The sequence below is a fragment of the Chrysemys picta genome, chromosome 13 (assembly GCF_011386835.1).
Source record: "Chrysemys picta bellii isolate R12L10 chromosome 13, ASM1138683v2, whole genome shotgun sequence".
Lineage (NCBI taxonomy): Eukaryota > Metazoa > Chordata > Testudines > Emydidae > Chrysemys > Chrysemys picta.
Window position 1 is genome coordinate 55,402,210 of NC_088803.1, and position 116,843 is coordinate 55,519,052.

The 116,843-nt window shown below is 47.9% G+C and overlaps 5 protein-coding genes across 36 annotated transcripts; 3 read left to right on the forward strand and 2 right to left on the reverse strand.

The window, feature by feature from the left end:
- Positions 1-893: 893 nt before the first annotated feature.
- Positions 894-52,281, reverse strand: ELMO2 (engulfment and cell motility 2). Of its 28 annotated transcripts, XM_065566426.1 has the most exons (23): positions 51,642-51,745; positions 47,926-47,976; positions 38,362-38,496; positions 38,189-38,229; positions 37,626-37,698; positions 37,158-37,208; positions 36,003-36,184; positions 33,978-34,077; positions 29,473-29,624; positions 20,681-20,759; positions 20,016-20,051; positions 16,323-16,373; positions 15,889-16,011; positions 15,475-15,609; positions 14,880-14,984; positions 14,671-14,779; positions 4,834-4,970; positions 4,339-4,502; positions 3,664-3,776; positions 3,281-3,388; positions 2,842-2,924; positions 2,378-2,455; positions 894-1,694 (listed from the first exon to the last, which is right to left on the reverse strand). In XM_065566426.1, the coding sequence occupies exons 3-23, from the start codon at positions 38,437-38,439 to the stop codon at positions 1,494-1,496; spliced, it is 2,199 nt and encodes a 732-aa protein (XP_065422498.1). In that variant the 5' UTR covers positions 38,440-38,496; positions 47,926-47,976; positions 51,642-51,745; the 3' UTR covers positions 894-1,493. The 28 variants fall into 28 exon arrangements, with proteins under 28 accessions (XP_065422498.1, XP_005304876.1, XP_005304877.1 ...); XM_005304819.4 differs by lacking the exons at positions 47,926-47,976; positions 51,642-51,745 and adding an exon at positions 52,139-52,281; XM_005304820.4 differs by lacking the exons at positions 47,926-47,976; positions 51,642-51,745 and adding an exon at positions 52,139-52,243 and having other exon boundaries at positions 38,362-38,499.
- Positions 52,282-55,188: 2,907 nt separating this feature from the next.
- SNRPB (small nuclear ribonucleoprotein polypeptides B and B1) lies at positions 55,189-59,390 on the forward strand. The gene is made up of 7 exons (XM_005304818.5): positions 55,189-55,327; positions 55,804-55,955; positions 57,327-57,438; positions 57,693-57,845; positions 58,298-58,436; positions 58,763-58,888; positions 59,198-59,390. Exons 1-7 carry the CDS (start codon positions 55,325-55,327, stop codon positions 59,233-59,235), a joined length of 723 nt encoding a protein of 240 aa, XP_005304875.1. The 5' UTR covers positions 55,189-55,324; the 3' UTR covers positions 59,236-59,390.
- A 6,595-nt stretch (positions 59,391-65,985) lies between these two features.
- Positions 65,986-73,902, reverse strand: DDX27 (DEAD-box helicase 27). Of its 2 annotated transcripts, none has more exons than XR_010592421.1 (21): positions 73,742-73,902; positions 73,529-73,660; positions 72,614-72,676; positions 72,241-72,397; positions 71,755-71,804; positions 71,497-71,583; positions 71,118-71,223; positions 70,859-71,032; positions 70,328-70,478; positions 70,085-70,184; positions 69,817-69,958; positions 69,514-69,667; positions 69,328-69,409; positions 69,062-69,239; positions 68,820-68,926; positions 68,368-68,470; positions 68,131-68,225; positions 67,909-68,052; positions 67,314-67,398; positions 66,527-66,601; positions 65,986-66,215 (listed from the first exon to the last, which is right to left on the reverse strand). XR_010592421.1 is itself a non-coding variant. In XM_008172141.4 (21 exons), exons 1-21 carry the CDS (start codon positions 73,886-73,888, stop codon positions 66,200-66,202), a joined length of 2,331 nt encoding a protein of 776 aa, XP_008170363.3. In that variant the 5' UTR covers positions 73,889-73,902; the 3' UTR covers positions 65,986-66,199. The 2 variants fall into 2 exon arrangements, 1 of the variants encoding a protein (XP_008170363.3); XM_008172141.4 differs by having other exon boundaries at positions 67,909-68,035.
- A 28-nt stretch (positions 73,903-73,930) lies between these two features.
- ZNFX1 (zinc finger NFX1-type containing 1) lies at positions 73,931-101,039 on the forward strand. 4 transcript variants are annotated; one of them, XM_005304815.4, is made up of 14 exons: positions 73,931-74,066; positions 75,551-75,656; positions 76,939-78,771; positions 80,161-80,292; positions 80,551-80,699; positions 80,992-81,135; positions 82,730-82,847; positions 84,297-84,547; positions 84,681-84,820; positions 85,144-85,298; positions 89,098-89,243; positions 89,620-89,730; positions 92,269-92,364; positions 98,205-101,039. In XM_005304815.4, the coding sequence occupies exons 2-14, from the start codon at positions 75,596-75,598 to the stop codon at positions 100,635-100,637; spliced, it is 5,769 nt and encodes a 1,922-aa protein (XP_005304872.2). In that variant the 5' UTR covers positions 73,931-74,066; positions 75,551-75,595; the 3' UTR covers positions 100,638-101,039. The 4 variants fall into 4 exon arrangements, with proteins under 4 accessions (XP_005304872.2, XP_023964609.2, XP_042698433.2 ...); XM_024108841.3 differs by having other exon boundaries at positions 73,936-74,066; positions 75,554-75,656; XM_042842499.2 differs by lacking the exon at positions 73,931-74,066 and adding an exon at positions 74,792-74,900.
- A 1,267-nt stretch (positions 101,040-102,306) lies between these two features.
- Positions 102,307-114,184, forward strand: CCNDBP1 (cyclin D1 binding protein 1). Its single transcript, XM_005304814.4, has 11 exons — positions 102,307-102,553; positions 102,697-102,756; positions 104,687-104,766; positions 105,431-105,512; positions 105,979-106,075; positions 106,441-106,514; positions 106,802-106,878; positions 108,140-108,393; positions 108,775-108,835; positions 109,439-109,485; positions 111,943-114,184. The coding sequence occupies exons 1-11, from the start codon at positions 102,457-102,459 to the stop codon at positions 112,049-112,051; spliced, it is 1,038 nt and encodes a 345-aa protein (XP_005304871.1). The 5' UTR covers positions 102,307-102,456; the 3' UTR covers positions 112,052-114,184.
- The last annotated feature ends 2,659 nt before the right edge of the window (positions 114,185-116,843 follow it).

Sequence of the window (116,843 nt, forward strand, 5' to 3'; positions counted from 1 at the left end):
CCACGGTCACGGACTCACAGATCGTGCCCCTTGCGGTCTGTGGGGGTGCCCCTTTTAGTGAGACAGCCCTTCTCGGGGGTCCACTCTCTCTCAGGGTCCGGCCCCTCCACCTCCTGGATCCGCACCTCTCTGAACCTTCGCATGTCTGTCTCTGCCGTGGGCCCCCTCAGGGAGTCCACTCGCTCTGGATCCCCGAGGCCTCCACCCCCAAAGGGGTTGATGCAACCCTGTTCTCTAGACCGGAGTGACTCTCAGCCAGCAAGAAACAGGAGGGTTTATTGAGAGTTGAACACAGCACAGGAAACTCTCTGACCCTCAGGCCTGGCCTCCCTCAGCACAGCACATCCCAGTCTCTCAGCATCCAGGTGGGCTTCCCCTCTCCAGCCCAGAGCCCCCCTGCTCGCAGCTGGGCATCTGAGATCCCTGGCCCCAGGCCCCGTCTCTGTCCATTGTCTACTCTCCAGGTAAACAGGGTCGTAAACCGGGGCCTCCTCTCCTGTTTCTGTCCTCTGGCTGGAACCGGCTGGTTAGGGCACCGGGTCCTCACTCTGCAGCCCATTGTCCTCCCACTGGCCAGAACTGGCTGCGTCTCATCAGCTGGGCCTCTGGGTCACCAGGTCACCGGTCGCTGGGGTATCCATCCTCCCGGCCATCGGCTGGGTCCCCACGTCCTCTCTCCGGCCCTCTGCAAAACACACTCCCTCTCCCCTCACCTCATTAAACCAGTAACACCCAGGGAAACTGAGTCCCACCCCCTCTGCATGCAAACCATTGAAACTCCACAGAAAACAAGAAAACCCCCCCACTTCGTCACACCCACCTCATAAAAAAAAGGGTTGTAGGATTAACATTAATGCTTATGAAGCGCTTCAAAGAGTTAAATACTATAGATATGGTAAGGATTATTATTTATATTATAGTAATTCATATAAAATCAGACAATAATGAGTTACTGGGGGATGCTGACCCCCAACTGTTCATTGGCTTCTGCTCTCATCCCTCAGGCACCAGTGTCACTCCTGTAGTGACCAAGGGACTCCCTCGTTGCACCATTTTCTGCTGTAGCAGCTGTCAGTCACTCAATGGTTTTATTGTGTTTTCTGGTAGGAGGTGGGATTAAACGGAGACTCAACAGTTCTGGGATACAAGGGTGGATGCCAACCCTGTGGCCAGGGCAGAAGCTCCTCCTCTTGCTAGGCATATTCCTCACCCAGTGCCATGCAGTGTTGCTGTTGAGAGAATGGGGTGCCTCCCCCATATGGCATCCCAGCATCATGACTCTCACCCCATAACGAGGTGGTGAAACAAGAAGCTGCAGGCCTACTGGAATGGCTGGGGCATAGAGAGATTAGTGATCAATGGTTGCCATGTTCAGAACTGGTCCTGTACAAACAAAGGACATGATGTCAATCTCAGAACAAGCTCCAGGGTTCTGAGGCTCTTTTCAGCAGTAGCTGTCCCTTCCTCCCCGTCCCTGTCCAGTTCTGCCTGTGTCAACCGTAGTGATAGACAAAGTCATAGCTGCTGGGCTCCTTGGGGATGGGTGGTGGGGCCTCAGGGATCTGGATATTCTCCAGGTCCAGGAGTCTCAGCTTCATTTCCATGCTCAGCAGCGTGTCCAGGTCACTCTTTGTTAGCTCACTGGACATGTCCTTCCCGAGGAGGGCATTGAGTCCATCGATCCAGATACAGTACTGTGGAGAACAAGTAGACAACTTACACCCTTAGGCATAAACCATGGGGAATGCCCTGTGGAGCCCCCCATCCCAAAATACACCAGCACAAACCACGGGTAGGAACATCCCTCTGGAGGCCCCCTGAAATTGGTGACACCAGCAGGAAATAAAATGAGAAATTCAGAAAATGCAGTACATTAATCTGGGGGGAAAGTAATTCAACCACAGACTCCTAATGGGAGGGAGAAGCTAGGGAAGCAAGAGTGACTGAGACCCCCAACACGAGAGTGAGCAGACAATTGGACATGAGTTTGCAATGTGACATGGCAGCAGAAAAGACCATACAATTTTAGGACTCATGTCTCAGAGCATGTGAGGAACAGCCTGTTGATGGCCAACGCCAAGGACCATAGATGCCGACTCCGTGGGTTCTCCAGAGCAGGGGTTGAGCACCCCCCGGCAACTTAGAAAGACGGCGCCTCTACCAAGGACTACGGGAAGTCATTCAGGGTGGTACAAGGGGCTAGAACTTGCCCTAACAGGATGATATTACAAACAAGGGAGATTTAGGTTGAGCATTAGGCAACATTTTTTAACAGTGAGACTGGTGCATCTTGTCCAAAGCTTGGGGGGTGGGGTGGGGGGGCGGGAACTGGTTTTTCCCTGTCTCCTCTTTGCAATTTGACAGCCCCATTTCTTACCTCATACTTATTAGGTGCAATGAAGTTCAGTGTCTCATCAGGATCATACAATATCGAGAAGGCCAATTCCAACACTTCCTGAAGGAAGAGGTTTTTAATCATCAGCTAGATAAATCATCATAACAGTCCTTTCTGCTACACCAACAATGTTGGGGGTCCCAGCTGCAGCCCAGGACACCTCCACAATGCAATCCTGTTCCCTGGGCACCTCCTCACTGTGCAACTAGCACCAGGGCACCTTGCCAGTCACAGAACAAGTTGGGTGGGCAGTGGTTCTAGGAGTGAAACAGCAAAGAGACCAGGGACTGGAAAGGAGATGTAGGGGTCCCAGATTTAGGCTGGGACTGTGTGTAAATGGTTCCCATAGACAGCTGTCATTTAGAGCTTGTTTCTGCTGCTTCCACCCCTCCAAGAACTGCTCATCAGCCAAGGGACTGTACTAAAGAAAGGAAGAGAGCAGTTACCTTGTTCTGCTTCAGTGCACTTTTCTCCTTCATGTGTGGACAGTCCTTCCCTGTGACGACGGCCTTGATGTCTGCTACAGGGACTAGGAGTGAAACAGGAAAGTCACAACAGGAGGAACCCTGACTATGAAGAGATGGGGCTTTACCTTGACGTTACATGGCCCCATGTCCATCTGTCTGGTCACAGGCTTTTCTACAGACTCCATTACCAGACTGTTTGAGCCTCGTAAACACAAATGAACTTATCCCCATAGCCCCTGATGTGGGAAGTACCAAGTGACATCAAAGGTCACACAGGGGCTTGGGGAAGGGCCAGGGACTGAATTCAGATCTCCTGAGTACCAGTCAGTGCTGTAGCCACTGGTACGAATGGTCGGTAGGTGGCAGAGCACAGGGCATTGCACATAGTGCCAGCGTCAGAGCAATAACCTGGACCTACTTTTTTCCTGCAGCGACTCGAAGGTCACTTCGCCCTGGGCGTTGTCTTCCAGGTCTCCGTAGTGTAGAACCTTGTGGTTCAAGGCCAGACGACAGTACCAGAATCTCTCTGGAAAACACAACATACAGCATGGCGTAAGACGAGTCATTCAGACAAGGCCCCCATGATAGCCCTGTATAGCCCCCCTCTCTCATTCTCTACAGTGCCACCTGCTGGCTGTGACAAGGATTGCGGTCTCCTGTATGTATGCACCTCTGTGCCATCCCAGCCTGTTGGCCGGTGTAGCAACCCTGTTTATCCACCCCCTTCCTTGCCAACTGGGAAACCCACTTGGTCCTATTTGCTTCAGTGCTCCTACACTGGGAGGCTGTAGCAGGCCCCACCTTGTCGCCTGCGATTCCCAATTTTTCGGAAGCTGCTTCCCTCGCAAAGCCGGTTCAGACGCTGCTGTTTTATCAGCTCCAGGATCTCAGGCTGGATTTTCTCTCTCAGCTCCCTGGAGATTAAAGACAATTGAGTAAACAAGAGTCTGGGGTTAGCAGCCAGCAATTCAATGTAAGGGAGGCCAGTATGTGGGGAAGAGAGCTGCCCCTGTCAGCAGGGCCGGCTCCAGGCACCAGCCCTCCAAGCATCTGCTTGGGGCGGCGCCTGGAGGGGGGCGGCGTGGCGGGGCCGCGACTGGGCTCGCCGCCCTCCCCCCGGCACTCTGGATGGTCGAGGAGAGCGGGGCCCCGGCCGGGCTCGCCGCCCTCCCCCTGGCGCTCTGGCCGCAGGGGAGAGCAGAGAGCCCCGGCCGGGCTCTCCGCCCTCCTCCCGCCGCTCTGGCCGCAGTGGGCTCTCTGCCCTCCTCCCGGCGCTCTGGCCGGGGAGAGCAGCGGCCGCGGTGGGCTCGCTGCCCTCCACCCGGTGCTCCGGCCAGTCGGGTATTGTGGGCCCGCGGCTGGGCTTGGCCCCCCTCCCCTGCCGCGCTGGGCGGGGGGGTGGGGGCGGGCGGAGGGGGGCTTTTTTGCCTAGGGCGGCAAAAAAGTCAGAGCCGGCCCTGCCTGTCAGGCACTTACACAATGGGTGGTGACTGAAAGTCATCTTGGCTCATTCTCTCAGACTGGCGCAGTCGCAGGATCTCAGAGTAGCTTAGGCTGCGCAGCTTGCTCTTGAACTGGTCCAAGGAGTTGGGTTTGGAGGGCAGAGCCCGGGTGATCTGCTCACGTACAACCTGCATCACCTAGAGGGATGGGATGGGAGAGAACAGGCAGCTTACATTCCTGCTGCCCAAGGGGAGCTGGGATTCAGGGCTGAATTCAGCCAAGGGCTGCAAGGGACGGATACAGCGAGAGTGTGGTCAGGAGGCACATCCAATTGAGGGCTTTGAGGGCCCAGGGCAGGGAAAGCAGAGGTCACAGGGCTGCCTTCTTCACCAGTATCCTAAACATATTCCTACATGCACTTGTACACACCTCCCCACTGCTCCATACTTTGCTGAGTAAAGAGTCTGTCTGTGTGCTCTCCCTCTCCGATACAGAACCCTTCCCAGGGCAGGTTCCCATCCCCCTGACCTTGTTGAAATCCTCTGCCGTTGCTCTCATCTCCTTCCAGGTCTTGTTTAGCAGCTGGATGCAGATGGCAAAGAGCTCCTCAAATGCTCGGTCATGGGTGAAGAACATGGGGTGGTAGTCGTTCCGGCCCTCATTGGCTTCAGGGACAGAGAAGGAAATTATGTGAGTGTCTGAGCAGCCAGGGCAGGAGGTCCTGGAGCTCGTGGGAAGAACTAAGCTTGTTGCAATCAGAACAGACTGACAGTGCGTAATACACGCTTCCGACCGCAGCCAAGTAGTTCATTTTATCATCCATTAATCATTGTGATATTTGGGGTCATGGTCAATTCATATGCTATTTCATATATAATAAATGTTTGCTAAATAGATTTAAATTGTTGGATTATAGAAGTATAAGATTGACAAATATTTTGGAGTGATGAGTTTGTATTAGGTGTATCAGTAAAGCATGGCTGGAATGCAAGACCTGAGGCCTGTAAGATTTTAGCTTAGCCATACTAGGCCATAGACTTAAGAATGCTTGACATGAGTGGGTGATCTAGGAATAACCCTATGCCAGTAAAGTCACAAGATTACTGTAAAAGATGTGCCAATAGGTGATATTACAGAAAACTAGATTGCAATAAACTACCATGTATTGTCTAAGACCACAAGACACCTGATTGTAACATGGACTGTCCTGTCCTGACTGCAGGTTACATGTTGTACATAGATGCTAATGAGAATAAGAGGAACTAAGAAACAACCTATGAAAAATGGGACACCCCAGTATTCATGGGGTGTGGAAGTACAGATAAGGAAAAGAGGGTTGAAACCCTCATGCATATGTCATCAGAACAACAATATAGAAGAGGTTAATTGGTTGGGTAAAAGTGGGAAGACCCCAAGGGACAACCCCACGGGGAAACCGCAGCAGGAACCATCCCTCTTATCAATGATCATCTGCTGAGAGATCTATCAGACGCTAGAATATCTTTGAGGATATGAATATGACTACTGTCTTAGTCATTGCATGAGTTTTTGTAGGATTTATATATGCATGGGTAATTTTAACTTTACTTGGTGCTTTAATAAAACTTGTAGTACAGATAAGACTTTGTACTTGTGATTGTGTCTTTGGTCACTATCCTTGGTCTTCATGTGTTCCTGGAGTCTCCAAATTTGAGAAAAGCACCAGAGGTCATTTTCACTCTGCTGAGCTTGAAATTAGCAAAAGGAGCTGAACCCATGGTAGTTTAATGCAAAATTACTAAATTCAATTTAAATAAATAAAATAAAATAAAACTACATGAACCTGTCTATGGTTTACCTCCCCTGCCCCCATGCTACTATATGTTGGGGATGGGGAAATTACTTCAGAGTCCAGATCTGAGAATCAGTCCGTGTCTTTAACCGGTGAGCAAAAATCACTGTGCAATACTCTGCTACTTCTGCTGCTTTATTCAGGCACCTTATTCATCGATTCTAAGGTCAGAAGGATCACTGTGATCATCTAGTCCAGTGGTTCCCAAACTTGTTGAGGAGAGGTTGAGGGAACTGGGATTATTTATATCTGCAGAAGAGAAGAATGAGGGGGGATTTGATAGCTGCTTTCAACTACCTGAAAGGGGGTTCCAAAGAGGATGGATCTAGACTGTTCTCAGTGGCAGAAGATGATAGAACAAGGAGTAAATGTCTCAAGTTGCAGTGGGGGAGGTTTAGGTTGGATATTGGGAAAAACTTTTTCACTAAGAGGGTGGTGAAGCACTGGAATGGGTTACCTAGGGAGGTGGTGGAATCTCCATCCTTAGAGATTTTTAAGGTCAGGCTTGACAAAGCCCTGGCTGGAATGATTTAGTTGGGAACTGGTCCTGCTTTGAGCAGGAGGTTGGACTAGATGACCTGCTGAGGTCCCTTCCAACCCTGTGATTCTATCCTCTTCATTATTTATCACTCCCCCAATTTTTGTGTAATCGGAAAAGAGTGATTTTATGTTTTCTTCCAGATAATTGATAAAAATGTTAAATAGCATATAGCCAAAAACCAGTCCCTGTGGGAGCTCATTAGAAACACACCTGCTTGATGATGCTTCCCAGTTTACAGTTACATTTTGAGACCCACCCGTTAGTCATCTTTTAATCTATTTAATGTGTGCCACATTAATTTTAGATCTTTCTATATTTTGTTAATCAAACGGTCTCATGGCACCCAAGAATATTGTATCAACAGTATTAGCTTTATCAACCAAACCTGTGATCTCATAAAAAAAAAAAAATCAAGTTAGTTTGAAAGGATCTATTTTCTATAAACCCATGTTGATTGGCATTAAATTATATTACCCTCCTTTAATTCTTATTAATCAAGTCCTGATTCAGCAGTTTCATTATGTTGCTCAGGATCAATGTGAGACTGACAGGCCTATAACTTCCAAGGTCATCCCGTTTACCCTTTTTAAATATTGGCACAACATTTGCTTTCTTCTAGTCTTCTGGCACTTCCGCAGTGTTCCAAGACTTATTGATAATCAACATTAACTTTCCAGCAAGCTCCTCAGCCAGCTCTTTAAAAACTCATAGATGCAAAGTATCTGGCTCTGCTGATTAAAAATGTTTAACAGTCTCCTGAGATATTAGTGGGTTTGGAAAGAATGTTATCATATGATATGACTAGATCACCTGTTTTTTCCCCAAATGCAGAACAGAAATATTTATTGAACACTTCTCCCTTTTCTGCATTATTATTGATAACACTAACACTCCCATCTAGTAAAGGACCAATACCAGTTTTAGGATTCTTTTTATTCCTAATATACTTTAACTCCTCCTCATTGTCCTTAACTCTGCTGGCCACAGATTTCTTCTTCTGTCCCTTTGCTTCTCTTATCAATTTTCTACTATTCCTAATTTTTGATTTATAGTCATTACTATTGACTTCCCCTTTCTTCCATATGTTATTCCCCCTACTGTGATTTGCACTGTACCATAAAGAATGATTAAAAGATTAGTTTCTTACCCTATAGTAACCATGATTCGTCAGTGCGGATCCCACTGTAGGTTTGCATGCACCTCATGTAGCAAGCTTGGAATCTTTTCTGAGTAGCAGTGTCTGTCACAGCAATGCATGTGCCCCATGCCTCCTTGCATTCCTGTGCTAGAGCATAAAGCAGCCACGACCCTCTTTCAGTCCCCTTGAAATTCGTAGCCCATGACTGCTGAGGAGTGTGAAAAGCCTGGATGGAGGGTGAGTCATGGGATCCACACTGACTACAACATCTTGATGAACCACAGTTATTGTAGGTAAGTAACTGTTCTCTCTTCTTTGAGTACGTGTCAGTGTAGATGCCACTATAAGTGACTGGCAAGCATTGTCCCCTCAGGATGGTGGGAATGAGGAGTATCAGCTGCATCAGTCAAATAGAGATTGGAGGACTGCTCTCCCAAATGGACATCAGATCTGTCAGCTAAGTACAGTCCATAGTGTTTGACAAATATGAATGGATTGTTTAACATAGCTACCTTGCAGATTTTGGATAACTGGCATCTTTTGAAAGCAGGCGGATGTTGCTTGGGCTCTGGTGGAGAGAGTCTTAACAGTCAGTGGGAGAGGTATAGTGGCCAGCTAGTAACACAATGAGATACACTGAGTTACCCATTTTGATAATCTTTGTGATGAAATAGTCTGCCCCTTGGAGCAGCTGGCCACAGCCACAAATAGATGTGGGCACAGTCTAAAAAGTGTGGCCCTGTCACTATAATATTGGAGAACTCTGGATATATCCAGAGTGTGCAGCAGCTTCACTTCTTGGGTGGAATGTGGCTTTGGAAAGACCAGAGATAAAGTGATAGATTGGATTTGGAACTCAGAAACCATGTTGGGAATGAATTTTGCAGGAAGTCTTAGTACGATCCTGTCTTTATGGAACCAGGCATACAGGGGTTCTGCATGAGTGCCTGAAGCTTTCTCACCTTGACTTGGGTGATGGCCACCAAAAAAAAGACTGTTTTAAGACTGAGATGGGGGATAGCACACTCCAAGAGGGGCTCAAAGGGGAGCTCCATTAGCCTTAGAAGGATGATGCTGAGGTCCTATGTGGGAATAAGTTCCCTGACCGGTGGCTAAGTAGCCATTAGACCCTTGAAAAACTTGGATACTGGTGGATAAGAGAAGATCAAGAGCAACTGTATTGGTGGATTTTGCCACCAGGTGGACCTTGACTGAACTAAAGGACAATCCAGAACGTTTTAACTGCAGCAAATAGTTGAAAATCTTCTCGTCTAGACTGTATCAGGCAGCCCATACAGAGAACCTTTTCCATTTGGTGGTCAGTTTTCCTGCTCTGTACCAGGATTTCTTGAACTTGTAAGGAGCAATCCTTTACCATGGTGCTTAACCAGCCAGCATTCAAGTGCAGGGACTTTGGTTCCGGATGGAGAATCTGACCCTGTGAGAAAAGATCTAATTGGCCCAGCAGCCTGACTGGTGATTGCAAAGACACCTGCAACAGGTCTGTCAGCCAGAACTGCCTCAGTCAATAGGAGCTCTGAATATGGCCCTGTACTGTGTGACTTTGCCAGTAACCTTGGGGATTAGCGGAATTGGTGGGAAGGCAATACGAGGTCTTGATTCCATTGCAGAAGAAAAACATCCAGCAATGATCAAAGGCTCATGCCCTCTCTGGAACAGAAGTTTGGACACTTGGTGTTGTCTTTGGTGGGACACGTCAGAGGTGTCGCCCACTGATGGAAAGTCGACCTAGTGACAGAATCCTGCATCAACCCTTGTGACTGATGACTGCCTGCTCAGGACATTCATCAGATTGTTGACAACTCCCAGGAGGTGCAGAACTCCCAGGGTTATGCTATGCAGATGATACCATTTCCACGGTTTGTTCATTCCTTTGAAGAGAGGCAAAGAGCTGGCACCCCTTCTTTGTGCATGTAATGAAATGCCAATATATTGTCTCTCAGTGTCTGCACTATGGAATGTCGTAAGACTGGGAGAAATGCCATACACATCAGTTCAATTGCTCTGAGTTCTACGACATTTATATGCAGCCCCGTGTCCTCTGGGGACTAGACTCCTGGTATCTGTAGATGGCCTAGGTGAGCTTCCCCAGCCTGTACCCGATGTGTCGACTAATGCCATAGTTGGCAACAGGGTCACTTTGACCTCCATCCCTTTCTGGGCTTTGTTGGGATGCAGCCACCAGTCCAGCGCTAAGAGGACATGAGATAGGAGTAGGACTTTCCTGCTCATCAGGTACTTAGTCTAGGAGTAAACTTACCTGAGCCAGAATTGTAGAGGCCTCAGATGAATTCTGGCAAGCAGCATCAGGTATGTTCACAGGGACATATAGTCTAATAATGCAAGATAAATCTGTACCATCATAGCTGGTTGTGATTTCACTCTGTTCAGTGCTAACTAGAAAAAGAGGAATCTGTCTTCTGGCAGGTTAGCCCTTGCTGTCATGGAATCTATCCTGGCCCGTATAAACTATAATCTGTGATGGGATAAAAGACAATTTCTTGTAATTCACCAGGAGGCCCAGCTGCGCAAACAGGGAAAGGGCACAACTAAGGCTGGTCAGAGCTTCCTGATAGGATCTGCCTCTGATCTGGTGCAGGGATGTAGATCCCTAGGGACCTCATCACTGTCCTTGAAGCTTTGAGGGAATGGGAGTGCCTCAGCTATCTGGTTGCTGAACAGGTGCCTGTAACCAGGAATCCTGGTGCATTGTGATTGCCATAGTCATGGATCTAGCAACCATACCAGACTTGTCCATTGCTACTTGTAGCGCTGTTTTTTGCTATCATCTGGACCTCTGATGGTTTCTCTGAGCTCTTCTCTGCATTCCTGTGGGAGACAAAATAGGAAGGGGGTGGAACAATCACACTCTTTCCCCCATAAAAAACTCTTTTCATGAACAAGATCTTATAGTTCATGATACACACCTGGAGGGAGGCAGATGAATGTGCCATCTGACTAATTTCCTGGGGTCCTTATCTTTAGGAGTTCCTTGGTGAATCTGGTCTTTTCTCCTGAACAACAGATACTACTAGCAACCCTGGTGCTGGATGCATGTAAAAATGTTCAAAGCTCTTGAACAGTATTTGGCAGTGCTTTTCTTCTTAGTTCCAAGCAGGGGAAAGCGAGACTGGGGCATGCCACAGTCCCTTTGCTGGGTCCAGTATGCCCTCATTAAATCAGGAGGGCAATCCTTGATGGCACTGAGGAGCTCAAAAAGTCAAACAGCTTGTGCATGTTCTCTTGCATCACTTATCTCAATAGCTGATGTTTCAGCTATCCTGGAGAGCACGTCTTGGAAGGCTCTAAAGTCAACAATGGTTGGTGTCTGGGCTGAAGCAAGCACCTCATTAGGAGAAAATGAAGACCCCTTTAGTGGGGAGGACAATTGGAGCATCTCTCAAGCTGCCTTGCCTTGCTCATGAAGGGCTTCCCCTAGTTCTGGTGAGGGGAGGGCTTGGCCATTGACCCAGTGGTGATTGAGATGTCATCCTTTTCCCCTACACATGCAACGGGGGTCTGCTCCTGGACTGTGGATGGCTCCAGGAGGGCCAGTATGGTCAAGGTGCAGATTATAAGGGTACTGGCCAGATTGGCAGTGGACTGGTCAACTACAGTCATGCATCAGTGCCTGGTAAGGAATGTTACTGGAACTCCCTCTAAGATCCTTTTCTGAGAGTAAGAGACAGAGGCGTAAGTGGTTTGACCTAGCGGTTATGGCTGGGCTGGTGTCCACACAGTCAAGCGTGGCCACGAGGGAGTAGTCAGTGAGCAGGGATAGGAGCAATCGCTAGAGATGGGATCAACAGACAAAAGTAAAGGTCAGAGTCAGGCTGAGTTAGGAAACTGGAGAGCAGAAAGCTAGGGGAGGTCTGGAGTTGCAGCAGGCCAGAGGTCTGTGTGGTTGTCTAAACAACTTCCTGGGGCACCCTCTAGGGTTAAATAGTGAACATGGGCCAATCAAAAGGCTGCAGGGTATTGCTGCTCTGGACCCAGTGGGCAGTTCTAATCCCCACAATGCTCCTTGGATGGGGCTCTGGATGGCTCCCTGGTGATGATGTAGGAACTGCAGCCCTGAGCTCTACAGACCTGGGTTCTAGTCCCACAGATCCTTACACTGATCTGATGGAAGAAGGTTCCCTACTTGAAGTAGGAGAGAAGGAATGGGTTGGATATGGTGAAGAGCAGTACATCTCTGTGAACAGCAGTACCATTGTGGGTATGTCTGGTGCTGGGGCCTCCAGTGCTGGTGTCTGTCCCAAGTGCAGAGATGATGGCAGTACCTCTAAGGTGCATCTTGGTACCAGAAAGGGTTGTTGACTGGCACGGATGTTGGTACCGGTGTGAGTCTCAGTGTCAAAATTTGTAAAAGTACAACTGTCTCCTGTGCTGTCTTCATAGTCTGTACGTTGCTCCTAGCCCTCAATGTCATGGAGGGGTTAGATTTGTCTTTGGAGGAGTGTTTCAAATCCTCTTTTCGGGATAAAACTGCTGGATGCGCCAAGCTGCACTTGGAATCCGTGCCAGCCTGTTGGTACAGGGTCTCTTTGTCCTGGAGTTGGTGCTAAAGCGTTGAGCAGTAAGGCCATCTATGCCAGTGCTATGACTGGTCTTGGAGATCTTGGGGCTGATACCAATGGTCTTGGCACACTTTTTGATGACTTCTTCCCCACTGACTGAAACCAGGGGTATGTGGTTAGTGGAGCAGTTTCTGCGGATAGCCTCCACGACTCCAGCTTGGTGGAGCTCTCATCTCCAGGATTGGATGCATCATTCATGGATCACTCAAAGAGATGTTGTGACGTTATTGACATAAACTGGGACCGTATAGATCATTGTTGCAACCAAGGTCCTGTAGTGGCACCCAAATCTTGTATAAAGGGGGTCAAATGGGGTGTCTAGGACAAGGTTATGGTTTACTGGTTATGATTATGCTGTCTAGATGTGTGTATCAGTTTTGTAGTTGAAGTTATGAATATTGGCTCTATACTGTCTGTATGGCAAACTTATGCTATGCTTCTGGGTGACATCCCAGACAAGCTGAGATTAGCTCTGCCTAGCCTGCTTGATGGCCCATTAAGGACCATCAGCTATACAATGGACCCATTGAGAGAAGGCAGATATGCCTTGTACCTCAGCAAAGTACGCAGGGACTGGCCCATGTGACTCCAGACTCCATGTTGCTGTAATCTTCCACAGTAAGAACAAAGAGGTGTTCTTACACCTGGAAAAGACTATATAAGGCTGATGCCTGATCTCCATCTTGTCTTCAATCCTGCTTCTTACCTCTGGAGGAACTTTGCTACAAGCTGAAGCTTTGAACAAAGGACTGAGGACCCATCCCAGCGGGGGATGTATTCCAGAGACTTGATTTGAACCTGCAGTTTATTCCATCGCTGCTGCAAGCCTGAACCAAGAACTTTGCCATTACTGTATGTAATTGATTCCATTTAACCAATTCTAACTCTCATCTCTATCTTTTTCCTTTTATGAATAAACCTTTAGATTTTAGATTCTAAAGGATCGGCAACAGCGTGATTTGTGGGTAAGATCTGATTTGTATATTGACCTGGGTCTGGGGCTTGGTCCTTTGGGATCAGGAGAACCTTTTTCTTTTACTGGGGTATTGGTTTTCATAACCATTTGTCCCCATAACGAGTGGTACTGGTAGTAATACTGGGAAACTGGAGTATCTAAGGAGATTGCTTGTGAGACTTGCAGTTAGCCAGTGGGGTGAGACTGGAGTCCTCTTAGTCTGGCTGGTGGTTTGCCTTAGAGGTGGAAAAAACCCCAGCCTTGGGCTGTAACTGCCCTATTTGAGCAATTTGTCCTGAGTTGGCACTCTCAGTTGGGTTCCGCCAGAACCGCATTGTCACAGATGTTACTTGAGCCTCGTGTCTCTTCACGTTCGTATACTGGATGAGAAGGAACAGCAGAACGAGCACTTGTTGCAGATGTGCCCTTCCCCAAGGCAGAAATGGAATCTGTTGTGCTCATCAGTTAAGGACATGAGACTGTCGCACAATGGACAGGGTTTTAACCTATAGCATGTGTGAAGTGCCTCACTGTGCTGTGCAGGTTGTGTGCACGGGAGCTTTTAGGCAGATTTCCCCCATCCTTTCCCCTTTTTTTAATGTCCAAGTCCAAGTTAATAACGAGAAAGTGAAGAGGAATTCCTTCACAGAATAAAGTAATCTGAAGTGAGTTTGAAGCTCAAGAAAGAGTAATGAGTCAGACACTCATTTGGTTTAGTGTCTCTGCCATGGGTGGCAAGAGGGAACCAAGGGAGGGCTGTGGTCTCTTTTCCTTTTATGCCCTTGCACAGGGCAAACACGGAGCCCAGCAGACATTGCTATTCAGAAAAAGATTGAGCTTGCATGCATGAGTTACATGCACACCTATAGTGGGATCCATACTGACACATACCTAAAGAAGAGCTAAGCACTGTCATCCTTGTAGCCCCAGAAGAGAGCTTCCCTCCTGACTCTCACACATCACTCAGGAGGCCCCAATAGCATCCATGGCCTTGCCTACATAAGGACATTTCTTACCTGCTCTTCAGCACTGGTGGTACCAGCTGGGTGAGCTGTAGTGCAGGCAATTTTACCACTGTGTCTTCTGACCCTGTACAACCCTACTCCAGCCCAAGGAGCCTAACTCACCAAAAAGCGCACAGACCCTGGTCTCAGCACCCATGGATCACAAGAAAGCAGACTCCAGGCTCTCTGACCTTGGGCACAGAACGTATACCCTGTGGGTGATTTCAGGGGAGCACCTTCCCAGTACACAGCACATCTAGAGAAAGGTTCCAGGGGTTGGGATGGAGGCACTTACGGAGCTCCCCAACCTGCAGGATTTCACACAGCATCTTGGTGAGCTCAATGGCGCTGCGCCCAAACGGGCACTCATGCTTGTCCTCCCGACTGCTGTTTTCCAGGACAATCTAGAGAGAGAGAGAGAGAGAGAGAGAGAGAGAGATATCACGCATGACACAGCACAAACCAGGGTGATGTTGTTTGCAGGAGGTACTCTTCTCTCCATACCCTTATGTAGGTGTCCTGATGGAATTTGGCCAAGTAGAGCATGTTGTCCAAAGCCAGCATCCCTGGGGGAGTCTGGGTAAAGTCCATGGCTGGATTGATGTGATTCTGTGGGTAGAGTGTAGGAAAAACCCAAAACACATTAGTCCTAGGGAATCCTGAAAGAAGCCCCCCTGAATCTGCCCGTGCAGGGGGTCCCTAACCCTCCCAGAACTCTCCGCCTGAGATGAGCAATCCACCCAGGGAACACTTGAGTGCCACCTATCCAAATTGTCTCTGGAAATGTTATTTGTTGCTCCTGTGGAGATAAACATGACTTGCACACAACAATCTGTGCCCTCTGAGAAGATCCTTGCGCATCATGCCAAGAGACCTGAGCCTAATCACTGGCTTTAACTGAGCAGTGAATTCACAAGGATACGAACAGGGAGCCCTGTCTCTGCAGAGTTCCTCTCTTAGGAGATGTCTTAGGCTCCGATACAGAAATGGGGTGTGATCTGTGCACTTTGTGGCCTCCTTCTGTTCTCCCCTCCCCGATAGGGAACTCTTAAGCTGCCTCTAGCAAACTGTGGCATCAGCAATCCCTCCGGATGCATACAGTGAATCCCAGCATCTTGTAGTCCTTGGTGTACATGGCTTTGCGTTTCTCTGTCCCGCCCCCAGGTACGGTGTTGCCATCAGACTCTGCATCAAAAGCGATTCTTCTCAGCTCAAATATGATGTCTCTTTGTGCCTGAGGGACAGAAGGCAAGGAGATTGCAGCGCATCAGCAATCACACAGGCAATATTTCTACACAACACCATGCAGTCCTGTCTCTCTCCAGAGTTCATGTTACAATGACACTCATTGGGAACTCCAGCTTTTAACACTCCTTGCACCTGAGGTGGAGCTAAAGAAGCCAGTCATGAATCAATTCCCCTCTTTCAGCACCTCCTGTCCCTCATAATCATACCCAGCCTGCTGACCCTGGGGCTTCCTCTATAGTGCACTCACTGCAGCCCTAACAATGACCTGATCATTGGGATCCATCTTGGTCATCATCCGCTCTTCCAGGAGGTTAAAGGTCAGGACCTGCAGCACGTACAGCTGATGCGCCATTTCTGTTTTGATTGGGCGGTTTCCTCTGATCACATGCTGCAATATCAAGGGTGGGGGTAAGAGTGAACAGTAAGAAAAACTACTGAGTGCTGCTTGCTGTAGGCACAAGTCAGGCTGCTCATACCCCTGTGTTCGTGAAGATCCAATACCTGACAGGACCTGCTCTAATGCCAGGAGGAAACAGGCTGCAAACTCTCTTCTCTCTCTTGGACAAGTGGTTGCAATTCAACTCTGCACAGACTCATACTCCTGGAGGTGCCCTTAGGCAGCAAGATTTAAACTCAACATAAGCGAGGTTTCCAATTAGTAATGACTAAGAAGCTCCCTGTCATTTGTCACATACTCACATTCAGGATTATAGACCTCAGGTGCTTCTGGGCAAACGCATTAGCCATTTCCTGTTGGGGATTCAGAGATAAAAGAAATATGAGAGAAAAACAAAAACAGAATCCACCTCTTGCAGAAAGGAGAGAAAAGGTGAGCGACAGATCAGTGATATCTGTCCTACATGGTATGGGCTAACTCATTACAGACAATCACCATGGGACAATTCCTCCACCCTACCCATGTCTCTTTAGAGCGCTGGTCACCCTGAGATCTAAGGGCCCAATTCATTATCGCTCTATGGCCCCTTTGCACTGGCATACCACCAGTGCAAGAGGATGTGTGGAGGTCTGGGGGCAGGAGAAAGTTTGGCCCTAGATGTCACCTGCTGGCCATGCCTGTTGGAACTATGGCAGCATGGAGTGTTACTTGGGCTGCCCTAGCCTGTGCTGCTGGCCAAGACTGTCCCAGATGCCCGTGAACTGGGGACGTGTACTCTGACCAGTGCAGGAATGAATTTGTCTGCAGAAGTCTTACTGCAATCAGGTAAACAGCCCAGCCAGCATGTTCCGAGCTGACACAAGGTTTCCCCTGTTTCAACAGCTTATCACTTTTTCAGAACTCTTCCCCTGGAGCTCACATTTCCCTTGTCTCAGCCCCAAAGGTGATTTTTTAAGGGGCAGTTTGTGGACAAAACACTGAGCTGATTTTGAGTTACACAAATAGAAAGGAAATAAGTTTCATGCTTGAAGTTTTCAGTTGCTATTTTTGTTCAGTGGCTTCGTTTCCTAGTGTCTCCCTCGGCCTGTACCTCAGCCTGAGGAGCAAAGGCTCTCTAACTGCGCTCTTTCAAATTTAGCAAAGAAATAAAGAAGTGTTTAAACATCACACATGCTAAGGAGGTGCCTTATCCCGACAGACAGACATGTGAGTCTCCTGCAAACCTATGAGTCTGGGACCAACATGGCCAGCTGACCAGACATCATGCACATATCACCTAACCTGCCATCTCTCCACAGGTCTAGATGACATGCTGGTTAAAAGACCAGCAACCTGTTTACAGTAACAGGTGGAGCGGTGCCAGAGCTAATATAATGGTGGGAGCTTTTCAGAAATTTGCTATTGGGGCAAGGTCTTTGGATGGGCCCATGATAATAGGATGCGTACCTATCAGGCCACTTGCCATCTGGAATGGATTCAGTGGAACAGTCCATTTCAGAACCCCTGCACATTGTGAGCACTGGTGAACATAGGCTGGGCAAGCCCAGAATTGGATCTGAATATGAAATTATACTTAAATAATTACACCAGTGCAACTACCTCTCCTGATCTCCCTTGCATTGTCCCAACTCCCCAGGCCAATCCTGCTAGTTCCAGGCCACACAGGAAGTATGGCAAAATGTACATTTCAGCCTGCTCCTAGGTCCTTGTTTTCACTCTTTTGGTTCTATATTGCTGGAGACAGGAACCACTAGGAAGAGCAGAGTGACACTCTGGCTGATAGCCAAACCACCTAGAGCTGTGAGCTCAGCAGGGCTCACACGCTAACTATAGTCAAAATGAGTCAGTACTTGGCTGGGAGACTTCTTAACATCCAGCTGCTGCAGGAAGTGGTTCAAAAGAAGATACACTGTCCCTTGAATTAGCACTGTTTCTTATTTATAATTTCTATTATAATGTCCTTAGAGATTTGTGCCGTACAAACACAAAATAAAGGGAGTCCCTGCTCCAAAGAGCTTACAGGCTGTATATCTGATGAGACAACAGATGGATAAAGCAGGTAAATGGTTGGAAAGAAAGGAGACAGTGAAAATTCTGATTAGCATAGTAAGTAGAAGTGTGAGCACACACACACTGCCTAATCACTGTCAGGTGATTGATATTGTCCCTAATGCCCCAGCACGGTCCTGGGGACACTGTGCTGCAGGGAATGGGGAGGGTGACTCTGCAGAGGGGCTTTCCTCTCCAAGTCAGTATTGTCCTTAATGCCCCAGGATGGTACTAGGGGCTCTGTGGGGTTGGAGGTGCTCTTTTGGATTGTTATTACTGTAGTGCTGAGAGCCCTAGTTGTGGACCAGGACCCCAACGTGTTAGGCGCTGTACAAAGGATGCAAGGAAAATTTAAGTGGTCATTAAAGATCCCTTGGAAATGTTATGAGTTGGGTATTAGCCTTGGTATCTTGGCCGAACTCCTAGTCACATAATTACGTTCTTCCTCCCTGAATTATCTGTGAACTTTCCATTTGAGATGGTAAGCCCACCCATTGTCTGTCTTAAAAATATTACATCATGTTTGCTAAGTACTGTTAAAAGCGTCAACAGAGCCACCTCAGAGGTGGCTGCATTTTTAGCAAGAATAAAGTGCTCTCTGCTGCTACAAAAGTCTGCAAAACGCTTTGAGAACCTACCAAATGGAAGTTTCTAAATCATACTCTAAACTGCATGGGCAGTGGGACACAAGCAACAATCCCGAGGCAGACAGCTGGAGGCTGAAGTGTATTCTTAGGGCACAATTGCTCAAGGGGTGGCCCCAGATCAGGCATGACATACACTACAACCTGAGAGCATCAGCATTGAGTACTGTGAATGTTCCCCTTCACCTCTGCTATCATAAGGTCTTGTCTACATAGCAAGTTTTCTAGGGCTTGGCTACAATTGTGAGTTACAGTGCAATAAAGCAGCCCCGGGCACCCTAGCTCACTCCCCATCCTGGCAAGGCACGTAGAGCGCTCCGACTCCACGGCTACAGTGCTGCTGGTACTCCGCCTCAGCGAGAGGAATAACATTTGCTGCGCCTTGGCTACAACGCATGGGCGTCAGTGTGAACGAGGTGTTGCATTACTGCGTTCTGATCGGCCTCCGGAAACGTCACATAATCCCCTTAAGTCAAGTGGCCACTCTTGTCATTGTTTTGAACTCCTGTAGGAATGTGGAAATGCCCTTTCAAAGCTCCATTTCTGACAGCTGGCATGCAAGCTGTTACTGTGGAATGCTGTGTGAGAGGGAGAGAGGCGGGGGGGAATGGGAGGTCTGCGGCTGTCTGAACTTACAAGACAGCATGCTGACATGCTGTCAGCCCCCTAAAAACCCACTCTCTCCCCCAACATACACACAACACACTCCCTGTCACACTCCTCCCTCCCCCCCCCATTTGAAAAGCACGTTGCAGTCACTTGCATGCTGGGATAGCTGCCCATAATGTACCGCTCCCAATGCCGCTCCAAGTGCCCCAAATGTGGCCACGCCAGTGTGCAAGCAGCTGTCAGTATGGACAGACTGCAGCACTTTCCCTACTGCGCTCTCCGAAGGCGGGTTTAACTCACAGCACTCTACATCTGCAAGTGTAGCCATGCCCCTAGCCTATTTTAAAACCAATCAGAGCTGTAGCACAGACTCAGTTTTAGGCAGTTTAAGGTGGCTTGGCCTGTTTTTACTGAACTGGTTCTGGTTTTAAAATTGGTTTAGCTGAAATGGTTTTAAAAGTTTCCCCAGCGCAAACAACCCCTTTATGGACCATCATTATAAATATCCTCTATTCCAGCTAAAGTCAAGCAGACCCTCCCTATGGTTCCTCCAGCACCATCCTCTGGACCACCCCTCACCTCCAATCCCCATGCAGCATCTCTGGCACTAGGACAAATAGCTGGAGGCTAACTACCTAGGATGCCTACAGCTCAGCAGGCATCTGACCCTCCCCCAGGGCTGGAATTACTTACAGTGACAGGCAGGTCTAGCGGGTTAAGGAGCTTGTCCTGCTGGCAGAAAGCAAAAGGCACAAAGAGAAGCAGACAGAGGAGTTAGCTCAGAGCCCAGAGCAAAGGGCACAAACAGGGCACTGGAGGAGGAAGGGTTAACAGAGCAAAGCTTCACGACACAGATGCATGCACACCCCACACCTAGCTAAGATCTTGGGGCGCCTCAAGCAGAGCAGAGATCTTACTTCTCTTATGCATGTCATGGGGACACGCCCATGGGACTCAGAGATTGTGTATGTGCATGCTGGACAGTCCCATGGGGCTCCTAACTTCCCCAGCCCATGCTGCACTCCCATGTGGCATTTCCACAGGACTCAGTTTCTCCAAAGGGTGTCCATGCTCTACACACAATCACTCTATGCTTCTCCCCCAGCAACACCCCATTTTCCTGTTGGACATCCCCCACACCAGCAGCCTTCTGCTCCAGTCAATCTCTCTATTGGAATCGCCGCATTCCCCCAAGGCTGAACCACTGCAAAAGAGTCCCACAGCAATAGAAAGAGCTCGGCTGACTCTGGGCCCCATTCTGCCTAGACAGAGGGACTTCTCAGATGCTGCAGGTGCCAAACAAGCAGTCAGCCATTAATCAGGCCCGGGGCTTTGGCTATAGAAAGGAGGTCACAGACCTGTCTCTTGTCCTCAGGTGCCTTCAGGAAGAGGGCATTGATCAGGGCAATGGCATACGTCTGAATCTCCTGGTTTGAGCTGCGGGGACAGAGACACATGGAGAACTGGAGATGAAAGAAGCAGCTAGTGTTTGCAGAACAGGGAGGGGATTATTACAGGCTGTCACTTCACCCCATCTATTCCAGGATATCTGGAGGCAGGATCTGCACTGGTGCAGCTCCTCAGACAGGACCCAACTCTTTTTACCATCATGTCATCTAGCTTTGCTCAGAACTCCACTGAACTGACAGGTAGAAACTGCTCTCGTTGGGGGAAAATACACTATGACAAATGCTTCCAAACATGGTCTACACTATTTCTTCTGGCTCACATGACAGGGACACTGTATCAAGAGTTTACAAACCATTCCCAAGCCCAACAACCTTTGGCCTCAGTCTCTGAAGAAACTCAAACTGCAGCAACTGCCAGAAGCAGCATCCACATTCTGAACAATGCAGCTCTTGGGACTCGGGGGCCAGAGCCTCAACCTCTGGGCTATGGGAGGTGGGGGTTGTAACATTACAGGCCCTGACTCATGAGCCTAGACTTTTCATGAGGAGGACATGGAGGCTCCATGGGAAAGGCTGACCAAAGGGAGAGGTTGTGATGGGTCGTTCAGGTCGGGGGAGGAGAGGAGGAACTGGAGGGGGCATGGTAGCCAGCCCCATGTGTGGCACAGAGTTGAACACACAAAAATAAAGAGTGAAGACATGAAGCAAACAAGACAGGAGCAGCAGCTGGCTCCCTGGTGGGAAGTGAATAAAAATCATGATTAAAAAGTTTTAGATTTTTAAAAATGTAATTAAAAAATTTAAAATGAGATATTTTATTTACATGTTATTAGTTCTTTACTTTCTCCTCATTTTATAGTCTTACATTATTAATAATGAGGTTTTGTACTTGTTTATATAATTAGTATCTTAACAGTTTGTGGCATTTCAGGTTTACTTAGAGGTTTTTTCTCTTAATAAGATTCAGCCCTGAAATGAAGCATCTCTGATTTTTTGAGAGAACATCAAAGCTCAAACATGAACTCAATAAGCAAATAGTCAGTGTTATATCTGCAACTAGAGCTCAGCAAAATATTTCGAGCAAACAGTTTATTTCCTGAAAAATGCAGTGATGATGCCCTTCTTATAAAACTTTTAACAGCCAGTGATTGGGCACTTACCTGGGATGTAGGCAACTGTGATAGAATACACCCCTGTGTTCACACCCTACACACTATTGTAATAATGTTTGTACATGGTATGCTTTTTGAGGTATTTAAAAACTCACAATTTGCTTATCAATATCATGGCAAAAATGCACGTAGTAGTGCAATATGTGAAATTATAAACAAAAGCTGAGATCTTGACTAAAAGTATGTTTCCCATAGAAGTCTGGGAAATAGCCAACCAGTTCCTCAGAGACAAAGGGAAAACTGATGCCTCAGCCAGGTGTATACAAGACTGATGGACCATTACCTGCTAAGTGGCCATGCTTTGACAGGAAAGGAGGCAGGGCAAAAAAAAAAAAAAAAATCTACATCTTAGCAAAGAAACAGCATGAGTTTCCTTCCACACAGACTGCCTGTTGCCTTGCTCCCAGCTGGAAATGCTTCTCAAAGGGGGGCAGAACTATAAAAGAAGGGGAAGACACCCCAAGATATCCCCCACACCCATGCCCATCAATTCACTGTCTATGATGGGACAAAGGAAGCAGCCATTAGATTGTGGGAGGGGTCTTGACCTAAAAAGTTTGGTCAGAAAAACTGCTGAGAGCATGTGGTGAGAAAACTTGGCTTTAAATTGAACATTGTTTGTTAAGTTAGGATATGGCTTCATAGCACTTTTGTCGGTCAGGATGTGAAAAAAAACAAAAAACCCACACTCCGACCGACATAAGTTACAACAGAAGTGCTGGTGTGCACAGCGCTATATCGGCAGGAGAGCGTCTCCCACCACTATAGCACTTGTTGAAGGTGGTTTAATTGCACCGACAGGAGAGCTCTCTCCCTGCCACATAGAGAGGCTACATGGAAGACCTTACAGCAGCAGCGGTACAGCTGTGCCATAAGGTCTGTAGTGTAGACATAGTCTTAAGTACCAGTAAGTGTTTTATCCTTATTTTTCTTGTAACCGTTTCTCGCTTTTATGCCTCATTACTTGTACTCACTTAAAATCTCTCTCTTTGTAGTTAATAAATTTGTCTTAAAGGATTAACAAATTTAATATTTCTGGACTGTCTGCGAGGGCGCTGGACAGTGCACAACATACAGAACATTGCCAGCAGATCGAGGGACATGATCATTCCCCTCTATTCGGCACTGGTGAGACCTCATCTGGAGTACTGTGTCCAGTTTTGGGCCCCACTCTACAAGAAGGATGTGGAAAAATTGGAAAGAGTCTGGCAGAGAGCAACAAAAATGATTAGGGGGCGGGAGCACATGACTTATGAGGAGAGGCTGAGGGGAACTGGGATTATTTAGTCCGTAGAAAAGAAGAATGAGGGGGGATTTGATAGCTGCTTTCAACTACCTGAAAGGGTGTTCCAAAGAGGATGGATCTAGACTGTTCTCAGTGGGAGCAGATGACAGAACAAGTAGTGGTTTCAAGTTGCAGTGGGGGAGGTTTAGGTTGGATATTGGGAAAAACTCTCTCACTAGGAGGGTGGTGAAGCACTGGAATGGGTTACCTAGGGAGGTGGTGGAATCTCCTTCCTTAGAGGTTTTTAAGGACAGGCTTGACAAAGCCCTGGCTGGGATGATTTAGTTGGGGATTGGTCCTGCTTTGAGCAGGAGGTTGGACTAGATGACCTCCTGAGGTCCCTTCCAACCCTGATATTCTATGATTCCATGATTTCTGGGGCAAAGTACTGGACCGGGAGTATGTCAGAGTCACCCTACAGTATAACCAAGGCTGGTGAAAGCCAGGTTGTGATGGGCATGCTGCAGTTACAGAGACATCTGGGAATGGCCTGCATGCTGGTGGCTGGTTGTGAGTAGTCTAGGTTGGAGACTATAACAGCAAGACATTGTAAGGCATCCCAGGTTACAGGGAAGAGAGTCACATAGCCCCTCACTGGTCTGACTTATACCCAGGCATGTCAGTGACCGAGGTTCAATTCCCCATTGTGCGTGATGTAGAGAAGAGATTTGAACTTGGATCTCCCACATGACAGGAGAATACACTAGCCACTGGACTGGGGGATAGTCTGAGGTGTGTGGGAGGGTCTCCCTCTCTCCTATTGAAGCTATTCTACTGTGTATAAATAGTTATTGGAGTATGGACTTGAACTTGGTCTCCTGCATCCTAGATTAATGCCCTGACCACCCGGTTATGCAGTCATCTGCAGTTTCCCGATGGCCAGGGCACTCATGGTCAGGGCATATTTAAGTTTGTGATGTTCTCACAACAAAATATACCAACAAAGATCAGAGATGCTTCATTTCAGAGCTGAAGCTTCCTTAAGAGAAAAAAACTCTCGATAAACCTGAAATGCCACAAACTGTTAGGAAACTAATTATACAAACAAGTAAAAAACTTCATCATTAATAATGTAAGACTATAAAATTCATTCCCTGCTCCAAAAACTATTTTGTTATTGCTACACAATGGAATAGCTTCAACGGGAAAGGCTGAGAGAGACCCAGACTAGAATATCCCAGAACCCAGTGGCTAGGGTGCTCTCCTGCAATGTTCAAATCTCAAGTAGAGGAGGGAACTGAACCTGGGACTCCCACATCCAAGCTACGTGCCCCAACCACTGAGTCAAGAGTTAGAAAGGAATGCACCATCACCTCCACATCCCCTTAAAAATGCCCTCCAAAAAATGTTTTTGGTCAAAAGACCTTTTTAGTTCAACCTGAAATTGATTTTTCAATTTGCCAAATTTTTTTTCACAATTTTTAGATTTGACTAGACCCAAAATTAGTATTTTTACATTTTTCAGAACTGCAAAATAAGTTATTCATCCAGCTATATTGGCAACTGGCACCACCTTCCAATTTGTCAAATATCCACAAATCAAAGCTCAAGTTCTTCGACTAGGCAATGCTTCTCCCTCAGGGTTTGCAGTGGCTGGACATCTTCTGGATGAGGTGATTCAAGAAGAGATGAAATGTCTCTAGATGTAATGTGCACAATGCATCTATTGTGTATGCAATTGTCATTACTGAGGGAGACGCTGCTTACTTGTGTGACAAGCACAATAGCTCCAGTCATCCACACGTATCTGAATATTTGACTGATCACTAATAATCCAGTCAGAGGTGAAAGAAAATATGATGCCATGTGATTAGCTTTGTGACAATGAATGTAGTCAGTATGGTTAAGTTAAGCAGAGCTTTGCAAGAAAAATCACAGTAACACGCATTCTAGAATTATTCTCAAAAGTTTTGGAAAGAAAGATGCCAAAACATATTAGCAGCTGTGGTCCCAATATTGCACGCAATGCACATGGGAAGACCCCAGCACATGCATGGACCCTCACTGACTCCCATGGTGCTCAGCTCACGTGGATCCAACTGCAGGAGTGGGCTTGATGGGATTAAACAATTTTGCAACAACCACCTTGCAGCTGCCAATCACAAACAAGGAAGGTAGCCGTGCATTTGTCAGACCTTAAGTTGATTGCCCTCAAGCAATTCTGAAAGCACAGAGGGCATCCTCAGGGAATGCAAATACATCGCTACCTCGATATAACGCGACCCGATATAACACGAATTCAGATATAACGTGGTAAAGCAGTGCTTGGGGGCTGGGGGGGTGTCTGTGCACTCCAGTGGATCAAAGCAAGTTCGATATAACGCGGTTTCACCTATAACGCGGTAAAATTTTTTGGCTCCCGAGGACAGCGTTAACTCCACCAGAGAGGTCCTTTGGGGCCATCTGCCTGTCCCAAGTCAGGATAAAGGAGGAGGGTTGGGCGTGGGGCTAGCAATTCCACCCCGTAAAAAAATTAATTTGCTACAGAAACGCCAACAATAGAGATAACAGAGACTTTTAGCCTGGAAAAAGAAGGGCCTTCAACTCGAAGACACATGACGCTGGGTAGTGAAAGTCCTGAGGAAGCCACTAAGCCGATTACCCTTCTTGCAACCAGGAGGATTACCATCGGTACATGGAACGTGAGGACCATGTACGAGTCAAGAAAGACTGTGCAGGTCGCAGCAGAGATGAGGAGCAACAACCTGACCCTACTAGGCATTAGCGAGACAAGATGGACGCAAGCTGGACAGAGACGATTGTTGACAGGAGAGCTGTTGCTGTATTCCGGACATGAAGAGAGCGACGCACCCCACACACAGGGAGTAGGCTTCATGTTGTCCAAGCAGGCACAGAGAACACTGATTGGTTGGGAGGCACATGGTTCCAGGATCATCACAGCATTCCTTCAGAACTAAAATGAAGAGGCTTAAGATGAATGTTGTACAGTGCTATGCTCCAACCAATGACAGTGAAGAGGGGGACAAAGACTATTTTTACAACAGACTTCAGAAAATATTAGAGACTCCCAGACAAAGACATTACCATCCTTATGGGAGACTTTAATGCCAAAATTGGACCTGACAACACAGGATATGAACAAGTCATGGGGACCCACGCTCTGGGAGAGATGAGTGAGAATGGAGAGAGCTTTGTGGATTTGTGTGCACTTAACAACCTGGTCATAGGAGGTAGCATCTTTCCTCACAAGCAGATCCACAAGAGTACCTGGGTATCGCCAGCAGGCACGACAGAAAACCAGATCGATCATGTCTGTATTAGTAAGAAGTTCAGAAGATCTTTGCAGGACGTTAGAGTTAGAAGAGGAACAGACGTAGCGTCCGACCATCACTTAGTGGTGGCCAGATTGAAGCTGAAGCTGAAGAAGAACTGGATAGACACGTCAGATAGAAGAGCGAAGTACAACGTCAGCCTTTTGAAGGATCATAAGATCAAGGAAGATTTTGGACTGACGCTGAAGAATAAGTTTTCAGTACTACAGGATCGGTCTGAGGAAGAGGAAGACAGTGTATCCAACAGATGGCAGAAAGTGAGAGAGACACTTAGGTCAGCATGCCAGGAAGTGCTTGGAATCAAGAAATACCAGCAGAAAGAGTGGATCACAGCAGAGACTTTGACTAAGATAGAAGATAGAAAGAAGAAGAAGGCAGTAGTTAATAATAGCAGGACTAGAGCAGCAAAGGCTAAAGCGCAAGAAGAGTATGCTGAAGCCTATAAAGTAGTGAAGAGGAATATTAGGAAGGATAAGAGAGATTATGTGGATGGACTGGCAGCAGAAGCAGAACAGGCAGCATACAATGGTAATATGAAACAGCTGTATGACATCACCAAGCGACTGTCTGGAAAGTTCAGCAAGCCAGAACGTCCCGTCAAAGAGAAGCAGGGAAAGTCTATAACAGAAATAGAACAACAGATGAATAGATGGGCAGAGCACTTTGAGGAACTCCTAAATAGACCAGCACCACTAAATCCACCAGACATTGACCCAGCCAACGAAGACCTTCCAATCAATTGTGATAGACCTACCAGAGATGAGATCAGAAAAGCCATCACTATGATGAAGAACAGGAAGGCGGCTGGACCTGACGATATTCCAGCAGAGGCCCTGAAAGTAGATCTGGATGCTTCAGTGGAAATGCTGTTCCCCCTTTTTGAGAAGATATGTGGAAGAAGAAGTGATTCCGGCAGACTGGAAAGAGGGATACCTTATTAAAATCCCCAAGAAAGGAATCACACTTCTGTCGGTGCCAGGGAAGGTCTTCAACCGAGTTCTCTTAGAGAGAATGAAGGATGCCATCGATCCACAGCTACGAGATGAGCAGGCAGGTTTCCGGCAAAATAGATCATGCATGGACCAGATAACAATGCTCCGCATCATAGTCGAGCAGTCTATGGAATGGAACTCCTCATTGTACACTACGAGAAAGCATTCGATAGCGTGGATCGAGAGACTCTCTGGAAGCTCCTTCGGCACTATGGCATCCCAGCAAAGGTGGTTAACTTGATTAAGAACTTATATGACGGCATACACTGTAGAAAGCAACAGAGGGTCTTGCATCTGAAGAAGTGAGGTTCTTACCCACGAAAGCTTATGCTCCCAGTACTTCTGTTAGTCTCAAAGGTGCCACAGGACCCTCTGTTGCTTTTTACAGATTCAGACTAACACGGCTACCCCTCTGATACTATACACTGTAGAGTGATCCATGGAGGGCAGCTTACAAACAGTTTCCAGGTGCGAACCGGAGTCAGACAAGGATGTTTGTCGTCACCATTTCTCTTTCTCCTTGTCATTGATTGGATTATGAGCGCAGGAACGGAATCCAGTGGACGTTGTGGACCCAGCTTGATGACCTGGACTTTGCCGACAACCTTGCACTCCTTTCGCATAGCAAACAGCAGATGCAAGAGAAGACTAACGTAGTGGCAGCCACGTCATCACAGGTTGGCCTCAACATCCACAAGGACAAGACCAAGATCCTCAAGATTAACTCCATCAGTAATGACCCAGTCACAGTGAATGGAAGCCCTCTGGAAGAAGTGCAGTCCTTCACCTACCTAGGCAGCATCATCAACCAACGGGGTGGCACAGACGCAGACATCAAAGCAAGGATCGGTAAGGCAAGAGCAGCTTTCTTACAGCTCAAGAACATCTGGAGCTCCAGAGAGCTGTCTTTGATGACAAAGATTAGACTGTTCAATTCCAACGTGAAATCAGTTTTATTGTATGGAGCTGAAACCTGGAGGACAACTAAAACAACCACCAGGAAGATCCAGACCTTCATAAATAGTTGCCTTAGAAGGATTCTCCAGTTCTGCTGGCCAGACACCATCAGCAACATCTACCTCTTGGACAGGACCCATCAACTTCCAGCAGAGGAAGAAATTAGAAGGAGAAGGTGGGGCTGGATAGGACACACACTACGCAAGCAGCCAACCAACATCACTAGACAGGCATTGCGGTGGAACCCCCAAGGCAAGCGGAAAAGAGGCCGTCCAAGAAACACCTGGCGACGCGACCTTCAGGCTGATAGCATAAAAATGGGCTATACCTGGAACCAGCTAGAGCAAATGGCCCAGGATAGAGGACTCTGAAGATCTGTGGTTGGCGGCCCATACCCCGATTGGGGTGACGGGCATGAGTGAGTGAGTGAGTGAGTGAGTGAGGACAGCGTTATATCGAGGAAGAGGTGTATTAGGACTCCTTGGTAACTGGCCTGTGATTTTTGATCATGGATTGTAATTAAAGTTGAATGTGTTGCATTATGAAATATTCATGTTAATATCAATGTTTGTGAGTTTGTATACACAACGTTCACAAATTTTAACTTTGTTAATGTACTGAAATACTAAACAACTTTACATTGGTAACACTGAAGTAATTTTGCTTTACAGTGCAAAAGATTTTGTGCCATTTGGATTTATAAAAAAAAGTTTTGACTAACAATACAATTTTAGGCCCCAATCCTGCCAACTTCTCTGTACATGCATATTAATAACATGATTAATCCCACTGAAATCAGTGAGACTATTCACATGAGGGAAATTACTCATGTCCTCAAGTATTTCCAGGATTAGTGCCATAATTTTCCAATTTCTCGTTCTTTGCCTTTAGCAGATTTGTAAAGTTCAGATAAGACATCCTACCAGTCATGCCATTTAAAACAGCACTGTTATGAATTTTAATATAAAATGATAATCTAAAAACGTTTTACAAATCTCAGTTTAGCTTTAGATCTCTCCACTCTGGGTTGTTGGATACTCACACCTGGAGGTGAGAGATGAGCTGCCCCACAGTTATCTCCTCCGCTATCTTCTGGTACAGAGTCTGGCTGTTCAGCACCATGCTCTCTAGGATGGCTAGGGATCGCTGAAGAATAGAGACGTCCACCATGGGCTGACTCACGTATCCTGCAATCTAAATCCAGAGAAACCAGCACCTCAGCAGATGCCCACCACAGAGGCTACGTGACAAACCAGATACCAAAGTGCTTTGACGCAGGCCGGCAGAGGAGGCAGCCTCAGAACACCAGAAGAAAGTGTAGCAACTGCATCATACTGTTAAAATCAGCACCACCTCACCTTGCATCCAGCTGCCTGCAAGAGTCACACTGTTCCTGGAAGCTGCATCAGAGCAGGAGAAACCCACTCAGTGTGAAGCATGTGACGTGCACCACAATCCCAGAAGGTCCAGCTGCTGCAACTGTGAGAAGGACACTACCTCAACTCTAAGAGGCTGTGGCCTGGGCATCTCCTGCTTTTATGGAGTAAGATGGTCTATAACCTTCCTTAGTATAAGACTGTCTCACTCATGCCTCACGTTGCACCTGCCACACAGAGAAGAGATTCTGACATCCCTACAATCCTTATTTGCAGCATGCTGCAGGATTTTGTATCAAGACCCAATAACTACATTGGAGAAGCTGGAGATCTAGGCACCTAGAGACGCACAGGAGCAGTTTGGGAAGCTGGTTGTTTCTGCTAGGATAGGGAACAGTGACACAATTAACATTGACTTTTAAAATGGGCTGGACTACACCTATGGTTCACATTCTGGTAAGGCAAGTGGAAAAGTATAATTAGGCAGCCTTCAGATTCTATTTTGGCCCAACTACCAAATGCCCCAAAAACTAACTACAAATTTTTTTTAAGTACCTCAGAAGCAGGAAGCCTGCCAAAAAATCAGTGGGGCCACTGGATGATCCAGGTGCTAAAGGAGCACTCAAGAAAGACAAGGCCATTGTGGAGAAGCTAAATGAATTCTTTGAATTGATCTTCACTGCAGAGAATTTGAGGGAGATTCCCACACCTGAGACATGCTTTTTAGGTGACAAATCTGAGGAACTGTCCCAGATTGAGGTGTCAATACAGGAGATTTTGGAACAAATTGATAAATTAAACAATAATAAATCACCAGGATAAGATGGTATTCACCAAGAGCACCGATGGAACTTAAATATGGAATTATTTACTCCTGGGGGAATTCTGCACCACTGCGCAATGCAGAATTTAACAGAAATTGTTTTTTTGTGCATAATTTCCTTTCTCCCACAGAAATGGGCTGCAGTGCTGCTGGCCACCACTAGGGGCTGCTGGAGCCGGCAAAGCCCAGCTCACATGGGGGAGAAGAGAGATAGCTAGAGGGTTCCTGCCTGGCAGCTGCAGTTCTTCACATGAGGGAAGGAGACAGCAGGAAACTCCACACAAGCCTGGAACCCAGCAGCAGGCTGTTTCTCTCTCTGGATCCCCGGCTGGTAGGGGGGCTGTGTTTGGGGGGCCCATGGCTGGGCTCGGGGGGAGGGGCAGAAGTAGGGTCTGGGCTGGGTTCTGGCGGGGAGGGGTTTGGGTTTATTGGCTGGGGGGGGCATGGCTGGACTCAGGGGGATGAGTTGTGGGTGTCTGGCCACCCCAGCTGGCTTCGGGGGGCAGGAGGGGAAGAAGGCAGAGAAATAGGAACTAGGTTTCTTTAACTCTCTACTCCTGTGGGAATTTTTGTGTCTCTGTATTGTTACAGACATACTTGCTGACAGGTATTTTGAAATAAATTACCAAAAATAATTGAAACTGGCATGATTATCTAGTGTTATTTTGCCAAATAAAATTTGCAGAATTTTAAAATATTGTTTGCAGAATTTTTATTTTTTTGACACAGAATTTTTAATTTTTTTGGAGCAGTATTTTCCCAGGAGTAGAAATTGCAGAACTACTAACTGTGGTATGTAATCTTTCCTTTAAATCAGCTTTTGTACTAGATGATTGGAGGATAGCTAATGTGATCTCAATTTTTTTTAAAAGCTCCATATTCAATCCTGGCAATTAGAGGCCAGTAAACCTAACTTCAGTACTAGGCAAACTGGTTGAAACTATAGTAAAGAACAAGAATTATCAGACATACAGATGAACATGATTTGTTGGGGAGAAGTCAATATGGCTTTTGTAAGGGGAAATCATGCCTCACCAATCTATTAGAATTCTTTGAGGGAGTCAAACAAATGTTGACAAGGATGATCCAGTAGATATAGTGTAGTTAGACTTTCAGAAGCCTTTGACAAGGTCCCTCACCAAAGGCTCTTAAGCAAAGTAAGCAGTCATGGGATAAGAGGGAAGGTCCTCTCATAGATCAGTAACTGGTTAAAAGACAGGACGCAAAGGGTAGGAATAAATTGTCAGTTTTCAGAATGGACAGAGCTACATAGCAGGGTCCTCGACAAATCTGTACTGGGACCTGTGCTGTTCAACATGTTCCTAAATGAGCTGGAAAAATGGGGTAAAAAGTGAAGTGGCAAACTTTGCAGATGACAAAATTACTCAATACAGGTAAGTCTAAAGTAGACTGTGAAGAGTTACAAAGGGATCTCACAAAACTGGGTGACCAGGCAACAAAATGGAAGATGAAATTAAATGTTTATAAATGCAAAGTAATGTACATTGGAAATCCCAACTATACATACAAAACAATGGGGTCAAATTAGCTGTTACCACTCAAGAATGAGATCTTCACGGCATTGTGGATAGTTCTCTGAAAATATCTGCTCAATGTGCAGAGGCAGTCAAAAAAGCTAACAGGATGGAGGATAGATAAGAAGACAGAAAATATAATAATGCCACTATATAAATCCACGGTAGGCCCACACCTTGAATACTGAGTGCCGTTCTGGTTGCCCCATCTCAAAAAAGATATATTAGAATTGGAAAAGGTACAGAAAAGGGCAATAAAAATGATTAGGGGTATGGAACAGCTTCAATATGAGCAGAGATTAAAAAGACTGCAACTGTTCAGCTTGGAAAAGAGATGACTAAGGGGGTATATGATAGAGGTCTATAAAATCATGAATGGTGTGGAGAAAGTAATTAGGGAAGTGTTATTTACTCCTTCACATAGCACAAAAACCAGGGGTCAAAGAAATTAATAGATAGCAGGTTTAAAACCAACAAAAGGGGTACCTCTTCACACAATGGACAGTCAATCTGTGGAACTCGTTGTCAGGGGAAGTTGTGAAGACCAAAATATAACTCGATTCAAAAAGAAATTAGATACATTCAAAGAGGATAGGTCCACTAATGGCTATTAGCCAAGATTTTCAGGGATGCAACCCCATGCTCTGGATGTCCCTAAGCCTTGGACTGCCAGACGCTGGTACTGGACACAGGGGATGGATCACTCGATAAATTGCCCTGTTCTGTTCATTCCTGTTAAAGCATCTGCCATTGGCCACTGTTTGAAGACAGGATACTGGGCTAGATAGACCATTGGTCTGACCCAGTATAGCCGTTCTTCTGTTCTTGTGTCTTATGGAGTTATTGTTTCAAACTGTCCCCAGACTCAGAAAGACAGCACTGCAGTACCTACACTAGAGTCATGTTTTCTCTGCAATAACAAGGGCTAGAAACTCAGTTTTATTTTTAACTGAAAGCTGAGATTCTGGAGCACAATTCTGTGGATGATTCCATTACCACAGAAAACACAGGCTATAATCTGATCCCTGGCTCCTGTGCCTGCCCACCACTCTGATCCCAGCCCTGCCTCCAAAAGTGATCTAGTGTAGCAGGGCTTAGAGCTCAGACAGAAGCAGAATCCAAGCATCTATAACACTGGTGGTTGCTGCTGTGTCCTGTCTGCCCAGGTGAGCAGGAGCCAGGAGCTGCAATCACCAAACATGAATCTACAGGAACCACCATGAACAGAGACCCATTTCCGGAACGGAGTAGAATCCAACCAGAATTCAGGTCAGCAGGGTGTTTGTAACACTCCCTGCTAGCAACAATGACACTGCGGGGGGTGGGCTGTATTAGAGCTGCAGGTGGGGTCTGAATAGTCAGCAGGAAAGCTTTTCACCTCCTCTGCTAACTCCAGACACAAACTGCCACAGAGACAAGCCTCCAGCAGAAAACCCACTGGGGAAATGTTGGAGTTAAGCTGTTCCTTTCCCAATCGTTCCACGCCATACCTGCACCATGTGTGTGCATCACGTGCCCTACTTCACCACTCTATGTCAGGCCTTCCTCCACATCATGTCTCCTTCCCTGCCCCATGCCACACTACACCCAATTCCCCCACAGTATCATGTTCTGTTCTCCCCACAGGCCACGCCATATCTCCGCCCTGCTCATGGCACACCTGCCCCATTCTCCCCCTCCTTCTAGGTCATGTGTGTGCCACACCACGTTCCCTTTTTCACTCCTCCCACTACCATATGCAACTCTCCTCCCCCTGATGCCACACCTCTACTGCTTCACACAGCACCCCCTCCCCCTTCTCCTCGAGCCACACCTGTTTGATGAAGGTTATTGAGACCATGTCCCAGGAGACGATGCCATGGTCCATGAGCTCCAGGAAGGCAGTCAGGGTGAACGCCAGCATCTCGCTGTAACTGAGAGGACGAAGGGGAGTGTGATTACAGGTGACACGGAAACCAGCCTGGGCAGAAGACACAAGCCACTCAGCAAACACTGTGGCTTCACAAGATTCACCCTGCCCCCAGTCTTCCAGCCAAAGCATCTGCTCAACACAGCCCCTCAACTGGCCAGAGGGTTCATTACTAAGAGGCAAGATATTCCACTGCCCTGCCTCTGCAATGCTCCAAGCCCCAGCTCTCACAGCTAGGTCTCCTGTATGTCAAGGTTCAGAGTTATCCCTAGGACATTGGACTGGCTTCTGCAGTGCTCCCAGACCTGGCTCAAGTGATCGGGTCTCTCATGTGAAGTGCTATGCATGCTAAGCATTATTAGTATTAAGTGACATACACCATCCATGTCCCTGTAAATAACCCTCTGCATTGACTGGGTTCCACATTTCTACTTAAAGAGGCACCCTGGCAAAGCTGCTCCAGCAAGACCCAACAGGACAAATACCCGTGTAAGGCTTCCCAGCTCTCCAATACAACCTGACAAGCTGTTCTACCTTGAACAGGATCCCTAGACCCCAAGATCAGCTGCGCAGAGGCCTGTATCCTAAGTCATTTAAAGCAGGTGGAAGGCAACAAAAGTTTAGCACGATCTGTTATAAAAACTGTATATAAAAAAGCAGAAGTTGGAGATCAAACACATTCAGTTTGTATCAGTTTAACACAAAGAGCTGGGATTCAGGGTCTCCAAGACTCCTGGGGAGGCCACAGGCTGACAACGAGCTATGGGATTCTGGAAATGGTCATATGTGGAATCACTGGATGTGTATTTTGATAACTGTGGATGGGACGGGGTTGCTACCCCCCTGTGTGCACTGCTTTGCTGGGGGTTACTTGGCAACTAGCTACACTTGTGACCTGGACAGCTGGCAGAAAGGGAGTGAGCGGCACCATTATGAATGCTGCTGCGGCCACACACCCCTCTGCTCCACCTGTTGAGGCCCAGAAATCAACCATCACACCCCTGGGCTTTCATTGTCCTGATGGTGAAAGATGTCCTGACCAGATCAGAGCCAGGGTTTGGGAATGGGAACCAAAACACATCACCCTCTCTATTGGGTTGAGATGAATCCTGATCAACAGCTAGACTTGGACCCAAGGTTCCTGCTATCACCTCCTCCTAGTGTGTCATTTTACCTCTCCCACCATATTTCCCCTCTTTCCCATATATCTCTTCCTGCCTTTTGCCTAGCAAGAGTCTGGCATAGTCAGCCACAACAATTCCACCTTTTGCAATTCGGTTGTACCCTGAGAAGCAGCTATAAACTATGCGAATACACTCTGGAAAAAGTCTGCCAGGTTTTTGAGTGGCTAATGGGGGCCATGTGCCCGCTGTACCTGTAATTTCTGAGCAGCCAGACTGCAAGAAAAACACACAAACTTCAAGACAGAAAACTCTGTCTTATTTTTTGCTATTCCTGTCTTTTCCATTTTGCGCCAGATTGTCTCATTTGGTCTTAAAAGGAATGGGATCCAATTTCAACAACTCAAGACCATATACTGCTGACTTTTCCCCAGCAAGAACATTTAACACTATCTTTTAAAACCATCTAAAGACGCATGAGCAAGACTTCTAAAAGACTCGATAACTAAAGTGGAAGGGATGAGGGTGACTGTTAAAATTAAGTTTTCCCCTGAAATTTTAAGTTTCAACAGTTGTAACGATTTCTCCTCTTTTCTGTGTGTTTAATACATGTTTTTTATGGTGATTGTTATATTGGCAGTTGCCAGAGATAACCTGTCATAAAACCCTGAGTTTAACATTGTAACAGTCAACAAATGTTTTAGAAAATTCTAATCCCTGCTGGAACCAAGACAGTTGTTGCTGCACCCCCAGCCTCCTCACCCCCACCAGTCCCTGCTCCAAGAGTCCTGAGTACAGGAATACTTACTGGGACAGAAGCTTGGTGCCACTTTCCACCAGCCGCGTCAGCACCGTGATGCCCTCCATGTTGATGAACTCTGTGGCAAAGGTCACATCTGCAGACAGTTTAGCCAGTTCCTTCATGGCATCCAGTCGGGCCTCCATACTGTGTGACTGGGTCCTCTCCATCAGCTGTCGTGCTGCCCTGGACTGGGAGACAGGCGAGATCTTGCCAGTTACTCATGGGTCTGCTGACACTTTCTGAGCCTCTGCCAGGGATGCAGCAATGGGCAGAAGGAACACAGCAAGGCCAAAGGGTTACTGGAACTGGCAGAACAGAAACCAGTTGTCTAGGCAGATTGAGTTGGGATCAGGAATGCTGCTCTCAGCTGTAACTACAGCCAACTGGCAGGTGGGTCAAGTGTTCGTTTCTAATGCTGGATAAATCACCCCATCCCACTCCAGCAGGTACAGGCATTGAAAGTGGGAACCATAAGAAATATGAGGCCCCAAAAGACCTTTTAGTTCCAAAGAAAAATATCTCTAAAGCTTTTTAATGCATCCACCACTTTTTCCTTTTTCCATCTGTCCTCACACTGAAAGGAGATAGAACTCTTCTCCACTTCTCACACAAAACTGGTAAGCTACTTTGCTGTGTGGTTAAAAAACAACTGCCATCTCCCATCCCACAGGTGGCTGTATTTCAAAGGAGGACAAGCGATCCCTGTGTAAGCTGCTTTTTAAAATGTATTTATTGTTACTGTTATGTGACAGTGGTAGTCTCCAGCATCCATTCAGGATTGGGCCCTATTGTGCTGGGCGCTGTGCACTCAGGAAGTTACAGGCCTTGCTCCAAGGAACTTAAATTCTAATTTAAAACAAGATGCAACAAGAGAAGTGGGGATGCAGGAGGAGCTAATGGGGTGAAATTGTAAGGTTACATCACCTCACCAGAGATGCAACCCAATGGGTCAAGTCACTCAAACTATTTATTTTTCTCTTGTAAGTAAATCAGTAAAGCTGGCTCTTCCTGCTTGGCGCTAAACTGCTGCTCATAGCGAGCATCATCTTTCAGTTTAGTCCACCAAGCAGCAGGAGTAGGCCCAGCACTGGGAGGAGGAGCAGGGCGCTGAGTGGCTGGAACGAGCCTATGGCAGGGAGACAGCTGAAGGAAGGCATATACCGGGGAGACAGCCAGCTGCAGGATGGTCCCATTTTTAATGTCACAACGAGTCTGCAAAGAGAAAAGAGAAATATCTGAGCGGCATGAGGTGGTGATGGGGAAATGCAGTTGGCCATGGCCCTGTGCATCTATGTGTGCGCATACACATACACACGAACACACACACACACACACAGAGGGAAAGGAGTTATGTTGGACCATATGGTCCCTGTGTCCAAAAGCAAGTTGTGGGGAGGAAGGGGAAGTTGGGCCATGGGACAACTGTACTCAATCAGGTGTAGGGGAAAGGGGAAGAAGGGTTGGGACTGCACTGGTTAATATAAGTTTCCATGTTTAGTGGCCATAGAGGAGAATGGTGGGGCAAAACCCCACCCAGTAATGGGGACAGCTTCAGCTCAATGCTGGCCAATGTAGAGACTCCTTCAAACCCCTTCCCTGGGGACCATCACACCATCCCCCTGTACTGACCTGTTCTGTGATGTACAGCTGGGGCCCATCTGCATATCGCAGGGTATAGTATTCAGGGTTTGGCAGCGACCACCTGGCAGGGGGGAGGATGACACGTAAGGCCCTGTCTCTTCCTTCTACCAGGCCATCACCTATGTCCAGGGCTAGGATTCAGACTAGGGGTGGCTTGTTCCAAGTGGAAAGAAATGGAGATTTGGAGAGAAGCCCCAATGAGAAGATTGTGGTTCCTGAAGAGGAGGGAGAAGGTGGGATCTCAGCCTGAATAAGACCAGGAGCTGAGGGAAACTCTGTGAAGGCCTGGACTGCAGAAACCTTAGAGGAGGCCAGGCCAAGCCAAGCCTCAGGAGCCCTGAGTACCAGGGCACAAACATATACAGCAGGGGATCCCGTCACCCAGGAGTTCACGCTCCCAGCTAGAGCCTTGGCCTGCCCCATGTCCAGGTGGGAAGCCTGGAGGGAGGCAGTCCACACTGCCAACAGCACATCTGGTAGGGTATGCGAAAGGCCAGGCCCACTAGGGTGACTGGTCTGCTGCAGCAGGGCCTCCAGAAAGCCAGACTCACCCATCACAGACCTCCTTGATAACAGACGCCAGGGGCCTTTTCTAGAACAGAAAGAGAGAGTGCTCAGCAGTGACCCTTTCTCCCAGCCACAAGGGGAAGCTTTATGATTCCGTTTCCCCACGTTTAGCACCATGCTCCAAGTCCCTCTCCTGCACTCAGCACCCAACTCTCACCTGGTCTATTTCAAGCAGCTGGGCATTGGCTCCAGGCCATTCAACAGCCACTTTAACAATGTCCGCAGGCGGTGGCATGGCTCCAGACTACTCCAGTTCCTTCTGAGATGGGGGAGACAGCATCCACCCCCAAACCTGCTGAAAGGGGAGATGGTGAGCAGCTCTTTTCGATCCATTTGGGTTCCTATATTGCTCCCATCCTCACAGCACCTGAGCACCTGCAAGAGGACCATCTCGTGCGAAGCAGGGTTGGGCCTTTGGATAGGAAACATCCAGGCAGTCTGTGGAGCGCACCCCACCAGTGTTGCCCTACATGGCAGTTGTTCTACCCCATCTCCTACGAAACCTCAGACTGCCCCTCTGGCTGACAGTCAGAGTGAAAGGTCCCACATGGTCCATCCTACCAGGGGCTTTCATGAAATGAACACACAGCAGTTGCATAAGTTACACCAACCTAAGTGCCAGTGTAGACAGCACTATGTCAACGGGAGAGCTTCTCCCGCTGACATAGCTACTGTCTCACGTGGAGGCAGGAATTATTAAGCCAACAGGGGAGCTCTCTCCCGTCGACTTAGAGCATCTTCACCGGAAGCTCTACAGCAACACAGCTGTAAATGATGTACTGTAGACATAGCCTGAGTCTGTAAATGTGTTGAGCTAGGACGAGACTCCTCAAGTGTTCTCCCAGCTGGAGGTCAGGGGTACCTTTCTACAGAGTATGGTATTTTACGTTATCAGGTTTTATGCCTTAGCAGCAGGCATTGGCCCCTGGCGCATACAGGCCTGGTGCACCCATTTTATCTCCTTTTCAATGACTCTCAAGATGCTCATACAGGATTGACAAGATTTCTCTCTTGGTACATTTCTATCAGCTGAAGGAGCCAAAGGAACAGCCCCAGAAAGCGAGAGAGCAGGTATAACATAGGTCACAGCAGGGCAAGATTCCACACCCACAAGTACATCTCAGCCTTGACTAGAATGGCCCCAGAGGCAAGTTGAGTCTCCGTGACCCATTAAGTCCTTGGCTGTTGAGGAGGCCAAGAACTGCGAATTGTGGTGGTGGTTGTGTACTGGACACATCATCCAGCTCCTAGTGGACTGAGACCAAACCACTCAGTATAGCAAAGAAAATGTCAGCTGGAAATGACTCAGAGACACTTGCCCTGGGCCCTCCTACAGAGATGAATAGCTATATCAACCCACTCCTGTCTGTGCAGCACTGGAGGCTCCCCAGCCCACTCCCTGCTTGCCTCAGTGGCTGGGTAGTGCAACACAAACAGACCAGAGTCACAACTGTGCAGCTGGGGCTGGTGCCCAGGAGAGAAATGATTTTCAGAAAACAGGTGAGAAACTTGTTACCAGGCTACAGCTTCATGCCGAGAAAAGAGCAGGGCTGGGGAGTTGCAGGTCTCAGCAGCGAGCCCCCTGGCCTTGCTCTGCCAAAACAGCCTGGGTGACAGAGGTTAGGGACTTGCTGTCACTATGTCTGCAGAGCTATGAGCAGGAGGATGACACTCACAACAAAACCCTCTGCTAACTCCTACCGCAGGCTTCCAGTCTGTATTTGGGTCATGGTGCAAGAGAAATAAGGAGCTTACGGAGCCTAGTTGCCATCAGTGTGCAGAGAAAGTATGGGTGAAGGGGGAAAAGTGCAGACTGAGCATTAGGCCCTTTTCCACTCCGAGCAGCTGCAAACTGCAACCATTGTTCTGGGGACATGGGAACTTTGAAAGAGGTTACATGTTTCAGAGGTATTAATAACCACCAGCTTGTCAGGGAAAGAGACTTAACGGTCAATTTCTTGACCCACACCAGGCACACAAGCAGGTTCCTAGACAGAGCCACAGCAACATCTCCATCCCACACCCTTAGTGCGGCTTGCTCCATCACCATGCCAGGCACAGACACATCTGACCTGTGAGCTTCTGACAGAGCTATGGTTATACCCAGCAGCTGCCAGGGAGTCAGGCCCTGCCCAGGCCTGAATGTCACATGGTGTCTGGGGTTCAATCCCCTGTGGCATCTGGCATGCAAGTCTGTGCTGCATCAGTGGCAGGTTGCAATTCAGTGAGATGCTATTGCTTGGTTCCTCTCTTTTCAGTTTGTAATACTGTTGCTTTTGCAGGCTGGAGGCTGCCTGTCTCCCTCCCACAGGGCTGTGGTCACTAACCACATGTGATGTGGGTTCCAGCTCCACCATTCGCTCTCAGGCTGGGAGATTTCAAACAGCCTATGTGAGATCTGAACTGTCATAGAAAAAACAGCCTCTCCCCAAAGGGAAAGGCCAGGTGCTGCCTGAAAAATCAGTCCCCAGCACAGAGGTGTCTTTCCCACAGGCAAGACCTGGCAGGAGATGGGTAACAAGCATCTGGAGTACAAAGTGATTTCTCCATGGGGCCAGAACCTGAGGCAGCCCCCTGCCACTATTAGACTGAGAGGCAATGCCACAGCCACCTGCAGAGCTGGAACCCAGCCTTAAGATGAATGCATGAGGATGATTTCCTTGATCTCTTAAAGAAGTGGAAGCCAGGACATGTAGACTGGGAGTGTTGAAGAGATGCTAGCAGTCTTTGCAGCAGTGGTTTCCTGACCCAGGCTGACCGCGTGCTAGGAACACACTTCCCTAGAAGCCTGTGAGAACTTTCCACTGATGGGCAGACAGCAGGTCCATGGGGGTCAAGAGAGAAGCCTGCCTGGCCCAGGGCCTTAGTCTACATCCCACTGCACAGAAGAGGGTGTTTCTATATGAGCAGGTGAGCCTATCAAGAGACATACGTGTGCATGGCCTATCCTTTGAAGGGATGCTGTAGGACAGTACTGCCCATACGCTTCCCACCTAGAGTTGGGAATCACTGCATGGAAAGGCATGCTAATCCACAGCCTTCCTTCTATCGGGAGGTCTGTCTGCCCTGACAGCCAGCCCACAGCCTTGCTCCACCCAGAGCAAGCCAGCTGCCTCACCCCCTCAGCTTAAGCACACTCACTGCACTAATTGCAGCTCTCCTTCCGCTGGTGGAATATTCTGGCTCCAAAGCCAGGTTCCTGTGATTCCTCTGGTTCAGGGCCCTGTAATCACTGGGCAGAGGGTCAGTGCTCCTGGATGCGGAAATGGAGAACGTGGGGAGTCAGCTCAGCATTTCCCAAGGGGGCCTGGAAAAGCTCAATTTTAATGCTCCAACAAGTACCCCTGCAAATTCCCCCAAGCATCCATCAGATCACAGTGACACCCCTGCCCTTGAGCCGAAAGCAACCAGCCGTAGGCTACAATGAGAAGGCGCCACTGAAGTTGCCTGCTGAACATACTATTGTCCGCAACTGCAGTCTCTCTTCAGCGCGTGAAAGGCCTTGCGAAGCCTGAATTCCAAAACAAGCTGAGGCTTCAGCCAACAAAACCTCCAGGAGGGAGATCGCTGCTCTCCACACAGACACACACACAGGAGTCCCATCCTTCCCATTCATAGAACAGAACTGGCACTGGCCCAATCCACCATCCCACCTGCTCCCCAGCAGGTAGCTGGGATTTAGACCCAAAACCCAGCACAACCCATACAAGCCTGGGTATTCGCTCCCCTTTCTAGGATCCAAACCCAACACTCAGCATGACCCATTACCAGCCCTGGGATGTGGTATAGCATGGTCCTGGTACTCCACAATAATCAGCTCTTTCCTCGTTTGTAGCAACGAATAACCAGCCCTGCACCTCTCCCTCTATTTCCAGCATCCATTCCCAAAAGCCTAGGAGTCAGTGGGATCTGTGTGTGAATGACTAGTGACAGAGAGAGGAAGAAAACAACTGATGCAGAAAAGTGCCTATTATGATGACGCACATGTGACTCAGTCATGCCGTGTTCTGGTTACACCAGCTCCTTAAAAAACCCAACTCTCTTATTTCAGAGATGTACAATCTCAGATCCTACAGCAACACTAGTAGAACAGAAAAGGCAACATCTGTTCTGCAAGCTGTAACTGGGGCTAGGCAGGAAAAGGCCCAGCTATAGGTATTCCAACAATGAATGCTGATTGACATTTGCTTTCCCAGTTAGTGTCTCCAACAGAAGGGGAACAAGTGCTCATGGAAAAACAGAATATTCTGGGTGCAGAGTGCATTTCTAAACCCTGCCATTCACAAGTATAACCCACACATAACAGCTGCTCTGATGGGAGTGGAGCATGGACTGAATCAGTGAGATCTCCACAAATGGAGGAACCTCGCATGATTGCCACGGAAATCAAACAGCATTATTTGGAAAACACCTTCAGAATAAGAGAGCTCTGCTATTGCATTAAGAAAAAAATATCATGAGGGCTCAATGGAAAGCTGCAGAGGAACTAAGAGGTCTTCGAAGGGCAGATGCAGCACAAGCGCCAGCACGGCTTCCAGAGACACTGGTATACACATCACATATCCAGGAAGGATTTCACAGGGCACCTGGAATGTGAGCCCTTCAGCAAAGGATAGATCTGATATTAAACTGGCACAGCACTTGATTTTAGCTCAAAGATACACACAGAACATCTTCCACTTTCCACAGGAATGCTGGCCTGAGCACCTATGCTTTGAGAAGGAACTGATCATAAGTGCAGAGACAGCACGGTACCGCAGTGAATAGGAAACACAAAACCTCAACAGGAGTCACACGCCCAGCTAGATGGAACCAGGCCATTCAGACAACAGGACAAGAAAGCAGCTGGAAAGCCTATGCCAATTCCAAGCACTGTGGATAAAAGCTGCCAGGTCCATTCTCTCCAGCACAAGAAGAATGTCTGCTATTTCACTCCTTTAATGCTGAGGCAACACAATCGGGGCCACTGGAGGGAATGATATCCTTCTCCGGGATTCCCTTTGGATCAGGACTCCACCTACCTCATTGGGATAACAAACAGAACAGGATGTCCCTGCAGGACAGGACACCAGACAAGATATCCACACCTTGCCACAGTCCTCTCTTTTAGACTTTCCTGTGGAATCACCTGAAGGAATTAAAATTCTCACCTGAGAATTCAATTAGAGAAGCATTTAGAAAAGCCTAGTGCTGCAGACCACAGCCATGGACCAGTTCAGAGAGAGAGAGAGAGAGAGAGAGAACGCTGGATAAAAGCAGCCCCCTCTCACTCTCTGCTTAAGATGCTGCCTCAGCACACCACTGACCTGTTGCCATGGGCTGCCGCTGCCTGTGTATTAATGTTCTCCCATTTATGATAGGGTTTTGTCTTAACCCTTCCCGGTCTCTCACTGGAGAAGGCAAACATCCGGCTCTCTCCTACCTTCAGCTTGGGTCTAAGTTGTTCAAGACGTTATGTTAACATTGTGAAAATATGTCCCAGGGGGAGCTCTGACATGCTTCTGGTGTCACTTCCAAGCTCAGGGCAGTCTGCAGGCTGAGCCCTGCTCCTGCAGCAGGGTCCTTTTGTCTGAGCTAGATAGGTCAGAGAATTTAGGGACCATGAACCTTGCCAGAAGCAGGGATGCACATTGTTCCATGGCTGGGACATACCAGGGCATGTAGGAAATACTGACATATCATTTGCCTTTTGGGAGCAACAGAATAATGATGCTTCAGGCCCAGGCATATCTGAGAAAGGACAGCCCAGGCTGGCTAGGAAGGAAGCCACATAACCAGTTCTGAGGCTGTTGAGGGTAATATCCATAACTACTCTGCCTAGGCTGGAGACCATTTGGCTTTCTCCTGAGTAATTAGGCTGCTACTGGCATCTTTATGGTCCCATCCATCCTGCTCCTCTCAATGCAAAAGCCTCTCCTGAAGCAGAGGCCGAGAAAGAAACACTGTTATTGTTAGCCAGATAATCCAGCACAGATCCGGGCATTTCCATGAGGGCACCCTGAACAAGGGATGACCAGACAGCTAACAGCACACAGAATAATGAAGGTGGAGACCCTCAAGATCCCTGGGACAGTTGGACTGCCCCTTCTTCCCTAACAAAGCATGAAGTCTCAGTCCCTTGCACAAGCTGAAATCTCACGACCAATAGAGAGAGCTGGGAATACTGAAAGCAAACTCTGTGCATAGTTTACAGTGTGTTAATCACAATTATGGAGTTTTGGCAATACAGACACACTGAGAAAAGTGCTCTTCTCACAGGTCTAATTTCCTGACAGTGAAACAGATGCTAGAACTCAGAACCAAATTCCTAATGGCAGGAGGATGCTAAAGTGCCCATAGCCACAGACTCAAAACTACCAAAAATGAGTCTCTCTCTAAAGCGTAACACCTGAATGTCCAGATCCACACTGCACTCAGCCTTAAGCCCTCTGTAAGAAACCCCAATCCTGGTTATTTCAGAGGCAGAAGGAAATCTCCCGGACGAGTAACTACCTACGCATAAGGGGAGTGCCCTTCCTGACCACTGTGACAAGGGGCTGATGCCTTGAAGCCTGGATTCCCTTAAAGTCCAGTAAACTGCAATGATAGTAAGGGTGAGGACTGAAATATAGACCCAAGAAAACCTGCTGAGGCAGGGAAACTCTGCATCTCCAACTGGAGAAATCCATTACAGAGCTCTCCTCATCCCCCTTTTTTAACAAAGAGGGGGAAGAACCCATCAAGACAAACTGAGACTCAGCCTCACTTCTTGAGTCTTCTGAGTAACAGCGTCAAGAAGCCTCACCTATCAGAGAGTCACAATGCAGCAGCAGCCAGAGTCAGACACAGGAACTAAGTCTTTATCTAAATTTATTGTGATTAGGGTACAAGGAGCAGCACCACCCCTCAGGTCCTCAGAGACAATGCATGATTTCCATAACAACTCCAAGCCTGTGGGACCTAACATGCAGGTTCTCATCCACAAAGGCCAGCGACAGGCAGGGATGAAAACTTCCCACAACTGACATGGGATCCTTATTTCCTGCTCTCCAGTCAATACCTAACCAGGCCCCCAAAGTCTGGGAAATCCTAGTCATAGGAAGCGAGAGCTAAGAACACCTGAGGCCTGTTGGCATTCCCCCAGTCTAGTGTTAGGGTTACGAAGGGTAGGGCTCTCCTGGTTAGAGTCAGGGTTACTAAGGGCAGGTATTCCTTGGCTAGGGTTAGGCCTGGGGCCTGTTGCACACCCCAGCCTGGGCTCCCTGAACAAATAACTACTGCTCCCATAAACAAACCACCAGACCAACCTCACTTTGACTAACTGGGGCCAGAATTAAATGCACAGCAAGACCCAATCAAGAGAGGTAAAGCAGGTTCAAGGAAGGTTTCCTCAACTGTCTAAATCTGTAGCGTGCAAGTCCTGTAACTATTATAGCTGCAATTAATTTAACTGGAATGTATCCTGGCCATGAACCACATGCTCATATGAATACAAGAGAGAAGGACAAACAGAAGACAAGCTGAAAAGAGCTGGAATTTGTAGGGAACTGACTTTCCTAATATTTCTAGACACCTCCCCACTTCTCCTGGTTTCACTATAGCTAGAACAGAGATTTGTGTTTGAATAATATTCCTCCTTCCTCTTCTGCCACTTCTTGCAGGGAAATCACAATCCTGCATTTGGGACCTCATTACCAGTTGCCACAGAAAGACATCACCTCCAGGATTCACAGACTGAGAGGGAAGAAACTCATACTGGGATGTACAGGGAAATAGGATTAATTATGTGCAAGAGCTGTGGAGCAAAATGCTGGGTAAGGCTGTGAGGTGTCTTATAGGTCTCTGGCTCCTTTTCTCATCCTGTGAGAAACGTGGGTCATTCTGGAAGTGGAAGTGCAGATTAAGATGAAACGATTCAACACTAAGGGGAAATTCTCAGGGTTATAAATAGATCTCCTGCTCTACAACTAGGCAGCACTTCAGAGATCACTGCAGAACTCCCAGAGACAGCTGAGCCACATCTGCAGTTTGGACTGAGAATGCCTTCAGTAAATCTGCACTTTACAAATATGTCACCAGAAATTATATTAAACTATTTCCCCTTTTGTAAGAGATGTGTACAAAACTAAAATAAAGTTCAGGAACGCTACTCCTTATGTATAGTTGTGTATATTGTGGACTCAATTATGTATGTATTATATATAGTGGACTCAACCTATTCAAAGCCTTTGAACAGTCCTGCTGCAGACTATACAGGGACCACTCAAGGAAGACAGACAAGCATCAAAGGTGAAATGACCAGACATGGAGCATGAGAAGAATCCCAGCAGTTTATGAAATAGTCAGTGGAAGGTTTGTACAGGTATAACAATGTGCTATACAGAGAAATCACTCAAGAGACCGACAAAAATCAACGACTCAGCAGAAGAAGCTTTCTAATGCAGGAGAAGCAAGGCTCAATATATTATACTGGCAATACTTTGGGTCAGCACCTAAATACAGGGGATTGGGAGACTACCTTTATTAAACAAACAGGCTTCACTGTATGGCTTAACAAAAAATGACCCCGCAGGTGAGAGATGCTGTATTTTAAATTGGAATGAAGTTTTGCAGAGTTAAGGGAAGTTCAGCTATATCCAGTAAGATCTCAACTTTGAAACTCTCGGGAAGCAGCACAGGTTGATATGTTATGTGTGATTATTAGCATCAGACAGTTACTAGTCTCTTACAACACACTCCGCGACTGCACGATGATTTACAATTTCTTGTGGGGAGATAAGAGCTTCGTCAAAACTAATCAAAGATCCATTTACTATGCGCAGGTACCTCACTGGAGAAATGTCTTCAAATAAAGTAGTGACGGAAGGGGAGGCTAAAGCGCAAAGGCAATCAGCAGAGAAGCTCACAATACTGTGTTCAAAAGGCTCCTGCTCTGTGAAGCAGCAAATCTAGAAGACTGCTACACTCCAAACAGAATTAATTCTCCTATTCAAAAGCTCTGTTTCCTTTGCTTTATGGAGGGAAAGCAGAGTGTGTTGCACACAGAATAAAAATGAGGAAGAAGAAAAGAGCAACACAAGAAAAGAAACCACATGGCTGAAGCCCCCAAACAATGAATAGCTCCAGCTTCTGAAAATCCCTGGACGTGGTATAACGTACTAGGTGATTCTCAGAAAGTCCCCAGTTGGCACTACCAACAGACAACAAGCTCCCTACAACAAAGGGGTGAGGATATGACTAGTAGGAAAACTCATGACAGATTGTTCTCTTGTCCAAGCAGAGTAGGGGCAAGGAAAAACAAGGTAGATGGATAAAGCCTATGCTGCGCTACAGTCCCGTCTTGGGGCTTTCTTCCAGTATCCCACATCATCTCCCTCACCTCAACCCAGAAAGAAACGAAGGGAAACATACTTATTGTCTAGAGAACTCATCTCATACACGTTCTAGACTTAGCTTCCTCTGTGTCCCTCTACCTCCTAGCACCCTTATAAATTTCTCAGAGAGGCTGCGTATTATGACAACCTGAAGTTTGCACTGGGCATCTTTCATAGAATATCAGGGTTGGAAGAGACCTCAGGAGGTCATCTAGTCCAACCCCCTGCTCAAAGCAGGACCAATCCCCAACTAACATCATCCCAGCCAGGGCTTTGTCAAGCCTGACCTTAAAAACCTCTTAAAAATCTCTCTCATATGACACTTGATTCCAATAAATCTATACTCTGATGTGGTTGTTTTAACTTGCCTCTTGCACGATGATTGGGTAGAAAATACTTCATAGGAAAGATGCAGATACCTAGTCACAGATAAAAAGGGAGGAGAGTTAGAAAAAGAAAGAGAACAATACAAAGCAGACAGATGGGCAAGGAGAGAAATGCTGTAAGATGAGTCAGCAGAACCTGGAGTTCGGTACAAAATTCATCTTAAAAAGCTGCCTCCCAAAAACTTCTCTGAGCAAGTGCTGTGCATTGTACAGCTTCAGGGATGCAGAATAATGATGTATGGCACCAAATATGGCATTCTTTAAATCTACTTCATCAATTGCCATATTTAAAAGAACTGTGGATTGTTAGCCGGAAACATACTCCCCAGGCAAGGGATATAGCTCTCATCATCCATCTCAAAAGCAGTCTAAATATTCTGCTGATTGAGAAGGCAGGCTAATGCTCAGAACACAGAACAAATGAATACTGACCAATTAGACTGAAGCTGCTCCCCTAGGGAGCTGAGCTGTGAAAAGAAAAATGTTAAATGTATTTGAAAATTAAACCCTCGGGGGGAGGGATAGCTCAGTGGTTTGAGCACTGGCCTGCTAAATCCAGGGTTGAGAGTTCAATCCTTGAGGGGGCCACTTAGGGATCTGGGGCAAAATCAGTACTTGGTCCTGCTAGTGAAGGCAGCGGGCTAGACTCCATGACCTTTCGCGATCCCTTCCAGTTCTAGGAGATAATATTATATATATATATATATATATATATCCTAACAGGAAGTCAGACTCAGGACTATACAGTTGGAATAATGTGTGCGATCTGTGTCATGTATGCTGTGGAGACAGGGGAAAGGCTGCAGTCCCAGAAAACAAAAATATCAAATCTAATCAAGATAGACAAAGAGCATTTAACAACAGTAGCTCATTTGCCCTGAGCAACAGTCACAGCCTGCAGGTATTCCTCAAATGGCAAAATGCAATATTAACTGCAGATGTAGGCCCATTGATAAATCTGATGCTCCAGACTTTTAATACTTTAAAATGGAGTCATAATGGCATTATCAAATGAGATTACAAAAGTGACTCTCTGCAAAGACTTGGATACTATCAGGAAAACATTGGGTTTATTATGGATGGCTTTAATAAAATCATGCACCAATGATTGCTTAATGCTACACAAACTACAAGACAAAGACAGAAGTGTACCTTGATCATCTGAGTGTGAGGTGATGTATAACTGAATATTGTCTGTGTATTAATGGAAAGGTGGCTTGCATATTTCCATATAATGGGGACTAAACAGGAACATGTCAACACAACCCCAAGTGAGGATCTGAAACAGGTGTCTGAGAGACATCACAACAGAATAAAACAGATTCTGAGCTCCAATGACTTTGTGAAAGCAACAGGAAACATTTAGACAAGAAAGATTCAAGAGGGACCAAGAATTGACTTCTGTCTGAAGAAGAGAATGCCATGGATCACTGTGTCCAATGCTGCTGAGAGATCTTACTAACAGCAATTGTTATCAATGATGCAAAATAAACTTCTAGCAGTGCAGGCTCTGTATTATGTGGTTTTCAATAGCTCTGTTGGAGCTTTCCACATAAATCAAGCAGGCCCAGGCTGGCATGCAGGAGCTCTCTCAAGCACTTTCTCAATAGGATACACAGCTTAGAAATTGGCAAAGAATTGACAGAATGGCTGCTCTTAACCCAAAGGAAGAAACAACACCAAATAACTGAACCATACAGTGAGGCAATTTGCAAAAGAAACTAAGGATGGTGCAGAGTGTGTGCACACACGTGCAAGAAAACCTGGAAAAGCATAGGTCAGGTAGGACAAACTCAGGCTCACTGTGAGATAAGAATTCCAGCCACACCACTGCAGACTGTGATCACATTGGATCTTACAAGATAAATAGGATTTGGCTTGTTTAGTATTTTGATGAGAAATCTCCAGACGCTGTAGGAAGTGGTGGTGGCGGACATTCTTCCCTCTGGTCCACTCAAGAGGTGCAGTGGGTGCATTCTTAAAGAGAAAAGACCAAAGCTCTGGTGTCCTGTCTCAGTCCTAACTTAGGTAACTACTTTCTAGCCCTACCCCAATTCCTTCTAAAGTTTTGATCAGTGTTGCTGTGAAACTGGTGCCAGGCCCTCCCCCACATGTGGCTGCATTTCTGGTTTGTGATCCATGGGGATGGACAGTGCTACAGAAACATAAGGTTACTAACATCAAGGAAAGCACAGACTCAGCACGGGGCAAGGTGGGGCCCAAAGGGTTATTCTCTGGCACTGGCACTGCATAGAGGCAAACTCAGCCAGGCAATGCCCAGGCAGCACTGAGTGAACACTGCCACAAGCAATGCCCACACCCCTGCTGGGACTCCCTCAACCCACCTGGCACCCCGCCCTCAGCAAGGCCCCCAGACCTCAGTTCCGTCTTGCAACTACCTTGAAGTACCCAGTTCCCCTCATGGTAGCCGGTTAAACCCAGCAGGCTCCCTGTACTGAGGCACTTTGCTATAAACAATACTGACACTCCCCCTCTTCCCCATCCTGGGCATTGCCTTCCGCTCCCAGCCCCCCTGTCCCAATGCCCCCCCCCAGCTCGCCCAGGCACCGGCCCCCAAACCCAGGCACAGCTCCCCACTATCCCCCCACCCACAGCCCCACAACATCCCCCATGAACTGGGTAAAAGACAGGGAACAACGGGTAGGAATAAATGGTAAATTCTCAGAATGGAGAGGGGTAACTAGTGGTGTTCTCCAAGGGTCTGTCCTAGGACCAATCCTATTCAACTTATTCATAAATGATCTGGAGAAAGGGGTAAAAAGTGAGGTGGCAAAGTTTGCAGATGATACTAAACTGCTCAAGATAGTTAGGACCAAAGCAGACTGTGAAGAACTTCAACAAGATCTCACAAAACTAAGTGATTGGGCAACAAAATGGCAAATGAAATTTAATGTGGATAAATGTAAAGTAATGCACATTGGAAAAAATAACCCCAACTATACATACAATATGATGGGGGCTAATTTAGCTACAACAAATCAGGAAAAAGATCTTGGAGTCATCGTGGATAGTTCTCTGAAGACATCCACACAGTGTGCAGAGGCGATCAAAAAAGCAAACAGGATGTTAGGAATAATTAAAAAGGGGATAGGGAATAAGACTGAGAATGTATTATTGCCCTTATATAAATCGATGATACACCCACATCTTGAATACTGCATACAGATGTGGTCTCCTCATCTCAAAAAAGATATACTGGCACTAGAAAAGGTTCAGAGAAGGGCAACTAAAATGATTAGGGGTTTGGAATGGGTCCCATATGAGGAGAAATTAAAGAGGCTAGGACTTTTCAGCTTGGAAAAGAGGAGACTAAAGGGGGGATATGATAGAGGTGTATAAAATCATGAGTGATCTGGAGAAAGTAGATAAGGAAAATTATTTACTTATTCCCATAATACAAGAACTAGGGGCCACCAAATGAAATTAATGGGCAGCAGGTTTAAAACAAATAAAAAGAAGTTCTTCTTCACATGGCGCACAGTCAACCTGTGGAACTCCTTGCCTGAGGAGGTTGTGAAGGCTAGGACTATAACAGCGTTTAAAAGAGAACTAGATAAATTCATGGAGGTTAAGTCCATTAATGGCTATTAGCCAAGATGGGTAAGGAATGGTGTCTCTAGACTCTGTTTGTCAGAGGATGGACATGGATGGCAGGAGAGAGATCACTTGATAATTACCTGTCAGGTTCGCTCCCTCTGGGGCACCTGGCATTGGCCATTGTCGGTAGACAGGATACTGGGCTAGAGGACCATTGGTCTGACCCAGTACGGCCGTTCTTATGTTCCCATCCCGATCCCAGCTCCCCTGTCCTAACAGCCCCCCAGCTCACCCAGGCACCAGCCCCCCAACCCAGGCATAGCTCCCCAGTATCCACCCACCCACAGCCCCACAACATCCTCCATCCCGCTCCCAGCCCCCCATCCCAACGGTGCCCCAGCTCGCCCAGGCACCGGCCCCCCAACCCAGGCACAGCTTCCCACTATCCCCCCACCCCCGCCCCACAACATCCCCCATCCCGCTCCCAGCCCCCCGTCCCAACACCCCCCCAGCTCGCCCAGGCACAGCTCCCCACTATCTCCCCACCCACAGCCCCACAACATCCCCCATCCCAGGCACTCGGGTGCCCCCGTTCCCAACGGCCCTCCCGCCCCAGTACACCCGCTCCCCCCCTCACCCGAGTCGGCGGCTCCCCGTCCTCGTCCCCGCTGCGACCCGCCTCCAGTCACGCAGACCCGCCCCCAAGGTCGCTACCGGCCCCATTGCAGCCTCTGCTTGTCACGCAGCTCCTGTACCTCCCATTGGACAGGCGGCCTGTCTGTCACCCCGACGAACGGGGAGGCTTGTAACCAAGCCGCGCGTCGCTATGCAGACAAGCGAGTCCCGCCCCCTGCCTCTTGCTGGGACTGACCCTCCTGGGATGAGGGCGGTGGCGAGCAAAGAGGGGCATGGGGAACAGTGCAATGGTGGGGAGGGGGCGCAGTTGAGCGGGGATGGGGTGGATAGGTCAGGGAGGGAGGAATAAGTGAGCTGGTCGGATGGAAAACGGGGGGACAGACGAAGACAAGGCCGGAGCGAATGAGGGATGAGGCTGGATGAGAAAGAGAAGCAGGGTGGTGCATTGCAGCCATTAAGACTGCAAAGCAGGAATAACAATTTGGCATCTGATGGGAGGGACAGAGACTCATGCAGCAGTTGGTGGTACTGGGTGATTTTTGTCTCCGTAGTTAGTGGGGTAGTCAGAAACAGCCAGGTGTCCAGAAACCCTCTGAGGTTCTGATCTAACATAGTGATCTGGGGCTGGTACCTTCAGCGAAGTGTGATGTTACGTACTTCCCTTTAGCCACCAATATCATAGCAACATAAGAATGGCCATTCTGGGTCAGACCAAAGGTCCATCTAGCCCAGTATCCTGTCTGGCCAGTGGCCAATGCCAGGACAGATGCCCCCAGAGGGAATGAACACCAAGTGATCCAACCCATTGCCCATTCCCAGCTTCTGGCAAACAGAGGCTAGGGACACCCTCCCTGCCCATCCTGGCTAATAGCCATTGATGGACCTATCCTCCATGAATTTATCTAGTTCTTTTTTTAACCCTGTTATAGTCTTGTCCTTCACAACATCCTCTGGCAAAGAGTTCCACAGACTGACTGTGCATTGTGTGAAGATATACTTCCTTTTCTTTGTTTTAAACTTGATGCCTATTAATTTAATTTGGTGATCCCTAAGTTTTTGTGTTTGAGGAGTAAATAACACTTCCTTGTTTACTTTCTCCACACCAGCCATGATTTTATAGACCTCTATCATATTCCCTCTTAGTTATCTCTTTTCCAAGCTGAAAAGTCCCAGTCTTATTAATCTCTCCTCATATGGAAGATGTTCCATGTCCCTAATCATTTTTGTTGCCCATATCTGTACCTTTTCCAATTCTTTTGAGATGGGGCATCCAGAACTGCACGCAGTATTCAAGATGTGAGCATACCATGGATTTATATAGAAGCAATATGATATTTTCTGTCTTATTATTTATCCCTTTCTTAAAGATTTCCAACATTCTGTTCACTTTTTTGACTGCTGCTGCACATTGAGTGGATGTTTTCAGAGAACTATCTACAATGACTCCAGGATCTCTTTCTTGAGGTAACAGCTAATTTATACCCCCATCATTTTATATGTATAGTTGGGATTATGTTTTCCAATGTGCATTACTTTGCATTTTTCAACATTCAATTTCATTTCTCATTTTGTTGGTCAATCACCCAGCTTTATGAGATCTCTTTGTAACTCTTCACTGTCTGCTTTGGACTTTTCACCAGTCACCTACATCGTCTCTTGGTTTTGCTTCAGCCAGCTATTCTACACTGAGACTGAGCTTCTCCAGGCACCTGGATAGTTGGGAAACAATAATGTTTGCATTTAATATAAAGGAGCTCTAGAGCTGGGTGTTATCTTCATATTACTATCATTTGAGGGCCTATTGTCTCCTAGACTCAACTTGCTGTGCATCCGAAGAAGTGGGCTGTAGCCCACGAAAGCTTATGCTCTAATAAATTTGTTAGTCTCTAAGGTGCCACAAGTCCTCCTGTTCTTTTTGCGGATACAGACTAACACAGCTGCTACTCTGAAACTTGCTGTTCCTGGGATTCAGAGGAGCAGGTGATCTCTATGAACCACTACCAATGTAGACTGGCTAGTCCTAGCAGCAAGAAGTGCTGCTTTGTACAGTTTGGTACAGGCATTCAGATCAGAAAACCAATTAATATTCCAGAATAATTTAGGAGGGAGTGATTTTACAGCATCTCTTGATCACTTCCACAATGTAGATGTGTCAAAAATTCTCTGTGATTTATTTACAAAAAATATCATGCACATTTTAAATATAATTAAAAATGGAAGAGGAACTTTAACATTTTCTTACAGAAAGGCCAGTGCCAACTTCCTTCAAACAACTGCTTGTTATGTTAGGCTCTTGCTCAAGAAATTGTTTCTTAGCTCTGGCTTTCTTGATGGTTATTGTCTTAAACCTTCTCTTTGGTAAGGGTTCAGAGGTTTGTGGCACAGCACCGTTAGTGTCAACACATAGGTCTGTGTTCCCTGGTTCCTTTAGCTTCTGCTATGATGCCTACAACAAAATAGCTTAGTAGGGCATCTGTCTGTTTAGATCAGCACTCAGGAGCGAGCTGGCCATCCATCCAGAGAGCAGGGGTGAAACTCGCGAGGAAGCAGCAGAACACTAGATGTGGGGAGCAGGAGGGAAAGCCTGGCGACTGGATTGTGTCTATGGGGCGGGCATTCAGGCAAATACAGCCGCTCCTAAAACCCCCTGTCACCTGCTTGCAGGCCTTGGGCAGGTCCCGGTGAGGGAAGCGCCAGGGTAGCTCAGGTACCGCCAGCGTCCAGTAAGAAACGATGGCGACGGACCCTTTCACCCCGGCCCCTGCCCTCGCGGCCCCGGACCCCGCCAGGCAGGCCCCGCTCCGCGCGGCTGGCGATCTACTGTAGCTCAGGCAGGCACAGGTGGGGCCAGGGAGGAAACAGGCTACGGCGCAGAACGGACAATCGCTCGGTGCACAGGCAGCAGGGGCGCTGCCCCCGTTCTCTTTTGTGAAACCCCACCGGAAACGCTTCCGGTCCCCCCGGCCTGAGGGAAGAGGGAACACTTTGTGCGCGGGGCCGTACCGGCAACTCGGCAGGAGGGCGCTTCCGGTCTGTGTCCAAAAAGCAGGAAAGGACCGGAAGTGTAGGGGGCACAATTATCATACGGACACTTCCGGGTCAGACGACGTTTCCGCTGTGAGCAGGCGGTCAGCAAGGCTGCGGCGGGAGAGATTGGTGGAGTGCTGGTATCGGAGAAGCCGCAACTATGGTGAAGCCCCGGGTGTAACGCGGCGGCGGGAGGAGGGGAAAGGAGAGGCTGGGCCTCGGGTGTAATGCGGCGGTGGCGGGGGGAGAGGCCGGGTACCGGATGTAACGCGGCAGCGAGGGGAGGAGAGGCCGGGCCCCGGGTGTAACGCGGCGGCGGGGGGAGGGGAAAGGAGAGGCCGGGCCTCGGGTGTAACGCGGCGGCGGGGGGAGGGGAAAAGAGAGGCCGGGCCTCGGGTGTAACGCGGTGGTGGGAGGAGGGGAAAAGAGAGGCCGGGCCTCGGGTGTAACGCGGCGGCGGGGGGAGGGGAGGCCGGGCCTCGGGTGTAACGCGGTGGTGGGAGGAGGGGAAAAGAGAGGCCGGGCCTCGGGTGTAACGCGGCGGCGGGGGGAGGGGAGGCCGGGCCTCGGGTGTAACGCGGTGGTGGGGTGGAGGGGGGAGACCGGGCCCCGGTTGTAACGCGGCGCCTCCTCTTGCAGACTGTGGGGAAGAGCAGCAAGATGCTGCAACACATCGACTATCGCATGAGGTGCATCCTACAGGATGGACGTGTCTTCATCGGCACTTTCAAGGCCTTCGATAAGCACATGAATCTGATCCTGTGTGATTGCGATGAGTTCCGCAAGATCAAGTGAGCGGCGGTTGTCAGGGTGTGGGCGGAGGAGAGCGAATGCATCACATGTCCTGTGTATTCTCATTGAAGGACTTTGGAAGAGTAACAAAGCCGAGTGGGATTGAGTTCCAGGGAAAGACTGAAGGGGCTAAGCAACAGTGTCTGGCAGAGGTTGAGTGATAGTTTGTAAATATCTGAAGGGTGTAACCTCCAATATGGAAGGGGCCCTATTAGGTAGGTAATGGGGCTATAACTCAGTTTCTCTCCACTGCTCCAATGAAAATACTCAGCAGAATATATGGAAAAACATCCTGACTTTGAGCTATAGCTAGCTCAGGTGAGAGCCCCACACTTATACTTCAAAATAAATGGAATGCTTATGTAACTGATAAAGACAGCAAGGAGTCTGGTGGCACCTTAAAGACTAACAGATTTATTTGGGCATAAACTTTCATGGGTAAAAACCTCACTTCTTCAGATGCATGGCCCAAATAAATCTGTTCGTCTTTAAGGTGACACCAGACTCCTTGTTTTTGTAAATACAGACTAACATGGCTACCCCCTGATACTTGATATTATGTAACTGATGTTATTGTGGTGAGTCTGTTCCTTTCTAGGGATAGGAGGCTATTTTAGCTGTCATGGTGTATGACTTATAATGGCTTGGGCCATTGGCAAAGTTTGAATATAAAGCCAGCTAGCCTAAAAGTAGGAGCCTCTAGCAGTGTAGTAGATTCATAGCCTTATAGATCAGCCACTAGTGGAGCAACCACTCTGCTATTGTGGGTTACTATTAGAGGAGTGTACGCTAGGGAACAATTTTATCCTGGCCCTGGAAAGTTGGACTGACTAGATCTTGTAATAGAGCTCTTCATCTCTGCTTTCTGAATCACCTGCCTGCTGCTTCTATTGTGGACTCAGAGAGCTGGTTGACTTGGTGGTTGTGGTGTTTGAGATGAGGGTAGCACTGTACCTCTGGTTCTGATTATTTCCATGCTTCTCTATGCCCACTTTATTCCTGTAGCTCTAGCGGAGGAGTTAGAATGCAGGGATTGCAGCATTAAGTGTTAGTTTGAAAAACATGGGTGAATTGATTTGGTTGCTGTGTTGATAGGATTCTAATAACCTCTATGGATTTTGGGAGGTGTGCATACATGTTCTCTTCCCCACTTCTAATTCAAGCAGGTAAAACCAGCCAGGGAAACAAATTTATGGAGCCTGTTCCCTCCCTCCAGTGACAGCTTTGGTGTGTTCTTGGGATGGGGGGGAACATCACCAGTTTTGGAATAGTTGGATGAGGTATCTGTCACAGACTTGAACAGTGGTGTTCAGAGGAATGCTTTTCTCTAATAATTAACTTCTCTCTCTCCCTCTCCCTCTCTCTCTCAGACCCAAGAATTCAAAGCAGCCGGAACGGGAAGAGAAACGGGTCCTGGGTCTGGTATTGCTGCGCGGAGAGAACCTGGTGTCTATGACAGTTGAGGGGCCACCTCCAAAAGATGTAAGGAGAAGGATGGGTGCAGAACCAAAAGGGTCAGATAAATCCAGTCTCCATTGCCAACGGGGTTTAAATGGCTAGTGATTAGCTCCACTCTTTCCCAGCACTAGCCCCTGTGTCTAAATCCAGGGGATTTCACTGTGCAAAGTCTAACTTGATCTGCAGCAGTTTACACCCATTAGAGATGAAGTGCTTGGGGGTCTGAAGCATCTTGCTGTACTGAAATCACTGATTGCTTGTATTTCCCTATGTTTCAGACTGGCATTGCCCGGGTGCCTCTCGCTGGAGCTGCAGGAGGACCTGGAGTTGGGAGGGCAGCTGGAAGAGGAGTACCAGCTGGAGCCCCCATGCCACAGGCACCAGCAGGGTTAGCTGGTCCTGTCAGAGGAGTCGGAGGACCATCCCAACAGGTGAAATGCTGTGGTTCAGTAGAAGAAAGGACTTAACTCTTGATTACTGTATTTTGAATAGATTTCAATCTCTTGGCTCTGGTGTGGTTCAAGTGATTGTGCTAGGCAACAGCAATCCAAAAATAGACTGTTAACTGAGGTCCTGGGACTAGCATGTAGCATAGCAGACTCCTCCGCACATCTGTGGCTCATGCCCTGATAGGGAAGGGTTTGAAGGAAAAATGCAGCTTGCTGCATAAAACCCACTTAGTATAATTCTACACTGAATTCCCCCCACAGTGGTATGTTAAGGGTGTGCAGCCCTGTCTTGTAACGAGGACTCATACATGAAATGGAAATGGGGTCAAAGTCCTAAGGCATGAAAAATGAAGTTAAACTTTTCTTCTCATTGTCCCATTTGCTGTAAAAGCAACACTTTGTGCAGTATTTGTGAATTTTCTTTCTGTTCACAGGTGATGACCCCTCAGGGCCGTGGAACAGTTGCTGCTGCTGCTGCTGCAGCCACAGCTAGTATAGCAGGAGCTCCTACCCAATACACACCAGGCCGCGGTGGTCCTCCCCCTCCAATGGGCAGAGGAGCACCTCCTCCAGGTAAGGAACAGCTTTTTTTGTGGACTAGGGCAAGAGAAGGACCATAGGGTGTGGCTGGATTGATGATGAATCTTGACTTTATCTGAACCCAATGAAGAATTGGTATTAAGCAGGATTACTCTGAGGTCCAGCCAGTAGTTTTAGCAGTGAGTTGTGGCTATATTCAACATGGAACTGTAGCAAACTGTAAGCAAAGAACCTGCTGGAGACTTCTGCTTATTTCTCTCTGGGTTGGGAGTGCTTCTTAAATGCCAATCTGTGGTGGAATGCTCATCTCTATCTTCAGTGTACCAGTTCTGAGACTTGTCCTCTTCCTTTCATTGCAGGAATGATGGGACCACCTCCTGGCATGAGACCACCCATGGGTCCACCAATGGGAATGCCACCTGGCCGAGGTGCACCCATGGGAATGCCTCCCCCAGGGATGAGACCGCCGCCCCCAGGAATGAGAGGTAAGTGAGCCTTCTTGGCATGTGGGAAGGGTGGTATCCAGTTTCTTCACTGTAAGCAGAAGTGTGCGACTGTGACAATGTATACACTTCAGTAGAGTATGGTGGAGCAGAACTATGTTCCCCAGCTAAGACAACTGACAAACTAAACTGCCCTGTAAAACCATTCAGTATCCTAAGAAGGGCCTCTAGGCTTTTTGAAGCAATGAACTGTACTGTTGTTGAATAGCATTTTCTGTGTGGCCTTGCTTCAGATGCTTTCTTGTTCTTTGTAGACTTTTCAACTGATGGCCTTTGTTCTTTTCCTGCCAGGTCCCCCACCCCCCGGTATGCGCCCACCACGACCCTAAGATGTTCTGTGCTGTTACTGTGGATTGTGTGGGAGCTGGTGTTAAGTGAATGGGCTCTGTTTTGCCCCCTGAACGGCCTAGGATTCATTATGTATATTTTTTTTCTATTTACTGGCTGTAAAATTTGCCCTTTTTAATAAAGTTAGAAAACTCTCCTTTGGGAATTATTTTTATTCCACCTGCAGGTGGTTTGAGGCCCCAAGGCTCTATGTGGAAGGTGGAAAAGAACAGCATGTATTTCCTCTTTGTCTGAGTGAAGGTGTTGTACTGGCTGCTTCTACTCAGTGCATACTACGCCACTGCTCTAAGCACCAGCCAAAGAATTAATGTTTGAGGTGGCTTTTCTGGTCTATTCTTACCATGTTTGAGGTAGATGGCTGTACCTCTGCAGAACAACTTTTGGCTTGACAGGACTATTCTCATTTGAGGGGTGCCCATGGGGGAGGCATATAAAGTGTGAGGGCTGAAGAACAGGTTCTATCCTGCCGAGGCTGCAATGTGCACAACATAAGAATGTCCGTACCGGGTCAGACCAAAGGTCCATCTAGCCCAGTATCCTGTCTACCGACAGTAGCCAGTGCCAGGTGCCCCAGAGGGAGTGAACCTAACAGGCAATGATCAAGTGATTTCTCTCCTGCCATCCATCTCCATCCTCTGACAGACAGAAGCTAGGGACACCATTCCTTACCCATCCTGGCTAATAGCCATTAATGGACTTAACCACCATGAATTTATCCAGTTCTCTTTTAAACTCTGTTATAGTCCTAGCCTTCACAACCTTCTCAGGTAAGGAGTTCCACAAGTTGACTGTGTGCTGCGTGAAGAACTTCCTTTTATTTGTTTTAAACCTGCTGCCTATTAATTTCATTTGATGACCCCTAGTTCTTGTATTATGGGAATAAGTAAATAACTTTTCCTTATTCACTTTCTCCACATCACTCATGATTTTATATACCTCTATCATATCCCCCCTTAGTCTCCTCTTTTCCAAGCTGAAGAGTCCTAGCCTATTTACTCTCTCCTCATATGGGACCCGTTCCAAACCCTTAATCATTTTAGTTGCCCTTCTCTGAACCTTTTCTAGTTCCAGTATATCTTTTTTGAGATGAGGAGACCACATCTGTACGCAGTATTCGAGATGAGGGCGTACCATCGCTTTATATAAGGGCAATAATATATTCAGTCTTATTCTCTATCCCCTTTTTAATGATTCCTAACATCCTGTTTGCTTTTTTGACCGCCTCTGCACACTGCGTGGACATTTTCAGAGAACTATCCACGATGACTCCAAGATCTTTTTCCTGACTTGTTGTAGCTAAATTAGCCCCCATCATATTGTATGTATAGTTGGGGTTATTTTTTCCAATGTGCATTACTTTACATTTATCCACATTAAATTTCATTTGCCATTTTGTTGCCCAATCACTTAGTTTTGAGAGATCTTTTTGAAGTTCTTCACAGTCTGCTTTGGACTTAACTATCTTTAGCAGTTTAGTATCATCTGCAAACTTTGCCACCGCACTGTTTACCCCTTTCTCCAGATCATTTATGAATAAGTTGAATAGGATCGGTCCGAGGACTGACCCTGGGGGAACACCACTAGTTACCCCTCTCCATTCTGAGAATTTACCATTTATTCCTACCCTTTGTTCCCTGTCTTTTAACCAGTTCTCAATCCATGAAAGGACCTTCCCTTTTATCCCATGGCAGCTTAATTTACGTAAGAGCCTTTGGTGAGGGACCTTGTCAAAGGCTTTCTGGAAATCTAAGTACACTATGTCCACTGGATCCCCTTTGTCCACATGGTTGTTGACCCCTTCAAAGATTGTCTTGAGGCAATGTGGGACCCTAGAAGCAGTCTGATGGGGGGGGAAGGGATTTGCTGTGATCCCACTTAAAATGGTGGTGGCAGGAGCCACCTTCAGCCCTTGAAGGAGGAGCAGCTGTGACTACATGACCATTGAAGTGAGTTTGTGTGCTTGCTGCCTGATCGAAGTATATAGTGTGATTTGATTTGGGATCCATCTGCTAAGCCTAGCAGCCTGCTAGGCAAGGCTGAGAGCTTCTTAACAAAGCTTTGATCTCTATTCCCTTTAGCACCCATTAATCCTTAACCAGGAGACAGGGCTACTCAGGGAGAGCAGGGATTTAAAAAGCCAGCTCCTAAGGGCTTGTCTACACTACCGCGTGGTCGATCTAAGATACGCAACTTCAGCTACATGAATAGTGTAGCTGAAGTCAATGTACTTAGATCTACTTATTGCGGTGTCTTCACTGTGGTAAGTCAACAGCTGACTCTCTCCTGTCAACTTTGCTTGCACGCCTCGTTCTGGTGGAGTACCGGAGTCAACGGGAGAGCGCTCAGCGGTCGATTTATTGGATCCGCTGGATCGATCACTGCCCGCCGATCTGGCGGGTAGTGTAGACAAGCCCTAAGTGAGCAGAGGAGCTAGCTAACAGTTTTGCAAGAGCTAGATGCACCTAATTAACATTCTTTAAACTTAGACCAATATACTCCCTCCCACCCCCCAAAAAAGCTACAGGAGTAAAAAGAATGCACGCAGAAGTCCAGCAGCAGAGTGGGGACTATCCAGTTTACTGTAGCGAATACAGCATATGATTACCGGCCAGGTGGCGTGTGCGCATTTGGGGCAAGGAACTCATAGCCCTCACAGACAGCATAAAGGCTCAGGAGACCAGAGTGGCTGAACTGGAGGAGCGAAGGGAGACGGCGAGGCACATAGCTGAGACTTTCCTAGACACAGAGTGGTCCCACCCCATCTGACAGTCTCTGTGCTACTGAGGACGATGAAACTCCTGGCAAAGAACATCATAGTAGAGGGAAATGATCCTATAGCTGGGACCCTCCTTCCAGATGCCATGGTTCTCGCCTCACACTGAAATTCCTCTCTGGCGGAGGGAATCCCACTTATTAGAAATAGCTAGGTAATAGCAATGGGAGATTTGATCACTAGAAATGTAGACGGCTGGGTTTGTGCTGAGCCTGAGAACCACATGGTGAATTGCCCGCTGGTTGCAAATCTCTTGAGACATCTAGACAGGCTTATGTGATGTGCTGCGGAGAAGCTGGTAGTCATAGTACAAATAGGTACCAATGAAATAAGGAAAGAGGTCCTGAAAGCCAAATGTAAGGAGCTAGGTACAATAGTGAAGTCCAGGACCTCCATGGTAGCATTTTCTGATATGCTGCCAGTTACACAGGCAGAACTGCAAGGTGTCACTGCATGGATGAGACAATGGTGTAGGGAAGAGGGGTTTAGGTTCATTAGGAACTGGGGGATCTTTTGGAAAGGAGAAGCCTCTAGAGCAGCAGTAATCTATTTTTGGTCAAGGTCCAGACTCCAGAGAAAATTAAATAATCACATTAATGATAAGTAAATAAAAAGATTCCAGGGTTCATTCAAAAGCATGTGGCAGTCTGGATTTGGCCCACAGTCAGTTTATTGACTACCCCTGCTCTAGAGCAATGGTTCCTAACCTTTACACCTCCAGCTCCTAGGGCTCTTCCCCATGTCTCCTGCAGGAGGGAAGAGCTGACCTGTTGCTCATACTGGAGAAGAGGGGGGAAGAGAGGGAGTTGAAGCTCTGATTGGTTGTTCCACATGTGGTGGAGGTGGGACAGTCAGGCAAACAGCTAATCAGAAGGCAGCATTCCCCCTTTGTTCTAACATTACTTTAAAAAAATTCCATGGCACACCTGTTTGGGCCAAATGCACACAGGTTAGGAAACACTACTGTAGAAGGAGGATGGGCTCTACCAAACCAAAATGGAACCAAATTGCTGGCAATTAAAATAAGATTGTAGATACGTTTTAAACTAAGGGCTGGGGGAAAGCTGACATTTACAGAGAAGCACATGGTTCGGGCAGAAACATTGGTTAGGAGAGGATCTATTAATGGGGATTCTCTATATCCTAATAAAGAGGTGAGGACGAAAGTTGATAAGTCTTAGGTAGGAGCAGAAAAGAAACCTGCAAATGCAAGGGTACCATTCAACTAAATCACAAAGGCAGACAGCTAAAAAGGGACAAATTGTACATGTGCTTGTATATAAATGCTAAAAGTATAAATACTAAGATAGGTGAACTTGAGTGCCTGATATTCAGTGAAGATATTGATAAAATCTGCATCACAGAAACTTGGTGAACAATGATAATCAATGGGACAAAGTAATAGCAGGGTAGAAAATATTACAGGAATGACAGAAGGGTGTGCTGATGGGGGAGTGGCACTATAAGTGAAAAAGCATCAAGTTAACTATATTGAAAATCAAATGAATCGAACAGTACTATAGAATCTTTAGGGCAGTAATCTCCAACCTTTTTAAGCACAAGATCACTTTTTAAATTTAAGTGCAACCCAGGATCTACCTCAAAGAAAATGTAGAAATAACCATCACACAAACCCAACACCCTTGCCCTACTGCTTCCCCGAGGCCCTGCCCAGCTCACTCCATCCCCCCACCCTCCCTTACTTTCACCAGCCTGGGACAGGCGGTTGGGGTGCAGGAGAGAGTGTGGGCTCTGGGTTGGGGCCAAGGGGTTTGGAGTGTAGGAGAGGCTCCAGGCTGAGCCTGGGGCAGGGGTGTAGGAGGGGGCTCAGGGCTGGGGTTCAGGCTCCAGCTGGGCCCTGCTTAGCTCAGGTGGTGGTTCAGCAGGACTAAGGCTGGCTCCGTGCCTGCCCTGGCCCCACGCTGCTCTGGGAAGTGGCCAGCAGGTCCAGCAGCAACTCTGAGGGGGTGCGGTGGGGGAGGTGAGACCAATTTTTTAAAAAGGCTCCAGAGCGGATCCTGGCAATTACAGGCCAGTAAACCTAACTTCAGTACCATGCAAACTGATTGAAACTATAGTAAAGAACAGACTTATCAGATGCATAGATGAACATGATTTGTTGAGGAAGAATCAACACAACTTTTGTAAAGGGGAATTTATGCCTCAATCTATTAGAATGCTTTGAGGGGGTCAACTAACATGTGGACAAGGGTGATCCAGTGTATGTATGATATGATATAGGTCTATAAAATCATGAATGGAGTAGAGAAAGTGGATAAGAAAGAGTTATTTACCCCTTCATGTAACACAAGAACCAGGGATCGCCCAATAAAATGTATAGGTAGCAGGTTTAAAATGAACAAAAGGAAGCACTTCACACATCACACAGTAAATCTGTGGAACTCATTTCCAGGGAATGTTGTGAAGACCAAAAATATAACTGGGTTCAAAAAAGAATTAGATAAGTTCATGGAGGATAGGTCTCTGAGTAGGTATTAGCCAAGATGGCCAGGGATGCAATCCCATGCTCTAGTGACCTTAGCCTTTAAATGCCAGAAACTGGGAGTGGACAACAGGGGACGCATTATTCAATAATTGCCCTGTTCTTTTCATTCCCTCTGAAGCACTTGGCATTGGCCATTGTTAGAAGACAGGATACTGGGCTGGATGGACCACTAGTCTGAGTCAGGATGGCTCCTGTGATGTTAACCAATTGGTGGGAGTCCCCCAGAACTCATAGTGACAGTCCTCTTTCTCCTGCCAAAGGCCTCCTAGAACAGTGGGTTCTAGTATTTATCTTCTAGAGCTTTTCTTCAAGATGTCTGCAGCCTTAGGCAGCTATTACTGGTTTGGTTACACATGGCTCAATTTTTAAACTTAAGAGAAAGCTTTGTGTTTACTATAAGTAGGAGATTCCAGGAGCTGGAACTCAGCACTGAATTATGAAGTCAGCAAGTTACAGTGGTTTAGCATCTGTCCCATTATGCCACTACAAAGGGCCCTGTCTACATCTCAATAAAGACAACTAAAAATGGAACTTGGCCTTCACTCCCAAATGAGTTTGACATCCCTGGTATAAGTACATTTCACCTTTTCTGGACTGTCATGTTCATCCTAACGTAGCTTCTGGTCAGGTTTTTGATCGAGACCCACACCTGTACTCTCCACTAGAGAATTGCTACCTGTCCTTTTATTAAACTGGATAGTATTAAGCTTGCCAGACTAAGGTCAACTGTTTTCTCTATCACAGGGCCCCTTTCCTTGTCAAGATTAATGCACTGAGTAAGACCTCATACAGTAGCAGCAGGCAGAGTGGTGGCTTATATGTATTGGGACTAGTGCTAGAATATTTTTTCCAGCATCTTCAGCCTTCTGCACCATTGCATTAGGACAGCAGGGAAGAAAATAGCTGGAGTGAACATAGTCTGAATCCAGGCATATTTGTCCCTGCAGCATAGCACGACAGAGGGCTACCTCCTTCTCACAAGGGGAGAGGCAGGCTGTGCCATTAGTGCTCCTGTGCTACCTCTAGTAGACCTCAGCTCTAGAGCAACTGCTACTCCTTGTGATTGTTCAACTCTTCCCTGTTTTAGAGCAGGGTTCCAAGGGCTAGATATAGATACAGCCCTTTGTGCTGCATTTTCTCTCCCACTAACTTCCTGGCAGTATCAGCAAGTGGTGCCACCCTTCAAGGAAAGTTGATGACTAGAGTTAAGTAACTATTTGCCCATTCACCACATCTGTTACTATGCGAAAATTGCTGGAACATTACAGGAACTTCTTGTAAGATTCTTGCCTCCTTGCTAACTGATGTAAGTGTACAGCACAAGACAAAGAAGTGAGAACCATCCTAGCAGTTTTGTACCATCTCCCATGGTCTAGTTTTCTCAACTGCCACAGCTAAGTGAGCAGCAGGCTATGTTACAAAAGTATAAGGAAGTCAATCCTTCGCCGCAACTGCACAAGACATGGTTTTCCTTTATGTGCTAATTCAGCAGGTGCTGGTGCATTTGCACTGAGTCCAAGAATTTAACAGACATTGTAAGTTCAGGCCACTTCAGAGGCTACATTATTCTAGCAAATACAGAATGGAAAGCAGGGTTTTTCTGGAAAAGGCACAAAGTCTCCTACAGTTAGATTTTCCAGGGAATCCCTCTGGCAAAGAGCTGCTGTTACTTCCTCTTATACCTGTAAAAAGACAATATTGGAAGTCCTAATCAGTCCAAATGCCTGCACTAGTGATAAAAGGACAGGGTAGGGGTAAATGAGCCCCTAGGCAAAGGCAATGCCAGCCTGCTCAGAAGTAGCCCACAAGTGTGCCAGTAAAACACAAGTCTCCATGTGTGTTCCCAAGACTTGGGGCTGGCAGCACTGGCTGAACAGGGCTGACTTTGTATCAAGATTAGCACCATGGCTGCTTACCTGCTGTGGACCTTAGAGGAGGAAATGGGACAAACCAGGCCAACAGAAAAATCTTAAAAGATAATAAGGCTGTTTACCTGGACTTGGATTTGAAGTTTCCTCCTTTCCTGTGTCGGGTTAAACCCAAATGCTTCCGCTCTTCAAAGGAGAGGCTGCACGGGAAAGAGCTCAGTGAGACATAGCCATGCTCCCTGAAATAGGATGCTCTATACCCCTCTGCTCAGTTCATGTGTTGCCCATGGGTTTGTTTTTACCTGCCATGATTCAGTACTTTTCTGGTATTGACTGTGAAGATAGTCTTAGCTCAGAAAAGTATTCCTTTGCTCACCCACTGCATTGCCCCCTGCCCATGCAAGGAGTGTTTTTTTGTTGTTGTTGTTTAAAGCGGGAAGGGACCCTGAAAGGTCATCGAGTCCAGCCCCCTGCCTTCACTAGCAGGACCAAGTACTGATTTTGCCCCAGATCCCTAGGTGGCCCCCTCAAGGATTGAACTCACAACCCTGGGTTTAGCAGGCCAACGCTCAAACCACTAAGCTATCCCTCCCCCCACTCACGCCACCTGATCTCTTCCTGCCCCCAGATACCTGAAGTGGCCTTATGGAAGCAGCACCTCTGGTCTGTGACAGAGGTGCTCTCAGACAGGACACCCTCTGCTCTCCTTACAAGCTATTTAAGGTAGACAGAATGACTCCTGTATAAACTCTCCCTTTCCCCTGCTGCTATCCTTCAAAGCAGCAAGATGAAGCCTGAGCCCCTCTCTACTGCCTGCAGAAGCTATCACTGGTGAAGATTTCCATGGATGTGAAAGGAATAGAGTGCCTCCACCACAGCCTGTGCAAACCCAGTGATGTGGAGCCAAGTTACCCAGCACGATACTGTTTTAGGGCCTTCCTGCTTGTGTTGGTGAGCTCCTCATCGAAGACAGATGATTGCTTCTTCTGTTTGGGGCCTTGGAAAGCAAGCAACAACAGAGCCAGCGATTAGCAAGGCTTGATGTACAGAAGCAGGGTCCCTGCTAAGGTCACACAAACATTATTTGCATTACTATAGTGCCTAGGAACTCAAGACATGGACCATAATCCCATGGTGCTAGATGCTGTACAAATGCAGAACAAAAAGACTGGCCTCAGCCCTCCTAATGATGGGTGTGGGCACTGGGAACATACATTTTATGGACAGGAAATGGACTCTCCCGTCACTGCCTGCAGTCTCCAGTGTTCCAGTCTTCCAGGTCACTTTCTATTGATTTGGTTTGTTAACAGCACAGCCACCAGTGACATTTATGCAATCAGCATTAAGATAAATGCTAGCAGCAAAACCCTCCTGCACCCCAGCAGTAAGCATGCTCTCACCTCTCACAAGCAGCATCCAGCTCTAAGGAGCAGCTATATTGCAACTGGGAAATCAGCTAAAGCATTCTCTGAGCTGTTTTTGTGGAGAACAGATGCTCTTCTCTTACCTGCTGCTGCTGAGGGAGGCTCATCCTCAGGCACAACTCGAGCTCGCTTTGCTCGGCGGTTCCTCTTTGCTACACGCTCTGCATACATCTGTGACTTCAGGATTTCAAATTGTGATCTCTCCTCTGGCTGGGAGAGACAGAAATCTAAGTTTACCGCTAATATGCCCCTGCATGAGACCAAGCCACCCAGGCCCCTGCCTCCTCTCAGAGCCCCTCACTCACTGTCATTTGGCCTTTTTTCTGAGTATCCTGCATAAATTTCTTCCTCTTCTTCTTTCCTCTCAACGCCAAGTCAAATTCCTGAAGGGCTTTAGTCACTGGAGAGAGAGAGACAGACAAAGGGTGAGGGAATACAGAAGGTTCAAGAACAGAGGGCAATTTCAGACCCAATTCAGAGATCCGTGATTCGAATTAACCCATTGGTCCAGACCCAAAGACCTCTCTCTTCCCAGGACTCACGTTTCTCTTTCTTTCTCTCCTCTCGGCTCTGGAACCAGCTCCGCTCAGGCCCCTCTTCCACCTTCTGTTCTCCTGCCTCCAGTCGCTTCTTTGCCATGTTGATCTGTGGGACAGCCCAATCAGATAGGGAGCTCATGGACCTGCAGAGTGACCACTACCCAGTCTGGGGAAGCTAGGGCAGGAAATAGCTCTCCCCATCTCAACACCTCACTGGGTCACTGTCAGCATTTGTGCATAGAAGCCCCTGGTAGTAGGGATTATAGTGCATGGAGCCTCAACCTTCACTAGGTGACTCGGGGCACATTTCCCCACCAAGAATGCCCTACCCTGGGCTATGGGCTTTGCCCTGTTCATCCTCCAGAGTAGCCAGCCCACACACAGGGGAGTGAGTTCCCCATATCTCAGTGCCCTACCCAGCCCAGGCTGTAGGAGCAAGCTCTCACTACCCTCACCTGGGCCTCTGATTGCTGCATCTCACGCTCCTCACGCTCTAGACGCAGCACTGCATACACATCTTTCTCCAGCTTCTCAATCTTCTCCCGGAATTTCAGGATCACATCTGCAGACACACCCAGTGGGGGCCAGAGAGAAAGACAAACACGGTCCCTGTGAGAACTGCCTATGCTTTAGCACCTCCCTTCCCCGCCGCCCACGGGGCTACTTGTCTGCAACCCCGTCCCAGCAAGGCACATACCCTGGGGGAGGATTCTGGCCTTCACTGGCATCTTGGCTGTCTTCACAATCTCCTTCAGCATCTTGCGCTCCTCCTCACCCACCAGTGAGACTGAGCGGCCAGCCCGACCGGCCCGCGCTGTCCGCCCCACCCGGTGCACATAGTGCTTGGTGGTGTTGGGCATGGTGAAGTTGATCACCTGGTGGGGAGACATGGGGTTAGCAGGAAAGCAAGGCCAATATCAGACTCATGGTACCTCAAGTGGGCTCAGAGCCTCGCACACTTACCGTTTTGACACCCTCAATGTCAAGTCCTCGGGCCGCAACATCCGTAGCTACCAGGACATCGATCTGCTCATCTTTAAAGCGCCTGAGCGCAGAGAATACAATCAGTTATGCAAGCAATGGGCTCCCTCCCCAAATCTTGCAGAAGCCACTCTTCTCCCCCTCTGGGGCTACCCACTATTCCAGTACCTGAGGGCCTCCAACCGTTGTGTCTGAGAGAGGTTCCCATGTAGCTCCCCCACCTGCAGACCCATCAGCCCCAGCAGGATGTGCATGCGGTGAGCCTGCTTCTTGGTCTGTGTGAAAAGCATCACGTGGTCTGTGAAGGTCCGTGTCAGCAGAGCTGAAAGACAAAGTCCTGTCAGCAAGCAGCAGAGGCAGCTCTAGGTGTCCCCACAAAGCTGCTTTGCAGTAAAACACTGCTTCCAGCTTTCCCATGCCACTTGCCAGGGCTCACCCATCCAACTCCTCCTCCCACGCCGCACTACTCACCTGACACGATAGCTTCTCTGTCCCCTTCTCTGTTGGGACGGACCCGGATGAATTCCTGCCGCAGGAAAGGAGCTACATCTGTGTTGCTATTCACAAAAATCCGGACAGGATTTTTCAGGGAAACAGCAGCCAAATCTTTCACCTATCCAAATGAAGGAAGGGAAGCATCACTACACTGAAAAAGGGAAGTCTGCCCAAACCCTCCATTCCCACCCTCCCATCTGAACTGAACATGCCTCCCAACAGGCTGCTTAGGCACCATCCTTACCTCATCTGTCATGGTGGCAGAGAACAGCATGGTCTGACGGTGGTGGGAGCACAGCCGAATTATCTCCTTCATCTGTTCCTCAAAATACTCATCCAACATCCTAGAAAGGAGAGAAGCTGTAGAAGACTCTGCTCTACCCATCAACCCTGACCAGCTGCTGTTCTAGACCAGGCAAACTCTCCTCTCACAGCAATGGGAAAGCTAGAAGCCAATGCCTCATTCTCCACCACCCACCCAGCTTACCTGTCTGCCTCATCCAAGATCAGCACTTCGATGCTGTTCAGGTGGAAGGAGGGGCAGTTATGGAGATGATCTATCAGGCGCCCAGGGGTGGCAATCAGAATGTCTGGCCCAGAGCGCAAAGCTGCCTCCTGAGTCTTCACATCCAAGCCCCCTGTAATGGTGAAAACCCAGAAAGGACCATGAGATCCTGGAGCAGGATGAGATAGAGAGCCCCCAGGCCTGTATCCATTGCGGGGGTGAAGAGTCCTTTCAGTGAGTACCTCAGACACCAGATACAAAAGTGACCCCTTGATTGCAGATATGGACCGTCCCCAGATGCCATGGGAGAAGTACAGGACACCACTCCAGGTTAAAGCATCAGCGTGTGTACACGCTGTGAACAGGTGCGCCATTGCCTGACTAGCTCTAATCATGGGACTCCAGGTTCTCTATGCCCCCATCCCTTAAGAGTTAGGGGTCACCTGGAGCAGTTTGGAAGGGGATAGCATGGTCCATGCAAACTGAATTCTCAGCCTCATGGCTCATACTCACCCACAGCTAGGCAGGTTGTGATGCTGCTGAACTGGGCCAGCTGCTTGGTGACAGAGTGCACTTGAATGCCTAACTCTCGTGTTGGCACCAGAACCAGCACCCGAGTCACTGGAGCCTGGCGAGGTTTGTAGATCAAGCGCTCCAGTACAGGTAAGGTGAATGCAGCGGTTTTACCTGCAGAACAAAGGGCATCAAGAATTAGTTCACCTCAAAAACATGATGCTTCCCTGAGCATCTCAGTCCTCATCCAGGCTCTTACCTGTCCCAGTGGCAGCACAAGCACAAATATCCTTCCCCAGCAGACCCACGGGGATACAGGCCTTCTGGATTGGGGTTGGCTGCTTGAAGCCCAGGGCTGTGATTGCCTGCCAAGGAAACAGAATCGTTAGGCATCAGATAAAAGAAAGGGAAATCTCAATCTGGATGCAACCTGTGCAGTGGAAGTCTCACCTTATTCTACACTAGAAAACATTAATTCCCCCAGAGCTAGCGCTCATGCCCATTCCCTACACTATCTCCTGCTAGGAGAGACTGCGACTGGAGTAGCTGGGAGCTTCCCCAAAAGCACATGGGAGAGGCTGTGAATTCCTGCCCCCTTCCTTGCAATCCTTTCTGCAGTGACTGAAAGAGCTTAATACCTTTAGTAGAGGGCGTGAGAGGTTCATGTCCTGAAATGACAAATCATCATCGTACTGAGATGCATCTTCAAAAAATCTCTCTGTTTCCTGAAGGAAATAAAACCAAGAGGAAGAGCTGAAACAATTTCCAGCACACATTGCACTGCTGGGCTCCATCCTACACACTTATCGTTTGTCAAGTGGGTCTAGGTTCTTTGGAATGGAAGGTGCTTGAGAAATGCTCAGTGTTATTCTACCCTACCCTCCAGTGACACTCACCATCTCTCCTACTTTCTTCTGTCTCTTTCGTTCCTTCACCTTGAGGGTATCTGAAAAGAAAGAGATATGCTAAGCATTCAGTATCAGCTAAAAGCAACTTCACCTAAGCCCCAACCAAGGCATGTTTCCTGCACCCTGCCAGAGTTCTACCCGCATCTCCCCCCCAAGTCAGTCATTGATGGAGAGACCTGTGAAACTGATTCCCAAGCAAACCGGGGAATCAGTTGGCAAGCAAGTTCATTTCCCCATGGAAAGGACATACCTCTGATGGAAATACTCGAAGCTGAAACTCTAATTAGACAAGAGCAAAATCTGGAAGAACAATATTGCAGGGACCAGCGGGAGGAGATATGCCAAATAAAGGAGATTCCTGCCTGTTCCCCTTCCATGCTGCCAGCTCTCTCTCATGAGATTCTCTTCCCCACTCTGCCAATGGCCCCCTACTAATTTCTTTCTTCCAGCCCCTTCCCCATACCTTGTAATTACCTGCTTTGGTGAGGATACTCTCATCAGTTGAGGAATACTGGGACTCTACATCCTCTTCCTCCTCTCCACTGCCTTCCTCACTTTCCTTCTCTTTGGTTTCATCCTTCTCCATCTCTGTGTCTTCTCCTTTCATCTTAACATATTTCGCTTCCCTTTCCTAAGAGAAGACATGAGATCAATGGCCTGGGGAGCGCGTCAGAAAGATCCCAGCCAACCTCTAAACAGAAGTTTCCAAGGGTTTTCTTGTGGAAAAGGGGGTGGAAAGAAGGGCAGAGTTCCCTCCCCTCCCGCCCCCATGGGGAGGTCCTTCCAAGGGTTGGTGGTGGTAGGAGCTAAAAGCTTTTGTCCACCAATCAGCAAACATCCCACTAACCTGGGTTTTCCTTTTTTTTCTCACTTTTTCAATCTTCTCATCCAGTGTTGTTGCTGCTGCTCTCTGGGCAGGGCAAGACAGACAGTTAGGGAGAGGAAGGGGGAATCTGTAAGAGCCACCCAGCAGCGGCTCTGACACACAGCAATACTGGCAAACAACAAAGGGAATAGGAAAACATGATCATCATCATTTATATGCAGGCCCCAAAAGTCTGCAAGGTGCATGACAGAGCAGTGAGAGAAGACTTGGTCCCTCTCCCAGAGGCCCTTCAACCTAAAGTCTGGGGCAATACAAATAGAGTAAAACAACAGGGTATGGGACTTGGGTGTTTTGGGCATATATTGATCGTTTCCATTAGTTTTAATTCACTTTACCAGACACAGAAGTGTGGATGGTGGAATGGGCTCTAAGTCACCAGGGTTGGTTGTCAGGGTCACAGCACCCAACTGACATCTGGTAAGGTTCCAACAGGACCCTATGCACCCCAGGAGACTCTACCCATCGCAACCTCCATCCCCTTCGCTCTATGAAGGGAGAATGAAAAGTGCAAGTCTGTTTACCATAGAGAAAATGATCAACAGAGCCAACTGCTATTCACCCCATCTCACAACACAAGACCAAGAAAACGTTCAGTGTAATTGGGAAGCTAGAAATTCAGAACAGATCAAAGGCAATACTTGCTCACACGATGCACAGTTAGCACTCACCGCTGCAACGCAAGGTTGTGCAGCAGAGTTACAAATAGAGGAATTTACACCATTCACGTGGGGAATGAGACTATACACACATATTAAACAAGTTTTAAAGAATGCATAAAATTCGGGCTGCAGCCATAATCCAGCGAGAGGCCTCTCCCAGCACTGCCTCGGGCAGGGTTTCTGGGCCCCGCGCCCCAGCAACCCCCTGCCCACGTACCTTGCCCCTGAGCTGGCGCAGCGCCTCCGCCCAAGCCCCGCTCGACGCGCCCGGAGCCTCCTTCTCCGCGAAGACGAAGCCGGCACTGAAGTCCCCGCCGCGGCGTCTCTGCTGCCCCCGGCCCAGCGGCTCCTGCGGAAGAGAAGCGGGTGAGGCGGGACCCAGACGGCAGCCTGGCTCCGGGGCCCGGCCCGGCCCGCGGCGGCCCCTCACCTCCTCATCCTCCGAGTCCCCGGACTCGGGCTCCTCTGGCGCCGCATCCCCGTCCCCGAGCGTGGCCACGAGCCCGAGCCCCTGCAGCATGGCGCGCGCCGAGAGCCTCCCCAGACCCCGCCCCTGGTCAGCAGGCGCGAGGCGCATGTGCGGAGGGCCAGTGGGCGGGGCCACGGGCGCTCCCGATATGCCCCGCCCCCGGGCGGAGTCGGACTCCTTCCGCCCCGGAAAGGAAACTGAAAGCGCCGGCGGGGTGGAGCCGCTTCCCCCTCAGGGTGCGGGCGGCGCCGCGGATCGGAGCGAGCTGCGGGCCTGGCTGGTGATGGTGAGAAGCGTCCTCGGTCTCCCGGCCCGGGGCGGCTCTTGGCTCGGGCCAGGCTGGGTGTCTGTGTTCTTCCGCGTCCCGGGCCTGCTGCCAGGCTGGGCCCAGCGCGGGGGGTGGCGGGGTGCGGGGGGGGCACCTGTGTAAGGAGAAGCCCCTTATGGCAGTAGGGCGCCGCTCGTGCCCGGAGGTCAGGGCGGGGGGGGGGGAAGGCTGGAGAGGAGCGGAGCCCCGGAGAGGGGGAGGCCGGGGGCTGGAGGGAAGGATAGGAAGAGGGACTGGAGGGTAGGCTGGAGGTCTGGAGCGGGGGAAGGCTGGAGGGGAGGGCCGGGGAGACTGGAGCGGAGGGCCGGAAAGGGGGAGGCCGGGGACTGGAGGGTAGGCTGGAGCCCTGGAGCGGGGGAAGGCTGGAGGGGAGGGCCGGGGAGACTGGAGCGGAGGGCCGGAAAGGGGGAGGCCGGGGACTGCAGGGTAGGCTGGAGCCCTGGAGAGGGGGAAGGCTGGAGGGGAGGGCCGGGGAGACTGGAGCGGAGGGCCGGAAAGGGGCAGGCCGGGGACTGGAGGGTAGACTGGAGGTCCGGAGAGGGGGAAGGCTGGAGCGGAGGGCCGGGGAGACTGGAGCGGAGGGCCGGAAAGGGGGAGGCTGGGGGGCAGGCTATAAGAAGCTGGGAAATAATACTGAAGAACTTTACATTCGTGAATTTTGAGCAGAAATTGGTGCAGTGGGTTTGTGTTTGGTGCTGGGTGCCCTGGAAACGCCCTAGAGCTACAGGAGCTCCTGGGCTGGGCTAGTGGGGAACCAGAAAGTGAAACGGACTCTAGAGAAGTGACAAACTGGTAAGCTGTTTTTCGGTAATACAGAAACCAACCAGCAGCAGCACGGTGGCGGGTAAGGACTTGGTATTTGTCTTCTAGACCAAGCCTCGGAAAACAGGGTTTGTGATTCCTGGGACATTTGGATACCCTGGCAATGGGAATGAGAGGCAGTTACGGGAAAAGGGGGTAGTCCCATGGGGACACTTCTTTAAGGTTTGCACGTGCTGGGCTGGCCTGATTAGGACTTGTGTCCCACCTCTTAGGACAGGGACCACCATGGTGTAGGCAGGTTGTGCTGAGAGAGCATGGTGGGACAGGGAGGACTTGGCTCAGAGGAGCACAGGGAGCATAAGGCCATCAGACTGGGGTGTTCCAGTGCTCAGTGGAAGGAAACTGGATTTGGGACTGTGACAGATTCATGTTTAGGGGAAGAGATGCAGATGGTGAAGTGTCCCTAGTATGCAAAACTTTAATTTATGAGCTAAGATGGTATAACTACCCTTGAATTGGCAACAGCAGGTGTAATTGGTGTTCCCTGTGGTAACATACCTTGTGGAGTTAATACTGTCCCCCACAGAGGTGCCCAGAGCTCTCCTGGTTTTGTGGATGCTGAGCAGTGTTGGCCTGGTCCTCTTTTAAAGATTATTGTTTGGCTTTGTCTCTGCCTGCAGCAGCACAAAGAACCAGGCAAAAGAGGACTTGAGTGACTCTCAGGAATGGATGGCAGGAGACCTGGACAGGAACCCTACCCAAGGCAGCACAATGTTAACTGGAGAGGTGAGTGGCCTGCTTAATGAATGGGGCTAGAGGAAAAACTGAGATTGAAATTTAAATAAATTGAAACCCACTTCTCTCCCCGTCACCCATTCCCAGCACCAGACACACCACCATTCTGTTTTAATCTAAGATCCTCTACCACACTCATCACTGTTGTCTCAGAGTAGGGATTGATTGTTACATATTTTACAAAAGCACCTTGTTAGATTTTATTGTTAAGATTGTTAGATTAGATTGTATTGGTTTAATTTGACTAATGCCAAATAGAGGCAGATAGGGATGAGTCCTATGCCTTGGAACCTGTCTGTTATTTGGCTATCTGGTGCCTAATTTGTCTGCCCATTGACAAATTCTCTCCCCTGAAAAGGGGGCAGACTCTGTCCTGCTGCTCTGAGTTTTAACTCTACTGTAAAACTAAAGTTCTGAACCAACTGCTGCTTTCTCATGGGCTATTAAACCAGCCATTAACTGCTGGCAAAACCCAATCTGTAAAGAGGACCTAATCTTGGGCCCCATGCTGTTCAGCTTTTCAGCACATGGAAAGGGAGTCATTTTACTTTCTGGTTGATAGTTTGATAGTTTAACCACAATCCTAAACTCTAGGCTGGGCATTTTCCTCAGTGCCTGCTTATTGCTAAGGTTAAGATTCTGTCATGGGTATTTTTAGTAAAAGTCAGGGACAGGTCGTGGGCAATAAACAAAAATTCACGTAAGCTCATGATCTCTCCTTAACTTTTACTAAAAATACCGGAGAGGGGGGGACAGATGGGGACTTACAGTGGGAGGCCTGCAGGGATGAAGGGGACCATTGGGGTCATGTCTCCTGCCTCAGGGCTGGTGGCCACTGATGCTCCAGTGGCCATGAGGGCTGGCTGGCCAGCTGCTTGGGTGGCCAGCCCTGGGGCTGGCTGCAGTAGCTGCTCCAGTGGTAGGGGCTGGCCCAATCCCCACCCCACCCCCCACTGCTTCAGCCCTGGCACTGCTGCTCTGGCAACTCCGGGGCTGACAGCTGCTCCAGCCCTGCTACCGTGGAAGTCACGGAGGTCCGTGGAAGTCACGGAATCCATGACTGAATTGTACCCTTACTCATTACGCAGCAGAAAACATGCTGATGTAAATAAAATATTAGTTCTACAGTGTGATATGAAATGTCTGAAACGTGCTGCTGCTGGCAAGTGTGGTGTCATGGGGAGTGGGGATTATCCCAGGGAACATCGTGTCAGGAAGCAGCCTCTCTAAGGAGGCATTCTCTCTAAATATCTTTTCTCTTTGGGTCCTGTAGAGCGTCAAGATGCTGGCTTGCCACAAAGAGGCAGAAACCGAGCAATTAATGCACCAGGCTATCCTCGGAGAGGAGCAGCCCAACCTGGAGGAAACCCCAGGGTTAACGATAACCCTCTTCCCCCTGGGCAGAGGGAAGGAAGATACCGTGGTGCAGGACGGTATCCCAATCAGGGAAGGAGAAACCAGGGTGGACAAGCCAATGATGGACCCAGAGGACAGTGGAATGAGCAGGAAAATGAGGCCAGAAGAAGAGGAAATGAGAACCAAGATGGTGGCAGGTGCAGAAGACTCCACCCTTGTGAAAATCCTCGTTTCTATCAGAATCCTGTTCCAGGCGGTGCCCAGTGCCAGGAGCCCAATGAACAGCCTCAGCAAGTCAGGAGGATTGGCTACAAATTCCTGGAAAGTCTCCTTCAGAAAGACCCCTCTGAAGTAGTCATCACACTTGCCTCCAGTTCAGGGCTCAAGGAGCTTTTGTCTCAAACATCCATGAAACCCAGCTTCCTCCAGCTCATCTGCCAGGTTCTTAGGAGGGCATGCAGCTCCAGAATGGACCGCCAAAGTGTCCAGCAGCTCCTGGGCATGGTAAAGGAATCAAACTTCCTCAAGATCTGCCTGCCACAGTATGTTGCAGACATGATGACTGAGGCCATTCCTGCTGTACGACATCAGTTCCCTGAGCATATAAGCATCATCATCTCCCTCCTTCAGGATCTGGTGAGCATTTTCCCAGCCAGTTCTGTGCAGAAAATCTCCATGTTGATGTCTGTCCTGCCAGCATCTATAAATGCCTTGAGAGCATCTGGTGTGGACATTACAGAACAGATTGAGAAGAACATGGAAAAAGTCCTGACCCTTATTCAGCATCTGCAGGAGAAGAGGCGTGAGGGCACCCTGAGAGCTGACAACTACACCCTAGTGCAACCTCAGGCTGATGGTCAGGAAGAAACCTACCGCACAATGACCATCTACCCCACATACAACGAGGTGCATCGGGATAAAAAGCCCTTTCTTCGTCCCAATATTGTTTCTGGGAGGTATGATAGCACCAGTGTTTACCTGGACACACATTTCCGGCTCCTAAGAGAGGACTTTGTTAGGCCGTTAAGGGAAGGCATCTTGGAGCTTTTGCAGAGCTTTGAGGACAAAGGTTTGAGGAAAAGGAAGTTTGATGACATCAGAATCTACTTTGACACCCGGATCATCACCCCCCTCTGCTCCTCATCTGGCATCGTCTACAAGGTCCAGTTTGACACAAAGCCCCTAAAGTTTGTGCGATGGCAGAATTCCAAGCGTTTGCTGTATGGGTCTCTGGTTTGTATGTCTAAAGACAACTTTGAAACGTTCCTTTTTGCCACAGTGTCCAACCGTGACAATGCAGACCTGTCCCAGGGCATTGTGCAGCTGTGCTTTAATGAGCACAGCCAGGCGCTGCTGGCAGAGGTCCAGCCCTCTGACTCCTTTCTCATGGTGGAGACAACTGCTTACTTTGAAGCCTACCGACACGTGCTGGAAGGGCTGCAGGAGATCCAGGAAGAAGACGTTCCATTTCAGAAATACATCGTGGAGTGTGATGTGTTGGTGAAGGAGCCAGCATACCTGGCAATGGGCAGCATCTACAACCTTGCGCCCCTGATAGAGGAGCCTTCTCCAGTTGGAAAGGAGGGTTTCCTGGTGAGCCCTGATGACTTGAGAAGACCGAGGGTGAATGTTCTAGACCTCAACCAGTGGCCTTCAATGGAAGCCTTGAAGTTAGATGAGTCCCAGATGCAAGCCCTGCAGTTGGCACTCACCAAGGAGCTGGCCATTATCCAGGGGCCTCCTGGGACTGGTGAGATACACTGTTGCTTAGAACTGCACTGTTGGGCACCAGTTAATAAATTCCGCTAAACATCCCTTGAACCAGCCCAGTCGGAAAAGCACTAAAAGTAGAGGAAAATTCTAAAGAAAAATAACATCCTTTGACGACCAACTTCAGGCACAGGCTGGACTCAGATGCTGTTCCTGGGCTTTGTATACAGAGAATGAGGAAGTCCTAACAGGTCCATGCAATGAATAGAGAGCCTTTTCATAGGAGGACAGGTGCTTGGCCTGTTGAGAAAGGAGAAGCTGGTCCTGAATCTCTGCCTCCTGGACCATGTTGTGTGTGGGCAGGCACAGAGCTTAGTGTCTTTCTGCTCTGCATAAGCCATGCAAGGTTGGAGCAGCCCCTGTCAGCTGCACTAGTGACCAGGCATTGGTCTCAATGGGTTTTGTGTGCTTGGAGCTCAATTACTGGTGCCCAGCTGGTGCTCGTGTAATCCACTGCGGTCTAGGTTGTGTGACAGTGACCTCATCCCCTTTTTTTAATTTACTAAAACATCAAATAACAAGATTTGTCCCAAAGCTAAATATGACCATGTATGTGGGTTTCTGGTGTGGATACAATGACACTGTGAGAGATCTGGGCCTGTGTCTTTGGGGCAGAAGGCTTTTAGCTCCCACTGATACCATGTATGTGGCTGATATATCATGGTGTCTGCATGTGTGGAGTTGGTGTAATCTTGCTCTGCATCTGTCACACCCATCCACAGCATTGCAAAATGTTACAAGCTTTCAGCTCCTAATCCTCTGATGACCTTGCATTGCAATGATGACTACAGACCCTTCCATTGTAGCTGGTGTAGGGAAATGGGACTTGGAACTATAGACTTCTCCATTATGGCAGGCGTGGAGGAGAGCAGAATCTTGTCTAAGTTCTTGTATGGTACCTATTATAGTGTCCTTAATGCCTTGCATTATTTTATTATTTCTCTTTGGCACCTAGAGACCCGCATCTCAGATCAGGGCTGCATTGTGCTAGGCACTTTATATACACACAAAGGCAGTACATGCCTCAAATATCTTAGTCTAGATAGATAAGACTGACAAAGCCTAGGCGGAGAAGCGACTTGCTAAAGGTCACATGACTGATAAGAAGGGGAGCTGGAAATAGTGCCCAGGTCATCTGTCTCCCAGTCCAGTGCCCTATATACTGGACCATACTGCCATTTTACTGGTGGGTAACTGAGGCCTAGAGAGATTAATTAACCTGCCCATAGTGACACAGGCAGTCCCTTGCCAGAGCTGGGAATAAAACACTCAGCTTCTGACCCTGTACCCTGATCTAATGAAACCTCTGATTCCAAGACCACACATCTGGCCTGGATTTCTGATCTCTGATTCTGAGCTTCTCTTGCAGGGAAGACCTATGTGGGTTTGAAGATTGTTCAGGCTTTCCTGACCAACGAGCAGGTGTGGCAAAGCACTCTCCAGAAGTTTCCCATCCTTGTTGTCTGTTACACCAACCATGCATTGGATCAGTTCCTGGAAGGTAAGAGGGTCTGCATGGTGTGGGGTGGAGGTTTAAGTTCAAACAGCTATACTCTGTGCTGGAACTGTCCTCCTTTGAATCTGATCGCATTCATGGGTTTGCTATTCACTCCGGTCCCCACTGCCCCCCCCAAACCTCCACAGGAGGGGCTCCCTGAGATGAGTGGAGGCATGTGGCCCTGATGTGATTCTCCCTGCTTTCCCCATTCCCAGAGAGAACAGAGAGTGGCTCTTTCATGCTAATGTTCTTCATGCTCAGGAATCTACACATCTCAGAAGAGTGGGATTGTGCGAGTTGGAGGGAGAAGCAGCAGCGAGATCCTGAAGCAGTTTACCCTGCGAGAGCTGCGGAAGAAGTGTGAATTTCGCCGCAGCCTGCCCACGCACCTCCGCAGGGCATACATGAATGTATGTGTGGGATTCTGGAAAATCTTGGGGGGTGTGGGAAGGCTGCCTACACATCAGGGAACAGATGCAGCAGCTCATCCACCTGTACAGTTGTTACATATCCAGGTCCACTTGTCCCCATCTCCTTCTTTAATCCCTCTCTCATGCTGAAGCCCATCTGCTGGGTCTCCCATTCTCATTCGCTCTTTAGCCCTGACTTTTCCTTATGCTGTTCTAGATGTTTCTTCTCAGAGCCTGGATTTCCAGAGCATAACAACTCCTGAAAGCCTCGCTCTTCTTTCCTTTTGCATAGATAATCACCCAGATGAAACAGTCAGAGCAGGAGCTGCGTGAAGGAGCACGGCACTTAGAGTGTACAGCACATGGAGTGCTGCATGAACGCCACTTGGAAAGATACATCACCACACAACACTGGGACAGCCTGATGAATGGTCTGGTAAGAGGAATCCTGTCATTCCAGGCCAGTAGCCCTAATGCCTGACTGTACCTCTTCTGCACATAATCCTTAGGTACAGAGATTCAATGTTAGCTGCTAGGAAAGTCCCAGCAGGCCTCACTGCTTGCAGTGAAGTGCTAGTTTCACTGACTGAGGAGTTCAAGGCAAGAAGGCCACAGTGAATAGTTTGGGAGCTTATCAATATGGCTACAATTTGGTCACAGATTGGGTGATTTTAGGTGACCTCTGTGACTTCAGCCCCTGGTGGCGGGGCTCGGGCGTCCATGATTTATTGTTTATTGCCTGTGACTTTTACTAAAAATCTTAACCTTACTTATGCCCTGTGGAGTCCATGGCTGCAGAATTGTTTGCTGAAAAATTGTATTCTTTACCCTTACCCTGAGGCTGCAGAGAAGCCGTCCCAATTTGACAGCCCAGAACAATAGCTCTGAGAGATCTGAACTGTCCCTTCATCTCAGTAGAATGCTAACTGTGAAACTGAATGATGGCAATTTAACAGTCAGAATTAACTGTTTCTCTGCTGAGCATGTAAGCGCAAGAGCTGAATGTGTCTGCTGCTCTCCAATGGATGCAGTGAAGGAAACAGGGTAGGGACAATGGGATAGCTGGTTAATATCAAGAATCAGTGGGGAAGTGAGCATGCTCAGAGAAACTTCCAGTTCACAAGGGTTAGGGAAAGAGGAGATTTGTCCCCCTCCCTGTTGCCAAAACCTCAGTGCCTCTCCTGCCTTCCTAGGTACCAAAATCCTCAGCAGTTCCCCTAGCTGTTGCCAAATCCTTCAACTGCCCTCATGATGCTACAATGTGTTCTCTTTGTCAGTGCAGAAGTCTCGGGTAAACAGACTGGTTTGGGGCAAAGTGAATTCCAAGTGACCCTTTGAACTTGAATCCCATTTGTCTGAAAATGCTTTGCTTGTGCCTGTGACTAGAGCACTGTGTTCTCTAAGGCCCTGGACCTGCAAGCAGCTGGATGTGGGCAGAGCCCCTGTTGCAGAGCTCCTTGCAGGATCAGAATTTAAAGGGAAAAACCTTTCTCTTTGGTTGTCCTCTGTGCAGCTGGCAGCACTCTGTATGGAGTCAGCGTCACATTTTCCCCATGGAGTCTGTTTTCTCTGTGGGTCTCATAAAGCCGGGGGAAGAGAGGAGTTATTTAAGTAGAATATAACTGCTAACCCATAAAAATTGGCAGTGATCTTAGTGTAAAGAGGTGGGGGAGATATAGGGCTGATGTAGGACCAGAAACTGTTTTCAGCTCACTCTTTGAAACTGCCTAGATTTCAAGCTGATATTCCCTTTATTATCAATATAAAAAAACACCAATAACCAAGGGAAATTGTTCTCTATTAAATTCAGTAAAAATCCTGATTTCTGAAGGTACCTGAAGCTGCCACAGACTTTCCCATCTGCTGCACTGAGGCAGCAAGCAAGAGTCTTGCTGAGCTGACAGATTTGGGTCTGGCCCTAGTTAAGCTGCCTCTGTGTGTGTATATTGAAGAGTAGTGTATGATAGTTTGGCTTCAAACTGCTGCTCTGAGCTGCACAGGCGTTACTGATTTATTTCTCATTGCACTAGGATGATGAGTGGTTTTGCTACAAGGGTTCAAGGAACTCTATGATTCTGGAGTGGTTGGGCCTTGGTGTTACTGCCTTCACCCAGAATGGTGCAGAGAACCCAGCGGCTGAGAATGCAGGTAAGAGGCTCACACCTCCTGCAGGTGTATGAAGACAAGTGTATATCCATGTGTGATGTTGCACTCTATATGATTTTATGATAATGAGTGTGAATATAATGTAACTGGAATATGCTTCATGCAAAAGGTCTCCAGTAAGGAATCATTACAAAGCTTATAATCTACTGAGTGAGGTCATCCTATTTGTATAAATGTTTCATTTTTCTATCTGAAACTAGAAATATGAAATATAACTCTGAGGTCCTATTGTAATTATGTGAAGTGTGGGCCATTAATGGTGGTTTGGAATCTTGATGGCTCCCATCAACTAGGACAATTGGTTGTAAATGGCTCTGTTTACTTGCAAGCCTTCCTGTGAGTCAGGCCAGGAAGAATGAAGGCTTGGGGGTCTCACAGGACATGTGACCATGTCACCTGGTACTGGAATCCATCTTAAACCTGGTGCTTTTTCCCCTGGGGTAGGGACCCAGAGAGACAAAAGATTCCTGCCTTGTGCCAAAGCTGTATAAGGGGGTGGAACAGAACAAAGGGGGCTGCAGTCATGAAAATTCCCCAGGCTACCACCTGAGTTGGAACAAGGACTGTACCAGGGGAAAGGATTGGGCCCAGATTAGAAAGGAGTCTAGTCTGTGAAAGAAGCTTATTGGAACAACTGAGGGTGAGATTTACTTGTATTCAGTTTCTTAATGTATTCGGCTTAGACTCGTGTGACTTTTGTTTTATTTTGCTTGGTAACTTACTTGGAACCACTTAAATCCTACTTTTTATACTTAATAAAATCATTTTTATTATTGAACCCAAAGTAAGTAATTAGTATCTGGGGGAGCAAACAGCTGTGCATATCTCTCTATCAGTGTTTTAGAAGGCGGACAATTTGAGTTTACCCTGTGTAAGCTTTATACAGAGTAAAACAGATTTATTTGGGATTTGGATCCCATTGGGAGCTGGGTGTCTGGGTGCTAGAGATAGGAACACTTCTTAAGTTGTTTTCAGTTAAGTCTGCAGCTTTGGAGTGCGTGGTTCAGACCCTGGGTCTGTGTTGGTGCAGACTGGCATGTCTGGCTCAACAAGACAGGGTTCTGGAGTTCCAAGCTGGCAGGGAAAATGGGCTTAGAGGTAGTCTCGGCACACCAGGTGACAGTCCCAAGGGGGTCTCTCTGACCCAACCTGTCACACCATGCATGAAGCCTGTGGTCGGGGGGCGAATGCATAAGCCAGGAGGTGCTTGGTGAGGGGGAGCTGTGGTCCAGCAGATATTGAAAAGTGCTTGATATTGAAGGGGAAGCAAGGGGAGATGATAGTGTTTGAAAAGTACCATGGATAATTAAAATCCCAGCATGCCCCTCTCCATTGCTGCATTCTCGTCCTGCTGCAGTGTCCCTCTATCCTCCCTTTAGCTGCATTGCCCTCACTGATGCCTCCATGTATGGCTGATTTACTCTCTTATAGGTGGCCAGCAGGATGGAGAGGAGGAGCAGGAGGGGGAAGAGGAGGGGGAACAGCTGCTGGAGATCCCAGAGGAGGCCGACCTGATTCAGGCAGACCGAGTGATTGAGGAAGAGGAGGCAGCCAGGCCTCAGCAGAGGAGGGAAGATGAGAATGGTGCTGTCATGGAACTGGCAAATATGCTGCTGGCCATGAAGCTGGAAAAGCAGGGTCAAGGGGCAGCCCAGCCACAGCAGGAAGCTGTGGAGTGGGAGGTAAACACATTCACTGGGACTGGGAAGCTTGGTATTTTGCTCTCTTGCTTTGTCTGGATAGGGAGGGAGTGCTGGGGGAATGCTGGTGCAGAGAACTGTAAGTGTAAATGCTTGATGGGAGTTCTTCCTGCAGATGCAACCAGCTCAGAGGAGGAAAATGAAGCAGAAGATGAGGGCTGAGCTCCGTAAACTGAATGCAATGACTGAGGCAGAGGCCAGGGCTGTCCAGGACTTGTGGCAGCTGGACCTCAGCTCCCGCTGGAGGCTGTACAGGTAACAGTGCTCTTGGGTGTGTTGGGCAGGCAATGCCCAGAGATTACCCCCAGTTTGCATGCTCCCGTATCTATGTAAAGTACTAATCTGGCCTCCACTATGGTAATAGCTGAGCACCTCACCAATTCTGATGGATTTATCCTTTCACACCCTGTGACAGAGGACAGGGCTGTTATCCCCATTTTCAGATGGGGGAGTAAAGCACTAATACTAAATGGCTTGCCCAAGATCACAGTCTGGAAACTAGATCTCATGAGTCCTAGGTTAGCGTCCTAAGCGCTGGACCATCCTTCCTCTCATTTGGTGATCATGCCCTTCTCCAGGCGCTGGCTACAGATGTACCAGGGGGAGATTCGACGAAAGATCCTGCAGCATGAGCAGCAGTACCAGGTGGCAGCAGAGAGGTTGGCAGAACTGAGGCTGCAGGAGGATCTCTGCATTCTTAAGGAGGCCCTGGTTGTAGGGATGACGACTACAGGTGAGTGGCATTTAGGGAATAAACCAGCACTGCATCCCAGGTCAGTGGAGGGACACAGCTCCCAATGGACTCCATCTCCAGAATCAGTAGGTGGTGTTTGTGGAGTCACGAACAGGGGCAGCTAACAGGAGAGTTCTGGAGATGGAAGCAGCAGACTCTATGCTTGGGGGTAGGGGGCCTTGGTGAGTGGTGTATTGAGCTCATCTGTTTGTTTTTTCTCTGAGTATAGTTTGTGTAGCTGGGCCATGGGCCCCTGAATTAGCAGCTCAGACTGATCTGTTTGTTGGTGTCTAGGTAAAGGCCGTGTAGCTTTGACCTTTGGTCCTTTGATTAGCCCTCCCCCCTGTTTGAAGACTGAGTGACTAGTTGCTTCTTGCTGGTAGGTGGTGGAGCTAAGCAGGATAAAAAGTCAGTTACTTGACAAATTTGAGCTACAAACTGGCAGCTAACAGGAGAGTTTCAGAGGGAGTTTGGCAAGGGAGTGTGAGGGACTGTACATAAAAGGAAAGTTCAACTCTCGATTACGCGATGGCCTTCAATGGAACAGCTGTGACCTGCACCAGATATGCCATGTTTTCTTTCCTGCCTAAAGTCAGAAGGGACTTTGTGTATGACATGGAAGTTGGTGGCTGTGTTGGAAGAATAGACTCTTGGATTGGAAGGGCAAATGCAGATGTTACACAGCATCAGAGAGACTGAGAAGTTCCATCACAGTTGCAGATTTAGTGAAGAAAGGAACTGGCCCCCAAGGAATCAGAGGAGGCGTGGCAATTCATAACCACTGAATGCAAGATGATGAGGCAGACTATGACCATCAGAATGATGATGACCAGGACGAATGCCACAAAGCTAGAGGTTTCCAAATTATACCAGGTACTCTGTGTGGAAACTGCTGAAAATATCTCTGAAGCTCCACCTGGTCAAATTCAACAGAGATGTGTATGGGATATTCCTGTGGATAGCTGCTCAGCCCAACTTGCAAGAAAAATCTAGCATGCTAACAAAGATGTTCAACTGTCCAAGGAAGATAGACAAGCCTTGCCGGGGATTCTATCCTAAGAAGAATGGGTAGAACGTTCTGCAAGGGGTAGATGACAACAGGATGGTGTGCTGTTTTCCTGGAGCCAAGACACAAGACATCTCTTTAGATTAGATAGGCTTTTAAAGTCAATGGGGGATGAATCCTCTGGTGATGGTGCATGTCAGTGCTAATGACACTGCATTGTAGGATATCTCGCAGATTATGTATGACTTCAGGGAACTCAGAAGGGTGTTGAAGGAGAAAAATGTCCAAGTGATCCTTCCTGTTCCCTGAGTGAAGGAAGACAGAAGATGCTGGAAGTGAACTGCTAGCTAGGTAAGTGGTGGAATGTAGATAAATTTGGTTTTGTGGAATATTGGTCCACCTTTTTTGGGGAGAGGGGTCAAACCAGCTGTTCATAGCAGTGGCAGACTGGAGGAAAGGACTCCTGGTCTCATCTCAGAGAATATCCTCCTGGATCATGTCGTGCATTCGCACATGCTACGAGCTGGCCAACATACCAGCCCTGGCCTTTACTGCGCACTCCACGAGGGCCCAGGCCTAGTCAGCGGTGTTCTTGGCCCAGGTCCCAATCCAAGAAATCTGCAGGGCAGCAACCAGATGGGTGCTGCTAGGGGAAAAACTTTCCGACAATTGTGCATGCAGTGCACGCACACCTAATTGGAATGGATATGAGCAACACATCTCGAAGAACAGTTACGAGAGGTGATTAACTGTTTTTTTTTTTCTTCCAACCAATGGTGCCTCATCAGTGTAATGGAGGGGAAAAAAGTCACTGAAACTGAATGTCTCCTACTTCTATAACTATCTGGGTTTTTCCTTTGTTTCATTCCCCCCCCCCTGCAGGCTTTGGCATTTACATAGCAACAGATGACCATTAGCCCATAACAACAGTTGATTCCACTGACCATCTTTGTTAAGTAAATTTGCATGGGCCACAATTCATTTGTGAAATTCCTAGTTGAGTGAGTTAGGTCTGGAAGCTGTGGCCCAGTGTAAACAGTGCCACATCAGTCCATGCTGGGTGAGGGGGGGGGGAATATACACAGAAAGATCGTAAACATGCAGTCTGGGGTAAATAGCACTATAGTCTTTCATCCAGTGCTAAGGTGGGAGAACTGTACTATGGAAGACCGCATATGGCATTATTTACCCCTTGCTCAGCCGATATCACGATGGACATGCAAGAATCCACACTAAGATCCCAAGGCTGTGAACCATGTGCATGGGGAGGTGGGCTCAACAAAGGTCTTAGGGAATTGGGTGTGGGGGGGAAATGGGTCTACATCGTGACATATTAGGATGGGGTAAATATTGCTGCATTGTGAGATGCAGTGATAGTGGCATCCAAAGGCCTCGACACTGTGGATGGAGGCATAAAAATCCAAAACAAAGCCGGTCTCGCCATATACTTTGCAATCACCAAAAGAGACAGGAAAAAAAACTGGAAGAGGAGAGGCGAGACTAGGTCATGTCTGGGGGAGAGAAGTTATTGAACATTGAGAAGCAAGGAAGAGGCGATGGGGGCTCCCACGAGAGGGAGGGTTTGTGGTTTCCTCTCTTGACCAGGACAGCAGAGAGTGTTCCGTCCCCCGCTTTGGCTCCTTGTTGCATTTCCCTGGGAGCTGTTGCTGTGGGTTGAGGAAGTGGGGATTATCCTGGCTCCCCTAGCCGTGGGGCGCTCCCCATCCCAGGGCCCCCTTCACACGCCCATTTTACCATCTATGTTCTTCCAGTTACTGATGGGCTGCAGGCTGCATCCTATCAGTAACATGTCCTTGCAGCTCAGCTTGGGCTCGGGGCAGTAGGACTTCAGCTGGGAGTAGGCATTCCTGCTCAGCTTGGGGCTGGAGGAGACAAAGCAGGAGGTGGTGTTCCCTATCTTCCTTCGCCACCTATCCCTAGCTGCCTGAACAGGTGTGGGAGGATACTGGCGGAGCCTATCACCAGCAGCGGCAAGAAGCCATGGGCAGCAGCGAAGAAAACAACAAGGAAGAGGTGACGGCTACTGCTGCTCCCTCCAGCTGCACTCACTGGCAGACCCCCATTCCCCCCGATACTGGCTCATCCAAGAAACCTTGCCCCAAGCACAGCCAGCAGAGCAGAGGGCGCAGCAGCTAGATCCTCCTGCCCTTGCATCTTGAGATTTTTTCAGGGGGCCCACAAATTGGCTGGGGCCCATGCGTTAATCCACCACTACCATGGCCAGCCGGGGAGACAAGTATCTCCTACTTCCTGTCTGGTAGAACCTGCCTTAAGGCATGTCACTGCTTTAAAACCATAATTTCACACACACACACACACACTCTCTCTCTCTCTCTCTCTCTCTCTCTCTCTTTTTAAATATTATCTGTGGATACATTTTGCAAAGATTTTGACAACCAGTGCAATACAGGCTGGCAGTAGAGACCTCACATGACACTCTCTTTGGTGAACTAGTATGTAGAAGCCAGACCCAGGGGACTCCTGTAACTCTTATGCATCTCTCTGCCAGTTACCATCAAGAGGTCTTTGGGTACTTCCTGCACCCCTAGGAGCCCTCCTGGGCGTGGACCAAGATGCAGCTACAAAGCCTCTTTGGGGATGAGTCTTGGAATGTGCGATGCATGGCAGAGAACCCTTTGTGTCTTCCTGGGAACTGAGACCTGGAGAGGTTCTCTCCCTCCCTTAAAATATCTGACTTGGAGTTCCTGGGCACTAGCTTGCTGCCTGTAGGGGGAGTTTTGCTCTGTTGAGGGTGCCTCTCTTTCCCACCAGGTGCTGCTAAATACCGTCAGATCCTGCAGAAAGTGGAGCCTCGAATTGTCATAGTGGAAGAAGCAGCAGAGGTGCTGGAGGCTCACACCATCACCACTCTGAGCAAAGCCTGTCAGCACCTCATCCTCATTGGAGACCACCAGCAGGTAACGTGTCCATGTGGGGCCTCCTCCACTGTACAGAGACAGAGATTGGGCACAGCAAAATGCCAAGCAGGAGGTTCCCACAGGTTTATCATCTCCTCCCCCCACCCCCCCGGCCATACAGCTATATACACAGTGGCAGTCACTGGCCCTGCCTCCCCCCAGCCTCCAATGTGCTTCTGGGGACAAAACTCTTGTACAGCTCTGGCAGTAATTTAACCTCACTTCTAAGCCTGATTCATTGTAGCTGAGCTGGCCCTAATATTTGGCGTTGTTTCAAAAACTCTGTCTGTGCCCTTCCAGTGGTGGAGAGAGGAAAGCATTGTTGATCTGGGGGAGAGAACTCATAATAGCTGGACTCTAACACTTTCGTTTTCAGTTACAGCCTAGTGCTAATGTGTATGACCTGGCCAAGAACTTCAATCTGGAGATGTCTCTCTTTGAGCGGCTGGTGAAAGTCGGCTTCCCCTTTGTCCGATTGAATTATCAGGTGAGGAGCAGCTCTAGAATTTCTGCTTGCTGTATTCATTTTCCATGATATAGGTGTGACAGTTTTGTCACCCCTGGGGTGCAGTCTAGGAACGGTGGGAACTGCTGTGCCCCTCTAAGATGCAGCTGGGTTGGGGACACAGCCAGCCTCACCCAGACCCTGTTATCACCCAACATGACAGCAGGTGGCGCCACTCATCCAAACGGCTGCTACCCTGAAACTCATCCAAACTGGGTTACCTGAGTGCAAACAGCAGACACTGGCCAATTTCCCAGTTTCCCCCCCCCAAAGTATAAACCCAAAATTATACTGTCTTGCACCACACAGGGATCTGTACAGTGTTAGTTCATTATGCCTGCTTCCCCTCAATAGTGAGAGGAATATGCACACTTGTGGTAACCAAACTGAGATTTTCCCACGGACACTCCATTTAAAGGCACACCGGTTTAGGTTAAAACATGAAACCAGTTTATTAACTACAAAAAGATAGATTTTAAGTGATAGCAAACAGATCAAAGCACACAAAAGACCAGCTTTCACGGGGGAGACAAATGTTTCTCAAACTGGAGGTCCCAACCCAGAAGACAATTGTGGGGGGAAGTCGCAAGATTACTGTGGGGGGGGGGGAGGCAGCAGGGGGGGTTGCAGTATTACCACCCTTCCTTCTGTGCTGCCTTCAGAGCTGGGTGGCCAAAGAGCAGTGGCTGTTGGCCAGGTGCCCAGCTCTGAAGGCAGTGCTCCACCAGCAGCAGTGGAGAAGTAAGGGTTGCAATACTACACCATACCACCCTTACTTCTGTGCTGCTGCCTTCAGAGTTGGGTCAGGACCCCTACAGTTACAATACCGTGAAATACAGATATAAATATCTGAAATAATGAAATTTACAATTTTTAAAATCTATGACTCTGAAATTGACCAAAATGGACTGTGAATTTGGTAGGGACCTACTGATAAAAGCAGGCTTGCAGATTCTCAAGGCACAAGCTGCCCTTGCTTTGCAGCTTGGGATCCCCACCTCCATTCAAAGTCCTTTTCTTTCAGAGCTTCTCTTAAGTGTTGAGTTATTGTGGGGGAATGAAGAACAACAGATGTCACTCCCTGCTTCATATAGCTTTAGCATGTGGCGGGAACCCATTGTTCTAAAAACAGTTCCCAGCCCAGTTTGTAGAAAAATACAGGTACCCAAAATTGAGTCCAGAGTCATGTGCTCTGGTCACATGCCCTTGCAGAATCATAGCAGCCATTACTTATGGGCTGTCTGGAGCATTCTTAGGAAGGCTCACCAGGTGGGGGATAAGCTTCTCCCTAAAGCCTATTGTTTTTCCTAATGGCCCATTACCCTGAATAGGCCCTTCACAACCAGTTGTTTAGACTGGAAGCATTTTGCCTAGTGGGTGTCACCCAGGTGTAACTACATATGAAATAGATACATAGTCAATATTAATAACTTTAGATACAAAAATGATACATGCATATAAATAGGATAATCATATACAGCAAATCATAGCTTTTCCAGTAACACCTTACATGACCCATCTTTTACAAAATGCATCATAATTATGCCATAATCATATCATAATAATATTACTATGACAAATATGGGGTGTAGTGTCACAATAGGAATTTACCTGGTTGGAATCTTGGAGTCTGTAGGAAGCGCAGTGTCATATTCCTGCTCCCATAGCAATCTGAAAAAACGAAACAAAAAGCCAGGTTTTGTTTAATCCCTGAGAAGAGCGCTGGGATCTGTCAGATCCATGCAGACCAGCTTCTGTGTCCGTTCAAGACACAGGCACTACATCTTCTGGTACAGCCTTTCTGCTCTTGGGCTCTCTCCCTGTTGCATAAATAAATAAATTTAAATAAATAAATTTATGGAGATATCCTATCTCCTAGAACTGGAAGGGACCTTGAAAGGTCATCGAGTCCAGCCCCCTGCCTTCACTAGCAGGACCAAGTACTGATTTTGCTCCAGATCCCTAAGTGGTCCCCTCAAGGATTGAACTCACAACCCTGGGTTTAGCAGGCCCAATGTTCAAACCACTGAGCTATCCCTCCCTCCTGGAAGCTGGTGTGAGAAGCAGACTCACAAAACATATAGCAACATCTCATAATTTCATATACAATGAAGATTGTGACTTTTCAAATGGTATCTCACAAAGCATACTTTGTACAAAACATAATCATATAATAATAGTGAATATGTAGGTTCAGGGGGTTACATGGGGTACATTATGTCACAGTGATGTCATGCTGATGTGATGCTGGACAACCTGTCCACTGGGAACTGCACTAAAAGCAACAAACTTACTTACAGTCCCATATCTTCATGAAGATATATTTGGTCACTTTCATCTGGTTGGATTGGAGTTGGTGATAGAGGGAGGGTTCGTTCCCATTTCTGCGGTGTCATTGTCTCCCTGATGAAGCAGAAAAGGAGGGATGGTTCAGTTCATTCCATCATGTGAGAAATTTGCCCATTTATTTTGGCTACTGCTAACCCTAGCTCTCCTGTAACTTTTGTTTCTGTGTTCCAGCACCGCATGCGCCCTGAGATAGCCCAGCTCCTCACTCCCCACATATACCAGGAGCTGGAGAACCATCCCTCTGTTCTCAAATATGAAAACATCAAGGTGAGTTTGCAGAAGGCACCAAGCAATTTCTCTCTGAACCCCCCTTACTAGGTAAAATAACCCTCTCCTTATATCATCCAAACCAGTCACTTCTTTGGGTTTGTATTCAAGTATTTCTGTCTCTTTGATCAAGTTTAGCTGATAAAAATTGGTAACGTTAAATAAAGAAATCAGGTGATGTAGGAGTAGTTATCTTATAAAAAAGAAGTATGTATGTTATTTATATTACCATAGTGCCTACAGCCCTAGTCAAGGGCTTGGGCCCCATTGTGCTAGACACTGTATGTACAAACAGAACAAAAAGATTCTCTGCCCAAAGAGCGAAGTACTTGCATGGAGAGAAAATACTGGGTTCTAAAGGGCTCTTTAATCTAGCAGAGAATGCATAACAAAAACCAATGGCTGGAAGCTGAAGGTAAACAAATTCCAATTAGAAATAAGGCACAAATTGTTAACAGTGAAGGGTGATCAACCACTGGAACAAACTCCCAAGGGAAATGGTGGATTCTTCATCTCATGATGTCTTCAAAACTGGATGCCTTTCTGGATGATGATTTAGTCAAACACATTAGTGGGGTCAATACAAAAGTTAACTGGGTAAAATTCTCTGGCCTGTGTTATGCAGGAGGTCAGACTAGGGTTCCTTCTAGCCTTAAATTCTATTAATCTGTGGACACTAATATGGAATCCTGGTTTTGCTCTAATGGGAAAAACATGTTTCATAGATTCATAGACTCTAGGACTGGAAGGGACCTCGAGAGGTCATCGAGTCCAGTCCCCTGCCCTCATGGCAGGACCAAATACTGTCTAGACCATCCCTGATAGACATTTATCTAACCTACTCTTAAATATCTCCAGAGATGGAGATTCCACAACCTCCCTAGGCAGTTTATTCCAATGTTTAACCACCCTGACAGTTAGGAACTTTTTCCTAATGTCCAACCTAGACCTCCCTTGCTGCAGTTTAAGCCCATTGCTTCTTGCTCTATCCTTTGAGGCTAAGATGAACAAGTTTTCTCCCACCTCCTTATGACACCCTTTTAGATACCTGAAAACTGCTATCATGTCCACTCTTATTCTTCTCTTTTCCAAACTAAACAAACCCAATTCTTTCAGCCTTATAGGTCATGTTCTCTAGACCTTTAATCATTCTTGTTGCTCTTCTCTGGACCCGCTCCAATTTCTCCACCTTTCTTGAAATGCGGTGCCCAGAACTGGACACAATACTCCAGCTGAGGCCTAACCAGCGCAGAGTAGAGCGGAAGAATGACTTCTCATGTCTTGCTCACAACACACCTGTTAATGCATCCCAGAATCACATTTGCTTTTTTTGCAACAGCAAAACACTGTTGACTCATATTTAGCTTGTGGTCCACTATAACCCCTAGATCTCTTTCTGCCATACTCCTTCCTAGACCGTCTCTTCCCATTCTGTATGTGTGAAACTGATTGTTCCTTCTTAAGTGGAGCACTTTGCATTTGTCTTTATTAAACTTCATCCTGTTTACCTCAGACCATTTCTCCAATTTGTCCAGATCATTTTGAATTATGACCCTATCCGCCAAAGCAGTTGCAATCCTTCCCAGTTGGGTATCATCTGCAAACTTAATAAGCGTACATTCTATGCCAATATCTAAGTCTTTGATGAAGATATTGAACAGATCCGGTCCCAAAACAGACTCCTGCGGAATCCCACTTGTTATACCTTTCCAGCAGGATTGGGAACCATTAATAACTACTCTCTGAGTACGGTTATCCAGCCAGTTATGCACCCACCTTATAGTAGCCCCATCTAAGTTGTATTTGCCTAGTTTATCGATAAGAATATCATGCGAGACCGTATCAACTGTATTACTAAAGTCTAGGTATACCACATCCACTGCTTCTCCCTTCTCCACAAGACTCGTTATCCTATCAAAGAAAGCTATCAGATTAGTTTGACATGATTTGTTCTTTACAAATCCATGCTGGCTATTCCCTATCACCTTACCACCTTCCAAGTGTTTGCAGATGCTTTCCTTAATTACTTGCTCCATTATCTTCCCAGGCACGGAAGTTAAACTAACTTGTCTGTAGTTTCCTGGGTTGTTTTTATTTCCCTTTTTGTAGATGGGCACTATGTTTGCCCTTTTCCAGTCTTCTGGAATCTCTCCTGTCTCCCATGATTTTTCCAAAGATAATAGCTAGAGGCTCAGATACCTCCTCTGTTAGCTCCTTGAGTATTCTAGGATGCATTTCGTCAGGCCCTGGTGACTTGCAGGCATCTAACTTTTCTAAGAGATTTTTAACTTGTTCTTTTTTTATTTTCTCTTCTAAACCTACTCCCTTCCCATTAGCATTCACTATGTTAGGCATTCCTTCAGACTTCTCGCTTAAGACCGAAACAAAGAAGTCATTAAGCATCTCTGCCATTTCCAAGTTTCCTGTTACTGTTTCTCCCTCCTCACTGAGCAGTGGGCCTACCCTGTCTTTGGTCTTCCTCTTGCTTCTAATGTATTGATAAAAAGTCTTTTTGTTTCCCTTTATTCCCATAGCTAGTATGAGCTCATTTTGTGCCTTTGCCTTTGTAATCTTGCCCCTGCAATCCTGTGCTGTTTGCCTATATTCATCCTTTGTAATTTGTCCTAGTTTCCATTTTTTATATGACTTCTTTTTATTTTTTAGATCATGGAAGATCTCGTGGTTAAGCCAACGTGGTCTTTTGCCATATTTTCTATCATTCCTTCCCAGTGGAATAGCTTGCTTTTGGGCCCTTAATAGTGTCCCTTTGAAAAACTGCCAACTCTCCTCAGTCGTTTTTCCCTTCAATCTTGATTCCCGTGGGACTTTACCTATACGCTCTCTGAGCTTACCAAAATCTGCCTTCCTGAAATCCATTCTCTATTTTGCTGTACTCCCTTCTACCCTTCCTTAGAATTGTGAACTCTATGATTTCATGTAAAAAGCAACAGAGAGTCCTGTGGCACCTTTAAGACTAACAGATGTATTGGAGCATAAGCTTTCGTGGGTGAATGCATCCAACGAAGTGGGCATTCACCCACGAAAGCTTATGCTCCAATACATCTGTTAGTCTTAAAGGTGCCACAGGACTCTCTGTTGCTTTTTACAGATCCAGACTAACACGGCTACCCCTCTGATACTATGATTTCATGATTGCTTTCACCCAAGCTACCTTCCACTTTCAAATTCTCAACGAGTTCCTCCCTATTTGTTAAAATCAAATCTAGAACAGCTTCCCCCCCAGTAGCTTTTTCAACCTTCTGAAATAAGAAGTTGTCTGCAATGCAGTCCAAGAACTTATTGGATAGTCTGTGCCCCGCTGTGTTATTTTCCCAACATATATCTGGATAGTTGAAGTCCCCCATCACCACCAGATCTTGGGCTTTGGATGATTTTGTTAGTTGTTTAAAAAAGCCTCATCCACCTGGTTAGGTGGCCTGTAGTAGACCCCTAGCATGACATCACCCTTGTTTTTTACCCCTTTTAGCCTAACCCAGAAACTCTCAACACTTCAGTCTCCTATGTCCATCTCCACCTCAGTCCAAGTGTGTACATTTTTAATATACAAGGCAACACCTCCTCCCTTTTTCCCGTCTATCCTTCCTGAGCAAGCTGTACCCATCCATACCAACATGTTCAACCAGTGCAGTTTATTAAGCAGCCGTTACTGTAACTACAGGCACTCAAAGAGCCAGAGAATTGTGCCCACATGCATGAATATCCATCTTTCCTGAAGAAACTTGTCTCTGGCTGAAATGGCCTGATTGTCCGTTAGGGAGACAGGAGCAACCCAACTAATTGGCAATTCCTCTTTTGTCAGTGTCAGGGAATGAACATTCTACTTGCATGTTCACCTAGGGTGAATGGAAACTTTGGACAGGTGCATGGGCTGCATTCTCCACCTCATTGGAGGAGGGAGCCAGGGATCAACAGGGACCCTGACACTACTAGCCCTTACTATGGAAGAGAGGAGAAACCGTTGCTTTCTTCTCTGCAGTGGGTACGGTGTGTGTTGGAGGGCCAAGCACTGCGGTAGCGGTGTCAAAGAGAATGGGGGTTGGGAGGAAAGTAAGATTAAAAAAAAAAAAACACTGAAAAATAAAAGGAATAGTGTGAATTATGGGATTGGGAAAGCAAGAGGAATTGAGAAAGAAAAAGATTGTCATGAAAGACCAGAGACTGGCTATTTCAGATTCTTTAGTATGATGGGAGAATGAAGTACATACACTTATTCAGAGTCCAATAACAAACTCTCTCAAACTCATACATATAAAGTTGTATTACGTGGACTACAAGTATTGCATATACATTTTCGAGAAAAGTGTATAAGGGTCCTATAGGGATGGGATACTGACAGTGTTTTTCACCCTGGCTAGTAGGTATCAAGTAAAGAAATACTGTGCATGGTTATTTTATCACCCATTTCTCCTACCTATCCTAAATACATGAGTATTCACATTGAGTAGTGTGACTGAGCCATGATTTCTCATTTATAGCCTGCGAACATGCCACTAGCACAAACTCCTTTTTGTAACCTAAAGAATAAATTGTAGTTGTTGGACTCTAAGATAAGGAATCAAATCCTCTGCATCAGGGGTTGGCAACCTACGGCACGCGTGCCAAACACTGCATGTGAGCCGATTCTGAGTGGCATGCTGCTGCCCACTTAGAGGAGGAGGAGGGGTCGGAATGCACCACGTTGTGTGAAGAAGCAGGGGAAGAGGGAAGCTTGGCTGCCGCAGGACCAAGCTTCTGCCTCCTGCCCCCGCAGGGGAGAGCGGTGGGGAGGGGGTTCCGTCCCCCTGCTCCACTCAGCCCCCCCCCTCCCCTGTGGGGGCAGGAGGCAGAAGCTTGGTCCTGCGGCAGCCAAGCTTCCCTCCTCCCCTGCTTCTTCGCACAGTGTGGTGCATTCCGGCCCCTCCTCCTCCCAGAGGAGCAGAGCCGAGCACAGCATGCTTGCTGCTCCGTAGAGCAGGCAGAGAGAGGTAGGAACAGGCCTGGGGGAAGGGGGTGGAACAGGGCATATCCCTCCCAGCCCCCTGCCATGAGCTGCTCAGGGCGGGGCTGGGAGCACCCCCACGAGCCGAGCACCCCAGCCTTCTGCCCTGCACCTCCCCACCCCCCAGCCCTCTGCCCTGACCTCGAGTTGCCCCCAACACCCAGCCTTCTGCCCTGCATCTCCACACCCCCCAGCCCTCTGCCCTGACCTCGAGTCCCCCCCACACACCCAGGCCTCTGCCCTGAACCCCCCCCGCCTTGTGCCCTGTACCTCCACACACACCCCAGCCTTCTGCCCTGAACCCCCCATACTCCACCCAGCGGGTTGAGCAGGCTGGCGGCGTAAGATCAGCATTTTAATTTAATTTTAAATGAAGCTTCTTAAACATTTTGAAAACCTTGTTTACTTTACATACAACAATAGTTTAGTTATATAATATACACTTAGAGAGAGACCCCCTTCTAAAAAAACGTTAAAATGTATTACCGGCACACGAAACCTTAAATTAAAGTGAATAAATGAAGACTCGGCACACCACTTCTGAAAGGTTGCCTACCCCTGCTCTACGTGCTGCTGGATTCCTGGAATAGTTAGTGATGTACCAGTGGGACACTGTTCGGCCAACAAGCTCCTAAACTCTCCCTTTCTAGGTATGTTATGAGGGGTCTGACTGAGGGGTTTTTGCCTTAAGTGTGCAATGACCAGGGTCCCGCACCCTGAATCCAAGTCATCTACAGAGGAACTGCTAAGTGGGTCACCATAGGCATGAAAGAGCAGATTTCAATGTTGGAAGATTAGAATGGTTTTTCCATGGTAATGTTTTCCCCTCTTTTCTTTTCAGGGGATCTTATCTAATCTTTTCTTTGTGGAGCATGACTTCCCCGAACAGGAGATCCAGGAAGGGAAAAGCCATCAGAATCCACATGAGGCCCAGTTTGTGGTGGAGCTGTGCAAATACTTCTTGTGCCAGGACTACTTGCCCTCCCAGATCACCATTCTCACCACCTACACTGGGCAGCTCTTCTGTTTGCGCAAACTCATGCCTGCCAAGATCTTCACAGGTGTGAAGGTTCATGTGGTGGATAAGTATCAGGGTGAGGAGAATGACATTATCTTGCTATCACTTGTGCGGAGTAATAAGGAAGAGAGAGCTGGGTTCCTGCAGATTTCTAACCGGATCTGCGTAGCATTATCCAGAGCTAAGAAAGGGCTTTACTGTATTGGGAATATGGGAATGCTTGGCAAGGTGCCTCTCTGGAGCAAGATCATTCACACCCTGCGGGAGAAGGGTCATATTGGTCGCTCACTGATGCTCTGTTGTCAGAACCATCCTGACACTAGGACTCTGGTATCCAAGGGAGCAGATTTCTGCAGAGTTCCTGAAGGGGGCTGTAGTCGCCCCTGTGAATTCAGGCTGAATTGTGGACACGTCTGCACTCGAGCATGTCACCCCTATGACTTAGAACACAAAGAGTTTCAGTGTATGAAGCCCTGTCAAAAGGTGCTCTGCAAAGATGGCCATCGTTGCCCCCAACTGTGCTTTGAGCACTGTGGACCATGCATGGTGAAAGTGCTGAAAACCATCCCAAAGTGTGGCCACCAGCAGATGGTCCCTTGCTCCATTCCCGAGAGTGAGTTTTGCTGTCAAGAGCCTTGTCAGAAATATCTGAAATGTGGGCACAGATGTAGCATGTCCTGTGGGCAGGAATGCAGTGTTCAGTGTCTTGAGATGGTTATGGTCACACTGAAATGTGGCCACAACCAGCAGGTGAAGTGCTGGATCACAGTGGAGATGAAACATGGGATGCCTGTGAAATGCAAAACCAAATGCCCTATCCCACTGGATTGTGGCCATGCATGCCCAGGTTCCTGCCATACCTGCTTTGAAGGGCGATTTCATGAGCACTGCAAGAGCCCTTGTAAGCGCTTCCTGATCTGCTCCCACAAATGTCAGCAGCCTTGCACCAGGGAATGCCCTCCATGCCAGCAAGCCTGTCAGAACCACTGCATCCACAGTCGGTGCAAAAAGAAATGCGGAGAGATGTGTATCCCATGCATGGAGCCATGTGAGTGGCGGTGTCAGCACTACCAGTGTACCAAGCTTTGCTCTGAACCATGCAACAGGCCCCGTTGCGATGTACCATGCACTAAGCTACTGCGCTGTGGTCATACTTGCATTGGGTTGTGTGGGGAACCTTGCCCAAAAAAGTGCCGTGTGTGTCACCAGGATGAAATCACCCAGATCTTTTTTGGCTTTGAGGATGAGCCAGATGCTCGCTTTGTGGAACTGGAGGATTGTGGCCACATCTTTGAGGCCCAAGGCCTCGACCATTACATGGATGAAGATGAAATTGTCATCAAGCTAAAGGTCTGCCCCAGCTGCCAGACAGCCATCAGGAAGAACTTGAGGTATGGCACCATTGTGAAAAGGCGGCTGGAGGAGATAGAGAGAGTGAAAGAGAGAATCCAAGGTCCAGTAAGTGAAATTGAAACTAGCAGGCACAGACTGCAGGGTGTGCTGGAAGGGAAGGCTGTTCTGCGAAGAAATCTGTCCATTAAATATCTCATGCTGGAAGAGAAGCTGACACATCCTGATCTCTCCACAAAGAGTATTGGACTTCTTGAGAACCTGATTGGCTTCTATGGGCGCCTGGGTGAGCTGATGAGCTCCCTGAACAAGCTTGATGTGAGCGAGAAGGAAGGACTGAGGAGACGGCTGGCTGAAATTCAGGAGTGGTTGGACGAGCCCCGGCTAAGCTTCACTGGTCAGGAACTCTCCGACCTCCAGAGTGAGATTCAGAGGCTTACATACCTGGTGAGTCTCCTGGCCAGATGCAAAACAGCAACTGCAAAGATGAATACTTCTATCTCGAGAGAAATTGCCACTCTGCGGCAGATCCTAGAGGGAACGAAGAAGTTCACCCAAGAGGATGAAAAGGTGGTGAAGATGAAAATGGAAGAACTAAAGACAGCTCTGCCAGAGTCTGGGTTGGGAATCACTGAGGAGGAGCGAGTGCAGATTGTTAGTGCCTTTGGCTATCCACAAGGTCACTGGTTCAAGTGCCCAAATGGCCACATTTATGTGATTGGTGACTGTGGTGGGGCAATGGAGAGGAGCAAGTGCCCAGAGTGTAAGGCAGTTATTGGGGGTGCAGACCACTCTCTAGAGCACAGCAACCGTCTGGCCCCTGAAATGGATGGGGCAACTCATGCGGCTTGGTCAGAAACTGCAAATAACATGCTGAACTTTGAGGACCTTCGCAGGCTGATATAGAAGAGCCCCATCTCCCTCAGTAGAAGACCTTTTTAACCCCATGAATGCCCTTTCTTCCCTACTGCCAAGCTGCATAGCATGTGGAGTAGCTAGCTGGTGCTCACTGGCTCTGCTTGGCAAATTGGGTTTCTTGTGATTAACACTTGCTAGTGTTTGTTGCTAGAACTAGTCCCATTTCCTATTGGCACTTTATCTGTGGAATCAAGTAACTCAATGAAATAGAAACAGAAACAAAATTCGCCTGGTTTAGCCTGAAGCCTGCATGGGGCCTCCTGCAATTCCAAGGCTGGCGGGCACCAGTCTGTGGTGGCATCAGCCCCTGCAGTAGCTCTGGCTATTGCTCATTGCACTGATTGTTTAACCTGAAATCTTTTATAGCCCAATAAATTTTATTCATAGTCATTTAAATGATATATTTATTTTATTGGGTTCTTCCCCAGGCTGCTGTCTGTCCCACACCCTAAGGGCTGGGCTCTGTCTTTTCTCCCCTCCCCCTTCCCCCAGCACTGCTGTCTCCCATTATCTTCCCTGTGCTGGACCCTGTGTGTCTCACCTAGCCCAATGCTGCACTGCCAGCTGTGCCAACAAGCAGCTCTCTAGAGGCAGCTGCTGGGAGGAGGAGGGAGATGTCTCCACAATGGCCCCTGGCTTGTTCCTGCCGTGTTGGGGTTGGACATAGCATGCCCTGGCACCCAGAGAGCCAAGGATAAGAAAACAGCCAGTGTGTCCCTCTCTCAGGCTGAGATGTGGGGGAGAGGAGAGACCAGGTCTGCAGACCTCCTCGCTGCTACGTAGGGATCAGCAAGTCTTCCCTAATAGGTCCGGTGCTGGACCTGTCCAGAGGGGTTTTACTGTAAGGTATCAGAAGGGTAGCTGTGTTAGTCTGGATCTCTAAAAAAGCAACAGAGTCCTGTGGCACCTTTAAGACTAACAGATGTATTGGAGCATAAGCTTTCGTGGGCATGCATCTGATGAAGTGGGCATTCACCCACGAAAGCTTATGCTCCAATACATCTGTTAGTCTTAAAGGTGCCACCGGACTCCCTGTTGCTTTTCACTGTAACGTGTCTGCTCCCCCCCAGGCTCACGCTTGACTCGGCGAACCTCACACTTCACTATGGGTTGTTTTGGAAATGGAGTAGAGTCGGTACTCCCACTCCTGGAGTCTTGGTTCCCTGAATCACTTCCCTTATTGGCCTGTAGAGCCCTGTCAAGGGGGCTGAACTGGAGCGTTGGCCTCTTCCCATTGGCCCTGGGGACTGTTAGTCTCCCACCTCCTTTCTTTAGTCAGAGGGATTGTGCAATCAGGAGCCAATCATGCTCTCGGGTGGGAACTTTTTTTAAAAAAAAAGGCAGCCCCTCCTTTGGAAGCCCAAAACAAGCCACACTCAATAAGCCCCTTAAAGCACGAAGCACCTCGAAGAAATTACACGCCACGTTGGCTTCTTTTAAGCTGCTTGGCAAGCGTGGAACCGGTCTCGGCACTTCTCGTAGGGGTTCCGGCTGAGAGCGGAAGTCGCTCTGGTGCCACACTGATCGGGGTCCGTGCGAGGCCGGAAGTAACTGGAGAGTCACTGAATGGGGTCCGGGCTCGAGCGCCTTTAGCCGCCGCCCACTTCAGTTCTCGGCCGATTTTTGCCAACTTTTGCGCCCTCGGGTTCTGTCCCCGTGCAGCCCTTTTAACGCGTTGCTGTCACGCTGCGCCGCGCGCCTCTTGGAGCAGCCGGCGAGCGACGGCGGTGTCTTCCTGCGCGGCTCGGGAGCATGCGCGGCTCGCTCGAGCGAGCGCAGCCGCAGCAGGGACCGTGTAGCGGAGCGGATGGAGCGGGAGCCGGGGGCTGCGGGGCCGGCGCGGGCGTTGGAGCCGCTGCGGCACCTCCGTGAAGTGCTGCGGACGGCGCTGTCCCGGATCCGAGGTGCGGCGGTGTTCAGGGGTCGCGGGAGGGGAGCCTCTGGGCCGGGCTTGGGAGCTCCGGGGGGCGCGGGGCGGGGCGCGGGGCGCGGGGCGGGGCGCGGGCCCCCGGCCCCTGTCTGAGATGCTGCGCTGGTGTCTTTGCAGAAGGGGAGTCGCGGGAGAGCAGCGAGACCTTCGAGCAGCAGCGCTTCTGGGACACGCTAGGTAAGTGTTCATTACGTCAGTCATGGATAAAAGAACCAGTAGACAAGTTATATCTTTGAAAATCTTTTGCCAAAATGCCTCATGAAGCTTTTAAATGAACAACATAATCAAGGGGTGAGAGGAAAAGTACTGTCATGGATTGAACAATGGCTAAGCGACCGAGAAGAGTAGCAAAGGGTGCCCCAAGGTTCTGTACTAGGAATGGTAGATGATATATATATATATATATATATATATATATATATATATATATATATATATATATTATGATCTGAAAAAGGGAAGGAGCAGTGTGGTGGCAATTTTGTAGATTAGCCAAGATCAGAGAAGACTCTGAGGGACTTCAGTGGGATCTAACCAAGCTAAATGAATGGGTAACACTGGGTGATTGGTAGTATTATAACAAGAAAAAGTCAGTGTTGACAAGGACAATGTTATGCATGTTGTAAGGAATAATAAATCAGGTTTCAAATGAACTGTGGTTAGGAAAAAGATGTAGGCCTTGTTTTGGACAGCTCAGTAAAAAGCTCTGTACCGTCTGTATCAGTGGTCAAAAAAGATAAACAAAAAGTTAGGATCCACACAGGATGACCTAGAAAATGAGACTGAAGATATTATAAATCAATGGTGCACCCTGAGCAGTACTGTGTCAGTGCTAGTCACCCCATCTCTAAAGAGGTATAGCAGCAAAGCAATAGAGGGGATTCAAAGATAGGTGGCAAGAATGGCCTGGAGAGATTGCTATATGAAATTAATTAAAGTAATAGGACTGTTTAGTTTTGGAGATAAATAAGAGGAGACGTGATAAACATATTCCAAACAACGAATGGGTGAATTACTCCTACCCACACTTTCTGAATAAGAGATGCTCAGTAATGAAAGGCAAGATATTTAAAACTGAAGAGAGAGACTTTTTTGTACAGTGCATAACTCTGCCTGTGGAATTCGCTCAGGAAAAGCACCTAGTAGGATTTAAAAGAAAATTCAACATTGTTTGAACTATGATTTATGAACATTGATAATACAGGGCACCACCAGACATTAACTAACCATCAATTATTTTATTAAATCCAAAGGCCAAATGGTATATACACAATTGCTTTAAATATACTTAAAAAGCCTAAATAATAAGTAGTTTGTGACATCCAATACAGCAACACACATCCATAATCTTAGGATCAATTATACTCAGAGATGGATTAGATCAGAGAATATTCCTCTCACCCTAGTTTTCCTCAGCATGATTGGATCAGATCTGATAAAGAACCTTCAGATTCATGGCTCTCCTTATACCCTTCAGCTAACTTGCTAGTTTTAGCAAACACCCAGGCTGAAGCAGTTTATCACTGCTGCATTCCTTCCTTGTTTATTTCCCCTCCTTGCTTACCAACAGAACAGTGGGAAGGTTTGCTATTGCTTCTTTTAAGATATTTTTTTCTTTGTCACATTACTGTAGTTTTTTATTGTTTTAGTTACTTTTTGAACAATATATTTTTCCCATTCTACATTCTGCTCTCATAACGTATTATTTTCACAGTCTTCATTTATTTGCTGAGTAAGTCATTTTCTTACTTACTAGCAAATATATTATTTTCTTAACCAAAGTTAAGCTAACTTTAATTCTTTAATTTCGTAAGTATCCTTACAAACATTATAGAGTTTCTTACCCCTTCCTGTCAAGCAGCTGGTCCCACTGGAGACAGGAGTCTGGGCTAGATGGACCTTCATCTGATCAGTTCAACAGTTTGTGTTCTTCTGAATTGCCGCCATCTCTCCTTAAGCTGAGTTTCCTAACTGGGAACTGATGTAGGCTTTATCTAACAGATGGGCAGATGGAGGAAAACGGGCTGTATGACTGACTGATGCCTGGTATCTCCCCCTTTGCCAGAGACAGTGTCTAATGTCGTGACTCCATTGAATTGTTCCTTAGGTCAGACGTTTAAAGCGACATCCCAGGAAGCTACGAAGTTGAGTCTGGCATTCTCAAGGCCTCCACTGCCTTCTGCAGAGGTGGGTGCATGCCCCACATCAAGGAAAATCTCAAGGTTTCTACCACATTGCAGTCCCTTTTTGTGTCTTGATCCCTTGAACTAGGACAAAGTTAGTTTGGGTTAAAAAATAAAACAAATGGTTCTTCTCATTGACGTTTGTGGGATGTAATTGCACCCTTTCACTCTTCTTTAGAATGGCACAACTTCCCAGTCTTGTTGCATAGAGAATTGTCAGAGCTGAGGGAGCAGCTCATTGGCTGTGGAAGGTTTCAACCCAGGTGTTTATGGGAAAAGAGCCACATAGTTCAAGACAATAGTACGCGCTCTCCTCCTCCCACACCCAACTTGACCGTAGCAATTTACCAATATGTGAATGTCTTGGGGTGGGGAGAAGGCTATCTGATGCCTAGAGTATGATGTGGCATTAGACAGCTGAGCACCAAACTGGGCCTTACTCTGTTGTTACGTTTCAAAATAATTTTAAGTATATTGGACTCTGGTCCTTCACCTTCTTCCCCCATTACCCCCAGCTGGCTTTTTGCCTCTCCTCCAATTGGCAGAGTCTTCAGCTGAAAACAACAGTGTGTAAGAAAGTGATCTGCCTTCAGATGGAGTTGGTGGATTTTAATGGGATTGCACTGTCACCCCTTTCATTCCTGATCCTTTTTGTCCACTGTTTTCAGGACTGTCAGAAACTGAGCGAAGGCGTCCAGAATGCTGTCCTGGCAGCTGCCACAGTGTATTACTGGCTTCCCAAGGGCCAAGGTGAGGCAGTGAGACCAGGTTTGTGCCACTTCTCCTTCCCCTCAGAAAGGAAAGTTGACATTCACAAGGGAGCAAGTTGTGGCAGGCAAAGGGACTCCCATCCTCAGCTCTGTTACAGACGTGCAGTATGGCCTTGAGTAGATCAAGCCCCTTTCGCTGTGCCTCAGTTTCTCTATCTGTAAATGGGGCTGATGTTGGGAGCAGTGAATCTTAATTCATGTTTAAGTGTGTTGAGATCCTTGTCCAAAAGTGCTATAGGAAAGTGAGGATGGGAACAGAAGACTCATTCAGGAGGCACAGGTGCTTGTCCTGAGGGGGCTTTATACAGAAGGCACATCTGCGTGTATGTGTGAGAGAGAGTAGGAGCAACTGCCTGTTTGACCTTGTCTGTGTTTGGAGGGGGGGAGGGGCTGGCTTTCACTGTGATAGTGTGAGGCTGCATCATTCCTTGCTCAATCTCATCTAGGTACCACTCTGCGGAAGATGGTGCGAGATGCCACTGCCGAGGTAGTGGAAGGAATGATCCAGCTCACAGACGTGATTCTCCGTACTCCACGGCAGAGGTAATACTGATCCAGCAGTGCCCCCATTAAATACTGCTAGCTTAAGTAGATGGGGAAAGAAAATGAAAGCCCCATGCATATCCTCTCAATCCAAAACAGTAACCAACTGTGAGCGTGCCCCCCTGCACAGAGGGTTGAATGTAGCTCTGTATGTGACAGGGAGGGGGGGGCCTGGGAGAATTAGGGCTCTTGTGAAGGAGGTGGGGGGAATATTTGTGTTGCTGGGCAACTCATGCAATTTGGAGTAGGTTGTCCTCAGCACAGATTCTTGGAGTGCCATATTTCCTGTCTCTCGCTAAGTACAGAGTATCCCCTTGTCAATGTTTATAGGTCCCAGCACCCTGAGGGACTCTCTTCTTTTTCAGTTTGTCTCAGGAGCAGCTTATATCAACTGGTAGCATATGGGAGGCATGTGAGCAGATTTCCCATCTTCCACAAGGTGAGTGACATGGATCCAAGGAGTGGGCTTCAGAAATCAACAGTCCCTGAACCTACTAAAGGGGAACATTGCAGCTGGTATCTTGGAGCCTAGCTCCTGCAGCAGAAATGATGCCATTCCTAGAGCCCATTACATGCTCAGGAGCCAGGTGGGGTCACCTGCATGGTGACCTGCAGTTCTGTGGAGGTGACTGATCCAGTGACCCAGAGGAGTGTGGTGGATGCTGGGGAACTGGTAAGATCCGTACAGTCCCCTTTCATCCTTCTCTCTTTGACTTTTCTGTGCAGATAACCAGGCAGCAGTCCTGTCAGCCATGTCCGCCTATCTGGGTGTGGTCAGGGATGCAGTGGAGGAAATGGAGCAGGTGAGGAAGTCCCTTTATTTTTGCTGGGGACAGAGCCCACTGTTGGGGGGCTTCCTGCAGTGATGCTGTAGTGAAACCGAGACGTGGTTTTCTATTGTGATGAACTGGGAATTCTGAAATATTTTTTGACTGATATGCATGGCAATGACTGACTTGATTATTGATTTGTTACCCAGTGTGACAAAGGGTTAAAATGCTCCTGAAGCAAAGCAGATGTGTGTATCACCTAACCGTCTGGGGTGGTATGACTGGGTCTAAAGACTGGCTGAAACAGACCCATATGAATGGAGGGTCTGGAAGGAACCCCCAGGGCTGAACAGTTGACACCTATCCATAGGAAACTCCACCGGGGAACATATAAACTCAGCATGGTTTGCAGGAGGAAGACAAGTGACAGGAGACTAGGATAAGAGCTGGCTTGAGAGGGACACAAAGAGAGAGAAAAAGGAAACCAAGATGGTTCCTAGAGAGGGTTTTGTCCAGTGTGGACTATGTCTTCACTTTTGCTTCTCTGTGTAATCTAAGGACTTCCTGATGCTGTGTTTCAATTGACTAAAAGCTGTACTCTGTTTTGAAAAGGCTGCTTGGTGTAACTGCAAATACTTGCGTAGTGCATGGATCTCTGAAGACAGTAAAAAGTTTTTGGACAGGAGTCTGTTGGAGTTAACTTCCTGGGCAGAGCTCACGTTGTGAAACTGGAATGTTGGAGCCCAGAGGCTCCGTCTCAGGAGTGTTGAGGCTGTGTGGCCTACCCCTGTGGACAGGAAGGACCCCCTGAGGGTCTGGCATGCTGAAGGGATACCTTCAAGGGACTGTTTAAAAGCTGGGGTGTAGCACATATCCTGTAAATCCATGACATTTATCCAGGTTGTCATGGCTCCTATATCTTGATTTTGACACAAACCAGAGTCATGCAAACCAGTGTTCACACCTCAGCCTAATTCCACTACTTAATATGTGGCTTCTGTGAAGCCAGTGCCTTGTTTTGTCTTTGCATGGCTTAGTTTGCTGGTGTAGGGTTGGAGCAGGGACTACCTGCTAGGCTGTTGCTGATTAGTGGCCAGGTGTGTCTGAGGAGTTGATTTTTTTTTAAGCCAATTCCCGAAGGAGAAAAGGTCTCAGGTGTCTGACTCCGGTCCTGAAGACATTGCAGGGTTTCCCTGCAAACTACTTAAGCGGACTCTTTGTAGTACTCACCCCTTCCCTCGGGCACTATGGGGACAGATGGTGGGCTCTTGCTTTCCAATATATGTGTCCTCAGGCTCAGGGGGAAGATCGGGACCCCTACAGTGACATCATGGAGGATGAGGAGTTGGGCTCTCGGGGCAATAGGGACACCTACTGGTCTGAGGCTGACCGGAAGCTACTTGGTCCCTGCATGGGGCTGATGAAGGCCTCCAAAGCCTGCCTGAAGAAGCTCTTGGGTGCAGTGAAGGTTCACGGCAAAGCAGACACCCCAGAACAGGTGGCTCAGCTAGATGATCTTGCAGACATCACCAATGAGATCAGCCCGAGGTGAGTCAGTCTCTTTCCCCTCTCAGTGCTATCTGTGCTAGGGGAGTCCTTGTTGGCCGGCTAGGTCAGGGAACTGCATTATGCAAGGGTTTCCTTCTGCACTCATGAGGGCAGTGGGGCCCTGGAATAGTCTGTAGGAGAGTTGCTCTGACTGGGCCAGGGATAGTTGTGATGGGGGATGGGTGGTCACTGAGGATTGGGACAGAAATGAGACCGTATTTGCTAGATACAACTGATGTTGGTTTCCTGCTGAGCTGTGCAGAGTCTGACTCACTCCCACAGTTAATGTGTTTGGTGGCAGGGATAGCCTTTGCCCATCCACTGGCTGGGCTGGCTGCTAGGCCCCCTTTCTCATACTGAAACTTCTGTCTTCTGCCCTAGTGTTGATGAGCTGGCACTGAGTATGTATCCACCCATGAACCAGCTGTCTGTGCGACTCAATGTAAGTACCTACCACTCCCCAGCTCACGAGCAAAGGGCATCAGCCTGACTCCTGCAGGGAACAGAGGAAATAAAAGTGGGAGCTAGTGTCTCTGAGGGCAGTTGGTAATCGTCCCCTGGCCCAGTGGCAAGTTGTTGGGTATGAAGACTGCCTGTTTTCTGTTGGGTCACACCCACTTGGCTTCCTGAGTAAGCTTGTCCGTGCTGTTCTCTTCCTTCTTTCACAGAGTCTTGAGCCCACCAGGAAGGAGAGAGTACATGGAGAGGGTACATGGTCTGTGCTGACACTGCCATCCTGTCATAGCTGTGTGACCCATAGAGGTGTCTGGATGCCACTGCCCAAGGGAGCAGAGACCCAAAGCTGCCTCTGTTGTGGGGAGTAGCTCCTCCTCCATGGCAGCACTAGGCTGGGGGTAGTTCCCCACAACAGCTTTAGGTGGTCACCTCCCATGCTGGGTATAGAGGTGTCTCTTCCTACTCCCCGGCTATGCTAGGATGCCTCCTATGATAGAGGATTCCTGCATGTGTCCTCGACTCCCCACAGCAGTGCTGGGACCGTGCTTGCCACATTGGCTCAATTGTTTTCCCTTTTGCTTCCTTTTAGGCTGCCAAACTGGCCTCTGTATTAAAGAAAGTCCTAGAAATTACAAAGTGAGTATGGCATGTGGCCCTTCCTGAGCTCCGAGTGTTTCTGGAGGGGGAGGGGGCGAGAGGGAGTTCTAGTTGCCCACTTTCTGCATGTTGTTAGAGAAACTGTGCCAGGGGTGACTCAGCCTGGGCTCCTCAGAAGGCTTATGGAGAGCAAATGTGTACCTTTGGGAGTTACCCTGACCGCCCCAAAGGGAGCGATGGCTGTGCGGAGAGATGATATGGGGGTTTCTTAGAGTCGAAGACCAGAAGGGGTCATTGTGATAATCTGATCTGACGTCCTGTGTAACACTGGCCAGAGATCTGCCCCACAATAATTCCTTTTGAACTAGACCACATCCTTAAAACAAAAATCGACAACGATGGAAAATCCACCACAACCCTGGATAAATTGTTCCAACTGTTAACAATTTACACCATATTTCCACTCTGAATTTGTCTAGCTTCAACATCCAACCATTGGCTCATGTTGTACCTTTACTAGACTGAAGAGCCCATTATTAAATATTTGCTCCTCATGTAGGTACTGATCAAGTCACCCTTTTACCTTCTTTTCGGTAAACTAAACAGACCCAAGGAGCTCAGTCAGTACGAGGCATGTTTTCTAATCCTTTAATCATTCTCTTGGCTTTTCTCTGAACCTTGTCCAATTTCTCAACATCCTTCTTGAATTGTGGATATGAAGTGTGGCAGAGACCCCTCCCTGTAGGGCAGGGGACGGCAACCTTTCAGAAGTGGTGTGCCGAGTCTTCATTTATTCACTCTAATTTAAGGTTTCCTGTGCCAGTAATACATTTTAACCTTTTTAGAAGGTCTCTTTCTATAAGTCTATAATATATAACTAAGCTATTGTTGTATGTAAAGTAAAGAAGGTTTTTTAAATGTTTAAGAAGCTTCATTTAAAATTAAATTAAAATGCAGACCCCCAAACTGATGGCCAGGACCTGGGCAGGGTGAGTGCCACTGAAAATCAGCTCGCATGCCGCAGGTTGCCTACCCTTGCTGTAGGGGGTGGGAATGCAGGGCACTGGATGGGCAGGCGGGTACAGAGATTGCTGGAAATTAGTGAGGAGTGGACACGGTGAGGGTAGAAATGACAGATTGTCTCCCCCTACTCTCTCCCACCGCCACACACACACAGACCAACATGCAGCAAAGAATCATAGAACTGGAAGGGACCTCGAGAGGTCATCTAGTCCAGTCCCTGCACTCTCATGGCAGGACTAAGTATTGTTTAGACCATCCCTGGTGGTGTTTGTCTAACCTGCTCTTAAAAATCTCCAATGATGGAGATTCCACAACCTCCCTAGTCAATTTACTCTAGTGCTTAACCACCCTGATAGTTAGGAAGTTTTTCCTAATGTCCAACCTAAACCTGCCAGAATGGTGAGGCAAAGGGTGGGTGTGTATGTGTTATCCCACAAACTTATACAGGATCGTTTTAGGGGTCAAGGCAAAGATGCCACATTTATTAATCTGTAACTATTAGCAAATACTTCAATGCTTATACACATACACTCACACACACACATACACACACCAAAATGTTCTGCAGCTGCTGGATAGTTACCGGTCCTGATTGTAGTTTGAGTTCGCAGCTTGGGATCGTAGCTCGTGACAGCTAACTGGCCAGGAAAGCTGAGCACGAGGAGGAGCCGGGTCTCTGTCGGGCGCGCACCGATGCTCCTTGATGTTGATAGCAGAACGTTACCCAAAATCTCTCATCTCGCCCTTCCTTTTTTATAGGAGTTTAGTTTGGATTCAAAGTCCCTAGGTCTCGCTGTGTCACGCCGCCTCTGGGTTTGGTGCTTGATCACCCGTCAATTGCAGGCGTGACTGTCAGCCTGGGACCTGGCTTTGATCTTCCTTCTGTTGTTTCTTTTTAGGGTGGATGCTTCTTGCTTGAGTTAGGGCTGTTGTCTAGTTCTTCAGCCGTTGGTATTTGAACTTTATCTCATCAGGACGGGCTGGTGCTGGAGGTTGATTCTATCACCCATACATACCTCATTCACACACCTCAACTAGACTAATAAAATTACAGCAGGGTTTGCAAAAATGAAGGTTGCAGCAAGCCCTTACAAAATGGAGTAAGCGTTTTAAAATGGGGTTTGAATTACAATATGGCACAGAAGTTACAATGTACGCAAAATGGCAAGTGTAATGAAATGGTGAACAGAAGTTACAATGATACAGTGGATAACTAAAAACAATTTCATTCACATTGGTTCTACATATGTAGGGTGTTGTCGAGAGACCACTCCCTACTGGGTGTAGGCCGAAGGTACAGATAACTCCCTCCCTGACAAGGGCACTCTGAGGCTGCAGAGACTTTTCCTTTATAACCCTGTGGTAGTCTAGCTCTTCGTGACATGGTCCTGTGGTACCTGGCACTCTGTAGTCTGGAGGTGCCTAGATATACAGTACCTCAAAGTCATTCTAATGCCTCTCCCTTTTCTGCAGGTCAAGCCATGTGTGTCCCCCATCAGAGGAAGGCTGGGTTCAGTTTCTCACTGGTGCAGTAGATCACAACATGGACAAAATTAAGGACTTCACACAGAGTGAACTTTAGTGCTTCTGCGGCCGGGTACTCTAACAGCTGCCTTTCTGGTGCGTCTGGTCATTCCCTGAACACAGGGAGAGCAATGGGGTTGGCATTTGAAGGAAGAGCTTTTCCAACCTGGAAGAACTTTGCAAATGCAAAGTGTGACTTGCTGGTCTTCTCTGGCAATTGCCAACACTGCCACCCTTGATTTGTTTCCTGGGACAATGAGAAGCTGCATCTTGATGTTGTGAATGTGTCTTGCCCCCTTGGACTTGGCTCTAGGGCTGCCCTACAGGGCAGAAAGGGCAATAAAATGTCACTAGGTTCACATGGTGGCTTTGTTCTATGGAGGGGGAAGGGTTTTTCTACCTTCATGAGGCTGGACTGGATCCGTGAAGGGTACATTTTCTCCTGCCAGCCTGATAATGTATGGAGTGATGCCCTCACTTCCCTCTGAATCATGGGAAAGGAATAGAGGAATTTGCTCCCTTCCAGTGAGGATACAGTGGGAACTGTTATCTGCTAGTTCAACAACTCCCTGGCCCTGTGGGCACTAGAGTGCAGTTTTAGGGAGATGCAGCATCTTCCCCTTAAAATCCCAGGCTGATGCTCTTTTTTTCTCCTTGATTCTCCTTGATAGCTGAGGCACCCTGATGCCATGGGGATGGGCATAGTATAAAGGTACAGTGAGAAATCAGTGCCTAGCTGGGATGGTTTTGCCTGGACTCAGGGGATGTTGGGCTAGATGGGCATTAGGCTGAGAACATAATAAGACAATATTTAACATGGCTTAAATGTGCCTTGAATTAGAGTGAATGTTGCTGACTCCTGTGTAGCTCCACCATCCAGCATAAACTCCCCTCCCTGGAGAGAACCCACGTTGGGGTTGGGGCTCAGGATAGTAGCACCTGCTATACGCTGGGATCTAGCAGCCACAGTGTTGATGCTTCTGTCGCCCTTCATATTCTGGCTACAGTCAAGATGCACGGTGAGTCTTCTGGGCCCTGTCTGGATGGGGTGAAAGGGGATGGGTAAACGCAGCATCCTGCCAGGCTGTACAGAGCCCAATCTGCTATGTAGGAGGAGACAGTCTAGGCAGTGCAGTTATTTGCTTTGTTCATAGTTCTCGGGGGCTGGAGATGCATTTGACAGGCACCAATATGGAGAAAGAAGAAAGGGCCAGAGTTCTGATAGCAGAGCATTGGGGAAGGACTGGGGGCTGTAAGGGAGGGGAAGCTAAGGCAAAGGGAGTGAAAACTCTCAAAGGATGTACCTGTCCCCCACTCCTTGCGATCCCCCATTCATGTTTGGGGATTATCTGCAAAGCCAGCGATAGACATTTAGTAAAAACCTTCTGGAAAAAGGGCAAGAGGAGGATGGCTGCACCTCGTGGTCTAGGAGGGCCCTATAGTTTTCTGAACTGCCTGGGGCAGTCTCTTCCAAGACCAAATCGGCCCAATAAAGACATGGACACTTATAAAGAGCTCAGCCATGTTTTGCTTTCTTCCTCTGTATCCCTCTCCTTGGGTTGAACTCGGGATGAAACTGGTTACAGGGGCCCCTGAAGAGCTGGAAAATCTGGCAGCTGGGCCAAGGGAACTGCCATCAGCAGAGCTAAGACCACTGTGTCTCGTACAGGTGGGTATGTACTTATACTACACCCCAAGGAATGTAGCACTGTGCCAGACAAATTAATATCCAACCGTGGGGGGGAGAGCCTCTTGCACTCCTAGGGATGGGAGCTTTCTGCAAACCAAGGAAGTAGGCTTATCTCTTACACCAGCAGAGAAGCAGGGGGGATTTGCTATACTGCTGGGCATTGCTAACACCCACACAGCTGCCTCTGAGAGATGGTTTGAAATGTCCCAGTCAGCATTACTTACAAGCCTTGGCTGAATAAATAGTTTAACGCCGTTGTCCAAGCAGCTGGAACTTGCTCCCTGACCCATGCTGAAAATTCCTCAGGGAGAACATGCACAGCTTAATGCAGTAAACATCTCCTCCATGTTTTGTTGACGTTTCATCTCCATGCCCCCGGTGATGCTTTAGTGTTACCCTTATGTGGTTCCTCTTCGACTGCTCTATCAGTGGGGCTGAAGCTTTTCCCAAATGCCATGTACTCAGTTTGTCTTTCAGTATTAAACATTTGTTGCAATTTTTCTTCCTTGGCTTGTCTCTTTCCTGTGATATTAGTGGAATCCAAGACATCAATTCTTAGTTAAAAAAAAAAAAAAACAGGTGATGGACTTCCAGGTATAGTGGTTTCTGCCTGGTCTTTCCTGCCCCACTTTGCCAGTAATGCCAGCCTTGTAGCCTGTTCACCCTTGGGGGCTATAAAGCAATAATAAATGCAGTCTGTCTTCAGTGCATTAGTCTCTAGCTCTGGGTTGTGCCTATTGCAGAATAAGTTGCTCTGCTCAGGGAGAGTCACTTTGCCCTTAGCCATTCCTCCTGACTCTATAAATGAGCCCTGTCTATGACTGCCATCACACACTCCACCAGGGGCTCAGCCAGAGGGCTAGGAAGCTGGTCTGTGGTATGGTTCGCTGGTAATGCACTGCACTCTTTGGGAGCGGCGAAGAGAAGTAAATGATCTGGAGTTAAGAAAGAATAAGTGAGAAGCTTCTAGGGGTGGAGGAGGTTAGAACAGGCTGTCTGGGAGCCACTGATGGTTGTCCGTCTTCCTAGGTGAGACTCTTGATCTCTCACTTCTACCAATCTGCATCCCCTGTTTGTGAGCTCCTATAGTATCCCTTGTGCTCCAGACTCGAGTGCAGGGTTTATGATGTGCATTAGGGATCTCCGAAGTCCATTGATTCTAAGGCTTGTGGTTATACGGTCCAAAAAGTGAGCTGGGGCAGTTTGGGGACGGCGGGGCAGGAGGGGTTGTACATGGCAATGCAGCCTAACCGGCTCTCTCCCAACCCACACCCAAAGGTCCCTTAGTTTAGTTCCATGGTGGAAAAGATCACCTCTGAGCCACTCAGACCAACAAACTGGTTCTGCTTGTGGCCATGGAGGTCATTGTGTTCTTGTTGCTGCAGTAACAGTGACTGACCCAGTCCTTTTACCTCAGTAGTGAGCTGGGCTTTGCAAATGCTGATCTCCTCCTGTCCAAAGTATGTACTGGGGGAGGCTTCATCCTTCAGCATGCTATCCGCCTCAGCAGATGACTTTCTCCCAGTGCCCTCTTGGACTGTGCATCAGGCACCCAGGCTGGAACAAATGAGTTGTGTCTAGTCTCAGCCTGGGTGATTCTTCTGGGATTGTAGTGCTCAAGACTACACAGGCCCCATCATTTTAATAGCTATATGGTCCCAGCTAGGCTTTGAATTTGCATCCCAGTAATATGAATAGGGTCCCCATGTGGACCCCCACTAAGTAAATCAAGTTGGTGACACTTGGTTATTCGGTCAACTCTTCACACATTTGGGAACTAAACATACTTCTCTCCAAGTGAAGGGTAGGGTTTGGAAGTGGTTTTCTGTCCCTGGAGCATCTATGCCTGTTGGGTCAGACTGCATTGTGGTTGCATGTGGTACAGTCCTTAACTTGGTTATCTTTGAGAAAGAAATGAAGCTTTTCCTTCCAGAGCTGGGTAATGGCCATGCAACTGTACTGCAGGGAAAGGGACCTCAGCAGCAGATGCACAGCCTTCTTACCAATGGTCCTGTTAGACACTTCCACAGAGAGGTGGACATCCTGTCCCAGCAGCAGGGAACTCTGGCATTGGATGCAGGCAAAGAGCAGAGGTGCTGGTTCTTCAAGGGCAGGAGGAACAGTGCAAGGAGCAGTCTTGCTGGTGCTGGCAGTCCCAAGTGCTCTCATCTTTCTGCAGGCTCTCTCAAGCACCTCTCTTTCCTGAGAACCTGCTACACAAGATGAACACAGTCTCTTACTGTCCTTTCCTCTTTACTAGTGTAATCAGGTGGATGGAGCAGGACACACAGTGGAATTATTCCAGCAGAGCTTGACTGTTGTGTGTCTCGGTTCTCTTGTGTTATTAGAAAGCAGCCTGTTTATTAGAAATCTAATATTTATTATTAGAATCCTAGCCTAGAAAGGCCGTAATTCAACAATCATATGTGATGAATTGGACAGGAAGGGGAGGAAAGATGTGAGTGCATCTCACTTAATTACCAGGATCAGGGCCGGCTCCAGGTTTTTTGCTGCCCCAAGCGCAAAAAAAAAAAAAAAAAAAAGGCGGAGTGCCGCCACCAAAGCAAAAAAAAAAAAAAAAGCCGGAGTGCCACCCCTTAAAATGCCGACTCCAAAGGGCCAAAATGCTGCCCCTTGAAAAGTGCCGCCCCAAGCACATGCTTGGAACGCTGGTGCCTATTAACAGAGCCTTCAAGGGCCTGTCTCGCTGTGCCCTAGCCTAAGTCTCAGAACTAAACTCTTATTGTGTCCCCCAGGCACCTCTCTGTCACCAAAGCTGGTCTCAGTTCACTTCCTCATTCCATGCAGCTCTTTCTGCATGGATTGACCTCACAGTGCACTAGCACTTCACTTCTTCCATGGGCCGTGCAGGTGCCTTCCTAGGGCAGCGGCAGTTTGTATTGTGGACAGAACAGTGTGTGCTCTCCGAGCTTAACAAATAATAAACATAGACCACCGCTGAGGTCGTATTTTGCTCATCTCGACCCATGTCTAATGCCCTGTTCTCTGTCCTGCAGGAGTCGCTCCTGCTCTGGATGTCTTCACCTCCTTTTGGGCTCCCTGCTAGGGCATGGCAGGTGCCTTGTGGCTTGTTTACCATCTCTAATTGCCAAGTTGCCTGTTTGTTTTTGGGGTGGAGCATGACTTTTCCTCTTCTTCC

Coding starts and splice junctions, on each gene's coding strand:
- CCNDBP1 (XM_005304814.4), top strand. CDS start 102,457: ATGGAGCGGGAGCCGGGGGCTGCGGGGCCGGCGCGGGCGTTGGAGCCG. Junction 106,515..106,801: donor GATTTCCCATCTTCCACAAG/GTGAGTGACATG, acceptor TTTTCTGTGCAG/ATAACCAGGCAGCAGTCCTG. Junction 108,836..109,438: donor AGCTGTCTGTGCGACTCAAT/GTAAGTACCTAC, acceptor GCTTCCTTTTAG/GCTGCCAAACTGGCCTCTGT.
- DDX27 (XM_008172141.4), bottom strand. CDS start 73,888: ATGCGCCTCGCGCCTGCTGACCAGGGGCGGGGTCTGGGGAGGCTCTCG. Junction 71,584..71,754: donor AGAAGAAAGTAGGAGAGATG/GTGAGTGTCACT, acceptor TATTTCCTTCAG/GAAACAGAGAGATTTTTTGA. Junction 70,185..70,327: donor ATCTTGGATGAGGCAGACAG/GTAAGCTGGGTG, acceptor TCTCCTTTCTAG/GATGTTGGATGAGTATTTTG.
- SNRPB (XM_005304818.5), top strand. Junction 58,437..58,762: donor CAGAGGAGCACCTCCTCCAG/GTAAGGAACAGC, acceptor CTTTCATTGCAG/GAATGATGGGACCACCTCCT. Junction 58,889..59,197: donor GCCGCCCCCAGGAATGAGAG/GTAAGTGAGCCT, acceptor TTTTCCTGCCAG/GTCCCCCACCCCCCGGTATG.
- ZNFX1 (XM_005304815.4), top strand. CDS start 75,596: ATGGATGGCAGGAGACCTGGACAGGAACCCTACCCAAGGCAGCACAAT. Junction 84,821..85,143: donor TCCCGCTGGAGGCTGTACAG/GTAACAGTGCTC, acceptor GCCCTTCTCCAG/GCGCTGGCTACAGATGTACC. Junction 85,299..89,097: donor TGTAGGGATGACGACTACAG/GTGAGTGGCATT, acceptor CTTTCCCACCAG/GTGCTGCTAAATACCGTCAG.
- ELMO2 (XM_005304819.4), bottom strand. CDS start 38,439: ATGCCACCGCCTGCGGACATTGTTAAAGTGGCTGTTGAATGGCCTGGA. Junction 20,760..29,472: donor CTCATCTCTCACCTCCAGGT/GTGAGTATCCAA, acceptor CTGTCCCCGCAG/CTCAAACCAGGAGATTCAGA. Junction 2,456..2,841: donor GTGCACTGAAGCAGAACAAG/GTAACTGCTCTC, acceptor CTCTTCCTTCAG/GAAGTGTTGGAATTGGCCTT.